At 52.6% G+C, this 141,802-nt stretch overlaps 2 protein-coding genes across 4 annotated transcripts in view; one reads left to right on the top strand and one right to left on the bottom strand.

The window, feature by feature from the left end:
• The first annotated feature begins 8,474 nt into the window (after positions 1–8,474).
• SLC6A6 (solute carrier family 6 member 6) lies at positions 8,475–87,207 on the top strand. Of its 3 annotated transcripts, XM_057705536.1 has the most exons (15): positions 8,475–8,759; positions 21,513–21,550; positions 46,693–46,935; positions 48,740–48,874; positions 49,918–50,152; positions 59,545–59,677; positions 66,596–66,730; positions 67,850–67,953; positions 68,083–68,207; positions 71,934–72,046; positions 76,237–76,374; positions 77,313–77,415; positions 77,977–78,077; positions 80,337–80,507; positions 83,126–87,207. In XM_057705536.1, exons 3-15 carry the CDS (start codon positions 46,707–46,709, stop codon positions 83,264–83,266), a joined length of 1,863 nt encoding a protein of 620 aa, XP_057561519.1. In that variant the 5' UTR covers positions 8,475–8,759; positions 21,513–21,550; positions 46,693–46,706; the 3' UTR covers positions 83,267–87,207. The 3 variants fall into 3 exon arrangements, with proteins under 3 accessions (XP_057561519.1, XP_057561520.1, XP_057561518.1); XM_057705537.1 differs by lacking the exon at positions 21,513–21,550; XM_057705535.1 differs by lacking the exons at positions 8,475–8,759; positions 21,513–21,550 and adding an exon at positions 36,084–36,187.
• An 11,973-nt stretch (positions 87,208–99,180) lies between these two features.
• The window catches only part of GRIP2 (glutamate receptor interacting protein 2), a 56,098-nt gene continuing 13,476 nt past the window's right edge, over positions 99,181–141,802 (bottom strand). Inside the window, exons 10-24 of the mRNA XM_057705973.1 lie at positions 139,701–139,826; positions 139,229–139,378; positions 136,739–136,925; positions 136,076–136,221; positions 135,250–135,330; positions 133,622–133,688; positions 133,374–133,519; positions 111,753–111,897; positions 110,320–110,459; positions 109,538–109,717; positions 108,369–108,543; positions 106,581–106,686; positions 102,245–102,388; positions 101,281–101,427; positions 99,181–99,464 (exon numbers count right to left, since the gene is read on the bottom strand). Coding sequence (XP_057561956.1) covers positions 99,306–99,464; positions 101,281–101,427; positions 102,245–102,388; positions 106,581–106,686; positions 108,369–108,543; positions 109,538–109,717; positions 110,320–110,459; positions 111,753–111,897; positions 133,374–133,519; positions 133,622–133,688; positions 135,250–135,330; positions 136,076–136,221; positions 136,739–136,925; positions 139,229–139,378; positions 139,701–139,826 — 2,099 coding nt within the window. The 3' untranslated portion in view covers positions 99,181–99,305. The remainder of the gene's footprint in view (positions 99,465–101,280; positions 101,428–102,244; positions 102,389–106,580; positions 106,687–108,368; positions 108,544–109,537; positions 109,718–110,319; positions 110,460–111,752; positions 111,898–133,373; positions 133,520–133,621; positions 133,689–135,249; positions 135,331–136,075; positions 136,222–136,738; positions 136,926–139,228; positions 139,379–139,700; positions 139,827–141,802) is intronic.

Raw genomic sequence — 141,802 nt, forward strand, 5'->3', positions numbered from 1 at the left:
AAGCACAGGGTCGCAGAGCAGAGCAGGGGCAATACACTCTGAAGGCCAAGCAAACAGACTCAGCCTGTGTGTCCTAATCCCACAGAAGTTGTGGCCAAGGGAAGGCTGTGCAGAATTATTACTATGCTTCAAGGCAATTGGACCTGAGAAAACTTGGCTCTCACTGAGAGTTATAATTCAAGTGACGATCACAAGATTTTTTACGTCTTGCTTCATAAGACTGTCCATTATCGAAAATCAGGTTCAATGCAGGCAGCTGTCCCTGTCCTGTTACATAGGGCCACGCGCTAAACAGCGGACGTCATGGGGCACCTCCCCAAACCAAGCAACTCCTTCCCCCTCGTCCGACCAGATGGCCACTCTCTTCTCAATCCCTCTGCTTCTCTGTCTCTTCGTCTCTTAGCTTCCATTGCCTGCTCTGGCCGCCGTGAAGGAGCAAGGCTTAGAAAGTAGAGTCTGATACCCTTGAGTTTAAATCCCAGCTCCACTGTGTGGCCTTGGGTAGGTGGCTTATCATCTCTGAGCCTCAGTTTCCTCATCTGTGAAATGGGTCCCTTCCTCTGAGGTCGTGTCTGTGAGTGTTTGGCTCAGCACCTGGCCCATGGTAGAAGCTCAGTAAACACTGATTTTCTCTACCTGCCAGGCTGCATGCTCCTGTTCTCGGCCACACCTCAGCTGCCATGGGAGTTCTCCATATCACCAGCCATAACACGAATTGTGCCTTGTTATGAGCTGGAGCCCTGTTCCTGCATTAACCCATTTCATCTGCCCATCAACCACGTGCAGTTGATACTGTTACTACCCCAGACAGCGGGGCACACACCTTAGAGGGCCTCTCTGGGACCCTCCCCTGGCTGCACACCTTCCCCCAGGATAAGGATTCTGCAGGGCCAAAGGGAGGTGTGCACACAGAGCCGGCATGCTCCGATATCCCAGCCCCGCGTGCTCCACTGTCATCCCTCCCCCATCTGTCCACTGGAGGGTGGGCAGGTCCACAGTGTGCACCAGGCCCGAGGGTGGACAAACGGGCCTCCACGAGTGGGTATGGGTGTGGCTGAGCTGGAATGGGAGGCCAGGTTGTCTATATAGGCGCATGTGCAAAGCTGCTCAAGGGCGAGGGCAGAGCCGGGGTGGCAGGAGAGGGGTGAGGAGGGCACGATGGCGCAGCCACAGGTGGAGGGCGGGTTCTCCCCTGCCCCCACTTGCAATATAGAACTCCAAGGAGACTGAGAAATTTTCATTCAAACCTGGCCCCTGGCTCACCATGAAAATACACCTGCCAAGGAGAGAGAGCGGAATAGCTTTTAGCTAACAGAGTGGTAGCTTGATGTGTAACTTGTCAATATCAGGACATGCAGGTGGGCCTTTTTACTGCCCAGGGGTAGCCCAGCCAGTGTGAGGAATGGCTTGCTGTCATCCCTGTTTTCTCAACTCCTGACCCAGAGAGGACAACACATTTGTCAAATTAAAGAATGTTCTGGGCCCAAGGCTTTCAGTACACAAGTGGAGAAGACCAGGCTTGAAAACAGCAAATAGCACCCAAGCGCAAACAATGATAACACCCCTGGAGACCAGGTTCAGGGCCCACGTGGCAGCCACCTCTGCCCTCACTGCCTCGGTTTCCCCACTTGCACAAGAAAGGCATTGGCTTCTCTCCTCCCCCAGGGCCTGACTAGGATCCCCCTTGGTAACCTGGACCTGTCTCTTCCCTTCCCATCCTCCAAAATGAGCCTCTTACCACAGGTCAGGCATCTGAGATCCAACAGATAACCCCCTGTATCCCCCTTTCCCACTGTCCTCCACGTGGTCTTCTCACTTGCTCATGCCAGCTGGCTTTGTCATCTTGGCAAAAATAATCAGAATGATGGCATCATTATAAGGACTCGCCTTGTACAAGCCCTGACCTTCACAGTAACCCTGGAAGGAGCTCTAGTGCCATCCTCATTTTACAGATGGCAAACTGAGGCTCAGTTTGGGACTGGCCCCTTGCCTAAGGTCACAGCTGGTAAAGGGCAGAGCCTAGAACCGAACACACGTCTCTCTGACCCCCAGAGCCCACACATCTGCCCTACAGCCAGAAACCACAGAGGACAGGGGCCTTCTCCACAGTGCTGTGTGTCCTGGCACAAGTCACTTGCCCTTTCTGAGCCTCCATTTCCCCAGAGAAGTGGCCAGAGAGGGCGCCTGGGGTCACCTAGAGCTGACAGATTCTGGAATTCCAGGAGTGGAGCTGGGGTGGCTGGCATGCCAGGGGCCCACCCTGTCTGGCTCAGATGACCAGTCCTGAGGGCCCAATCAGGCCAGCCTTGGATCAGGCCATAAGTGGGAACAAAACAGTCAGGGAGCTTGCCTTCTCGGCTTTGTTTATTGTCTGGGAGCTGGGAATATTTTGAATTGTTGTGTTTGGGGAGGGAGGGAAAAATAACCAAATATAAGAAGGCAGCCAGCAAGAGGCCCAGGCAGGAATGCAGAGGAATTAGGCCTGCCTGGGTCTGTCTGGGAGACAGCGATGCTCCCAGAGGCCCGGCACCCGCTGGGACGAGGATTCTCCGCTTTGACGAGACATTCAGATTGCCTGGAGGATGTCTTTTTTTTTTTTTTTTTTTAAGAAAAGCGTCATTTCCAGTTAAATTAGGATTTCGGAGGGTGGGACATGGACAGAAAGATTTTTTAAGCTTCCTGGGTGATTGGGATGGGCATCGAGGTTGAGAACCAGTGCCACTCGCAGCAGTGCCCGCCAGAGGCCTGGGGAGACATGACTGCTGGCCCTGGCCCAGAATTCCAGATTCGGGAGGGCTGGGCGGGGCCTGGGACCCAGCAGTCATCACCAGTTCCCAGGCACGGCTGCTGGTCTGGGGGCCACACTTTGAGAGCCTCCCCCTGCACTCTTAGGACTCAAAGCTCGGTCTGGGGAGCAGGGGCAACCGAGCTCATCGGATACACAGAACCACTCACAGCCAGGAAGGACCCGCAGGCTTGGATGCGCTTTCTCCGGGGAGGGGCTCCCGGGTGGGGTTGCATGCACAGTCTTTGGGCGGGGGGCTTTAACCCCAGCTACGCAAACGGTTAGTTTTACAGTGTGTGGATCTCAGTGTGTAGGAGGGGGTGTCCCGGACATGGGTGGTGTGGCATCTGTAGGCAGCTACGGCCCCGTGCATTCACTCAGCAGAGATCTGGGGCCAGGCACGGCTCTAGGCCCTGGGACCCAGCCCACTCAGCTGCGCCGTGCGAAGCAGGCAGCCGAGACGTGGAAGCAGATAGGAGCAGGTGGACATAAAAACGATCAAGGTACAATGACACGGTTCTCCAAGTTAGGGTGAAAATATAACCAGGGAGGAGATGCTGGCCTAAATGATAGGAAGGAGGCTGCCCCAGAAGGGCAGGGGGGAAAGTCCTGTGGGAGGAGGAGCAGCCAGCAAAGACCCTGAGCGAAGGAGCTTGGGGTTTGAGGGAAGCCTGGAGGGCTGTGTGGCTTGGGGGCCGGGTGGAGGGGGGGATGAGTGACAGAGCTGTGGGGTCTCCGAGGCTGTGAGGAGTGCGGGTGTGGTGCCAGTGGGCCACGTGGGCTGGTTCAAACCAGGAAGAACTCTGGGTCTGGAGCTCTTCCTTTTGATATTTACTGAGGTATTCATCGCACTGAGTGATGCGTTCAGATCTAAAGTGTGCAGCATGGGTATCTGCAGATGTACCCCCCGAGGGGCCTTCACCAGGTCAGGAGATGGCACCATTCCAACCCAGCCGGTGGTCCTGCCGGCCGCCCCTCCCCCACCCCAGGGGCAACCACTGCTCCTACTTCCAAGACCATAGACTCACACCCCTGATTCAGAGTCCATATAAACGGCCATATAAACGGTTGTCTGCGGTGCCCGGTGTTTCAGCCATCCCCCCGGTTTGGGGCATCTCAGGAGTCCTCCCTCTGTTTGTCTATTTTGCATTCTCCTATTGGATGTTCTGTCTTTTGGCTCTTGGGAATAGTGCTGCCTTTCACATGCGCGTACAATCCTGCGGGGACGTCTGTTTTCATTTCCCTTCGGTCAATGCTGAGGCATAGAATCGCTGGCAGATGGGCTAAGTGGATGTTTAACCTTATGAGAAATTGTGGAACTGTTTTCCGCAGCCTCTGTGCCATTCCTGCCTCAGCAGCCGTGGAGAGCCCCGGATCCCTTCCCATCCCTCCGGCTGCTGAGTGGAGATGGGCCGGGGTGGGAGGGGACGCGGGGAGGAGGCCTGAGTCACCAGAGGGAGATGAGGATGGCCTGGCCTGGGGGGCTGAATAGCTGGACAGCTGAGCTGCCTGGTGAGTGAATACACGTGCCTCCTCCCTGCAGGCTTGTCTCCTGCACTAACACCCTCCCCTTCCCTGGGGCAGATCTGCTATTCCCACCAAGGGAGAGGAAGAAGGGCGCCCTGGAGGCCTGTGACCCACAGACCACATCCAGCAAGGGCTTCCCGGGATCCTCTGCGCTCCGGCCCTGTGTTGGGCACTGCTAAGGACCCCTGCCTTCTGGGTGCTCCCAGTGTGGCTGAGATCCAGGCTGCTGGAGGACAATGGGCAAAGTGCTTTGGGGAAGGAACAGCATGGGGGAGGGAACAGTGTGGGCAAATGCCAGGAGGTAGAAAAGCCCAGGGCACGCGGGTGAGAGGGTCAGTGAGCGTCTGGTTAACCAAAGGCTAGGCTGTGTGCCAGCACAGTCGTCTCCACTTCATCCTCACGACAACCCAGCATAGGGTTTCTGACCAGTCTGGTTTTACAAATTAGGAAACCGAGGCACAGGGAGGTTTCACGATTCCCTCTGGGTCACGCAGCCTGTGAGAGATGCAGCTGGGAGTTGGTAGCAGATGGAAGGAAGGTAGGTGGGCAGGAAGCAGATTCCTGAGGCTCAGGTGTGCTGGTAAAGCCTCTGTGGTGCCTCATCTGTCCTGCCACATCCAGAGACGTGGACACGGCTGTGCCCAGGAGAAAGTGACCAGGACAGGGACCATGCGGTCGCCCCATCACCATTCCTTCCTCTCTTCAGGGAATGAGGTTCTGAGAGGCACGGAGGCCGGCCAGGTGACCCTTGGCAGGGCTGGTTCCGGGGCCGCCCTGCACTGGCCAGATGGCCCTGCATGGCTGGACCCCAGCAGCATTTCAACAACTTTTGTTGGTCGCCTGATAGACGGATGAGACGAACTATTCCCTGACAAGGGACGAAGGGTTTTGTTCAAAGCCCTGGATCGATTTTACGTTATTATTGCCAGCTGCTAAGAAAAGCATCATCGAGCAGCCTTTTCAAAATCTCATTCACTGCCTTTGAGCCCAGGGCCTTCCACGAGCTCTCCCCACAATTGGTTTCCGATTTCCATTCTTGGAACGGGAAGACTTAGTCCCCACAGAATTTCAGACCAGAATGCGGCTTCTGAAGGAAACCTCTACCTGGGTTTCCTTGAAGATCCCTCCTCCTCCCAACATGTTCGACTGCTTGGTGCTCACAGGCGTGGCGACTCCTGGAGCGCCAGTCACCCCACCCTTGCAGGGGGGCAGGGATGTGCACCAAGTATACCCGGGTCTCACACTCAGCCCTTCGCAGGGAACTGGACCCTGGGGAGCCTCGCCCTCACGTGAGAGGGTGGTTGATGGCTTTCAGCTTCAAGGGACGGTAGATAAGGGCCCCGAGGTGGCTTCATCTTGCCACCTTTTGCAGAGAAAGCAGACATTCAGGTTTGTAAAATGTCAACTCTTCCAAATTTTCCTTCACGGCCATTAATCCAAAATAGTTTAAAGAGCGGTGGAGGTCAAATAGTGTATTTGGGAGCTGCAATCGGTGCAGAACCACTGGCCCCCCCCCAAGTTTGAGATCTCTTGGCTCAATGAGGCTGGACGATGATCTCCTATTATAGATGAGGAAACGGAGGCCCAGAGAGTGGGCATGTAGCCACAAGTCCCAGCAGAAGGGGGGCTGGAACCTGGGGGTCTCTGGCCTCCATGCCATGCCTGCTCTCCCAACCCAGCCCAGCCTTTCTCTGCCTCTTGCTGCTTCGCCTGGGGGTGGAGGTTGGAGCACTCCCAAGCGACGTTCCTCCTCTTCCTCTCCCTCTGCCTCTCCTGCCCTCTGGGGCTGGACTTTTGTTTGGCAACCACTAAAGGCCCTGGAATGCCTGCAATTAAGAGTGTGGCCTCTGGAACTAGATGGCCTGGGTTTGAATTCCAGCTCTACGATGGGCCTGCTGAGTGACCTTGGGCAAATTACTTAATTTCTCTGTGGCTCTATTTTCCTTTCTGTAAGATGGGGGAGATTAACAGTATCAACCTCACAGGGTGGTTGTGAGGATTTGGCAACTTAAGATATGTAAATGCATCCGTACAGTGCCCGGCTGTAGCTATAGCTACAGTGTAGCTAAGTGCCATATAAGGGTTCTTTAAAATAAATGCAACAAACATTTGTTGAGTACCTACTGTGTGTCAGGCCTGGGACTTGACGGAGGACAAGGTCTTGTCACTCGTGGAGTTGATGGTCTAGAGGAAGAAGGCAGATGAGTGAGAGGGCCTCATCCGCGGTCCTGCGCCAACAGCATCTGCACTGCACTGGCCCGCATGGAGATCAGCTGATCCAACAGGCCTTTCCAAATTGCAGCCCTGGACCTGCCACTCCCCATCACAGGTCCAGTGGCCTCCACTGCCCTTGCGCACTCCCTGCGGCCCTCAGATGGGCCCACGTCACCTTTGCTTAGGGCCCTCCACTCCTGCCACCAGGCCTGGGCACAGCAGATTCCTCTGCCTGGAACAGGCTCCCTCTCCCTTCCCCTCAACCCTGTGGCTTAGTCAAAGCCTCCTCGAGGATCAGACCTCAGCTCCAGGGTCACTTCCCCGCAATATGACCTGCCGCGTTGCGCTGTGTGCAGTGTCGCACAGGGGCTCTGGGGATTTTTTTGCTCGGCTGTCCATCTGTCCTTCAGCTCACGGGGAGCGTCACGCCCATCAGGAGAAGGGTGAGGTGTGCAGACTCAGTTGCTCCATCTCCAGCTTTGGTTTCCTCACCTATAAAAGGGGTGCAGGTACTCTGAACTCAAAGGAGAGAGCCGAGGTGCCCAGAGTGGATGCCACCCGGGGTAGCTAGAATGCTAGAGGCACTGCTGGTCCCTTGGTGCTTCCTGGAGGAAGGGGCACCTGGGCCAGCAGAGAAGGCTCTGGGGCATGTGGCAGTGTCTGGCTTGGCTGGAGCTGTGGTGGGGGCAGCCTCTAGAAAGTAAAAAATGAGCCAGGCAGCAGGAGCCTCAATGAGGAAACCCAGCAGAGATGAAGGGTCACCCCCCGGAATCCTGCTCCTTGCATCCCTGTCTGCCTCCTGGGGCTGCTCCAAAGAGGGTCGTACAGGGTGCTTTCAGGTGGTGGATGCAGGCTGGGCCAGGTCTGGAGTTGGGGTGGCTCTCTAGGGGCCTCTTTGGTATTTCTTCTTTCACCCTCAGTCTAAAAGTTTCTCTCCACACAGCCTCCCAGGTGCAGAGACAGAATGAGAGAAAGTGAGAGGCCAGCACTGGGCTCAGAGAGGGGAAGGGCCTGCTGGAAGTCACACAGCACTTCCCTCACGCCTGGCCAGAGTGTGGATGTGGAGTGTGGCCTCTGAGGATCTGCTTATGTCAATAAAGACAAGAATAATGGCACATTCCCCATTTTCATTTAAAAATAGACACTAACTTGGCACTTCATTGCCGGGAGCTGTTCTGAGCTCTTTTTGCTTGCTCTTAACCTTCGGTCTTCATAGCAGCCAGGGAAGATAAATGCCATTATTCATGTTTCCATTTTACAGATGAGAAAACCGAGGTAAGGAAGAGAGACCAAGTAGTCCTCTAAGGTCACCCAGCTGGAGCAAAGCCAAAAAGCCTGGGAGCTCTTTACAGTTTCACATCACTTTCTCAGGTCACCCTCAGGCCTGGGGGAGGTGGAGAGGGCAGAGTGGCTGTGCCTGGTCTTGGCGGGAGCCTACAGAGGCTCAGAGAACCTGGATGGCGCCCAGCAGGACTGCAGTGGAGTGGTCTGGACCTCACCAATCAAGGAACCCGGGCCCACCCCATGAGCCAGATGGATGGCGAGTGGTGGGCTTGGTGGCTCATGTCGGGAGGGAGAGAGTAGCGGTCGTGGGCTCCCTCGCTCCTCATCGGAAGACAGGAGAGGGCTGAGGACCCGCTGCACTCCTTGGCACCAGGATTTGGAGGTAAAGGGTTTCCTCGAAAAGAGCGCTCTAATGGGGGAAGCAGGGGACCGAGTGATCTCCCGTGGCATGAGGGTGTGTGCGCGCGCGCTCGGCGAGCCCCGGCTCTTTGTGTCCGAGCCCGAGCGCGCGTGCGTGTGCGATGTGTGAGTGTGCGCGTGTGTGTGTGCGTGCGCGCGCGCTCGTGAGTGTGTGTCCGCGTGTGGGGCGGGGCTGCCGCCCGGCCCCGCCCCCGGCCCCGCCCCCGGCCCGGCCAAGCTGGTATTTTTCCACCCAGCAGGATGGGTGATGCTGAGCGCTGCCTGCTCAGACAACAGACACGCGAGGTCAGGAAGAAGCCGCTTATAAATTACCGCTTCCTCCGCGCCGCCGCCAGCGCCGAGCTCCGGGCCCTGGAACGCAGCACCGGTCGCTGGCCAGCGCCGAGTCCCGAGGACGGCGAGCTCAGAGGCCGCGCTCCGCCGAGAGGGAGAGCAGAGCGCGGACCCTGCGGGCCAGAGATCGAGCCGGCGGGCAGCCTTCGGTGAGCGGAACCGAGCGCAGCCAAGTGCAGCGCCGCGGCCGCCCCAGGTACCGAGGGAGAGGGAACCGGGCGCGCGGAGCCCCCACCCCATCCCCGCTCCCCAGCCAGCCCCGACCTCCTCCCCGCCCGGGGACCCCGTTCCGGCGCCCCTTTCACCACCCAGGGAGGGACGGAGGGTCGCCGCTCAGTCCCCCTGCGGGGCTGTTATTGTTTCCCGGGCGAAAGGGCTCAGGCTTCTCGTGCAGGAGCCAGGTGTGTGTGTGTCTGTCTGTTTCGGCGTCTCGATCTCGCTGGGGATCTGCATGTATCTCCGTGTCCCTGTATGTGCCTGTGTGTTTCCCAGGGTGGCTGTTTCTCCATGTCCCCAGCAGCGTGCACTTGTGTGTCCCAATGTGTGCCTGCTATTCTGTGTCCTGGGCTGTGCATGTGTGTGTTCTGGTGTGTGTCTGTGATACCTGTGTGGCTGTGTCTTTGGATATGTGCCCTTGTGTGTCCTGGAGTGTGTCTGTGTGAACCTGTGTGTGACTGTATCTCCAAGTACCTGGCTGTGCACGTGTGTGTCCCCGAGTGTGGCTCTGCCTCTGGGTCCCTGGTTGCGGACACTCGTGTGTCCTCGACTATACCTGAGGGAGTGTCCCCGGTGCCTAGAGGGCCAAACAGCCAAAGCTGGTTCTCCAGGGCAGGCGCTGAGTGGATAGAGGTGATAGGGCGGCAAGGCTCCAAGGGTGAGCCTGAGTGTGGCGTGCAGGTGGCAGTGCCAACGTCCAGCTGCCTGGAGTGGCAGGATGGAGGCCCCAAGGGACAGCTGGGAGCCAAGTGTATAGCAGGCAGGGACAGCAGGACACATCCTTCTCTAGATCTTTCCCTTACTTCTGGGGGTTCCTCTTTTGAGCTGAAGGTTCTGGTCCCCCTCCCACCAGGAGAGCCGGAGAGGGGATCTCAGGGACCTCGTCCTCCGACGGCTGAGGTTTCGTCCCCCCGGAGGGGGACCTGTGGGCTGCCCTCCCGGGCACTCAGAGGGAGGTGTGCGCTGGGCAGGGCCACCCGCCTGGCTATTTTGGTCACTGCCCAGCCTCTGCCAGATCCTGGCCTCCCCCAGGACCAGCCCCAAGGTTTGGGAGGCAGCCCGGGCCCCCATTTCCTGCCGGGAGAAATAAATCAGCTCAGTAACTGCCCCGGACACTTGAACAGAGGGTCTTGGGGCTGAGGTTGAGGCGCGTGGCTCCGTTTGCACTTGGGTGAATTGGCCCCTGCTTTGGCACTGCTGATGTTCAAATAAATGTCATGGGGGAGATCTTATTTTAATTTCTTTTTAATTTTTTCTTGGCTGGAAAGAAGGGGATCTCATCCAGAGTCTCCCAGCCAGAAGGAGTTTATTTTTATGAGAGAGAGCGGGTGAGCGCTTAGCAACCGCTGCCTCCCTCTCGACCAGGGAGTCATGCGGGGAGTGTGGGGTGGGCACAAGGAAGTATGATGTGGGGGCGGAGTGGCAGGAGGAATTTCATCAGGATGGTGTTGGGGAGGGTTGGAGGGGGCCCGAGGGCACTGGCTGAGAACCCACCATAAGGGAGGCGTAGGGGAATGGCCAGAGGTCTTGGGCCTGGCTCAGCCCCCGTTGACCTTGGGCAACCTTTTTTTGGCCTCAGTTTCCTCATCTGTAAAATGGGTGGAGTAAACTGATTATGGGCTAAGCTGAGAACAAAAGGCAGGAGCTTGTCCCCAGGGAGCCGAGTCCAAGTACTGTGCCTCTGTCTTAGTCGGCAGGCGACCTTGGGTGATTCCCTCAGCCACTTTGAACCTCAGCTTTGCTGTCTGGGCAGCAAGGACGCCAAAGCCGGCCTCACTGCGTCCTTGAGGGGATTGAGGGAGATGAGGCTGAGTAAGCCAGTGGTAAGCTGTAAAGCTGGGCTCGGCTTCGGGGCTGCCGATTAGAGGGTGTCACAAGGTCCCAGGTCACGGTGGTATGTGGCAAGGGCCAAGGCACACTCTCAAGCTCTTGTCCTTTGGTGCTGCTCTCGTCCTGACCTGTGGCACAGCCACAGGCGTCCTCCCCTGCCCCGTCCCTCCCATCTCCTCCTGCGGAGATCCGGTCCCATCTGCTTTGTGGAGTCAGGAGGCCCTAGCAAGCGGGTAGTGCCCATTTTACAAATGGGTAGACTGAGAGTGGCCCAGAGGACTTTGCCTTGATTGGACAGCGGCAGGATTGGGCTTCAGAGGGCTCCTCTGGGCCAGTCGTGAGTTTGGGCTCTGCGGACCTTTCGTCACGGATGTCCTGGCGAGTTTAAATTGGACCAGGACCTGGGGAGAACACGGGACAAAGGTGCCGGGTCCTCAGGGTTGGAGGGTGAATGCGTGGACCCCACTGGCGCCTCAGTCCCTCCCCTAGTTACTCATTCTCCCTTCTCTGTGTCTCTCAGGGAGCGCTGCCACTCTTCCGACTCAAGTGTCAGCCCACCACGAGGCAGTGCGGGCTCTGGGGATGGTGTTTTCTAACTCTCCACCTGTCAGCTTGTCAAAGGATTTGGAAGCCTGTCAGACTTTATCTGAAAGTCTTTCCAAAGGTCCCAAAATGATAAGACACTTGTATGTCATTCAACACATTCCTGTATATAGGAAAGAGCTGAAAAATAAATTACAAGGAGCACCTGGGATGCAGCCTGGCCACAGTTGGAAGGGGTCTGGGTGGGAATTTGGGCTGGCCTTGGAACCCCAGGGTCACCTGGCAGGTGTGGGCTGACCCCCTCCCCCCACTTCTGCTGAAGGTCATAACTGAGGGTGGGATTCTTGGGGGCCACATCTCACTCCTCCCTGTTGGCCAGCTTATCTTGGCCACAGTGTTTGTTTGAATTTGCGGGTTCTGGGGAGGAGCCCTGGGTGTGAAAATGCCCAGGGTGGCCTTCGAGTGTGAATGGGAGCTCTTTTTTTAACGTGCCTTGTTTCTTTGCTGTTGTCAGTTCTGGCCAGGCACTGGATTTGGGGTGGAATATTGGCTTTCGAGGAGCTCATAGCCCAGAGGGAGATGGGCAGCGTGGCAGCCGCTGTGACCGTGCTGTGTGTGGGTGACGGTGCTGAGGGTGCCTGCATGGCAGGGTCACAGGCAGGAGGCATTTCAGCTTCTTAGAGGAGAAGATGGTGTTGGAGCTGGCAGCTTCTGCGAACAGAGGAGCAGGGCGGGCCTGCATTCCGGGCAGGGGGCATAGCAGGTGCAAAGGCACAGCGCATGAAATAGCCAAGCGTGTTTGTAGAACAAGCCTCGCAGGGACCCAGCTGGAGAGAGGAACAGGAGCCAGCTGGTGGAGGGCCTTGAGTGCTGGGTAAACCGGGTTAGGCTTTATTCTGAAGGCAGCAGAGACAGAAATAGCATCAGGCTGCGTTTGGGGACAGTAGTGTGGAAACCATTTAAACCTGGGAGTCCGGGCGACCCTCACGGTGAGTGAGGAACTAGGCTGAGGTCCAGGACCGAAGGTGGCCGGGCCATTGCTGGTCAGGGCACAAAGCATTTTCCGTGCCAGCGAATCTTGCCCTGAGCACCTTTTGTAAACATGGGGTGAAGGCCCGGACGTGATGTTTAACAGGTACACAGGCCATTAACTGTGCCTCTGACCTCCCTGGAGCACATGGCCCTGGCACCTGGGGTGAATTACGTCTGTCCTGGACAAGGCTTCTTTCGGGGTTTCCCTGCGCACCTCACCTGCTCAGAGGCTTCGTTTGGAAACCTAAGCAGAGGGGCAGGGATTAGGGGTGGTGGGGAGAGGGAAGAGAATGGAAATTGCTCTTCTGTTTCTAAAAACTAACATACAAACGACAAATCCCCCAACACAATCGAAGGGGAGGGGGTGGGGGGGCAGGGGGCAGGCCCCCTTAACTGTAGTCAGGCATCAGAATTACCTGAGTTACTTTGTACAAATTCAGCTTCCCAGGCCTGGATATACGGAATCTGAATCCCCAGGGGGTGGAGCCCAGGAATCTGTATGTTTAAACGTTTACAACTGTGACTGTTTAAAAATTATACTAAAATTGAGATATAATTTGCATTCAGTGAAATGCAAAGATTCTGTTACAGTTTATTGAGTCTTGTCAAATTGATACACCTGTGTAACCACCATCCAGATCAAACTATAGAGCATTTCCAGCACCCTTGGAAAGGTGGCTTGTACCCTTCTCCTCCTAGAGACAACCAGTTTCTGATTTCTATCACCATTAGTTTTGCCAAGCCTAGAACTGGATTGGTTTGTATGGTGTATACTCTTCTGTGTCTGGCTTCCTTCTGCGTGATGATTTGAAGATCCATGCGTGCTGCTGAGTGCATCAGCAGTTCACTCCTTCTACTGCTGAGGAGTAAACCGTTGTATGGAAGCTCCACAGTTTGTTTATCCACTCGCCTGTGGATGGACATTTGGCTTGTTTCCAGTTTGGGGTGATTATGAATGAAGCGTCTGTGAGCCTTCGTGTCCAAGTCTCTTTGTGGGCATGTATTTTCTTTTTTTTTTTGGGCACACGGGCTTCGTTGCTCCGCGGCATGTGGGATCTTCCTGGAGCTGGGATCGAACCCGTGACCTCTGCATTGGCAGGCGGGTTCTTAACCACTGCGCCACCTAGGAAGCCCCAGGGCATGTATTTTCATTTCACTAGGAGTGGAACTGCTGGGGCGTGGGGTGAATATTTGTCAGCTTTATGAGAAACTGTCAAAAAAGAGTCTCTTTTAATTACAAAAGCAATAGACCTCAAGCAATACAACACTGTACAAACTAAAAGTGATTTTTAAAGATCATTTTATTTAATTAATTAATTTATTTATTTATTGGCTGCGTTGGGTCTCTGTTGCTCCACATGGGCTTTCTCTAGTTGCGGCAAGCAGGGGATACTCTTCATCGCGGTGCATGGGCTCCTCACTGCGGCGGCTTCTTTTGTTGTGGAGCACGGGCTCTGAGCACGCAGGCTTCAGTAGTTGTGGCACATGGTCTCAATAGTTGTGGCTCACGGGCTCCAGAGCGCAGGCTCAATACTTGTGGTGCCCGGGCTTCGTTGCTCTGCGGCATGTGGCATCTTCCTGGAGCAGGGATTGAACCCATGTCCCCTGCATTAGCAGGCGGATTCCTAACCACCGTGTCACCAGGGAAGTACCTTAAAGATCATTTTAAAAAAAAGTGCAATCTAGTTTTCAGTCTGTCTGACTATCTGTCTATCGTCTCTATCCTCTATCTCTTCCTGTAATAGCAAGAAAGGGCTTTAAGATTATACATTTTCCTCTGCATACAGCTTTGTACCCCTCAGATATCTAGGTGGACATATATTCCTTTTTAGATGAGTTTTCATTTCAGTGTTGATTTCCTCTTTGATCCAGGGTTGTTTAGGATCTGTTCAGCACGCTAGCCGCAGTTCTGTTTTGTTGTTAACGAAAATGGCATCATACTGTTCTGGGTTCTGCCACTTATGCTATTCAAACAACAGGCCATTGTGGAAGGGTTGCTTGTCAGAACATACAGATCTCCAGGCCATTCCGAACAGCTAGGCTGCATTTGGGAATCACTGACTAAGTCTGGCCTGTCTTAATCACCCTGAGTGCTGCCAGCTCAGTGAATGAAACGCTCCCACCCAATGGCTTTGCACTTACCCTGAAGGTGGGCAGAGAAGCAGCCCAAGGGTGCTCAGTATTCTGAGATAGGAAGGAAGCGATTCTTAATTCAGCACCACTAGGTCTTATCTCCTTTCCTGCATTTAAGCCCTGTTCCTGACTTAGGGGTTCTTACCTCCATCTTCTCGAAGAGTTCATCCAGTCTCAGAAAGTGACTTACCACCCCTCACACAGCTGGGACCTGGGAAGGAGAACCGCACTTGTTTTTTATCGAGCCACCTGCAAGGTGTCCCGCATAGCACCAAAGCCAGAGGGAGACATAAATAGATAAAACAGCCCCTAGGCTCAAGGAGCTCACAGTCCCACGGGAGGGGAGAAGGTCTGTATCAGGAAGAGGTTAATGAACAATCCCAGGGGATTATGCCAAGGGCAGGGAACAGCTGGAAGGGTGTGAGGAAGGGCCCGCGGTCCACTGGCTGGGGGTGTAGGGACTTTGAGGTCACGGAGTTAAGTCTCCCCTCCCACCCACTTAGTGGATGCGGAGACTGACATCTGAATGAGGCCTAGCTCAACAAGAGGGCCGCTGCTCCCAAACTTGCCGTTCTCTCCCCTACCCCTCTGCCGCCACCCCCCCATTCGGTGCTCATGTTAAACAGGTGACGTTAACGGCAGTGTTTTTACTTCTGCCTCAAGCTTTTTTTTTTTTTAATAAATTTATTTATTTATGTGTTGGCCATGTTGGGTCTTCAATGCTGCCTGCTGACTTTCTCTAGTTGTGGCGAGTGGGGGCTCCTCTTCATTGTGGTGCACGGGCTTCTCATTGCAGTGGCTTCTCTTGTTGCGGAGCACGGGCTCTAGGTGTGCGGGCTTCAGTAGTTGCGCACACAGGCTCAGTAGCTGTGGCACACAGGCTTAGTTGTTCCGAGGCCTGTGAGATCGTCTCAGATCAGGCATCGAACCCATGTCCTCTGCATTGCCAGGCGGATTCTTAACCACTGCCCCACCAGGGAAGTCCCTGCCTCAAACTCGTGATGACTGTCCTCAGAACTCTCTGATCCTGATTCTGTCACAGCAGTGGGAAAGGGGATGAAAGGGCAAAGCCACACTGATCCAAACGATTCCTAGGGCTTGGCTGCACAGGAGACACCTGCGGGATCTGGAATGGGGCTTCCTGGACAGCAGGGCCACTTGTTCAGGGAGGAGTGGGGAGCCTGGCTCTGGTGGGCAGCTCTGGCCACCGTGTGGAACAGAATGGAGGCAGGTGTGAGAGAGCTGGTGAGTGTCCCTGCTGCAGGGCAGGACAGCTGCATTCTTTTGGTCCCGTGTACCTTGGGTCTTCCCTGGACACACACCACCCCCAGCTTTGCCCCCACCCTCCCCTCATTGAGCGGAGGCTGGAACCACCCCTTCCCACCTCTCTCCTTTGCACACGATGAAAGATTTCCACCATCCCCTTTCCTGCAGGAAGTCCTTAAGGCAGCCAGGTTGCCAGCCAGGTTGCCGTTGCCGTTGCCTGGTAGGGGTGGAGAGGTGCGGTTGGCCTTGGGTTTCAGCAGAGTCATGCTTCATGGGGGAAGGGCTCCGGAAGGGGGCGGTCCTGAAGGCTCTGCCCTTTTGCCCCATGGCCAATCGGCACCTGGAGACAGAGGGCTGCTCAGCCCCAATGGTGGACTCAGGCCATGATTTTCAGAACATTCATTCTATCGCCAGAAGGCACCTGGTATCTCCTTTCTGGGTGGATGCCACAACAGCCCAGGACAGCAACCTCCTCACCAGCCTCCTCACCAGCCTCCATGCCTCCTGGGCTTCTCTCTGTAGCATTGGGGGTCAGCTCTCAGCATGTCACTCTTCTGCTCCCAAGCCTTCAGTGGCTCCCTAGTGCTTGGCGAAATCAAGTCCAAACTCCTTAGCCTGGCATTCAAGGCCCTTCATGATCTGGCTCCTGGCCAGTGTTTATCCTCATCTGCCACCACTTCTCTCTGCTCCCTGTGATCTGGCTGGTTTCTGCTCCTAGCCTGAGCCTCAGGCTCTCAGTGCTGCCCAGACCTCAGCCCAAAAGGCCGTTCCTCCCTTCCCTCCTAATTCCCACTCTTGGAGGGCCAGCTTGAGGCTACCTGCTTCATGAAGGCTTAATGGTGCCTGGCACATCGTAAGCACCCAACAAAGATTGTCAGAGTCAAAGTGGACTTAATCTCACCCTGCTCGGAGCCCCTGTGGACCTCTTCTCTGGCTGGAACCCGGACCTGTGGTCTTGTCTTTTATCCAGCCCCCTGACCGGGGGCACATCAGGGGAGTGACAGATGTCCCAGCAGCCAGCTTAGGTCCTGGAGCACAGTAGGTGCCCAGCACGCAAATCAAGGCCGTCTGATTTCCGCTATTCTGAAATGAGAGCCTATAGTTTGAACATCTGAGTGGGTCCAGGCTTGGAAATTATATCCACCCGCCACCATCCATCCTTCCAACAAATGTTTGTTGTAGACCCTGTGCTGGGCCCTGGGGATGTGGCAGGTGAAGAGGATGGACCGACTTATGCCCTCATGGAGCTGACCACAGAATTAAGTGAATTGTTACAGGGGTGCCGCGACACCAGGGCTTGGATGCCCTTGGCCACTGGCTTGCTGTGTGACCTAGGCAAGTCCTTTCCCCTCTCTGGTCCTAACCTGTAAGGAAACTTCATGTTTGAGGGAAATACCTGCTGAGTGAAGGGTGGAGAAAGACCCTACTTTCTCTCTGTTGGGGAACACACATCGTCATCACACAGGGGGTCCCGTGGGGCCCCCTTTAAGGATTTGATTGTGGTCCCGTTGGTTTTTAGGATGTTCTAGCCCTCACTCTGAAAGGGGGCACCTGATTTGGGGACTGGAGTTCAGAGATGCTTTGAACAGAGCTCTTGCAATAGGCTTTTAGTGAAAAACACTTCCTCAGTGAAGAAAGTGGGTTTTATTCCACCATTGGTGGAAGAGTATAGATCAGAATAGACCTTAAGAAGAAAAAGACCCAACCTGCCAGCCCCAGCCTGCCAGCCTCTGTCGCCGGGACTGGACAGAATTGTTTCTGTTTCCACTTCTCTCCAATGGAAGGTGTGGGCTGTTTGCCAAGGGGTGCATCCCAGGCCTGAAAACATGGTACCAGTCGCTGCAAAATGGTCTCCCAGGGGCAGCTCCTGGCCTCCCGTGCGGTTTGAGTTGTCCACTCAGAGTTTTATAAAATCGAGCCAGTATTGTTTTCAACGTGGATTTCTTTTTTTCTTTTGCACCTCCCTCTGGCCACTCGGTTTCTTTGAATGGCCTGCTGGCCCCCCGGTAGCCCCCCGGGGCCTCCCCAGTGTGCCCAGCCCACTGCCGCCTCCTCGGTTGGGTCCTGGGCAAGTGGGAGCCTTCGTGCTGGGTTCCTTCAGCAGGGCTGACAGTGCAGCATAGGGGAGGGGAACCCCTAGACCTTTCAGGGGACCCCTAGTGCTTTCAAGGGGCATTTCAGGGCTGAAACAGCAGAAATCCAGCCACCCCCACCTACCCGTCCACCCCAACCTGCACACCCCTCCACACCTCCCAGGACAGCCCTCTCTGCCAAGCTCTGCTGTGAGTTCTGGGCGGCACTCCAGGCAGAGAGGGTGATTTGCTTCCTGGAATGTAAAAGGTTCAGCCTTCTGCAAGAGAGGACCAGGCAGCCAGTCTCTGCCGAAAACCCAAATCTGAGACTTGAAATGTTTTCGGTGTATTTTGTTACCCTGGCTGAGCCGTGAGTTCAGTTCGATGGTCTGTACCTCCTTGCGAAGCCCCGTGTCCCTTCCGCTCTCCTGAGCCATCCAGGGGCACATCCTTAGTTGGGAGGCTGGGGGAAGCTGGAGAATTTTTCTTCCCTCTCTCAATATTTCATTCCCTCTGACCCTTGCCTGCCATTCTCTCAGCCCTGGGGGTTGTTGGTGCTGTACATCTTGGCTCTGTCCTGGGATGTCGCAACAACCACAGTAGTAATTATAACATATAGCAGCGTTCCTCAGACTTGGAAGATGTAGGCCTTACCTGGGATCTTGTTAAAATGCCCCTTCCCCGGCAGGAGGACTAAGGTGGGGCCTGAGATTCTGCATTTCTAAGCAGCTTCCAGGTGCTACCGATGCTGCTGGTCTGGGGGTTGGTGGGGTTGGGGGGGGGATGGGAACACTGAGTAAAGGAGGTAAATCATAGCTTTTGGGCACCAGCCACACTTTATAAGCCGGGGGCTGTGGCTTATGAGCATCTCTTCCTAATCGTCACCAAAGGTACCATCATGCCCATTTTGCATGTGAAAAGCTGAGGCTCCAGAGAGAGCAGGTAACTTGCCCGAGGTCACACAGCTGAGTGGCGGCTGAGCCGGGCCAAGCCCTCTGGGCCAGTGCCACCTTGGAAAGGCTGCTGGTGGGGAAGCCGTTTTCTGCTGAACAGTGTCCGTGGTCCAAAAGCCACAGGAGGCTTTTCAAGGCGGCCAAGTCGGATGTAAATCAGGGAGAGCCAGGGGCCAGCCGGGCCGTGCTGACAGCAGGGCGGCCCAAAGCAGTGTGTCAGGACCAGGCTGGCTGTGGGATCTGGTGCTGGCTTGCGGCCTGGTTGGGGGAGCAGCTGGGGGTGCCCACAGCTCCTGGAAGACCCGCGTGGGGCCTGCCTGGAGCCCAGGGAGGCACCAGGTCACACTTACTGCCTCCCCATTGTGTAGATGAATCCCAGGATGGAGGGCTGGCTGTAAGAGTCAGCAGTGGGACAGGTGGAAGCTGGGACCTGGTGCTTTAGTTGTTTAAAGGCTGGCTCATCCTTGCAATCACGTGGGCACTTTCCCTTCACTGAGGGTCTGCTTGGGGGACTGAGGGGCTGTGGTCTTCTGCCTGGCTGGACCTTCCTTTTTACTCTGGATACCTGCCATAAGCAACTGGGAAGAGTAGACTGGATCTAGAGTCTGGGTCCTCAGAATGTGGTCCCTGGGCTAGCGGTCTGAACAGTACTGGGAGCCTGTTAGAATGCAGAATCTTGGTCCCTACCCAGGCCTGCTGACTCAGTCCCTGGGGGTAGTGCCCAGGCCTCTGTGTTTTAACAAACCCTCCAGGCTTAACGTTGAGATGGGCTGATTTCTCCATCTCCAGGGGTAGGGGAGGGTCAGTCCTAACCTTTGCAACTGGCTAGAGTCCCAGGGCTGCAGGAGGACCTCAGCTGTCATTTCATCTGTGCCTCTCTTTTCTGATGGCCTGAGTGTCAGAGAGATAAAGAGACATGCATAAACTTACGCTGCAAATTCAAGGCAGGTTTGGGTCGGTTCTTAGGGCTGCAAGTGGCAATAATCAGTTCAAACATTTACTGACTCCTTTAACGGAAAAGCCCAGAGTCGTACTTCAGGTATGGCTGGATCCAGATGCGGAAAGATGTCACTGGGGCTCAGTTTCTTTCTCTCCCTTTCTGGGCTCCATGTCCCTCCTCTGTTGGCTCCATTCTCCTTGGGGTGCCCTCAGCTGCACAGGGTGTTACCTGCCCCCACCCCCAGCAAAGCCATCTCAGCCTAGAAAGAGCTTTCTTTTTTTCCCAGTATTTTCAGCACAAGTCTCTGTCGTCACTCCCAGTGTCCAGTCTTGGTCATGTGCCCATCCTAGAGCCAATCATGACAACCCTCTGATTGGCTCAGCCTGGCTCATATGCCCATGAGCTCAGCCCACCCAGAACCCCATGGGCTGGGAGTGGCATATGGGGGTCTCCAGGGGGAATGGATTTAGGCTGTCCCCAGAAAAGGAGTCCAGGTGCCAGCACAGTAGCTAGACACACAGGGGCTTGGTGCCATTTTTATTCTCCTCCAAGCTAGACTGGCCTCATGCAACTGCTAATCTCTTGCTTCAGGTAAAATCATACTCTCCTTCCTCTGGTTCTTTTACCATTGTGCCTGTGATTGTGCATGGAACACGCTACCTTCCTCTTCCCCTTTGTCCCTCTTCCCTTGGTATGGTCCTGGATAACAAGGAACACACTGCCACTTCCACCACCTGCACCCACTGCAGACATTACTAATCCACCCAGACTCCACAGAGCCGCGCATCCACCCAGAGAGTGAAGCCTCAGTGGCATCCTTGTTAGCCTCTACCATGTGATTCCAGGCTCCGAGAGAGTGGGGACCTCAGCTGTCTTGTTCACTGCCAGGTTCCCAGTGCCTAGAACAGTGCCTGGCATATAGTAGACGCTCAATAAATAATTGACTCAGTGTTTCTACCCCAGGCGCCTCAGACACAGTGGGTGTCCATGTGAGCCTGGTGAACGTGGGAGCCCAAACACAGCAATGAGGCTGTCTAATTCGGGCGGACAGGGGGCTCTGTGGACTGCTGGAACCCAGTTCTGAGTCTGGGGAAGAGGCTCCAAGGGCAGGGCTGCAGGTACAAAGAGGAAAGAAGCGCCCAGCCCTGGAGGCCTCGTGCCTCTCCCAGCACAGGCGCGCTTCCCACCCTGCTCATCTATTTAACTGTTCATCCAAATGTAAGATCTTCCTTGATAAGGAAGTTTCCTGGTTTTCTTCATGTTTTATCCCAGGAAACCGGGAGAGGCTTCCAGCACAGCTCTGCTGGTGGAATGAGAGGCATGAGAGGCAGAGGTGATCTGCCTGCACTTGCATCGTTTCCCAATCCGAGTCCCAAAGAACAGCGGAGGGCTATTAAAAAAAAAAAAGCCTTCAGGGGTCAGTCACATTTGGGGACTGCTTGGCTGAGCACAGTTCAGCAGATTTCTTTGGTGCAGTGACACTCAGCCTCTAACCAGGGGATGAGTGTCACGTTCTCCATCTGGCTTCGGCGGGTCCCTGTGCTCACAGAGGACAGTCACTCACAGACCTGGGTGCGTGGCTGAGCTGGGATGGGGGTGGGGCACTGCTTACCATTCTCAGCCAGCAAGAAGAGCCCTCCCCCTCCTGACCTGGGGCTGGGCCGCGGGCCCCTCCCCTCTCTGGTTCTTGCGACTGACAGTTTTAGGGACCCTGCACCCAGGTAGGGGGTGTGTGAGTGTGTACCTGTGTGTGAACACGTGGGGGGGGGTGCATGCACGTGCGAGTGTGTGTGGGAGCGCCCGGATGCCCCAGTTTCCCCCGCCCTGGCCCCACTGGGTGTGGGCAGGGTCCCTCCCAGGTGTGTGGTCTGGGTGGTCACACAGGGAATAGACTCTGGGTCCTGCATACACCACACCCTGACCAGATCTCTTCTTTCCTTCTCTGCTTCCCCTTCTTGCGATAGGTCCAGAGCCGCAGCCCTTTGTGAGGAGGCTCCAAAACGTAAGTGGCATTTGACCTCCCCATGGTCTCGATGTCTCACCTCGGGTGGCAGTGACGCGCGGTGGGAGCTTAGGATCTCAGAGAAGGAGACGCGAACCTCCAAGGCCCCAGCACCTTGTCCACAGGTCCCCTCTGGGTGGCGGGTCCACGGCCCAGCTTGGCTACCTGCGCATGTCGGTGGCAGGGAGGTAGCCCTGCAAATGGGCCGAGCACTGATTTCGGGGTCCTGGCCTGGACCCCAGCCTGGCTCTGCACCGGGCAGTGAGGGGTCCCTAGAGGAGCTGATTCTAAGGTTCCAGGTCAGACGCGTGTGAAAGGGTGAGCTGCTTGGCTCCCAGCTGACCAGATGCTCCAGGAATCAGGCGGCTGTCTCAATTATCTCTTTATTGAATGTTTTATTTTTTTTTAATTGAAAATCTTCAGGAAAGTTGCAAGAATGTGACACTGAACCTGTGTGTCCCTCACTTAGATTTTCCCATTGTCAACATTTGCCTCGTTTGCTTCATTACTTTACTATATGCTATAAAAACAGTCGCATGAATATTCTGAATCACTGGGGAGTTTCAGGCTGATGCCCCTTTGCCTCTAATCCTTCAGCATGCATTTCATAAGAGCAGGGCCATTCACTCTCTTATGTAAGTACACAATGATCAGCCCTGGAACATTTAACATCGGCACAATTCTGTTATCTAATCTAAGACTTTAATGACATTTTGCTGATTGTCTAGTATTTATAGAACCTCCCCCCCCCACCACCAGCTGAGGATCACAATAGCATTTTTAAAAGGGGTTTAATGGGGGCCGTGACTCATTCACCTTTCTGCAGCTGCCTTCTACACCTTGATTTAAACATCCTCACTGTGAGGGCTTTCAAAGAAGTCTTTGAGTCGTGACATTCAGTAAGAAGTACACTTTATGACAGGACGCCGCGTGTACTTACACACGCATGAAACTGAAACCAAAGTTTCACAAAACAATACTCGTAGCCTCACTGTCTTCAGGGCTCCGTTCTGTTGTGTTTTATGGCAGTGGTAGCCCTGACCCTCTGAGTTGATTGCACGAGACGCTAGTACGTCCAGCTCTGGAGTTTGAAAAACCTGGCTTCCTGGGCAGAAACTTCTTCTCGGGATCAACTCCCACAGGTCTGGGGCTGGGTTCGGTTGATGGGGGTCACCTAGGAAGCCAGGACAGGGAGAAATGCCCCAAGACCCTTGGCCTCTTGCTGCGGGTGGTGGCCCTGATTCTACTCCAGTCAACAAGCCCCCAGGCCTGGGTCTCTGTCACCAGCAGCCCCAGGCCCCCGGCCCCACCCAAGACCTGTTCTTCATGCTGTGACATCAGATGCGGAAAATCAGGCTGGCGTATCCCTGGTGGCTCAGGACACCTCCCTGACCAGCTGCCAGGTGGCAGGGAGATGCCCTGCTCCGGGTCAGCCTCTAGGGTCACTGCTGTCATAAACCGCAAGAGGAATAATTGCGAACTTTTACGAAACTCTTCAACGACGTTCATGGTGCCACCGAGGGTTTGATGATGGCAGTGGGTTTTCTCATGCAGCTGTCCTGTGATGCGCACTGTGGTTCTGCCATTTTTGGGTACTTACTGTGCACGAGGCGCTGCTAGCACCTCAGATGCCTGCCGCCCCCAAAGGAGCCCTGTCAGGTGGGTGCTATACGTCGGTGGTCTCCATTGTACAGATGGGGAAACTGAGGCGCAGATTGGTGAGCTGCTGCCTCCTCCCCCCCACCACGTCACACAGGATTTGAACCCTGGTTGATCTGACCCTGGTGCCCACAGCGTCCAGCATGGCCCTCCCCTCCCCTTCCCCCAGGCTGGAGCAGACTCTGGTCCAGCCCCATCCCGAGGCCTCTCACTGGTTAATGAGCAGCTCAGGCAGCCAGGTGCCTGCCACAGTGAAGCTGGGACGTGAGCTCTGCTTCCAGATAAAGAGAATCTTGTTCAAGGGGCTTGGTCTTTAGAGGCAATAAACAGAGGCCGGCCACAGTTCCTCTCTTCCAAGACTTGCTGATCCGTCCATACTTGGTGGGAGCCCTTTTTACAAGAGAGCCCGCTGAGGCGGAAAGGCCTGTCTGATGCCTCCTCCAAGCAGCCCTCTTGGTTTAGTCTTTCCGAAATGTCTCCCTGGCCCCCTGACATGGCTGGCAGCGGGATTTGGAGGGAGGTGTCGTAGAGAACGGTTGTCATCTCTGAGGGCTGAGCCCTGCTAGGCGTGTGGCCTTCCGTTTCCATCTGAGAAAGAGAACTGTGATCACTGAAAAGCCCCTCAGGGTGGAAGAGATGAGAGATGTGTGCCTGCCTCTTGGCTGGTCAGCAGACCCTGGCTTATTAATGAACCAGCCAAAAATACCAATCCTGACCCGGGGGCAACCCGGGTAGTGGAGAGTTCATGGAGCTGGAGAGTCAGAGAGCCCAGGTTCAGATTCTGGCTCCACCCCTGGCCAGCTGTGTGATGGCAGCCACTCACTGAGCCTCCACTTCCCCACCTGTGAAATGGAACAATAACAGCCTCGGGAGGAGTGGAAAGTGAATGCAGGAGCAGGGGTAACGATCAGTTGTCACAGTGGGGTTTGCAAGTGCTCAAGGGGCCTGACAAAGTCCGTGCCCAGCACCCAATAGCATGTCTACCTCCTCTCCCAGGTGGGGTCACCTAAGCAACCCCCCTCCCACCTGAAAATCAGATCCACCCTCTTGGGTGCCTGAGAAGTTTAGGAAGGGGAAACCTCTCTGGGCTTGCTGTGAGAATTCCCGTGAGGCATTTTCCACCTGCACCTCCCCCCACCCCACACCCCCCCCCCACCCTCCATCCCCAGCCCGTAAACTCTGGCAGGGGAGGGTTTGTCAGTACAGATGTCAGTACAGATGTCCAGCTAAGCACGTGCTGCCTAGAAGGGCCAAGACAGTGAGAAGATGGTGTTCATTGTTTACCTTGATTATAAAAGTCGTACAGTTTCTTACAAATTGAGATACGCTTGACACACAAGATAAGTGTACATTTAAGGTGTGCGACCTGTTGATTAGGTCCATTGCTATTGCAGTAGGAGTGTCACGGTGGCATTAGCTAACACCCGCATCCAGTCCCTTATTGATTTCTTCTAGCGTTGAGAAGTAATATGTTTTTCATATAGAAAATTTGGAGAGCACAGAAAAGTCAAAAGAAGAAAATCAAATTCATCTCTATTCCTATCATCCAGAGATAACTACCTGATGGTACATTTATAAATGTGGGGGTCATGTACCTTTTGTACAATTTTCCTTCCCAAATTGACCTCATAACATAACTGTTGAGCAGCCAATGTCTCCCCCCGGCCCCCCCCCCCCCCCAACCTATTTCTGAGAGTGTTTTTGGGTCTTGGGTCTTCCAAGTCCAGGGTTGGCAGACTTCCTAAAGGCTTGGATAGCATGGATTTGGGGCTTGTGGGTCATGTGATCTCACCTCTGATGTTGCAGCTAGAACCTAGCCCAAGACAACAGGCAAAGGGTGGATGGAGCTATGTGCCAATAAAACTTTGTTTACAAAAACAGTGCTGAATCTGGCCCGGGGGCCACAGTTTGCTGACCCCCTGTTCTAGTTTGTTTTGATTTGTTTGGGTAAACCATCCTTTATTTAAGTAATCCCCTAGTGAGGAGAGATTGGCTGTGTGCAGTTTCTCTTTCTTGAAAACCACTCTGCTGTGAACATCTTTTTTTTCTCTTTTCTATTTTTAATTGTGGTAAAATACAGATAACATAAAATTTGCTGTCCTAACCAGTTTTAAGTCTACAGTTTCGTTGTGTTGCGTGTATTCACATTGTTGTGCAATCAATCTCCAGAACTTTTTCATCTTGCAAAACTATATGCAGTAAACATTTTGCGCATTGGTTTGGTCAGGAAATTGGAATCACGAGCCTGAAGGGGGTGTGCATTTTTAAGATGCTGGCATTTGTTGCCAAATTAGTGACCCTCCGGGTCACTAATTTGACCCTCCAGAGATTGCCCTAATGTCATCAGTGACAGCCCTCAGTCCTTGAGAGAGAGAGAGAGAGGTTCCTGGGGAATGTGCCTCCAGGGTCTCAGGGGTGGATTTATTTAAAACGATCCATCCCAGAGGAGCCGCTCCCAGTCTGCCAGCCTTCCTTTTTTTGGGAAGAACGTAAAAACTCGGGAAACAAAAAAGGCTGTGAGTCCTAGGCTTCCACCGAGGCTGGTAAATACACGCTTTAGAGAGAGGAGAGGTGTGTTTAAGACCTAATCTCCCTATGTGTATAAAACAGATGATTGAACCTGGTGTACCCCCCCAAAAAAAAAAAAAAAAAAAAGACCTAATCTCCCAATGAGTCCTTCCTCTCTGGGCCCCAGGGTCTTCTGTCAAGATAGACATGATGTAGAATCTGTCTTCTCTGGTTGTTGTGAGGATCAGGGAAGGAAAACTATGAAGGTTCTTAGTACAGCGACTAGAACATAGCAGTTACTGAAAGCGGTACTTCTCATTATAATTGGTCTTCCTGTTGCTGCTGTTATTGTTCATACTTCTGATACCTCTATCAGGGTAGGCTGAACACATGGACAGTAATAGCGTGTGCAGCCGTTTGCCATTCTCGAAAAGGTCTCCCATCTGTAATACTTGCGTTATCGGATAGCCTAGTTATTACTGTTGCCATGTAACAGGTGAGAGATGTGAGGCTCAAGGAGGCAGCTTGAGGTCAGCCGCGTTTCAGGATGCGTCCTGGGGTGAGCGACGTCTTTGGCTTCTCGTCTTGAAGTCAAAGCTGCTGAGAGACAGGGCCTCTGGACCACCAGGCCAAGCAGGAGCCTCCTCGCCTGGCCTCACCTGTGGCGGGAAAGCTTGGGCGTCGGGTGGAGAGAAGATTCCTTGGGTGTATCTTCCTATCTTGGCTCTTAGCCCCAACAGGGGTCACACAGGCATTTCTTCAAGGAGAGAAATTATTATTCAATGTGTGTGGTTCTTTCCCCACCACCAAGCAATTCTCCAGCACCAGCGGGGCGTGCTGCACCTAAAGTCGAGACTGACGCTGTTCATGTGGAGATAACCTCAGATTCCCCGGGCGAAGGGCTCCATCCCACAGGACTGCCCCCCACCCCCCACCCCCAACTTCAGCCCAAATGGCTATGAATCGGAGGTTCCCACGACCCCCTCCTTGGGTTGCATTAATTTGCGAGAGCGTCTCACAGAACCCAGAGAGACATGGTGCTCGCTAGATCACCGGTTTATGACAGAACGACATAACTCAGGAAGCTCCCCAAACCCTGGCCTTTGGGGACGTTATGGAGGCCTCATTACCTAGGCGCGCTCGAGTCAACCTCCAGCCCCTCTCCCCTCCCCTGGGTTGGGGGGTAGTGGGACTGAAAGTTCCAGCCCTTTCTCCAGGCAACCAGCCCCCTCCCTTAGCTGCCTCCTGAGTCACCTCATTAACATAACAAAAGGCACCTCGATCACTCTCGCCACTTAGGAAATTCCAAGGGTTTTAGGAAGTCTGTGCTGGAAACAGGGATGGAGACCAACTTTATCTTTCTTATTATAAATCACGGTATCACAGGTTTGGCTTGTTTTCCCTCGGAAACTGACAAGGCCTTTCAAAAAACCAGAGCTTCTCAGCGTGGTGAAACCTGAGAGGTTTCTGGAAGATACTGCTCACTGGTAATCTGTGCTTAGCCAGCAGACAGCAAGTCCAGAAACCCGGCTCCTAAAACAAAGCAGGCCACCTCCCAACCCCTGGGGCTGCCGTTGGCCTCTGGCCTGGAGGGGCTGACTCCCTGGGGCAGTTCCCTGCAGCACCTCCTTTATTTACCCATTTGCTGGGGGACCTCAGGCAAGGCCCGTCCTTTCTCTGGGCCTTAGAGCTTCCTCACGTGTAGAACCGGGGTCTGGGATCCTCTCCCCGGGGTGGCTGCTGGCGTGGCAGTGCTGAGCTTTGGCCACGAGTGTCAGCTCTGCCGTTTCAGAGCCGGGTGCCCTAGGGTGAGGGGTCTCCCTCCCTGAGCTGGGTGTTCTCTGTAAAAGGGGCACAAGTGCATGTGCCCCTGGGGTCTGTGGGCTGAGGAAAGGGGCCACCCCCAGTGCAGCCTGGCCACCGCTGGCACACCCTGCGCGGGGCCTTACATGGGGACACCTGGCGTCCCCTTGTCGCTCCCCCCACAGAGGGACTTTGGGCTCGCCCGCCCCCCCGCCCTTCATTCCCAGCCTCCTCGCCCCTCTCCTCCGCCTGAGCTCCTGCTCTGTGGGTCCACCAGGGCCCACGCCGCCCTCACCCCCTCCTGCCACAGCGAGGGGATGTGGCTCTTGTTTCTGTTTCTGGGGTCGGGTACCGTGAACTTCTGTGCGTCTTGCTGCCCCCCTACCCCGGTCTTTTCTGGGTGCCCTGCCCGCCCCTGACCATCTTCCTCACGTGAGCACCTTCTCTTGTCCCTTAAGTTCCTGAGGCCCGGGTGAGGAATCGGAGGCTGAGTCCTGATGGGTGGGAAGGATGCCATGATCGATTCGCAATGTCTTTCGGGGGGTGGGATGGGAGAAGGTGGCATGTGGGTGTCTACGCGACCCCCTTGGTAGCAGACACCTGCTTTGGAAAAACTGCGGAAAAAAGGAAGAGCCGAGACGACTGTGAAAGGTCTGCACAGCCACCGGGCAGGAGGCGTCCTCCGGGTGGAAAGAAAGACAGGAACACGACGATGGGAGACGGTGACCCTTGAGTCCCAAGTTACCTAATTCGTGTTTAGGTGGAGGTCTTTAGGCCAGGCACCCAGAGGGTTTGATTCCTCGTATTTCCTGGGCCTCATATTTTGTGCTGGACACGGGGTGGGAGTGATAAGACATCAAGACCCTCCGGATAAGGTTGCAGGTAAAAGGCAGGTGTGCTTGAGAGGTGCAGCGACCTGCCCAAGGTCACACAGCACCTTGCTGCTGGGCGTCTCTCTTCTGCTGCTTCCTGGCTGTGCGACCTCTGGTGAGTCCCATCCCCTGCCTGGGCCTCAGTTGCCCCATCTGTTAAATGGAGACCGAGATAGAGATGCCCAGTGGGTGAACTGGCGCACGTAGGAAAGGGCAGCTTGGTGTATTGAGAAGTTGATGCCATGGTTTCTTATTAATGTGGCTTATGAATAACAGCTGTAATAAAGTGCTTTCAGGGAAGCGTTAGTCGCACTGAGCAGCCCAGACATTCAGTGAAGTCTCTCACCCTAAAAGAGACAAAACTAGAAAAGCTTGGAAGGCCCCCAGTGGCTGCTTCTGGGCACTGACCCAACACACCTCGGACCCCCTGGGCCAGCGGATCCCCGTGCGGCCAGGCCTGAACGCCATGGCTAGGGACCCGGCCTGCAGGACTTCTGGGGCAAAGGGCCCCCCCAAGTTTATTAGATACATTAATTTTATTTCATATTCATGAACATTATGACAGGTGCTGATGATGCAGATATAAGCAAGACATAGCATCAGGTTTTTAGAATTTTAGTGTAGTAGGTGAGACTCTGTGAACAGGTAAATTATATGAAATTTCAGTGGTTTTTTTCCAGTACTTATTGAGAATAAAGGACGTACATCACTGTGTGAGTTTCAGATGTACAGCGTGATGGCTTGATATATACATATTGTGAAATGATCATGGTCGGTTCTGTTATTGTCCATCACCTTTTAGAGATACAGCAGCCCTCAACTTAAGGTCATGGGGGGCAGACCTTTGTCTTCCCTTTGGCTTTTACAGTCCATTGAGAAATTCGCATGTTGTCAAACCCTTTCCAGCTCTGCTGAGTGGGGGAAAGGCCCAGGCAAGAACATTTGATGACAGGGGAAGTTTGGGGAAAACCTGTAAGCATCTGAAAACCGAGAATTGAAAGTCTGCTCATTCAGTCATCGGGGAGTTATGGACTTTTCCTGCGGCTCAGGCCCCATTGGGCCCTGGGGACCCAGAGATAAGCCTCGCTCTGTCCAGCCTGCGAACTGCCTGGCCAGCCGGGAGATGCTGCAAATCGGGCATATCCTTTGGCCAGGTCTCTTGAATGCTTGGACACCCAAAGTTCAAAGAGCTTTCCCAGAGGCCTTGAATGACAAAGCCTGCCAGGTGGGCACAAGAGGGGGAGGACATTACTGTTGAGAAAGCAGCCCATGGAAAGGCCGGCAGAGCGTGAAAGCATGGCATGAGGGCCCCCGGGGCTACGGTAGCCTGGGTGGCTGGGGTGCTGTGTTCTGGGGCAGGGGGAGGAACCGGATGGGTGTTGGTCCGGCCTGCTGATCCCGAGTGCCCTGCTGAGTGCTTGGTCTTGATTCACTTTGGGGAACCAGCCTGAAATCAGAGTCCTCATTTAATGCTTCCAGGTACCGCTTAAAGGTAGTGACCGTTTGGTCGTTTTGACAACTGGCTTCTGCTCAGGAAGGAAAACAAACAAGCCCAGCCCTCACCCAAACCCACTTACAGGAGAATCACAGGCACGGCCAGAGGTCCCAAGAGGAAACCCGCTCTGATGAGACGTCTAACCTAGTTTTGCTGGTTCACGTGGTTTTGGGAGCGTGCGAAGTGCCTTGGGAGGGGGTGGCGGTGCCAGCGGACTGGGCTGCTGGTTTGACACGGGACGCCAGATGGCGGAACTGTTTATTTGGTGTTTTCCCCGCCTGACAGATCAGCCCTGGGTGTGCGCTTCCGCCTCCCCCAGGACTTACCTGGGTGATGCTAACAAGGGGTGGAGTCTGCGTTTGTGGATTAACTGCCCTTGATCTCTCTCGTTCAGGGGCAGACTGTTTCTCCAGAGAACAAAGCCAGGCTGGTATTGAGGCACTTCCTTGTTCCTTCCCCCGTGTACTGTGAGGTGGCCCATTTTACAGAGGATGCAATGGAGGCCCCGAGGGGAAGAGACATGCCTGAGGTCACTACTTGCAGCTGACAAGTGGCAGAGTTAGGTTCCAACCAGCATCTCTGATGGTGATGCCGAATAGGCAAAAGTGGAACTAGGCAAAGGGCATTTGGGGAGCAGAGTCTCATGGGCGGGGTGGGGGTGGGAGGCTCACTCTTGGGAAGTTCAGAGAACAAAGCTGGAGAGGCCAGGACGGTCCTTCCACTCCCCTGACATACAACTCGGCCGTCTGGGGACCAGCAGCAACGGACCGGCCAAATAAATACATGAGTCAATTAAAAAGGACCACGGATTTCTTGACCATTAATAGTGGTGGCCTAGATCTCAGGTATCCTGGCCCCCAAGGAGTGAAAGGAGACTTCTTCACCCTGGGCTCTGCACAGGGTGAATAAGCTGATGAAGTCCCAGGCTGCCATGGATGGGACACTTTGGGGGGAGGTAGGTCAGGGTGAGAAAGCTCACAGGAGGTGGGGCTGGGGGCATGCGGTCAGGGCTGAGAGGGTGCGGGCAGGCGGATGCACCATTTCCAAAAACAGTGCCACGAGCAGACAGAGCCCTCGCACCGCTCCCTTTCTCTCATCAGTTCACTGCGATGAGCTGCATCTCTGGACGTCAGCTCTGCGCAGGCTGGACTTGAAGGGTTAAGAGCTCTCTGGGCGGAGGCGCCAGTGTTTAGCCATCCCAGCAGGTGGGCATAGTTAAATGGGAAGGTCCTGGAGAGCACACAGCCTCCCGAGGCGGATTGTTAAGGTTGCTGCTGTTCTGTGGCGGAGGCCGCTGGGATGTGTGTGATCCGGGCCACGCAGGGTGCCTGGGTTCTGATCCTGGCTGGCGAATTTGCAAACTGACACCCCTGCCTCCTGCTGGCCTCAGTTTCCTCCTGTGTCAGGTGACGATGGGGAACATCCTGGTGTGCAAGCGTCATGGCCAGGAGATGCCCCAGAGCCCCGTGGTCGAGGACCCAGGACCCTTGAGTCCTGCCTCTTCCTGGCTGTGCGACCTTGGTGAAGTCAGTTGATCTCTTGGCGCCACAGATGGGTAAGATGTATCATCTCATAGGGTGGTTGGTAAGGACTGGGTAAGATACGGAACCCAGGTGCCAGGTGGTGCCCCAGGCACATGCAGGTATCAGTTCAGGGAGCAGGTATTCCTCTCTGGAACTGACTGTGCAGTTGGAGGATGTTTCCATACATGTAAGGCATTTTAAGTGTGCTTTTTCTCCTGTCAGACTCTCTGAAAATGCTATAAAGTCTCATTACCTTTGGACTGGTTATAGGAGGAAAGTGAAAAGTGATTTAAGGAAATAAAAATATTTAGCATGATATTAAAAAGTTACTGTTAGCTAGAACCATATCGAGTGCCCAACACAGTGCCAGGCACATAATGTCAGCGGCAGTTATTGTTTCCAGGATGTAAGAGTGGTTGGAATTAGAACAAAGGGTTGCTATGACAATGGTAGGCCAGGGTTCTCATTTGCTGCCTCCTGGAAGGAGGCGGGCCCCCTGCCCTAGAGCACCCAGACCAGGGGAGGAAGACACGAGGATTACAGCTGGGGAATGAGCACCTTGTTCTGCAGGGAGATGGGCAGGAATGGGATGATCAGGGAAGTCTTCCTGGAGGAGGTGGCATTTGAGGATGGAGAAGAGCAGGGATGTGCATTGCAGGGCCTGGAACAGCCTGTAAAAATGCACCAAGCTGTGACAGCCCAGGGCCTCACAGGCCATGGTGTGTAGAGATGGTAGGCTCTGTGACCAAGGAACCCTCTCCCTGGTTTTAGTTTTGCTAAGGGATGTTCCTAATTGGTGGCATTTTTCTGGAGAATGAAGTCTCCGGGTACCTGGGCTGTGTTGGAAGGGCATTTTGACCTCATGAACAAATATTCTGAGACCCAGAGCCGAGGTGCTGGCATCTTCTGTACTCTATCAGGCCTCCGATGTGTCCCACTTCCCAGTACCTGGGGTAAGTCACGTTTGCTTGTCCACCCGTGTCTCTGTTTGCTCACAGAGCCTCTGTCCCCTTAGAGAGCCACCCTGTGCTGCCTTCTATGATTCAAGCTTGTGAGGTCTCCAAGAGCAGCAGTTGCCTAGGAGACGGTGTTCAGGGAGACTGCCCCAGAGGGGGAGCAGGGGACAAATGTGGGAGCTCTCGGTGCTTCCAAGTTCTGACCCAGTGGTCCCTCTGGGGACCTGGTGGGAGCAAGGTCTTCCTTAGAGGCATCCAGCTCGGAGCAGGCCATGGCTCCCCTGGCTGGAACTGCTCCCCCAGGTCACCCACCCCAGACCACCAGTGGGACCCTCTGTTTACCCACTTCCTCGGCCCAAATCCTTGCTGGGTGGAGCCTCTCAGCCCCTGAGCTGACCGCAGGTAGGTTGCTGGGTGAAGAGACAGGGCCTTCCCTTGGGGTCAGAGCCTCTCTGGGACTTGGGGCTCTGGATTCCCTGAGCCTGGGACATGGGTCCCCAAATAAGTAAGGAGTTGAGCTGATCCAAGGCATCCAAACAGTAGGAGCTGGAAGGAGAGGGCGCTGGCTGTGCAGAGCTCAGAGTTGAAAACTTAGAGACTGAAGCTCTCGTGCACCTGGGCCTCAGTTTCCCCACCTATAAAATAGTCACGTTAGGCCAGATGGTGGTGCTGAATTTCATGAACTATAGTACTTGTGCAAAAATCAAACTGGGGTCGAAGAGTGGAACGGCCCACGCTCGGACCGGCACCCTTGTCATTTTACCCCTTCACAGCACTTCTATAAAAGTGACCATCTGCTCTCACCACGACATTGTGAAAGAAAGACCATTTTAATCCCCCTCCCCAAATAGGAAGACCGCAGTGTCAGAAGGTGGGGGTGCTTGTGTCTAAGAAAGAGCCCTGGCAGCCCCCAGGCTTAGCCTCTCACTGCACCGTGGGCAAGAGGAGGCTTCATCCCGGTGGGCCCGGGCCTGGCATTGGGCAGCTCAGAGTAGAAGCCCTGAACCCCACCCCCAGCCCTCGCTCTGTCGCGCCTTGCTGCTGGTGGGCCCTTCCCCAAGATCAGCCACAGTGTGAACAGACACTCGCCCTCACGCAGGACATCGTGGTATCACCTGTCTCTGTGCCCTCCCCTTGCTGAGCGGCCCGCCTGCATCTGCTCACATGGTGGCCCCTCCGCCCTGGGAGGTCGATGCAGCTCTTGTCCCTGGTTTACAGCTCAGGAAACTGAGGCACAGGAGGCTGCCCAGGCTCACACTGAGCCCCCTGGCAAGCCCCTTCCCTTTCAGGCCTCAGTCTCCTCATCTATCAACTCTGGGCATTGGGCTCCTGTGCTGATCTGCCACTCGATGATGGCCAGGAGAGGGGTCTCAGATACCCAGGGACCGCCAGCTAGGACCTTTGGGGTTTTGAGGCCGCCAGGAGTGGAGGGGTCCCAGAATCTGATTTCTGCAGCTTCAGCCATCCTGGGGGACACTAGCGAGGCCACCTTCCCCTCGTGAAGTTTTTCTTCAAAACTGCCCAGGGTCTTTGGCTGTGATCAGGGGGATGCAGGGAGGCCGCGTGGCCGTTCTTCGTCGAGTAGCTGGTCTGTAGTTCCCACCGTGGGGTGTTGGGGCTGCTCCGCAGCCACATTTCGCAGCAGCAAAGCTTCTGTCTGCTCTCAAGTCCAGGTCCAGCCCCGGTACCTTCCGCCTCCCCTGCTTAGCAGGTGCCACCCCCCAGGGGCCCCAAGAGACAGGTACTATTAGTGTCCCCATTCTACATTTGAGGAAACTGAGGCGCACAGGGCTTGTTGATGTACATTTTCTCCTGCTGGGGAGACTGTCTTCACGGAGGGGGAGAGGGCTGTGTGTGCACGTGAGTGCGGAGGGACAGAACACTGCATCTCCAGGCCTGGGGTCTCCTGGTCCGAGGGTCTGAGCCACAGCCCTGAGAGGGCAGGCCTTGCCTTGGTTAAGCAGCTGTCACTGGCAGAGCTGGCTCCACGAGGGCCTTGTGCTTGGGGGGCTGGCATTTGAGGGACAGGGGTTTCTTTTGGAAAGGCCCCACCTGCTGCCTCCACCTTAGAAAAAAAGTGACTGCCAGGGGGTCCCCAAGTCCCAGGCGGTGTGCCCTGCACCTCGTCCCTGTCCTTGGAGAAGCGGCCTGAGGTCTGCTCAGCGGGCCTCTGCCCTTTACCAGGCTTCAAGGCCACGTCCCAGCTTCCTTTGTGTGTCCCCCTCCCAGGGTAGGGGGCTCTCTGGTGCTGGTCTCCCCCAGGATCACACATGCCCCCTCGGCTCCCCGCCCCAGAGGTCCTGGGTAATGCACCTGCCGGCCCTCGCCTGCTCTTCTCCACCCCCTTTCGCTTTAGCAAGCGGATAACAAGGAGTGCTGGCCTTGTCCTGGGTTCAGTCCTGGCTCTGTCACTCACTCACTGGGTGACCTTGGGCCAGGTCCTGTCTCCTGTCCGAGCCTCAGTTTCCTTATCTATAGACTGGGGCAAGAGTGCCTGTCCCCTGGGGTACTGTAAGGAGCCGTGACCATAGGGGCTCTCAGGTCTGGGGCAGATGGAGCCCAGGGCGCACCGGGGCTGGCGGAGAGGAAACGCAGCCGGCTCGGCCCCCAGCTGCTCACAGTCTGGCAGAGCCGCCCACGCAGGTGCGCACATGCACGCGTGCGCGTGTACACACGCACGCCCCGCCTCCCCCAGGTGACTGTCATCACCAAGAGTCCTTTCCATTGGCCGGTTTACCAAGAGCCTCCCAGTCCATTCAGCAGCACTGTCCCTGGCCTCTCCTGATGCTGAGATTTGCTTGGGGGCTGGTTTAACAGCTTTGAAGATTCAGTCAGTAAGGGATGGGGGGGAGGCGTCTGCATGTTCAGCCAGAGCCCCAGGTCATGACGCTGATGTTCAAGCACGTGTGAGGGTCTTGGGCACTTACTAGCTCTGCCCAAGAGCCCAGAGACGCCTTTACAGATTTGGAGGCCCATTGTACAGGAGGAGAAACTGAGGTTGCCCAAGAAGAACGTAGAGCTTTGCCCAAAGTTGCACAGTTCTGAACAAGAGTCCAACACCTGGGGGATGGAGGAGGGGGTGACACTGGCCAGAGGATGTAAGGGAGAGAGTGCGGTGGGCATGAAGGTCTTCCTGGAGGAGGCAGCACTTGCGCCAGGTATTCAAGGTGGGTGGGATCCACCTGAACATAAGGGAACCCACAAGCAGAGCACAGGGTGGAAGGGGATCATGCTGGGGCGGAGGAGGAGGGGCCCCTGGGTCCATGCAGGACAAGAGGAGAAATAAGGTGGCAGAGACTGGGGACAGGTGCAGACAAGTAGAATGAGCCTTGGATTCCAGGTGGGGAAATTTAGATGATTAGTCTCCAAGCAGTGGGGAGCCACTGATAGTCCTTGAGCTGAGGGCGACAGGGCAGGCAGAGGGGTCTGCCAGGGACACGCTTGGCTAAGCTGGTAGGAGCAGAGTTCAGGACGCGCCTCTGGGGAGTTCCCAGGGGCTGGGGCGGCCTCGTCTTGTGGTGCTGCACGCGTGGCGGGCCATGGGGAGGCCGTGCCAAATCCCCGACACCCTGTGCCTCTCAGTGGAGGCTGAGTGGGGCTTCCTGGGAGGTGGTCTGCATGGGTAGGAAGACCACAGTTGAGGAGTGTCAGCCCCGCCTGGAGCCCGCCCCACACCCCGGTGTGGACTTTAACGCTGAGTTTTTCTTCTAGCCGGGCAGTAGCTGCTGTTAGGCACCATCTTGTAGCCCTGGAAGTCGTCACTGCTGCTGCACCAACGTTCGCCAACCTGACGGAGTTAGATATGAATGCGGTCCACCCAGGTTTGGAATAAGACCTTTACTTTCTGCCTCCAGCACCCACTGTGCTCCATTGGGCTGGGGGTGTCAGGAGCATCCCTGCCCTCCATCACTTCCTTCCAACCCCAGTGTCCCCTCCTGCTCTGGTCCGTCTGTGAAAGAGGCTGGTGTCGCCTGTCGTTGATCCACCCTGGGCCAGGGTTTCTCCATCTAGAGAGTGGGCTTGCATTCACACATGCCAAGACCTCCGAGGCCCCACCTTGAGCCTTCAACTTTTGTGCAGGATCCAATGGGATCCCCAGCACTGGGCAAACCTTTAAGGGACCAGGGAGAATTCACTCCAAACTCATTTTTGGAAGATGCTCGGGGAACATGTTATTTCATGAAAATTGATTACCTAAAGATCTGGGGCGCATCTCTCAACAAAAGGCAAAGTTTTGTGGAGTTTTGACCCTTTGTGGGGAACTGTGCTCAGATGCCGGGGACAACACCCCCTCTGTCTCTAGCAGAGGGTGTATGTGGCCCATCCTTCCTCTGTCGACAGCCCTGCCTGTGTCCTGCTATAGCTCTTTGCTCCACTTTCGCTCTGTCACCCTCATTGAGGCAGCCTCACGACCAAGTGCTGCAAAGTGGAAGAGATTTACTCCTACACGGAGTGTCCCCAGAGCCCTAAATGTTCCGTCTGACGAATACTCATAGTGCTGGGCCTTATCGTGGGTGTCGGGAGTGTGGGGCAGAGGTGGTGTGGCCCTCGGAGCCCAGGGAAGTCACTGGGGGGTCCTCGGCACCGTCATCCTGGGGATTGCCTGTGCGTACGCGGGGAACAGTGTGCTGGGTTAAGGGAATAGCAGGAGCCAGGGTGTGGAGGCAGGGGAAAGCATGGGCCGTGTGGTTCAGATGTGTGGGCATCTTGGGTGAGCGCTGGCTGGTGGAAGATGCTTGAAACTTGACTTCCAGACAAATGGAGCCAGAGCCCAGACAATGAGCCCCTCTGCTCTGAGATGGGGACAGTGGCAGCCCGTGCTAGCGGATCACCCCCTCTGCCTTGCTGAATCCCAGGCTGTTTCATCCCACAGGCACCAAACTCTCCTTGAGCTAAATTTCTAAGCGAGGGAGAGGTACGTGTGTAGCTGGACAGGAAACAGAAAGTCCTTCCTCCTTGAGGAGAAACATGATTAAAAGAGGAACAGTGAGAACAGGGAGCTTGAGTACAAACACTAATGAGCTAGGAGCTGTCATACACATAGTTGGGATACCGGGCCCATCTTACAGATGGTGATACTGAGGCTGAGAGCCACAGAGACTGCCCTGGCCGGTTTCCCTGGAGCTGTGACTTCCGGCAGAGCCCTGGCGACAGAGCAGCCGACTCTGAGTGGGCACGGGGCCACAGGTGTGCCCTTCGCTGGCCTTGCCCCCAGAGCCTGTCTCTCTGCAGTTTCTATAGCGCGAGGGAGGGGCTGCCCTCCGTTTGCTTTTCACAGCCAGCAGGAGGAGGCGGGGCGGCCTTGGGGCTCTTACAGCTTGAAAGGGGAAGTTTGAGGAAATGGAAACGAGCCTTTCTTTTTTGTCATGTTCCTTTTTTGTGGCCTCCAGAATAATCCTGGGTTCTGCAGAGCCTGTCTCAGGATCATGGTGGCCCACTCCTCCCCCACTTCCGGCGGAGCCCGGCTGGGGCCGGGGTGCTGGGGAAGCAGGCGGGGGGAAGAGCGACAGGCTTGTGGCTGGTGAGTCAGTGCCAGGAGGCCGCTGCCTGCTGACGCACCGCCCTGTGCGTGGAAACAGGCCCCCTGTGCTCCACGCAGCACGGCGCCCTCCGAGCCCTGCTTCCTCTCCTTCACCTGAGCAGTGCTTACGGCCTGTGCTGGCAATCTCCTACGTGGAGGTTAGGGTCCACGCCCCCTCAAACAGATTCGTGCAGCCTGACTGTTCTTGGACCCCCGCCTTCCCCCAGGGGTCCAGGTCCAGCCCGGCCGCGGGCCCAGCGCAGGGGATGTTGTGGGAACTGCTCCTTGAAGCCTCACTCTGACCACACGCGTGACTCCTGTCTTCCTCCTGAACGGAGAACCATTTTTGTGATATTGTGACAAAAGGAGCCCCCCACCCCGAGACATTAGCACCCTGAGGGCAGGAAGGCTATAGGTGCTCAGTCCAGGTGGGGCAGGGGGCGCTTTTCCTGGAACCAGCTCCGGGGAAGTGACATGTCCCAGGTCGTGTAGTGTCGGAAGCTGACCCTGTTCTTTGCAAACCATGGGCTTTACCCACAGATGGGCCAGGGGTCGAGACTCACAAAGGACGTTTTCTGCTCCGGGGCCCCATGTTACGGTCCTTGGCCAAGGGACATCAGTTCTGGCCACCCATCCCCGGCTGGTCCCTCTTTGCAAAAGATGGCAGTCGATTCAGCCCATCCCACCAGTGCTAAGCACACGTTGAGGAGGCTGGCGGCTTTGGGGTGTCGGGGTTCAAGACGCGGGCTCTTCGGACCCCACTAGAAAGTTCCTACTGGCACCAGCTTACAGAGGAAAGCCCAACATGGGTGGAAGGGAGCCAGGTGGTCAGGGACCACCGGAGTTGAGCCCCCCCTAGGGCAGCACAGTGCTCTCTAGGGGTCCCACCACCTGCTGGATACATCCGTGCCCCGTCCCCCTCGCTCTGGCCCACCCTGGCCTTCCCTCTGTTCCTTTGCCCTGCCCACTGTGGCCCTCTTCACACACGCTGTCCCTGCTCTGAGAACACCAGTCCCCAGATGTTTTCCATGCAGACCCCAGCTTCAATGTGGTTAAAAGCACAGACCCTGAAGCCCATCGCTGTGTGACTTTGGGCAAGCGACTTCACCTCGCTGGGCCCCATTCCTTCATCCAGGCTGGTGAGAGGACTAGATGAATTGGTAGCTGCATGGGCTTAGTACAGGGCCTGCCCGGAGCTAGGCTTCAGTGAGCGTCTGCCCTTATGAAACGTCACCTCCTCAGAGGGGCCTCTGACTCCCCGGGCCCTCACCCAGCTTGGTTGTCTTCTGCGCACCAGTCCCCGTCGTAAATGTTTATTCATGTATGTATTTAGTATCTGTCACCCCATCTGGAATGTCAGCTCCAGGGCTCAGCCCTGAGTCCCCAGTCCCTACAAGCAGTGCCTGGCACCTAGCAGAGGAGGCTGTCAGTAAATATTTATTCGGTACTCACTGCTCGCCAGAGCTGCCCTCTCTTGGTCTTATCCCCAAATATCTGAGAGGCGCAGGGGAAGTGCTTGGCCTGCAGAGCTGGAACTGAAACCAGACCCAGCTTTCTGACTCTTTGCCTACTGCCCTGTCCCCTGACTCGACGGCCTACTAGGCCAGTGCCTGGGGCACATGTGTTTTGGGCGTGTTGTGTGCCCAGCTTGCCTTCCCCTCAAGGGCAGCGCTGGCCTTCCTGCACCCACTGCCCACCCGTCCCCGGGCCACCCGGCCACAGAGCAGCCTGCTCGCGCCTTCCTCCCCTGCCTGCCTGCAGGTTTGGTGCCAGCGAGAGGAGAAGGCTGTACACTGGGCCCACATCCTGCCCTCCACCTTCAGCGTTGTCCTAGAGGCCGGTTCTTTGCAAAACCTGCTCACCTTCACCCACTTTTTCCTCTGCGAACCACAGGTCAAGAAGTATGGCCTGCGCTGTTGGGTCCCCGTGCAAAGGCCCCGTTGTCCTGGGGTGGCACCACCTGCGTGGAGTCAGGACCCACGTGCACATCGCAGCTTTACCTGGTGGCTGTGTGACCTGGGCCAGACCCTCCCCTTCTCGGAGCCTCAGCCTCCCAATCTGTGAAAGGGGAGGCTCCCTGAAGCCTGGGGGGAAGTCAGTGCTCCTGCAGGTTGAAGGCCGAGCCTGAGCCAGGCAGGGTGCTCTCAGCGGAGTAGGGGTCTCTGAGGGTAGACGTGAGCCTTTGTGGGGGGTAGGGGAGGGCTTTGCCCAGACGCTGAGCCCGGGAGATAACAAACCCTGTCCCCAGAGCTGTCCTGCTGAAAACAATCCCCCCCCCCCGCCCCCGCACAGAACTCACTTTCACTAGAACCACAGAATTGTCGTTCATTGTTTCAACTTTGTTCCTGTGAAACAATGCTGGGCTTCCTGGATGACCTCACTGGGGGGAGCCGGCCGACCCTGGAGGTCGGGCCACTCAGCACCTCCAGCTGAAGCTGTCCTGCCCTTTGGTGTGGCTGCCTTGGGTGACCTGAGACAATGGGCTGACCAAAGAGGACAAACTGGGTGTTTGGCCCACATGATGTTGTAGAAATTGCAAATTGTGTCTGCACGTACGTCTCAGATTTGAACACCTCTCGAGACATTGGAGGATCTAGCCTCAGTGGCCTTGATCCCAAAGGCAACCCCAGAAACTGGAGCTGAGCTCCCATATTCTGCAGCCCCTTCCCCACTGGACTCCATCCTTTGCCTGCCAGGTGCCTGGAGGCCTTTGAGCTTGTCATGCTTGAGTTAGCCTGAAATAGGAATAGATAACCAAGACAGGGTACAGACCACATGATTCAATCGAATGATTAACTCTTTTGAAGGTGTACCTTTTCATCCTTTTCATGAAAAAGAATTAAAAAAGCACTTCTTAAAAATGAATTTTTGCTTTCTTTTCAGAAACAGCTACCCTAAGTAGTGAAATAGTGCTCTTAACACCTTTCATTGTTTTTTGGTGCTTCGCTGTTGAACCTTCTCAGGGCCAGGATGGTACGGGAGCATCGTGCCCTGGGCAGACATTATTCATGGATCACAGCGCTCCTCCTTACTGAGCCAGTCCCTCACACGCAGTCTGTGGGGACAGTGCCGGAAGGAGTCCCCGGCAGAGCTATCGGAGAAGTCTGGGAGACTCTTCCTGTTTGCTGGAGGGAGCCTCGGGTCCGTGGCTGCATCCACCCTGCCGCCGTCTGTGCGTGGCGTTCGCCTACGCTGCTCACCCTTGTGGCCCTGGGCACTGCCTGCTGCCCCGGTCCCCAGGCCCTGCCCCGTCTGTCTCTGTCACGGGGCCCCTCACTTCCCTGTTTACCTTCGCCTACTTCCCTGATTTGTCAGCCCAGCCCAGTAGGTCGAAGCTGGCATAAAGGCGCCAGACCTGACTTCACTTTGTGACGTATCTAGAGCAAGTGATCCAAAATAACTGAGCGGCTGAGAACATGGAACTGAGAGCCCGAAACAGACCTGGGAGCCGTTCGAGCTCTGGTGGCCTCTTGCTTGCTGTGTGACCCTGGGCGAGTGGCGTCACCACTCTGCACCTTGTCGGCAAAAGGCAGGTGATGATGGCCACCCGTGGATGGGGTTAGCTCAGAAGATGCTGGCAAAGCGCTTAGCACTGTGCAAAAGAAGTGTGTGTGCAGCCAGTGCCCAATAGTTACCGCTTTCTCTCTTTTTCTTTTCTTTACACACTCAGGATCCAATGCCTGCCACGTAATGTAATAAAATCCCAATGTGGTCAGATGTTTTCTTCAATAATAGCTAGTATTTATTAATCACTTGTAAGTACTAGGCATTGTGCTCGATGTTTTACAGGCATCATCCTGTTTGATCCCTATAAGGCGAGTTCTATTTTTACCCTAGTTTTTTTAACCAGTGAGGAAACGGAGGCACAGAGAGGATTTTCACTTGCATCAGGTCGCACAGCTTAGTTGTGGCCTCTTTGAGCCCAGAACACTGGCTCTGGAGTGGACGGCGGGGACAAGGAAAGGAGAGAGGGGTAGGAACCCCTGCTCTGGAAAGGGCAGACAAGGGGTCCAGCCACTTGCTTGTTTCCACAGCGGGCCCGGCAGGCTGGGGGCCATGCAGGCCACATGCTGCTACCAGTGAAATGAGTGGTAAGCGTCACCCAGCTCTCCTCCTGACCCAGTTCTGGGATTCTGGAGTCGCTTACCAAACCCCAGAGGTCAGGCCCAGAGATCGATCGTATAGCCAGCCCAGCTGTGTGCTATGGCCCTTTGGGGTAGAGGAAGTATTCTAAAAAGGAAACAGAAGAAGTACCTGCCCTCTTATTTAGAAACCTGGTAGGGACTCCTGTCAGTGACAACTGGGGACTTGAGTCACTGTTCTCGAAAGTTCAAGTTCTGTAGGGGAGGGCAAGGCAGAGAGCCCCCAGCTTCTGGGCTTGGTTCCCCCAAAGCCTGCGGTTGAGGTGGCAGGTGTGGGAGAGGAGCCACGCAGCATGTCTGCCTAGGCACCTGGAGTCCCCAGCTCCACCCTGCTGCTGGCAGTATATCTCTGCAGTCCTTTCCCTCTGGCCTCAGTGTCCCCATCTGCAAACCACACAGGGGCTCTTCTCTAACTTTCGCTCCAGTGCCTTCGGCATTGGGCAGACCAGTTGGGAATTCTGCCTCCAGCATCCTTCCCACGTGTATAGCCTCAGCCACGCCACTCACTTCCCTGCTTGAGCATCAACTCCCCCCACCCGTAAAACGGTCCTAAAAGTCCCTTCTGTAGTGTTGAGGGTGTTTGAGGAGTGAATAGAAAACTGTTTATAGATAGCTCAGCACAGAATTAAAGTACTCAACAATCTGGTAATTTTAAATTGGGAAGAAGCAAAGGAACACCTTGTAAACCCATGGCATTGCGGGCGCCAGGCTGAATCGGTCTGATTTCATGCCACAGCCGACCAGGTGACCTGCACGTCGGTGTTCAGGCCGAGCTGGCTCTGGCCTCCACCCCGGGAACTGAGAGTAGGAGTTCCAGCTGGGCAAGAAGGGAGCCTTCGTCCTGGAGCCTCTCTATTGGAGCTGATTCTCATCGCTTATAGCTGTAATAAGCAAAGAGGAAGCTCTTAAAATGAGGAATAATGTATCACGGTCGCTACAAAATAGCCCTGGGCCTGGTGCCAAGGAAAACAGCACTCGGCAGCGGCCAGCAAGGCAGCGGGCTGCGGGGACGCCTGGGAGGGGCCTCGCTCCTGAGTGCTTACTGCACCAGGGGGCGTGCTGTTGGCGGGTGCCTGGCGAGAGTTAGTGAGCCTCATCGCGAGTCGGTAGAGATGGATGCAGTGGGGGCAGAGCTGGGGGTTCTGGAACATCATGGCTGCTGTCACTCCCAGCTTCGGGACCTCAGGAGTGTCACGTGGCCTCTCTGGGTCTTGCCGATCTCACCCTGAGTAGGACTAAGGCCTTCCGCCCCATAATAATTAGAGCAGTAACAACAGCAATGATATTGGCAGACACTAGTTAAGGAGTACTTGCCATGGGCACCCCCTCATTCAGTCCCCACAACGTCCCTATGAGGTGGCCACAGTTAGCCCTTTTTACACATGAGGACACTGAGGACCAGAGAGGTTGAGTAACTTGACTGAGGTCACTCAGCCAGGAAGTGGCCCTCCGCTGCTAGGCCAGGGCTCACACTTTGATTCCTGCAGGGACCAGGCTGCCACCAAGGGGCCTGGAACAGCCAGGCAGGGAGCCTGAGCCTGAGGAGTGGGCTGAACAAAAGCAGTTCTGTGGGGCCAGTATCCCAAGGAAAAGGTGCCTGTGCTGAGAACCAGTAGGCAGTGGTGAGGAGCTCGTGTTTTCTTCCAGGAGTGATGGAGGGTTGGGGTGGGAGGGCATTGTGATCTGAGTCTGCTTTGTAAGTTGCCTTCAGCTGCTGTTTTGAGAACAGATTGTAGGGGTGGGGTGGGCAGAGGAGCAGCAGGGACCCCCGGGCGGAGGCTGTAGGGGATGCCATGGAGGGCTGTTGGGCCTGAGCGAGGTGGTTGCCATGGTAATGGAGAGCCACGGGTGGATGCCAGGAATGTGCAGGAGGCAGAATCCGCAGGTCCGGCTGCTGGGACTCCCACAGGCACGGGGCTGGTCTGACACCCAGAGGGGCTTGGAATGAGCCCCTCTGAGAGGGAGTTGGGGTGTCTGCACCTGGATCTGACCTCATCCAGGAGTGAGTGAGTCTTGAGTGAGGCCATGGACACGGCTGGGCTATGTGTTCTCAAAGGTTAGGCGAGCCTGTGGCGGTAGCAGCCACAGGTGCGACAGGTGTCAGTGACCGAGGAACACATCTCCAGGAGCACCTTGACAATGGCGAGTGGGGAGACCCCCACAACACCAGGGCATGGACAGGCCTCACCCCTGGTCCTGGTTCAGCTACCGGCGTCAGGAAGGTGGGGTCCTGAGAGTGGAGAAAGGGGCTGAGGTCTCATCTCATGTGGAACCAGAGCCTGGAGCCTAGGGTCTCGGGGAACGTGTTGCTGCCCCCTGCCTCGTGTTTCTAGAAGGTTCTCTGAGGGCCAGAGTGGCAAGTGGGCCTGGGGCCCAGAGGACAGAGCCAGGACTCAGGGTAGCTTTCGCCAGCGCCCGGAGCCCATGTGAGCACATGCCGGCCACCTCCCCCACCGTCTGGCTGACCTGGGGAAGTGACTTCTGGTCCCGAGATCCAAGGAGAGCCCGAGAGGGCGGCCGTGGCCCTTCTTGGCGAGAAGGCTCAGGGGTCATTCCCTGGAAAACATCTCCACTCGGAGGGAGTGGAGTCCCACATCCTCCAATTATGCTTCCATCCAGCCGGCCCACAATGGGCCGCTCAGATAACATCGGGGGCTGCCCGGCTCGGCGCTGGAACAATGCTGGCTGCTCAGGCTATTTTTACAGTAGCCGTGCGCTCGGCAGAACCCCGCGTCTCCCCGAGGGAGCAGGGCAAAGAAAGGCCTGCGGATGCTGCCGCCGGTCTGCACTCCAGGAGACAGAGGAAGGCCCCGTGAGCCGCCCGGCGGCTCCAGGAAGCCTTTTCTTGGTCTGCTTACCGCCAGATAGCGAAACAATTGGGGTCCCCCACCCCGAGCCAGGGAGAGGAAGGAGGCGTGGGGGAAATGGGGGTTCTGTTGTGCTGGCGTGCCTCTGCTCCTCAGAGCATGGCCCCAGAGGGCCTGGCTGCTGGGGCCAGGCCAGTGTGTCCCCTCGCCACCCCCCGGGTCCTTGGCAGCCCTCAACTCACCGTGACTGCCTCTGGGCCACACGCCGAGGATCTGCCAGTGTCACCAGGTTGGGAAGTGGCAGAGCTGGGGTCGGTCCTTGGCCCCCGTTGCTTGCAGACCCACTCTGGGAACCATCTCTCCAGCAGCACCTGCCTGACAGCCTGCTGTGTGCCAGCTTGGGGCCCCCAGCCGTGGACAGGGCAGGTCCCGGTGCCATGGAGCCTGTGTTCTCGTTGTGGAGGAGACTGTTAACAAGGAGGCCAGGAAGGCATTTTCAGCTAGTGCCACTGTGACAAGCAGACGCACGCGCCCCTGGACAGGTCCAGTGAGCGGGTGGCAAGCTGGCCCCCAAGTGCCGGGGTGATGGCCGGCGCTGGTCCAGCTGATGGTCGCTGTAGGGAGCATGAAGCCATCGTGGTCCACCTTCCAGTTTTTCAAGAAAACCTAGAAATCTCGACTTCTCTCTGGAATCTGATGTTTGCGTGTTGGCCACCCATTTAGATCATGAAGACAAGCAGGTTGTGTCCAAAGCTGCTTGGCTATGAGCCGGTCATCTCTGCCAGCAGCCTTTTTATTCTGTAGAAACGGAGGCTTATCTCTCTTCATGGTCCTCTGCCACGTGGGGGTAGAAGGCACCCTCTCCCGCTGGGCTGAGACTTGGGATGCTCTCGCCCTCAAGGTTGAGCTGCCAGGGACATTGAGGACTCGGGGACCTGAGGAAGCACAGAGAGAAGGGGCGCTGCGCTGGCCGGTGGCCGACTTCCTCTAGAATGGGGTCTGAGCAGGGGAGGGGCTGGGGTGACCGGGAATGGCCCCTAGGGGCTAAGAGGTTTGATGTCCCCTGGGGCCACCCCTTGCCAAACCCACAGGCTAGTCCGAGGGCTGGGGGCCTGGATAATACAGGGGTCATAGCAGGCCAGAGCATGAATAGAGAGGGCTGGACACGTGGGGATCAACCGGCGTTCTTCCATAATCCTGACTAGTGCAAATCCCTTATTTCTTATGCTGCAGAGATGTGACTGGTTACTAAGTTGCAAATATATTTTATAAGCATCCCTTTTCTGTATGTGATGGAAACCCCATTTTCAAATATCATTTCCATTCCAGCCTGAAGCCCCATTCCTCACTTGTTTGTGTCTAGCCATTCTTTAAACAGTGAGGAATGAGCACCTGCTGTGGGCCAGGCACCGTGCTGAGGTGGGACTGAAACGGGAGGCATCGCTTTCTGTGCAAAGCTGAAATTTGGAGATAATTTCTAGAAGATGCAGGCAGACTGTTCCTTGGAAGCTGTTCCTTGGAAGACCTGCCTGGAGGGTGTTGTATTCTGCAGAGAGGCTGCCGGGGCTGGGTGGCTTCATGCTTATCTCCTTGCAGATGGAGGATGGGGTGTGACATTCAGGGATGCCGGGCGTGGGCCCTGGTGCTTCTGTTGGGCAGGTGCCTAGGGAATGGCACCTGTCAGTTCCTGGATCACTAGGTCTCCAGTCACCTGGGGGGGTCAGAGGAGTGGACAGATGAGGGTGGCAGGCCCCCTGACTCAGGCCTGGCACGTGAGAGCCGGCCAGTGGGGTTGCGCCAAGACACACAGGCTGTCCCTTACCAATGCATGCTGGGGTCTGTTTTGTCCCCCATAGAAAGCAAGGAGGACATGGCCACCAAGGAGAAGCTGCAGTGTCTGAAAGACTTCCACAAGGACATCCTGAAGCCATCCCCAGGGAAGAGCCCAGGCACACGGCCTGAGGATGAGGCCGAGGGGAAGCCCCCGCAGAGGGAGAAGTGGGCCAGCAAGATCGACTTTGTGCTCTCCGTGGCAGGCGGTTTCGTCGGCTTGGGCAACGTCTGGCGGTTCCCCTACCTCTGCTACAAAAATGGTGGAGGTGAGCCTGGGTGGGGCAGAGTGGCGTTGGAGGAGAAGGATGGGGCCCAAGCATGGGTGGCCTCCCCATGCTAGGCTCCCACCTTGACCTCCCCTGGGTCAGCCGGCTTTGGCCCCCACACCACTCCACAGAGGCAGGAGATGAACATGACTGGGAATCGGGTGGTGCTCTGTCAGGGCCTTACTGTGTTACCTTGGGCAGATCCCTTACCCTCTCTGATTCTCCAGTTTACCATCTCTAAAGGGTGCGATGAGGCCAGGCCCAAGTCTCCCAAGCCTCAGATATTCACACACTCCCTCTGTAAATTCCCTCATAGCTCTGCATCTCCCCACTCTTCCTTACTTTATAACTTCTAACCTTTGCATTTGCTTTTCTAACTTAAACCAAATGCAGTTCAAAAGCAAGTTTTGTTTCCTGCCTTAAATAAAAAACCAGTATCATTTGCCATAATGGAAAGGGATCCAGGACAAAAAAAAGGAATACAGTCAAGATTTTTTTAATTTTTACTTTTCTCCAGCTTTATTGAGATAGGATTGATATATAACATTGTTTTAGTTTAAGGGACACAACATGATTTATGTCTATATTGTGAAATGATCACCACAGTAAGTCTAGTTAACATTCATCACCTCACATAGTTACATGTTTTTTTTTCTAGTGATGAGAACTGTTAAGATTTTACTCTCTTAGCAACTTTCTTTCATATTTTGAAAGAAACTAAGACCCCAGCATGTGGGATCTTAATTCCCTGATTAGGGATTGAACCTGTGCCCCCTGTACAGAGCCTTAACCACTGGACCGCCTGGGAAGTCCCTTAACAACTTTCAAATACACAATCCAGTATATTGTTACTGGCGTCAGGATGCTATACACGACACGCCCAGGAACGAGTTATCTTATAACTGGAAGTTTGTTGCTTTTGACCCCTTCACTTAGTGAAGGTATTTTTTAAATTTAAGTTCTCCGTTTGTCCGGTCGGTTGGTTAGTTGGTTGGTCTGAGTGTTTTTGGTTTTTGATTTTTTGCCTGCGGAAGGCTCTGAGCTAGAATCTTCTCCCTCTGGAGAAGTTCAAGTCGGGCAGACACGATGGAGACTTTCTTGCTGGTGCAGTAGGGACTAGGTAGTGAGAATTTGCTCCCAGCTCCCCGTGGCCGCCCGGGACCGAGGGCTGGTGCGCCAGCAGAGCCGGGCGTGCACATGCCGCCCGCGTCAGGGAAACCGCCTTTCGGGAAATTCTGCCTTCGAGCCTGCTTTCTTAACCTTTTGTCGGTCTCAGGTGCCTCTGGGACTCTGAGGAGTGCCCTAGACACCCCCCAGCACAAAGCACATACACATAGACCCAAGTTGCCCACAGTGTCAAAGGGTTTATGGACAGGCTGAAGCCGTTAGTGGACGCCAGGCAGGAACCCTCTCCCAGCTCTTTGTCCCTCCCTCAGCCCTGGCCCCCACCCCCACCTCTCACTTCCCGTCACCCTTCCTAGCTAGATCTTCTCAGCTTCTGGCCCTGGGTGGGCCAGGGCAGGCTCAACACAGCCAAATAAATAAATAAATAAATAAATAAATAAATAAATAAATAAAATTGATAAAAAAAAAAAGAAGCCATCCTGGAAGGGTGATGCTGGCTGGACAGGTGGTCAGGGCTTGGAGAATTTTCACCCAGGTCCAGGAGTTTGGCCTTTACCCTCACGTCCTTCACCTATGCCCTCTGAATTCCATCGGCCGGGAGGGCTTGGGAACGAGACCTGCAGCTTCGGCCCCGTGACAGCCACCGCTTGACCCTCACCTCGCTCTTCTCTCTCTGCAGGTGCATTTCTCATACCATATTTCATTTTCCTGTTTGGGGGTGGCCTGCCTGTGTTTTTCCTGGAGGTAATCATAGGCCAGTACACCTCTGAAGGGGGCATCACCTGCTGGGAAAAGATCTGCCCCTTGTTTGCCGGTGAGTATGGGACAGAGGTCACCCAGGGCCTGGTGTTCATCAGTTCAGCAAATTTTGATTGAGCACCTACTGTCTGCCAGGTACACTGGAGCCTCCTGCAGGCCGCTCGGCACCGTGCCCGACGCGGGTCGCGGCCAGCGCGCTGAGCACAGAGTGCTGCTGCGCATGCCACGCAGCTGTTCCCACCTCTCTGGGTTGTTACAGGATAGGGGAGCCAGTAGCTGCCAGGCAGTAGCGTGTAGAAGAGAAGCCTTTCAGGGACCTTTCTCTCTGGCTTCAAGTCCCACTTCCTTGTTTTGCTAATTCTTATGACTCTGGGAAAGCCACTGAATCTCTTTGTGCCTCAGTTTTCCCATCCATAAAATGGAAACAATCTGCTTACTTCTAGGGTTGCTATAAAGACAGAATGACATAGCCATGTAAAAGTGCTTTGAACACATAGTAGGCTCCTGTGCCTAGTTCCTAGTGTGCCTGCGTAAGATAGCGCTCTCATGATTATAATTGACAGGGGTGGGAGAACGTGTGAGTCTGTTCACTCCGTCATCCATATAAATCTACCCATCCATCTATCCATTATACCTTTCATTAAACTAGTCAATAGTTAGGCAATTCATCTATTTATCCAACCATCCTCCATCTACCCATCTACTCATTCATCCAGCCACTCATCTACCTAACCTTTCAGTAAACCACCATTCATCCATCCATCCAACAAAGTGAATATCCATCCATCATTCCAACATCCATCCATTCATCTATAAGTCCATCTAACCATCCATCCATCCATCCATTTCTCTTCCATGCATCCTTTGATTCGTCCAACTATCTGATTTATCTGTCCATCCATTCTTTCACCTATCCTTCCATCCATCCATCCATCCATCCATCCATTCATCCATCCATCCTAGTGAAAGGTACTTGCTGGTCCCTGTTGAAGGGCCCCTTCTGGCCTAGGCCTAGCGGTCCCAGGGTTTCTGGCTGAGTGTGTGGCCGTGGTGGGTCTGGCCCCCTCTGATGCTCGTCTCACTCACCCACACTTGCAGGCATCGGCTACGCCTCCATCGTGATTGTGTCCCTCCTGAACATATACTACATCATCATCCTGGCCTGGGCCACTTACTACCTGTTCCAGTCCTTCCAGTCGGAGCTCCCCTGGGCACACTGCAACCACAGCTGGAACACGCCCCACTGCCTGGAGGACACCTTGCGCAGGAACAAGAGCCTGTGGATCTCCCTGAGCACCACCAACTTCACCTCCCCTGTCACCGAGTTCTGGGAGTAAGGCTGGCCTCATGGAGGGCCGAGGGCGGCAGGGGTGGGGGCAGAGGGCAGCCCACTCCCTCATCTTCTCCCCAGGGATGTGGGAGCCACTCTCTTGGGGTGGGGTGGGTGGAAGGGGGGTACAGATTTGGAGATAAATCCATGCCTTTGGTCTCAGACAGGCCTGGAATCGAATCTCAGTTCTGCCATTTTACTGGCTGTTTGACCTCCGGCAAGTCACTGCCCCTTTCTGAGCCTCAGTTTCTTTAACTGTCAAATGAGGGGACTGAATCGTTCCTACACCCGTGGGATCTCTGTGAGGATTGTTTCCCAAAGGCAGGTATATGTACTTATGTTGTCTGAAAATGATATAGTTTTCTTAATGTATTTTAGAAAAAAATATAGTTAGCACATCAAAGCTGTTATTGCACAGAGAAAAATGCATATATGAAGCTGAAGTAGTTACTTAAGTGGAAAGGTGAGTAGAGTGAAAACCATGTATCAGTTAGCATTTGCTGTGTAACTGCCATCCCCAAAGTTGAACAGTCATTCATTTTATTTGGCTCATGGTTCTGCTATTTGGCAATCTGGGCTGAGCTTGGCTGGGCAGTTCTTCTGGTCTGCTGGGCTCCCTCACTACTAGGTCAACTGTAGGGCACCAGGGTAGCTCCTCTGGAAATTGGCTGGCTGTTGGCTGGGGTGCCACAGGCAGCTACCTGGTCCCTGTGGTCTCATCACCGTGCAGGCTAGCCTGGGCTTGTTCCTAGGTGACTCAGCATTCCAAACACAACAGATGAGAAAGCCCCAATGCAGCAGCACTTTTCAAGCCTCTGTTTGCACCATTTCTGTTAATGTCCCATTGGCCAAAAAGAGCCACAAGACGAACCCAGACTCAAGAGTGGGGGAGATAGGCTCTGTCTCTTTGTGAGAGGAATGGAGAATTATTGTTACAGTTTTCCACAGTGTAGTCAATAACTGCAGAAGTGTACACATAGGCCAAACCTCACAAAAGGCAGAACGTGGAGGCCTGAAGTTTGGGTAACTCTTAGCTGACACCCAGGGAAGTCCTTCTAACACAGTGCTTGGAGATGCATCAAAAATGTATTAGTGCATTGCTTTTCCTTCTCTCCGTGAGTTGTTAACCCGAGGGCTCAGCAGCCCCTTCAATCCTGGAAATAACAGATGAGACCTTGCATGGGGTTGAGAGCCAGGGCAGGGGACAGTGTTAAGGAATGGGGCGGCCCCTCATCGTCATGAGATGAGAATCCCTCTCTTTTGTGTGTGGATCTGCTGCTTCAGGGTGTCTCTTCACCTCTTAGAACCTGGCCCAGGAGTAGGCCCACAGAAGAGGGAGTTAACTGCTGACTGGTCGTAGCCAAGTGTTAGGGCCAGGACTGGGGAATTTTAGGCCAGAAAGGGTCCGTCGGCCTCACCCAGCCGGTCCACGTCCCTCTCCTGACACGCGGGCCTTCAGTACGTGCTCACAAGTCCCTGGGCTCCTGGCACGGGGGCTCTTCCCATGGACATGTGTTCCACTTGCAGACAAAGGCCCTGATAGGCACGTTCACCCGCCACCCTTGCTCCCCACCCTCTGGACAGCTGAGTTTACAGACAAAGAAATGCAGGCACTTCATTCTTCTCCCTTGAATGGGTCTGCGACCACAGCCCTGTCCGTTCTCTGCCGTGCCTGGCACCGCGTGCCCACCCCAGGTCTGCCCCACCCCGGATGTGGGCGCTCACCCAGCCGCTCCGGTGCCCGCCAGGGCCTCGCCTCCTCAGGCGTGGATGGCTCCCTGGGTTGGAACTGCCACCCTGCCGCGTAGCTCGGGCAGGTGCCTCTTCCTCTCTGGGCCTTGGTGTCCTCTGCCGTAGCTGGGGAGGGCGTCACGCTGCCCTCGCAGGCTTGTGGGGCCACCCGGATGGAGCAGACGCGTGCACAGCCAGCCCCGAGAGGCTGCTTGATAAATGGGGCCATTGCTGTTTATTTCGTGTTCTCGTTGCGGATGAGACTGTCCTCCCACCCCCCCGGGGACATTTGAAACTCAACTTCAGAGGGCCTAAGAATGGCCCCAGCTCAGGTGCCCGTGCGGTCCCACTATTACAAAGGGGCTGTCCCCTCGATCTCAGGCCCGAGGGCTCTTGAGAAGGAGCTCACGTGACCGTACCTTCTCCCCGGCCTGCCCCCCAGCCTGGGCTCTCTTGAGGGGTTCTAGGCCTCCTGCCTTCCAGAGCCCCCATTCTGAGCACGCTAGTTCCCCTTCCTGGCCCAGAAGACACGGACAGCACTTATCTTTGGAAACGTCCTGGTCCCGCCGGCACCTTCCCAGGCCCCACGTGGTCCACATAGACGTGCTCAGTCTAGAGAGTGCCGGCCGCCCGCCTGGCCTCCCCTTTCGCTTCAGCCTTTGCACCCACCCCTGGGCCCTGGCAGGGCTCTGTGAGTGCACCTGAACATTCATGGATAACCTGCCCTTTTTCTAGAACCCTGGGGAGGACGGGGGTCCGCAGAGGAGGAAGCTTGGGCAAGAGGACATGCCTGCCTCCTGGGAGAGTGGAGAGGCCGAGGCCATCTGCCCTTCAAAGGCCTTCCCTTCTCTTGGGCATGAAAGAGGGGGAGGAAGAGAGAACGCGTGTGGAATAACTGCCTCCTGTGAGCATTGTCCCAGGGATTTGCCCCTGTCATTTCATCCCCTCTTTGCAGAAGCCCTTTAAGGAGGGAACATATCTAGGAATCATCCCAAACTCCTTTCTACATCACACCTCACATCCAATTTGCTGGTTCTCTTGGCTCTGCGTTTAAAGTGTATCCAGAGTCTGGCCACCCTCCCCACTTGCCCTGTGGCCCACTTCCTGTGCGACCCCATCCTCTCCTCTCTCTCTCCCCCAGACCCAGCATGGCCTCTCACTGCTCCCCCACCTTACCTTTGCATCTCTACAATCAGCTGTGAATCAATCCAAACACATTGTTTCTCAGCTCAGAACCCTCTCATGGCTTTTTCTGTGATGGTAATCTTGCCCAGCCAGGGAGGATTAAGTGAGAGTGTTTCAACACTAAGTGCTCACTGAATGCTATTTCTTTTTCATTCGGTGTTTGCATCCACCTGGCTGTGTAGCCTGGAGCAGCAAGTCACTAGCCCTCTCTGGCCTCATTTCCCCATCCTCAAATGGAGGGGCCAAGTGAGCTGGGCTGTGGGGGATGAGTAGGAGCTCACTAGGCTGAAAAGGAGAGAGGAAAAGACATCCTGGATGGAAGGAACAGCCATACTGAGGCACGGCATTCCTAAAGCACATGAATAGCAATGAGTCATTGGTTTGGCCAGAGGATAGGCTATGTGAGGCCAGGAAGAAGGAGGGAGGCCTTGGATGCTAGGCAGGAAAGTTTGGGTTTTGTTCTCTAGGAGGCGGAGCCGGGGAAGCTGTAGAAGAAGGAAAGGGGAATCCCATGATGGAATCTGTATTTTCTAGACTTGCTCAAGGACCTTGCCAAGGCTGGGACATATATTAAGCACCGACTGTATACAGGGCCTCAGAGGGCTCAGGCATCAGTATGTGGGTTCCCTTTAGGATAAAACTTAGCTTATATGATTTCCCCTGAAAATAGCCACCAGCCTGGAAGGGACTAGCTCTGGGGTTTCCACTGAGAGGCTTGCTGGGATGTGACTGAGGGGTTGCTGGCTGGTACCCTGTTGGGCTGCCGAGCAATAAGCATCCTCTCAAGGCTGATCTCCAGGCCCTTGAGCCAAAGCCCAGCCCCAGCCATCACTGCCTTCACTTCTCTCACCTGCACCAGACACGTGGGTCCTGAGCTCACCTTTCCTTCACCAAACGAGGCCTGACAGGGCTCAGGGGTCCCATGGGGTTCCAGGTAACAGGGCACCACGGAGTGGAGCCTCCCTTCTGGCTCTGTGCAGGGAAGGACCTGGTTGATCATCCCTGCCAGCCCCTCCTGCCCCTCTAGTTTTACAAGAGGAGCTGGTGGAGAGCCGTGCACCGTGCTCCCACCTCCTAGAGCAGGGACGCTGACTCTGGCCCGGGGTCCCAGCGGCATGGCCTCAGGGCAGTCACCACCTGTCCAGGGTACAGAGGTCGCATGATCCCAACCCCTCACAGCGTGGCTGAGGGTTAAAGGGCTCACCAAGTGATGTGCTGAGGATGGGGCCTCTGGGCATGGCTTATTAGGTGGGACCCTGAGGACCAGAGTTGTTAAGTGACTTGCCCAAGGTTACATAGGCAGCTAGACATAGCAGGGAGCTCAGCCCCGATCTCCAGCGCTGGATGCCACCTCTAGTGTCTATAGCCCTACCAGCTGTAAGTCCAGGGCAAGTCCACGGTCACAGGTAACATTGTGCCATGTGTGTGTGTGTGTGTGTGTGTGTGACCCCACTCTCAGGTTACGCATGGGGTCTTCTCTTGGCCTGGATCCCCACGCCCACCCCGTCTGCAGCGCTAAAGCACCATCCTCAGCGGGAGCCGGTGAGATGCCCTTCTCCCTTGAAAGCCGCCCGGGCCCCTGAGACAGTCATTTCACGCTTGCTTTATAATTGAACTCTGAGTCACTCTGTGATAGGGAGGCAGAGCTTCTGCCCCCAGTTAGCCTCAGCCCACGCGTCCCTGCTCGGAGGTCACCTCGGTCCCAAGGGTCCTACTTCACCCCCAGCCCTGGAAGACAGGCGGGGCCAGATCTGGCCAAATGCCCTCTATCAGCCTGGAGCCATGCCTTCCTCCCCAGTTCCTCCAGAGCCCCCTGGGAGCTCAGCACATATCATTAGACTTTATTAGAATCAAAGAAGTGAGTCATATTTGCAAACAAGCGCTGCTCAGCCAATCTTCCCCTGCAGCTGTCGGAAGGGGGAGGCGGCTGAGAGAGCCCTGTGCAGCCCCATGCTTGGGGCGGACGGGCTCTTTTATAATTGTTGCCTCCGCCAGTCTCCAGGGAAGAGCCATCGCCAATAAATGGCTGGCCGGCAGTCAAAAGGAAACGATTTGGCCCACTCGGAGGACGTATTTACATCTCTGAGTGCCGGCTGGACGGCAGCGGGGCGGCCGACTCAAAACAGACGTCCAGGCGATTCTTTTTTGGATCCCACCCTGGAATGAATCATTACTATTCTTGGACAAGAATGTAGCTCACCTCTGGGTCTCCTCCGCTGTGTATGAGAGATGCAGGGGAGCCTGGGATGCTGGGGCCCTTCTTGAAGGGCAGCATAGTACCCAGCACGTGGGTGGCTGCTCCGCAGGGTGGCCTCAGAAAAAGGAACCAGGCCTAGGGTTGATTTTTTTAATCTGGGTAATTTCAGGTGAATTCCTGAACCTCTCTGAGCCTCAGTTTCCCCATCAACCAAATGGGTATAATTCATTTACTCAACTAATGTCTATTGAGCATTCACTATGTGCCAGGCACTACTGTGGATCCGGCAGTGGTCAAGGCAGACACAGGCCCTGCCTTTGTGAAGATGACATTCTAGTAGGACAGACAGACATTAAACAGATAATACAAGTAAGAGTGTAATATACAAGTGATGATAAGTGGTAGAAAATAAAACCAGGGCAGGGGAAGGAGAGTGACCAGGGATGCTTTTTATATTTGGTGGCCAGGAAAGGCTGCCCTGATGAAGTGGCATTTGAACAGAGACCTGAAGGGGGTGGGGTGGCATATCATGGAAAATGAGTGGCTAAGGGAGCAGCCAGTTCAAAGGTCCTGAGGCAGGATCGTGCAGGGAACATACCAGAGCCAGTGTGGCTAAAGGGGGGAGGGAAGGGGCCATGGGGATGGGATTTGAGATGGGACCGCTGTGCGTGGAGCTTGTCCTGGATGCGTCCCATTTGTGCCTGTGGTCCCAAGCCTCTTATTAGAAGGCCCCGCCCTCACTCTTTAAAATGTCTAGGGTCTGAAAGATAGAGTATTTGGGCCACCCTATTCAGGGAGGCAAAAAGGAATGGGGCAGGTAGGTGGGAGCCATGGCGGGTGTGGAGCAGAGGCGGGGCATCGCCCGGCATGATGTGGGTGTTGCCATGTTCTGTCTTGAGAAGAGCTGACGGGGGGTGAGCGTAGAGGCAGGAAGACCCGTGAGGAGTCTGCTGAAACAGCCCTGGGAAGCAGTGGGGGCCCAGACAGGGGTGGTGGCAGTGGTGGGGCAGTATGGCCAGATTTGGGCTAATTTGTGCAGCCTCCAGGGGATGTTGGGAGGCAGGGGTGAGGGGCAGTGCAGCACGGCAGTCCCTCTGGGGCACAGCACTCGACAGTTTACTGAGCCCCCCCATGCACCAGAGGGGGAAAGCCCAGCACATGTGAGTGTGTGCTTTGTGGCTGAGGCTGTGGGAGTCCGACAGGGAAGGGTCCTTCAAACTGGGTCCCTTCAAGGAGGGATTCAGACGGACTCACACACCCTCCGGCCTCCATGGCTACCCCTGAGATGACTTTGGAAAGGATGTCGGTTACTTTGGCCCTGAGCCCACGTCGGGCTCTGTTATGACAACCCCTGACTGATGCCACAAGTTCATTCCATTCCTAGAGTGTCTGCATGGTCCACTGCAAGCATTTTTAAGAATTTAATTTTTATAAAGCTGATATGTACACGTTAAAAACATTCAGATAGTTTAAAAAACATATTCACTGCCAAAGGACTTCCCCTCCCCCCACATCCCCTGGGGCAGCGACTGCACCATTGTCTTGTGTGTCCTGCCAGAGAGTCTGCAAATCCAGGCACGTGTGCCCCCTTCCGCACAGCGGGGCAGCCGCAGTGCTGTTCTCTGTTCACTCATCTCGCCCCTGGGACATCGCCCCTTATCAGCACACAAGGAGGTTCCCGAGGTCTTCCGGGCTGCGCGACATTCTCCCATGAGCCTGCTCTGTGCCTGCTGGGCCCCCACCCATGGCCATCTGGGTGGTTTCCAATTGTTTGCTCCCGCAGACAGAGCTGAAATGAATAGCTTGGGGTGGACCCGGTCGTTGGCCACACCTGCAGGTGTAACTGTAGGAGAGTCTTAGGATAGAACCGCTGGGTCACAGAAAACTTGGGGATTGCCACCAACAGCGGAGAAACAAGTGCGTGGCTTGCTTCCCTGTTGTGGCCTGCGTGGCCAGTCAGATGCCCAGAGCACGTCCCCATGGCAGCCTCCCATCCATAGTGGGCACCACAGGTTTGCCCAGCGTGGTGGTGGGAGAAGGCAGAAGGGTGTCAGTGACCTGAGCGCACGCAGGGTGTGGTCAGGATCGGGACTCTGGGGTTTCAAGCTTCTCGGCCAACTTGTCCTAAAAGAGAAAGGGAAAGGCCATCTTGAGACTGGGCACCCCCTCAGCACTGGCTGAGCACCTGCTGTGTGCCTGCTGTGGCGTGTCTAGAGGCTGGCACTCACCCGAGGATGACGTCCCGTGTGAGAGGACGGCCTGGGAGACCAAAGGATGCTCGTGGTCTGGAGCATCAGGGGAGGCCTCCCAGGAAGCACGGCGACCGTGTGCCTGGCGGTGAGAGGTGTCTCCCAGAGGCTGCCCATTCACAAGGAAGCCTTGGCCGCTGCCCAGCAGGCCTCAGCTTTCACTGAAGGCGCCGCGTTCTGGAGGCTGCACGGGGAGAGGCTTTTTGTTCTAAAGCGGCTGCAGCCGCCAGACCCACGTGCTTGGCAGGGACCACAGCCGGGACGTGGTTGGACCACAGCCTGCCTCGTGAGGATGGCCGCTGTCTCTGAGGCTCCAGTGACCCCTGGGGAGGCAGGGTCTGGAGAGATTCTTTTTACGGGTTAGGCTCCATTTTCTCTGTTAACCAGAGGGGCAAGGTAGTGGAGTCCAGAGAGCACTGGCTTTGGGGATCAGACAGCCTGAGTGTAGGGTGGCAGCTCTGCCACCTGCTGTCTATGTGTCCGTGGATGATTGGATCTCCAAGCCTCAGTTTTCCCCCTCTATAAAATGGGGCAAGTGACTTCTAGTCCTTGGGCCAGATGAGATAAATTAGGAAAGTTTTGTTGATGTTACCTAGGTGCCTGGGGGAGCCCCTTGATGTCGGGGTGGCCAGCAGAAAGGCCTCGCTTGAATGCCAGTTGAGGTGGCAATCTTAGATTTAGTCAAGGTTCTGGTGTTGAAGCTTCTTTGGAAAAAAAGGAAAAGCATTGAGAAAGTGTCCTGGGCCCGTGGGTCTTCTGAGCCCTGACCGTGGGGATGATCCCACAGACTGGCTGAGAGCCAGGAGTGCTCTGGGGGCAAGAGCTAATATTCGCGTTTTACAGAAGAGGAAACTGAGGACAGGTTCGCACGCCCCTCCTGCCTCTCCTGCCTGAGACTGTGGCCCTCGAACAGGGACCTGACTCATTAGAGCGAACCCAGCCTCACCCCCGGGAGCCTGAGCCCCCATCTTCTGTGACTCCTGTGACTTCGGTGGCAGTGACCCCTGTGGACCAGTGTCCTTGAACTTGGCATGGCTGCCCGTGGTCACTGCCGCAGCAGTTGGAACTCTGGGACCACGGGGACAGTTTCTGGGCGTTACTTTCCGTGGTCTCTCAGCCGCCAGCGCCCTGTGTGGCCCCACCCCAGTTTTGGGAGGCGTCCACCCCTTGGGGGAGCATCTGCCCCGGTCAGCAAGGTTCTTGGACTCCAAAGACCCAGGCTCTGCCGTGTGATGCTGGGTGTGCTTGGTGGCTGCTTTGTGCTGATTATCCTTCAGACCGTCCGCTCACCTCCTCCTGAGCCCTTCACAGCCCTGGCAGGGAGCAGGGAAGGAAATGGCACCGCTTAGGTGCCCGGAGCTGCTCTGGGGTCTCAGCGCCACGACAGTAATGACCACTAAGGTTGGCTGCATCCCAGGCCCGTAAGTTAGTCGTTCATGTGGGTTTTCTCCTAACCCTGTAAAGAGGTGTGTGCGTGTACTGCAACTGCAGATAGAACAGACACTCTGCTCCCTTGAGGCTTGCCTTTTCGTGAGACATCTGATAAGAAACAGGGGTGAATACAATAAAAGAGGGACAGGACAGAGAATGTTGGGGGAGGGTAGTTCCCATTGCAGAGATGAGGAGACTGAGGTCCGGCAGTTGGGTAACTGGCCCCAAGTCAGTGGTTACACAGGGGAGTCCAGTTTGAACCCAGGGTTTGGCCCACAGTGGCCACTGAGGGAGGGTCTGCCGAGAATCAATTACACGGGAATCAGTGCCCAATTCACAGATGAGGAAACTGAGGCTTAGGGGTTTAACTTCACTTGCTCGAGGCCTGGCTGGGCAGGACCCAGGTTCGTCTGACTCAGGAGTCCAACGCCATCCCCTTGTTGGCTTCCTCACAGCTCTGTGACACGGTGTTAACTATTTCCTGAGACCAACGGGATTCCACAGCTTGGAGCCGGGATTCGAGCCCCCGCCTGTTGGATCCCGGGCGTCGGCTCTCGGTCTCGGGCCGGGCCCGTCTGACTTGTGGCTCTGTTTGCTTGAAGGCGTAACGTGCTGAGCTTGTCTTCTGGAATCGATGAACTGGGCGCTCTGAAGTGGGACCTTGCTCTCTGCCTTCTCCTCGTCTGGCTGGTCTGTTTCTTCTGCATCTGGAAGGGCGTCAAATCCACGGGCAAAGTGAGTTGTGCTCCCGTCCCTCCCCTGCCCTGTGGAGACCGGCCGTCCACAGAGACCTTCTCCTGTGCCCCCAGGCCTTCCCGCTCGAAACTGCTCCTGATCAGCCAGGCCTCCCAGCCAACACAGAGCCCTGGTTTGTGACATTTGCCCATTTCATGATGGAAATACTCCCACCAGGTCCAATTGCAAGTTATTGATGGTTGGACAACCCGCTCAAAGCATTCCTGAAATGGAGCAGTGTGCTCTCCTGAGCCTGCACCAGCGCCTGCGCACCACTGGTTGCCCACCCAGGAGTGGGTGTTGTTGTGGATGTTAGCAGATGGCAAACCTTGGAGATAAGGTTTACCAGCTGACGTATCGGATAACCTGGACGTTAGCTGGTAACTGTGGTTAATTACCAGCTGCTTACCCACCACATGGACCCTTGCAGCCTCAACTTTCCCTGGGGGCTTGTTAGAGACGCAGACCTGTGGACCAGCCCCACACCTGCAGACTCGGAAGCCTCATTTGAACCCTGCCCCCCAGATAATCCAAATGCATGTTGAGGTTTGACAAACACCGACTGGGATTTTTGCCGCTAAGTCAGATTAACTGAATTATCTTACTACTTACGTTTCAGCTGGTAACTAAGACGTTAGTTATTAAGGAACGCGTTCACTGATAATTAAGTCGTTTGCTCATAAGCAAAGTGTGAGCTGTAACTGAAGGATCCGCTGCCGATTAATATGTTACAAGATGACCAAAATGTTAGCTGTTAACAAAGGTGGGAGCTGATAATTAAAATGTTAGCTTATAATTTGGGTTTTAGGTGTAGCTGGTATATCGTCAATAATGAAAATGTTAGCCTGTAACTAAAATGTTACCTGTGAACAGAGTAGAGCGATTACCTGATAACCAAGACACCGGCTGATAAGACATCATAGTCATTCTGATGACAAAGGTCCGTGTTCTGTTGGGATGACAGGTGCGAACCCAGGGCACTAACTAAGCCACAGCAAAGGTGTTGGCTGATCTGCCTTTACGTGCCCCCCTGTTTATCATCCCCCAACTCACATCACTTGCTTCTCAATAGGGGGGACATCTCTTTAAGATCAAACAGCCCTCCAAGGTCAAAAGAGTAAGTTACGGTGGCCCTTGAGGGACATCGATGGGCAGTGGGTGAAGTCATTGAGACAAGCGGCCTTTGCTGCACATTCTCCCCTGGTGAAGAGTCCCTCAGGCAAAGTCATGGATCTGAGGAGACCCCAGCAGCACTCAGGGAGCCGCTAGGCGAGAGCTGGGTCCTGGGTTGTGGAGGCAGAATGAGCACGGGGGCCTGTGCACCCAAGCCTTCCGCCTCGGGGCAGAGCCACCTGCGACCCTAAAACCCAATCTGGAAAGGGTGCAGGCCCGGCTTCAGAAATCTGCATGGGCACCCGCCCCGCCCCGCCCCCACTGACATCACCAGCCAGACAGGCAGGCAGAGGGGATGCCGTGTACGTCCCGCCACTCCTTGGGACGCGCGTCCACCTGTTTTGTCCCATTTCTTCCACCGTCTTGTGTGCGAGCCGTTTCATTAACCACCTCTCTTTAAACAATGAGGGAACTGAGCTGGGAGAGGTTAAGTGACTTGTCCAAGGTCACCCCTCCCTCTGAGCCTCAATTTCCTCATCCAGAAGTGGGTGGGGGTTAAGGCGAGGCAGGTAAGCACCCGGCACAGTGCTTGGCACAGACTGTGCAGTAGGGGCCGGTCCCTGCTTCCCTCGGCCTCCGTTTCCCCGGGGAGGGGCGCGTCTACCAGGAAGCTCTACGGACCCTGGTCCTGAGCAGTGCTGCAGACACACGTACGCACGCGTATGTTGAGCCTCTGCTCTCTGCCAGGTGCTGCTGGGGGCATGGGGCCCAGGGGGCACAGAACAGACAAATAATCCCTACCGTCCAGGAACTGCCAGATGTGTTGGTTGTAACAAGGGGAAGGTGTAAACTCTGGAAGAGTCAGATGGCGACAAGAGCTACTGGGGAGAAGCGCGTGGGGGAGGAAAACAGGCGTGTTGGGTGCAGTTTCAAACGGGGTAGCCAGGCAAGGCTCACCCAGAAGGGCGCTTCAAAGCAGAGATCTGAAGGAAGTGAGGGGTGAGCCATGCAAAGGCCCAGAGGTGTGTCTGGTGGAGCCCCCAGTCTGGTGGAGGAGCTGATGTCCACCAGGAGCCATGCTTGAGACACTTGCAGGGGCAGGAGATAGAGTCGAAGTGAAAAGGAGAGAGAGCAGGGCTGCACCTGTGGCGGGCTGAGGGACGTGACTTGCTAGAGGTCCCCCTACCCGCCCCCAGAGAAGAGGCTCCAGGCCCCCCGGGCCGGGCGTGGTTCCCAGAACAATAGCAGGGCCTGGGCCAGCCCAGAGAAGCCAAGACAAACACAGTGAGACTGTGTTTGGACTTCCTCGAGCTCTTCGGCCTGCCTGCCCGCCCGCCCGCCAGGCATGACTTGCAGCCCTGGCCGCAGACCAGGTTCATGGCCACCGTGGGGGCTGGGTCCGTGGGGAGCACGATGGCCTCGTCCTGGCGATGACCTTACTCAGTGGCTGAGCCTCGGCGGCAGGGGGTGGAAGGAGGGAGCGCCCGGCTCTGGGAGGCTCAGGACCCGGGTTCAGGTCACTTTGCCTCTCTGGGTCTCAGTTCCCTGTTTTGTGTTATAATATTCAGCCTTCCGAGGTCCTGAGACTCAGCCCAGAATTTGCTGCTGCTTAGTTAATTCATTCGAGAGACCGTGACGATGGCAGCAAACATGTGGCATGTGTGTGCCAGGCACTGTTCTCAGTGCAGGTTTTTAGTTCATTTAATCTCCTGATGCCTGAGGTATATGTGGCTCTTACTACCATTTTCAGATGGGGAAACAGAGGTGCAGAGAGGTTAATTAACTTGCCCAAGGCCACACAGCTTATCGGTGGCCAAGGAGAGATTTGAACTCGGGCAGCCCAGCTCCCAACCTCGGTGCCCTGCATTCTTCCACCTCCTAACTGTTGCCTGACCTCTGCCCTCAGCCCTGTGCTGGCCTGGCGATGCGTGTCCCAGTGCGTGAGGTCCAGGGAGGTGACAGAGGTCCAGACCCTCACACGGGAAGTGCAGCCCCGTTGACCCAATGGCAGTTCGGCCCCGGACATGAGCACAGGCTGGCCATCCACCAGCAGCCTCCAGGGCAGCTCTTCTGTCCAGTGCCTGGAAACAGGCAGGGGCGGCCGGCAGAGCCAGACCTGGTTTGAGATCCCAGCTCTGCCCCCACAGCCTACGTGACTGGCTGCCAGTCCCTTTCCCCCTCTGAGCCTCGGTTTCCCCTTGTGTGAAATGAGTAACGGTGCGTACCCCCCCCACAGGGGTGCCATGAGGACCCTCAGGACCTGGCCAGACTCTAGGCCCAGACCCATGGCCCTGGGTCTCCGGGAAGAGTGACCCGTGTTGCCCAGGCCTTCTCCCCAAAGGAAGCCCAGGGCAGCAGGAGACCAGCCCGTCTCCCTCCTGCCTGGCTAGCCACGCTCTCCCCACCGTCCCTAGGGAATGAGGAAGCATTGTCCTTGTAAGTTTCCAGGGCAGTTGGGCCGCAGGGCTTTTGGGTCGAGGGCTCAGAGGAGCCACGGAGGTTTGCCAGCAAGAGTGGAAAAATACCACATCCCGTGGCGAGGCCTGCTGGGCCCCCGCCAGAGGCCCACTGGTGGCGGCTGGCACCAGCCTCTCCCATGAGGATCCCCAGAGACTCACGGAGAGGTGGAGAGCGTGGCTCTCAGGGGCTTGTCCTCAGAGGCAAATTCTGCAAAACAAGAGTGTCTTTCCAAAGAGGCAGCTGAGGTGGCATGACCAGGTGGGCTGTCATGTTCTGGGTTTGGGGAACAGCAGTGACACCCACACCCACACCCACACACACACACCCACACCCACACACACACACACCCACACACACACACACACACCCACACCCACACCCACACACACCCACACCCACACCCACACACACACACACACACACACCACCCCCCCCCCCCCCACACACACCCCCCCCCCCCCCCCCCCCACACACACACACACACACACACACGCCAGCCGGCCTGGACCGAATCCCACTCTGCCATGACTGGCCCTGGGACCCCAGGCCGCTGACATGACCTCCCTGGGCGTCTGTTTCCTTGTGTAGAACACGCAGGTGATAATTGCGCCTCCCCCAGCCGTGAGGATGAGTGAGTTAACACACGCGGAGCACTCGGCACAGGGCCTGGACACAGCGAGCACTACATAGGTGCTTGTAGAGCAGATTAAATACGTGGAGGCAGGAGAAGCCACCCCACCCCGGGGAGGTGTCCTACGTCCCTGACACAAAGCCCTCTGGCCACGGCCCCCTCTCTAAGCCCGGGGGGCCCTCGGGCTTTGAAGCCGCTGCCCTCTGCCCTCCGCCTTCTGCCCTCCCGGCCTGCTGTCAGCAGCCATTGTTCTCCAGGCCCCGCGCTGGGGGCCCGCGGCCTGTCAGCAGGAAGGGAGGGGCGGCCAGTGGACCGGTCTTCTTTCTTCTTTCACCCCTTCTATGGCTTCCTGACCTGCCCCCACCCTCCACGTCTGCCTTCTGGTGCCTGGGAAATGGAGGGTTCTCTGCCTGGGGAGAGGACGGTAGGGTGGCTGGGGAAACTGAGGCCTGGGGGAGAGGGTGGGTGCGGCAGAGGCGGAAGGATGGTGGCCCTGTCAGTCTGGGATCCTCCCTGCTGGGGCGAGCGGGGAGGCTGAGGCCAGGTGGCCCCGCTGGGAGGGCACAGAGGTGGATGTAGACCCCAGTGTGTGTGACCCCAGCTGACCCTCTCGGCCACTCCACCCCTCCCACTAGCAGAGCTGGAGGAGACCTCAGAGCCCAACGGGTTCGAGCCCCCCCACTTGGCAGGTGGGGCAGTGGAGCCCAGAGAGGGGCAGTAACTTGCCCGAGGTCTCACAGCAAGCCTGTCACTGAGCCTGAATTCTGGCCTGAGCCCTAGAGCCCGTGGGCAGTCCAGCCTCCCTCTGGTCTTTGGAAGGATTGAACAAGATGCCAGACATTGAAGGGCTTTTTCCTGCTGTACTGTTGTCACTGGAGGAGGTTCTAGGCCATCCCTGCTCTGCTGCTTAAGTGCTGTGTGACCTGTGGGCAAGGGACAGACTCTCTGGGCCTCGGCTTCCTTGCTTTCGAGATGGGGTTAGAGCAGGACCAGCTGAGGGTGGAAGTCACTGCGTTTGGATTAGCACCAGGCAAACACTGAGTGCTCAGTAAATGCTGGCTGGTGGTATTGACTGAGGGCAGCTGAGCCTGGCAGGCCCTGAGAGCTTCCTTCTACCCTTTTCCGAAGCCCCCTTCTAGTTGTTTCTACTCAAAGGGATGAGAACTGGACTCCATCGAGGCCCCTGTGGTGGCTGTGCAAGGTCCCAGGCTCTGTCACCCTCCGTCAGTGTCTGTTACCTGCCTGGGTCCCAGAAGTGCCCTGCGGTGTCCTGGCACTGCCCATTCCCCCAATGCCACGGGCACCTACATCCTGTTCTCTGGGTCTCAGTTTCCTCACCTGTAAAATGGGCACCTTGGTTGTGCTGTGGTCCCTCCCTGGTCTCCTGGCCCCCAAGCCCTGAGGAGCTGGGGGCTCTGTGAGCCAGTCTTAGCACTTCCACTGGTCACCATGGACCATGTCCTGCACCTCTCAGTAAGATGCCTCATGCCTTGGCTTGGGGCTGACCCTCCACCTGTTGGGTGCAGGCTCTGCACCCCACCCACTGGTGGCTTGGAGAACGCTGGGGGCCCTACCCAGCCTCAGTTCCTCCTCTGGCAGCAGGGGGGCCAGCACATCAGTTTGGGGGTGTGGTGGGCGTGGCGTGGGCTGGTGCCGGGGGCGCCTGGCTCAGCCAGCACCCTGTTGAAATATCAGGATTTCACTGTCCATGCAGCCAGGCACCTTCGAGCTCCTCTCAGGCATAAACCCTGCCTGGGAAATTCTTGTGTTGAAGAAAAGACTGGGAAAATCCATCCATGAACTGAGGCCACAGGAGGTTTGAAGGCTGGTGCCTTTGGGACAGGAGGAGTAGAGAAAGCAGGGCAGGGCCCTTGGGATGAAAAGGCCTGTCCCGGGTCATCTCTGATCCCCACCTCACGTTGACCTAGGCCTGCCTGGGACGTGCTGCGTGACCCAGGGGAGGCTGTGGCCTCCTGCAGTCCCAAGGAAAGTGGGGGCCTTCCCCATCCTTGTTCCCGCTCCAGAAGTTCCCTCGTGCTTCCTGCACAATCACATGACCAACAACAGGCCCCATTTCTTGAGCACCTAAGCGGCCAAGTGCCACACGCTGTTTTGACCATGTGACGAGCATCATTCCATTGAATCCTCACCGACCCCTTAATGAGGGCCTTCTATTACGCTTATCTCCGTTTTACACGTGAGGCCACAGGCCCGGAGAGGTTAAGCATCATGCCCAAGGTCACACCGCGTGTGAGGGGACAGAGCGGGGATTTGCTCCCACACTCACCTGTTCTGAGCCATGAGTCACGCTAACGGTTGGAACGTTCGCTGATCCGTACTGCTTCCTGCGGGCCAACCACTTGGCGCACACACACTTAATAGTTTATTCTCTTATTGTGCATTTTCCTTTTTCACCGGTTGGAATGTCAGTTCCATGAGGGCAGGGATTGGTTCTCTGTATTTCCAGGGCCTATTAAATATATATGTATATATTTATTTATTTATTTCTCATTGGATCTCAGTAAATCTATGAGGTAGGTACGTGTATTATATGCAGGTTACAGGTGAGGCACCTGAGAGGCCCAGAGAGGGTAAGCAACATAGCCAAGGTTACCCAGCAAGGGAAACATCAAGCTCGGCTCCAAAATCTGCCTCGGAGAGGATGCTCGGATTTAACAGCAGCAGGCCCCCTGAGTGGCTCTCGTCCCTTGCAGGTCGTCTACTTCACGGCCACGTTCCCATTCGCTATGCTCCTGGTGCTGCTGGTCCGTGGACTGACGCTGCCCGGTGCAGGCGAAGGCATCAAGTTCTATCTGTACCCCGACATCAGCCGCCTGGAGGACCCACAGGTACTGTGGGGCAGCCTGGCCTCCCTCCCCCCCGGGGCCAGTGTGCGGAAAGGAAGCAGAAAGCAGTGTCTGTGGTTCTGGACACACGGCTCTGGCCCGGCCGTCAGCCCTGGTAGTTTTCCACTGGGCTGTTCAACAGTGCTCGTGGGCCGTTCTCGCTGTGTGTATCTTTTCATGTCGAGGACTCCTGAGGCGGGCCAATTACAGAGGCTTCTTTAGGCATTGTGCCGGGTAAGGGAGAGGAGTCTCTGTGAGCTAGTCTCCTCTTCTGCCCGCAGCAGCCTTGCTGGCTGCAGCGTGGGGGTGGGAGAGTCGGGCTTCCTTGACTGAGGATGGAATTCAGAGTCGGTGACCTCTTAAAAGGTCAGGGGCGAATGCTAAACGTCTACCTCCGGGACTGAGCCATGTGACGGCAGGGGGTTGGAGATTGTATTGGCCTGTTTAGGGACCTTTTGTCCCCAGGATCCTCAGCCTTTAGGTTGCCTCCAAGGGCCCGTGCTGCCTCGGGGTCACCATCCTCTCGCCTCAGGCAGGAGATGGGTGGGAGGGGCTTGGCCATCATCAGAGGACAGCTTGGGAGGCAGCTCTGGCCATCAGGAGCTGCTTGAGGAAGGTTCTGGAGAGTAGCTTTGCCTGCGTAATCCATTGGGGAATTCCTCCTCCTTCCAACTCGGGGGTCCCCAGACACTAATGATTACAATAGTGATAGCAGCCTTGACGTACAGGCTTTCCCTGTGTCTGGCACTGGGCTAAATCTTAACTCTTTGAAACTGCAAAATGGCACTGTGGGGCAGGGCAGGGGAGCCCATTTTACAGGTGTGACAACCGAGGCTCCAGAAGTCATATTTACTTGCCCATGATCGTTCCATGGTTGGAATCCAGGTCCCTCTGCTTCAAAAGCCGACCCCTTAACCCTGATGCTGGGGGGCTTCTTAGACTTCTGGGGTTCCTTACAGCTTAGATTCCAGCACAGACGCTCCAATTGCATCGAGAATCTGCACACTTCGAGGCACAGTCCTCGGGGCCCGGTGGCCAGGGACTCGCACCGCCTCCTCCAGGCAGCCGGCTCTAACGTCTCCTTTTCTTCCTCCTTGCCACCTTCCCCTACACCCTTACCAGGTATGGATCGATGCCGGGACCCAAATATTCTTCTCCTACGCCATCTGCCTGGGGGCCATGACCTCGCTGGGGAGCTACAACAAGTACAAGTACAACTCGTACAGGCAAGTGTTGCGCCCACGGGCCTGGTGGGCCTTAGAAACGATGATGTTTAAAGAAAAAAGAGAAGAAGTAGGGAGCGTGGCTTCCTTGTGTTGTGAATTAACTTGCTCCCTGACATATGTGTAACATAGGGACTGTATGCTGCTGGGATGCCTGAACAGTGGTACCAGTTTTGTGTCTGGCTTCGCAATTTTTTCCATCCTGGGCTTCATGGCACAAGAGCAAGGGGTGGACATTGCTGATGTGGCTGAGTCAGGTATGGTGGTATCGGTGGCAGTGGTGGTGGGCACTGCCACCTAGTGTGTAAGCCAAGTACTGCAGGCATGAAGCCAGACCCCCCCCCCCAGGGGGGTTTGGGGGGGGATGAGCCTGGTTTCTGAAATGGACCCCCCCCACCAAGACGTCCCCCACGTATCAAAGAGTTCAAAAGCTAAATTTTAAACACTTCCATTGCAATTTTGCCCAAGGGGCGGCAGAAACATGGGGGTTGGTTAAGTTGGGGAATATTCAGCTATTCTCATGTGGTCTTCCCCCCCGTCATTGTCCTTCCCCAGCGAACTCCTGGTTTCAGCAACGGAAACCACTTTCCTAACTCAGGCCCAAGGCAGCCACCAGTCGGCATTCCATCACCACCTTCTCAGCTTTGGTTTCTGTATTTTGCACTTTGCTCCCAGTGTGCCCCTCTAAGCAAACCCACGCATTCATTCCACCGCTGTTTCTTGATTTGCTGAGTCTCTGCCCTGTGTCAGGCACCACCGTAGGCCGGGGCCGGGGAGAGACAGGGGGTGTAGCGGGTCATCCTCTGAGATAGCGACAGGTCCAGTTTGGGGGTAGGTTGTGGGGATACCATCACCCCCCCTGGGGGGCACTCCCAACAAGACACCTGCAGGTGGAGAGAGAGTCTTAGAATCAGTCTGCAAAGCCTGGGGTCTTAGGCTGGGATCCTGGGGTTCCAGCAGGATGGTTCTAGAACCCGAGAATTGCGAGGGCTTCCGCTGCTAGAATCCTAGCTCCTCAGAAGCACAGGGGCACCAGTTCTGAGACGTGCCCATGGGTGCTCCCAGGCCTGGACCTGCAGCTCTAAAGCGGCAGGGGCTTCGATGTGGGCATGAGACCCTTACTCCCAGGACCCCCAAGGTCCATCTTTCCGGCGTCTCTGCCCTCCTCCCATCTTGCCCAGGTCCCTTGGAGGGTGGTGGTTGCTGTTTCACAAGCTGACCTCCTGACGGTGCACGACCTCTCAGGGGCCTGGGCTGAGGCTCCTCCCAGGCCCAGCGGAGAGCGTGAGGCCCTAACCCGGGGAGCACAGACCAGGGTCAGGCAGGGCTGGAGTCCCCGCACGGCGCTGCCCTTGCCCTTGCTGGAGACGAGGGCTGGTTTCCTGGTTCCCCGGGCAGCGACGCGCGCTGGGGGTCGGGGGCCTCCGCCTCGTGCACTCGGATGGCGGCTCTGCAGGGGAGGCCAGCGGCTTGAGAGCAGCGGCCGTGCTCGGGCTAGTCAGGGTCAGAGCGTGGGGTGTCCCGGACAGGGGGCACCCCACGTGCCAGACGGGCCCCTCCGACGTGAGGATGTCCCCCCTCCTGCCTCCCCGTCCCACCCTGCACACATGCGACAACCTCTGGAACGTCCCATGTGAGTTGACCTCTGGGTTCCTCGGGCCTCTCAGAGCCCCAGACCCCACTCCCTACTTTACTTGGTGAGAAATGCTCACTGCCCTGCCCCTCCCACACCCAGTGCTGCAGGAAAGGCCTGGCAAGCCCACGCCTCAGCCCCAGGCCTCTCTCCACTGCCCCCGGTCCCACGTCGGACCTTCAGATATAGTGTTCCTTCCCTGAGAGCCCCAAAGGCAGGCCAGAGACTGAGGACACAGGAAAAGATTCCAGAAGTAAAACAGCCACACCCATGTGGGAGTTTGGCAGAGGGAGGAAGGGGAGAGAGTTGCGCCTCCTTTCCAAATGGCATTGTTTTCAGTTGAGGGCTTGCAAGCCAATTCTGATTGATGGGGAACCGCCAGGAGCACGGGGGGATTTGTCAGTGGGAGATAATCTGTCAAAATATGAAACAGATCTTTCTCTGTGGACAACTCAGCACTTTTATACATGTTTTCATCGTCAAGCTAAGTTGTTTCTTATTCCCGTCCACCTCAAAGACCTTGTCGTTCATTCCCCACGGGGATGTCTGAACAGCCGACTCGTCAAGGGTGATTATTTCGCTAATAAGCTTTTAACAAGCACCATATTGAGAGAAGTGCATTGGAACAAGACAATTATTTAGCCGAATGGAGTGCGCATTGCAAATGAAGCGTAGAGCGGGGCGTCTCTGCTGCCCCAGGGGCTCCAGCGGCTGCCGTGTCTCCCCGGCTTCTCTCTCTAGTTCCCGTGCTTTCAGAGGAGGATGCTCAGACCCTCCCCTGGAGGCTGGCTTGAGAAGGGCAAAACTGAAATACAGAAACAGCCGCGGAGAAGCTTCGGGGCCCCGCGGGTGTGGGTGGGCAGGGGTGGGTGGGGGCCCCATTTTACATCTGTCTCGCAGTGGCTGGATGGATTCCTCCCAGGGCCGCCTAGCAGTCAGGCCGGAGCTGATGTGGGGGGGCCCAAGGGGCCCCAGCCAGGTGCAGACGCCCGTCCTACTCCAGCTAGGGCTTTGGGGTTGGGACAAGCACCCTTTGGGGTTGGGACAAGCTTCTGGGGGTTTTCCACCGTCGCCTCCGAGGACACGGTCATGGTCGTGGTTGGGCTTTCCTCTTCACGTCTCAGGACTCTGGGTATATAGGGACTCGCCCTCGCCACCACGCGTGTGGTCAGTGCTGTACAACGTGGTTTCTGGCTCCAATTTATTTCGATTGTTTTTTTCACTCTTAGACCATTCATTTGGCTCCTGATGCCTGTTTTAAATATCCTATCCTCCAGCCCTCTTCAGTTCACATTTCTTGACTTGTTTTTCTTTTTCTTTTTTTTTTTTTTTTTGAGTTGTGGATTTTACTTCATTTTTTTTTTTTCAGCCCAGGCCCCTCTGGCCTCCTTTCTTTTGCGGCTCCTGACCACCTGGTGGACCCACAGGTCTCGGTTACAACTCAGTCCTGCGCCCGGCATCTTCTCTCAGGCTGGCTGGAGGTGGGAGGGGACGTTTCCGGTTGGAAGCACCCCCACAGCTGGTGGGGCTCCTGCCTCCCAAACCCTGCCTCCAGATGCGTCAGGGTCCTCCCTGGAGACCCGAGCCCTTTCTCAGGGAAGTGGCACCAGCAGCCGGGAACCTGAGCAGGAGGAGCCTCTTTGGGGTTCGCTTACGGGAACCTGCCCCTCACGTCTGCGGGGGGGAGGCTGAGGCCCTGCGAGGGCACGTGGTGACGTGACGAGGAGGGGATGGGCGAAGACCAGGCTGCAGCCCGGCGAGCTCTCCGCCTGGGGTCTTGCCGCGCACCCGCCTCCCGCCAGCTTTGGACCTTGGCTGTGACGGTGCTCCGGTGGGTGTGCAGAGGCACCCCAAAGAGACGTCGGCCCCGCAGGGCGTGGTTCTGTATTCTTTTTCCTGGCCACTCATTTAGTGTTTCGGCAGAAAGCTTTTCCTTGCAAACGGGATGTTTGTAGTCAGGTAACCGGGATGCTCCCCGTTCTTCCTTCCTTCTAGCAAACGTTGGTGTGGTTCTCTGGTTTTGGGGTCCCTCCTTTTCCACACCGGCAGACGGAGTCCCAGGCTCCGTCCTGCTTCCCACCCCATAACCGCTGTCCGCCCGGAACCTGGCGTGTGAGGAGCCCACTTGTGCTGCTGCGTAGGAGACAGATGCTAAAACGGGGCCCCGTCTGAGCCCTGGTGCATCCCACCCCAGGGGGAGACAGGCCTGGGCTCTTCCCCCAGGCGGGACCCTGCACCTGGGGCTTGGGAGACCCGCCTCAGACCCGAGTGTCTTCTTTGGCTCTGGGGCTCGGGACAGCTCGGGCACTGATGCCTCCCCTCTGCCCCTCCCCGTCTTCTCTTCCGTTAGGTCCTGGCCTGGCCTTCATTGCCTACCCGAAAGCTGTCACCATGATGCCGCTGCCCACGTTTTGGTCCATCCTTTTTTTTATCATGCTTCTCTTGCTGGGACTGGATAGCCAGGTACGTACAGAGCGAGGGGATGGCCCTGGGTGGGACCCCCCCCCGTCTTGGGGAGCCTGGTTCCGGAAGAGCCTCCCCTCCGTCTCTGTGCTGTGACTGCGCAGGTCACACCCCTTCGTACCCTCACAGCTTCGCTAGCGAGGGTTCCTCTGGGACCCCGGGAGTGGAAACGGCCCCAGGGCAGCAGCAGGATGTTGACTGCCCCAAAGCTCAAGCCTTTGACCTCAGCAAGGGGAAACAGACAGCCACAGGGTGTGCCCCAAAGGGAGCCGCGGGTACCACTAGAAGGACGGGACTGAATAGTAGTGACATGTGCTTGGAGCGTGGGGCACGCAGCCAGGCCCAGGACGGACACGGCACACGGACTGTTCGGGCAAGGGGCTGACACCTCTGTCTAGGGCACGAGGGGGTCGCTGGCCAGGCCGTCACTGGAGGTCCTGAGAGCAGCCGCAGCAGCCGGAACCAGGGCTGTGTTCTCTGCTTCCTGGGGCACGTGGGTTGGCAAGCTTGGCCCCCACAGGGAAGCGGACCTTCTGGAGCCTCGCTCACCCCTGCCCTGCCCTCCAGCCATCCTGGCTTTCTGCCCCCTCTGCAAAACAGGCAGGATTCCACATGCACTCTGGTCATTTCCTGCACTTCTTAACCCCTGTGTCCCATCCCTCCAGGGCTCAGGTCTCCCCAGCCCCCTGGGGTGTGTCAGTGACCGCCAGCCGGGAGCTGGTCTGGCTTTGGAGTCACACAGTTCCCACCCCCCACGCTGCTTTGTGTCATCCAGCACGTTTCCTCCCCTTCTGAGCCTCAGTTTCCTCATCTGGTAAATGGGTATGATTATACCTACATTGTCTTGCATAAAATGCCAGGCACACTGCTTGGTAGGGAGCAGTCACTAGTGCTCGGAGGATGTTCGAGTGAGTCCCCGGGGCACCTTTCCTTGGAGGTAGGTGTGTTTTCACTGAGGTATTCTCGAGAGCACAGGTGTTGCTCCAGGAGTGGGTAGTTAAGGTGTGCAGGGCCGCTGGTCCTGTGCCCAGGGCCACCCAGGGGCCTCACCTGAGGTCAGTCACGGAAAGGCAGTCTCATGTGTGGGCTGGGGGTCTGGCTGCCTCGCAGAAGTCTGGTCGGCTGGGACCCGTGAGAGCTGGGGGCCTGTGCCTGTTCAGGAGAGAGCTTTGCCCACCGCCCCCTGGGCAGCAGCCTCAATGCCAGTGCCCAGAGGAGTCCCCGGGGACTCAGAACCAGGTAGGAGAAAAGTCGTAGGTCAGGCGGTGGAGAGGAGACGGTCCACTAGCAAGATTGAGAGCAGAGTGAAGGATTTGGCAGAAAGAGGACCGGGATTAGCAGAGAAGACAGAGGGAAAACATTTGGGAGACTGAAAACAACATACTTGTGCAGTCGTTGATGTGTAAACAGCAAGAGGACTCCATCCATCATTCCTGGTTAATGAGCTTGGCCTTCAGAGGCCCCAAGCAAATGGCTTTTGTAACTTCTTCCAGAGCTCTCAGTGAAAGCCAAAGATAAAAACGGAAAGAGGTTAATAAATGACAACGCGTGACATCTCCGTGGGCCCCAAGTTGGCCTCGTGGGCTGCGGAGCTGCTTCGTGAGTGGGCAGAGGTGGTTATTCATTAGATTTCCCACCGGGAGGCAGGTGGGGCCTCGTGGAGGGTGTACACCTCGGAGCCAGACCCACCACCGCCGTTCGCTTAGGGAATCTCCAAGCTCACAAAGCCGGTCTCACGGGGCCGGTGTTCTTCTACTTCAGAGCATGGAACTCATGGCACTGAATGCCCCACCTAGCTGACGTGCCAGGAGGGGGCGTGGCAGGGTCCGAGCCCTGCGTCTGTGCGCTCTGTGAACGCGAGCCCGTGGGGGATGGTTTCACACATGCCCGCGACGGCCTCACACAGCACCAGCAGTGGTAGGGGCCCTGCCCTGCGAGGCGTCCCCTTCAGCCAGGCTTCACGTGTTGTGTGCAGCAAAATACACACAACGTGAAATCGACCATCTTAACCAGCTTTAGGTGCCCAGTTCCGAGCATTAAGTACATCGTTGTGCAGCCATCACCACCCTCCATCTCCAGAACTTTCTCATCTTCCCAGACTGGAACTCTGTCCTCATTAAACATGAACCCCTCCTTTCCCTCCCCACAACCTGGCTTTAATACATCAGCTCCTCAGTCCACACAGTGTCCCGATGCCTGTGTGCAGCTGTTCCCCAGAGCCGAGAAAACAGACTCCGCGAGAACCGGGACTCTGCTGAGGCCGCACCCAGCAAGTCAGGGACTGGAGCCCTGGCTGCCTGCTCCCAGACCTGCAGATTTGTCCCAGCTAGTTGGCCTTTCCTTTGAGTTCCCCCCAAATAGCTCTGTTCTGCAGATGTGCAGATCCGCAGCCAATCTCAGGCAGGGGGAGTTTGAGCCTCGCGCGTTAGAGGAGAAAGGGTTCCCAGCGTCTGGGGGGAGCATTCTCTTTGGCTGACCCAGGGAGAGGGAGTAGGAACGTCGCCCACGGGGAGGCAGATGCCTGTTGCGAGCTGGCCTGCCTGAGGGCGACACCGTCTGTGAACAAGCAGCACAAGGAGAAGAGAGCGGGCATCCCCCTCCCCCAGGAGCACCCCCACCCAGCCCCTGGTGTGCGTTGACAGGAGTCATCCTACTGCCAGTCTACTCTGATGATTTCCCATCTTTCTCATCACCCCTGCTGAGGCTCCCATTTTACAGAGGGGGAAGCTGAGGCTCAGAGAAGTCGGGGTCACGTCACTCCTAAGGGAGAGAGGTCTGGAGAGGCGGGTGGAGGAGGGTGAGGGCTGGAGGTGCAGTGGACTTGGAAACGAGGGGCTTGTGCTGGTATTGGCCCTGACTCTCAGTGATGCTGGATCTTTGGGTCTTTAATTTCCAATCTCAGAAAAGGAAAGAACCTTCATTTCTAACTCCTTTTCAAGTTTAATGTGGGAGCTGTGGGTCTGCTCTAATCCACGGGTGATTTAGACCCAGAAGCCCTTTGGTTGACACATCACTCAGAGGTCAAAGCACAAGCCCCCTGTTCTCTTTGGACCCCTTTCAAGAGCCTCTTGATCATCTTTTTCCTGAATTCCTAGCCCCTTTGGGCACATGAAAGGGACTTGTTCCTTGTGTGTGTTCCTTGATTCTCCCGTGATGCTTCCCAAAGGAGTCAGTGGTTGGACGTATCTCGTGGGTAGGCTGGGGCAACATCCTTCCCAAAGCCTCTCCCAGATGAAAGAGCAAGTCGAGGTTTTACTTTTTAACATTTCAAGGAATCAGGTGGCCTCAGGAGGTGTGTGGGTTGGCAGAGCAGTTTGGCTGTAGCCACCCCGATGAAAATGCGTCTGCGTGCCCTTCAACCCTGAAATGTGCTTCTCGACGGTGCCATGGACACGTGTGCACACGTGCCTCAAGACAGACGTAGGGAAAGCAGCCACAGAGGCTGGAGACCGTGTGCTGGGCACTGGTTAGATCTGTGATGATGTGCGTCCACGGGCTGGAGTTTCACACCACCACGTGAGAACCGAGGCAGCTCCGTGGACGGATGTGGAGTGACCTCCGGGATACATCGTTAGGCACGAAGATGGGAAGATTTAGAAAGGTTGAGGGGCGCCCTGGAAAGTTACCTACGGGCTGGCCTTTTCAGTCAGCTGTTTTACCTTTGGGAGCCCACGGGTGGGTTCCTGGGGTCGTGGGCAGCGTTTGGCTCACACACATGGGCCTGTGGGTGTGCACGCACGTGTGCAGAATCCTCCCATGGACCCACGATCCCCACAGGGTTAAACCCCACCATGTGAATCAGATGGGGAACTAAGGCCCAGACGTGCCTGGGTCACCACCCAATGGTCCTGTGTTGCCATGTGGCCCTGGGTACCTGGGTACCTGGCCCGGCTGGGCACTCAAGGCCCAGAGGGAGGGGGCACTGCCCTTGGCTTCCAAGAGGAGCCAGCCCAACGTGGGAGGTGGCCATGTTGACACACGTGCCAGCAAGCATGCTGGCTGGAGGGTCAACGCAGGCCACAGAGAGGCACTCGAGGCCTCAGCGGCGTGGAATATTTGGAGAGCTGCTCTGGCCCACCTGGCCCAGTCTGGCAGGTGGGATTCACCCACAGCCGCCTGTGACAGGACCGCCTCTCTGAGCAGAAGGGGTGCTTTGCCTCTGCCGCTTACCCGTCTCCTTTCCTCCCCAGTTCGTTGAAGTGGAAGGACAGATCACGTCCTTGGTTGACCTTCACCCATCCTTCCTAAGGAAGGGTTTCCGCCGGGAAATCTTCATCGCCTCAATATGTTGTGTCAGCTACCTGCTGGGGCTGACCATGGTGACGGAGGTAGGTGGCTCTCTCACCTGGCACGAGGGGCCTCCCCTGGCAGGGCCCTTGGTGCTCTAAGTGTGTTTCAAAGGTCAGTTCAAGGCCACCCCATCTCCCCGCTCCCCCTGCCAGTGGAGACAGTGGCTGGGTGACAGGTGCAGGCCTGCTGAGCTCCTGGCTGCCCGACTTCAGAGGTCCTGCCTCACTCGGGGCAGCAGGAGGCAGCTCAGGACCCGGCACTGGAGCCGAACTCCCCGGCCTGCTTCCCTGTTACCCTGGCAACACAGTGGCCACGTGCTGCCCTCTGTCCCACCTCATCCCAAGAGGCCTGGGGAAGGGGCGCGGCAGCCGAAATCCATGTTAACAAGAGCTCTGTTCCCCGCCCCTGCCTCACCGTGTGCAGTGGCCCTTCTCAGGCCTGCAGGGGAGGGGAGCGTGTGAGCTAGCCCGGGCCCAGGCTGGTCTCTCCTGCACACCCCACCCCCTCCCCGTATTCTCCAGCACAGGGTTGCGTTTGCCCCCAACTTCGGGGTTTCACATCCCCAGTTTTCCTTACCAGAAGTAAACATAAATGCTTTCCTCGAAGTGTCTGTAAGAAACACCCCCTGAAAAGCAGATCACAGGTTCGTACGCTGAGCAACTGGGTCTCGCTAAAGTCTTCCGTGTTGGCCACAGTGGGTTTTAAGCGCCTCCTTTGGAAACATGCTTGAGTGAATCCATCATTTTTTGCTAAGAAATACACGTTTTGCTGTCATTTCTCTCTGTGTGTGTCTTTTTAATTAAACTTGTCAAACATGAAGTTAAGCATCTTTTTACACATGTATCTGGTCCTCACACCCTCTGCCCATTGTTTTTCTTGGGTTTTCTATTTCTTATTGACAGGTCAGATCTCTGTATACATTGAAGGAATCAAATGCCAGTTACCAAATCCACCGTCTCTGGTTTTCTCTCCACAGGGCGGCATGTATGTGTTTCAGCTCTTTGACTACTACGCAGCTAGCGGTGTATGCCTTTTGTGGGTTGCATTCTTTGAATGTTTTGCTATTGCCTGGATATATGGTGAGTAGAGATGTTTTCATATCTTTCTCAAGTCTTTCCTTTGGGCTTCTCTACTTAGAATCTTCAGAAACAGAATTCTAGTGGGAAGTTCATTTCGAGTCAAAGACCTAAAGGCCCTCCCTGCCCGGACCTTTTCTCTCAAGCCTGCCCCTTCCAGCACAAATAATATGACTGTAGCCCCACTGAAGATTCTCCCTATGCTGAAGGTGCGAGGTGTGACTGGATGCTTTGACAAACACAGATTTTGGCCATGCAGGGGTGTGTCTTTGATGAACCACTCTGGGGTCCAGGAATGGTCCATTCTGACTTCCTCAGGACCTTGGAGTGGTCACACCAGGATCTGGGGGTCTGCCTAAGGTTGCCAGAAAAATACCGGGTGCCCAGTGATATGAGAATTTTAGATCATTTCGGATAAACATCTGGCAACACTTGGGTCTATGTGGTGTGGAAATGCAGAGACCTGGATCCCCCTCCCCCCGCCATGGCCCTTGAGCCCCCGCTGTGCCGTTCCCGGGGCTGCATCGGCCGCCGTCAACATCTGTCTGCCTCTGTCTCTCGCAGGCAGTGATAACTTTTATGACGGTATTGAGGACATGATCGGCTACCGGCCTGGGCCCTGGATGAAGTACTGCTGGGCGGTGGTCACTCCGCTTCTCTGTCTTGTGAGTGTCCTTCCACGTGGCCGTGGGCAGGAGCCATTCCTCCCCAGGGCGTGACGGTTTCACCAGTTAACCCGTCGTTCGCGCGTCAGGCGCTCAGTGCTGACCTGTGACAAGCCGAGTGGCGGCTCTGCTCGGAGAGGGCCGGGCTGCTCCGGAGGGTGCCCTGTGAAGGATGAGTAGGCGCTTGTCGGGAGGAGAGAGCAGGAGGGGCACTGCTGGCGGAGGGGCATGAGTTGGGCACGTCATGAAATTTCAGGGGCTCCATCACCGAGCACATGACCGTTCCCCAAGCCCTTCCAGAGTTCATGGGCACAGTCAGGGTCACTGATTAGGTTGAGGCGCCTTGGGGAATGTTAAAGGGAGACGTCATAGACTCTGGAAATGTGGTGTTTCCCATAGAGGGTGGGGCTTGTGCCTGGAGAGAGCAGGTCCCAGCAGAGAGGAGCTTTGGGCTCTCCCAGGAACAAGGAAGCTTCCACAGCCGCCAGCACCCAAGGGCAGTGTTGTGCCCGTCCCTCTTGGCACCGGGTTCCCGCGCCCGTCGTCTCGGGATGTGGCCTTGGGGCCCAGGCACCCGCTAGGCTCCGCTGGGAGGCTCTGGCCACAGGGAGGTCCCCTGCAGCAAAAGTTGCTGCCCTGCCAGCGTTTGAAACGACTGTGAGCTTGGGGCTAATTGCAGGGGAAGACGTGTGCTGTGCTGCTCTCGGCTCAGACCGTGGGCAGCACAGGTGGCAGCAGTGTTCCTTGCGTTTAGGAACCAGGTGTCAGGAGATACAGCGGCCCTCCCCTCCGTGACTTCTGTTTCAGGGCCCCAGTTTCGTCGTTTGTAAAACTCACGTGGGGCTGAGTGGCAGCGACAGCCTTAGGTTGTCACTTTATTACTGAGCGTGGCCTTGGCCTTTTCATCGGAGATGCAGATTTCCCCACAAAATTAAGTGACGTGTAGCCGCCAGTGGCCACACTGGGGAGTGCATTTAGGGGGGTGCAGAGCCCAGGTTCTCATCCTCACTCAACGTTTGTTTGGGGGCAGCTCCTCCCACCACTCTGACCATCAGAGTCTTCCTCCCTCCCTCCCTGGGATTGGATAGGTGAGAGGCTGCATCCTGAGGTGGCAGGATGAAGTCGCCTGGTGGGAAGAGACACGTGATCCAGGCAGATTCGCTGCTTCCTGCGTTGGGAGAGCAGAGCCGCCCTCCCCTGGGACCCGCCCCACTAAGCTTCACCGCACACATAGGACAGAAACAACAGGGCCAGGCCTGCAGTGGGTGCCTAATGGACAGCGTCTGCAGCTTCAGGCCCGCGCCTCCCTCCCAACCTGTCCCCAGTTCTGATTTACATAGATGTGTCTTCCCTTCAAAGCCCCCTTTTTAGATAATGATGGTTTAAGTCATTTTCACATTGTGGAGCAATCCCAGGCCATTCTGGGTTCTACACGGAGAGGCTGTATGTCTGACCCGAAGCAGAAGCCCCAGGCCTGCAGCCAGCCTCGCGTACGCCTCTCCCGGACATGTGGACTTTGCACAGGCTGACCCCACCTCACCCCTCCGTTCCTGGACGAATGGCTTGGCTGCCGCTTAGGCTGGACCCCCCCTCCCCCGCCAGGGCAAGGCCCAGGTCCTCATCCTGCCTTGGGGGCTGGGCCTGGGGCTCAGAGAGCAAGGTGGAAGGGCGGAAGAAAGGCTTTCACCTGTGTGGCTGGCACTTATTGTGCACCTGCTGTGTGCCGCAGAGCTGCACCACGGGTCAGGGAGACAGGAGGGAGACAGACACCCCTCCTGCTCTCATTGAGTCAGGCTGGGTGAAGAATGAGTAATTGTGACCACGGAAAGCTAATTGTGACCCGCTGTCTGGGAAGGAAAGTGCGGGCACCTGACTGAGCCTGGGTGGGGCCTGGGCAGGACCATGAGTGCGAATTTAGAATGAGGAGGAGATGAGGGAAACAGAGGGCCACTGAGAGGGGACAGTCTGCCCAGAGGCCCCGGGACCAGCTGCTGAGAAGCCGAAAGGAATTCCGGGTAGCTGGAGTGTGGACGTGGAGGAAGAGGCAGTGGGTAGGTGACAGGGAAGTGCCAGCCAGGCAAGGAGTTTGCATCCTGAAGGCCCTGGGGAGCTGCAGAAGGGTTTTGAGCAGGGAGGCGGTTTGGTCAGGTTTGCCCTGGGGGCGGCCCCCCCACAGCCCAGGGAGAAGGGTGTGAGCCCCTTGGGTGGGTCCTGCCCTGGGCTCAGAAGCCCGCTGACCACCCCTGTCTCTCTCCACAGGGTTGTTTTATCTTCTCTCTCGTCAAGTATATACCCCTGACCTACAACAAAGTCTACGTGTACCCCACCTGGGCCATCGGGCTGGGCTGGGGCCTGGCCCTGTCCTCCATTGTGTGCATCCCCTTGGTCATGGTCATCCGCCTCTGCCAGACGGAAGGGCCGTTCCTCGTGGTGAGCATGTGGGGCCCCAAGGCTGGGTGTGGGGTGGGGGCAGGATGCTGAAGGCCAGCCAGCTGTCCGTTTGCTGTGTGACCTTGGGCCGGTCACTTGCCCTCTCTGAGCCCCACACCCCTCACCTGCCGCCCTGTGGAGTGGTTGAGACTGTGGGCAGGAGAGTGCGCAGTGGGAAAACGGGCAGCAGTGACACGTTCGGGGGCCGGGCTGGGGGCTGGAGAGGTGGCAGTGGCTTTGGATGCCAAGATAAGAGCCAGAGCTTCACCCGGGAGCAGTGGGGGCCAAGTTTCCAAAGCAGTGAGACAGGAGACAGGAGCTCGGGGGGAAGGCTGAGTTCTAGCCAGAGGCCTCCCTGACCCTGGGGCCGAGCTTTGGCCGAGCCCAGCCCGTGCTGGCGTTCCCATCGCCGGGCTCAGGGCCTCACTGCTGCCTGACCCTCAGAAGCCACCTCTGCTCCAGGCAGAACCTCCAGCTCCCAGGCCTCTGTGCCCGCCAGTCTCCTCCCCCACGCCTCCCTCCCGCCACCCTCCTCTCAGAATCGCTCCAACAATCCTGGAGATTCCAGGCCCTGGCAAAAGTCAGGGCTCTTTCCAAGAAATCCTTTTCTTAGAATCTCCCTTAGCCTTTGGGCTTGGGCTGGCTCCAAGACAGCACTGTTTTGTTCTGGGCTGTTTTTATTGTTATTCTCTTAAAATTCTGGAGCCAGGATGTCCTGGGGCTGTGGCTCCCCCTTGGGCTGGGCCTTTCCTTGTGGGCGGGGGATTGGCCTGGAGGTGGTGTTGGTCGGGGGGAAGGGGAGGCCAGGCAGAAGGGGACCAGACCAGCCTTCCCGAGACAGAGGAAGTAGTCAGGGACGTGCCAGGGAGGAAGCCATGAGGCCGGGGTCTTTTGGAGCCGAGATGGCCCTTGGGGTGTTCCTGCGGCACCGGACCCATTGTATTTTCTCCGAGGACACAGGCACGGACCCCAGTGTTCAGCTGGAATGCTGATTAGCCCAACCATTTGTCAAAATACTGAAATACTGGGCCTGGGACAGACCCAGCCCCTCCCCCAAGAATTTCCAGACGGTCCCTACCACCTAGAAACTAGAGGGTTAAGCGAGGGCACAGCAGGGGGTGTGAGGTGTTCGTTGTGATGCTCAGTGCCCACAGCTACACCCAACAGGTCACTGACTTTTGGCCCCTTGAAGCCTAGTTTTAAAATACTGTTGCATCCCACGTTTAGAGGTTTGGGTAAAGTGGGGTTGGTATGAGGGAAGGATTCAAGTCCACCCCGAATTCCCATCCTATCCTCACCCCCAAACCTGACCAAAGCTCCCTCCCCTGAAGGCAGCCGGCCACCATCCACCTGCCTTCAGCACATGCCCCTCGACCACCCACCTGCGCAGGTTGTCGAGGGGTCTTCCCAGCCACGGACTTCTCTCTGAGCTCCGTCCTGGGAGGATTCCAGTTGCGTCTGCGCCTCCTGGATAAACAGGGCCCCAGGCGGCTGCCCGGGGGTGTCTGCCGCGCGTCTCCCCTTTCGGGCGCACACCCTTTGCACGGATGTGGGGAGAGGCAACGCCCTGGAGGGGGAGCAGGGCCTGCCCCTCCTGCGGGCCTTCCGCCCTCGCCCTGTGCCTGGGTCTCCGGTCTGGTCCCTGCAGGGCCCAGGCAGCCGGCGCAGGTGGGGAAGGGGGCCCAGGAGCGGGGGCTCGGGAGAAGGTGAGCGCTGTGGCACGGGGCAGTAGTGCTCTCAGCGATGGCCCCTGGGATCAAGGAGACGTGGGCCTCCTGGGGTTGCCAGATCTTGTGGTTTTTAAAGAGCAGATGGAAATTTGAATTTTCAAATGAAATGCTGTAGCTTTTAACAAGCAGCTTTTAAAAATTGTCACACACCTAGGTGGAAAATAAATGCCAAGATAGAGGGTTTCTTGTTGGCAACGGCTTCCCATTCAAGCCTCTGAGTGGACACTTTGCGGGAGGTGGGCTGGGAGGCAGGAGCCCCGAGTTCCAGTGCTGCTGGTTTTCTCGGTGCCCTGGGGGATCGTTCCCGCACTGACCCTATGATCCAGCGCCCCGGGGAGGACAAGCTGCCGCCTGCCGGGCCGGAGACCCGCCTCTGGCCCTCTGACAGGAGGGGCCGCACAGACCCAAGCAGTGGGCTCCAGGCCTCAGCGGGGACATGGAGAAGGCAGGACATGCGGCTTTGGGAGACAGAGGAGTCTGAAGGTTCTCCTCGGGGAAGGTGGGGGCCATGGGAGGCTCAACCTCCAGCTGCAATTGCAGAAACTCAGCTACTTTGCACGTCAGAGAAATAGGGGACACAGGAATCACAAGAGGCGTACTCCAGCTCCCTGGGAGAAAGACTGGGGGCAAGAGTTTGGAGGTCCGAGTACCCTGGCTGAGGTATGGAAGCAGAGCTTGGCCAAGGAAACCACCGGCGGGGACGCTGCCCTCATTCGGGGCCTGGAGGGACCTTCGTTCAAGTCCTCTGTTTGCCAGTGGGTGACATGGGAGGTCCAGAGAGGGTAGTAGTTTGGCAGAGGCCACACAGCACACTGGCAGGACCCAAGGTGAAGAGGGAAACCAAGCCCCCTGACGTGCCTCCCCACGCCTGTCCCCTTCCCTCTCCAGAGACTCAAGAACCTGCTGACCCCGAGGGAACCCAACCGCTGGGCCGTGGAGCGCGAGGGGGCGACGCCCTACAGCTCCCGCGGGTCCGTGAACAGCACACTCAGGAAGCCAACGCACATCATCGTGGAGACCATGATGTGAGCTCTCTCCGGTCGACAGGCTGCTTTCCTGCTGTTTACTAACGTTAGATTCTCATAGGACCAGGTTTACAGAGCTTTATATTTGCACTAGGATTTTTTTTTTAATTGTCACAGAAAATGTTACTCTGTGTGTGTGTGTGAGTGTGTGTGCGTGTGTGTGTGGTGTCGTGCGTATGTGTATTTTGTTTTGATTTGGGGATATTTTGTACAAAAAGAAAACCCACGGGCAGCTGTCCGGGGCGAGGCAGAGCTTTCCTATGGAATTAGATGTATTTTATGGGAACTTGGTAAATCTTTCTTTGTATTGTTTTTAAACATACAACTATGTATACACGTAGAGATTTTCATACACTTTTACCACTTGAATTGATCTTGCCAGCAGTCAATCTCGTTTTCAAAAGCAATTCTTCGGTGCTTGTGTAGCTGGCAGAAAGTTCTGCTCCCCCCAAAACACAGGGACCGCAGACGCATTTTAAAGGTGTAGTACCTTACGAACCTGGTTCAAGTGAAGCAAACAGCTATCTGGCCAGACCCCGAGGGGCTGGAGAAAGGAAGGCTGTCGGGAGACGCCTCATGATACTTGTAGTCAACAAGAAAGATGCCAAAATAATGAACCAACCCCTCAAGCGAAGGGACTGAGAGCCCGCAGAGGAGGCCCAAGAGCAGAAGTCTGGTGCTAAGGGCACTGGGGACCGCCGCATCAGGGGCGGAGTCCCTTTTATTTTGAGGCTGAGGGTGGATCGTCAGAAAGACTGCCGAACCATCAGTCTGTGAGGCAGGGACGTCCTTCCTGGAGTGTCCCAGGGAGGGAGCGGAGGCTGGCCCACAAGGAGCTGGAGGTCTCAGGGCTCCAACCTCACACAGGTGGGTCTGTTGCCTTGGAGGGGGGGTCCCACCAGGTTCTGGTCGTTCCCCCAGCTGACCTCTCTTGAAGCTTCCTGTAGGGGAAGCATGATGTATTTGGTGAGGGGCGAGGGGTGAGCAAGTGGACCAAAAGGACGAGGCCCCAGGCGCCCGGGGCCTGGTGTGTGTGTGTAGGGGGTGCTCTTCTTTCCCCATCTCTCCACCCTCAGCGCTGTCTTCACCTCCCAAGGCTCTTGTTGAAGACCTCAGCCCGGAGCCACCCTGGCACCTAGCAGGGAGTGCTAGGAGTGAGCTTTCGCTGGGGCAAGGTGCTCCCCAAACTCTCCTGCAAGTTCAGGCACAAGTGCAACCCATGTTGGTAACCTGGGAGATGAGGAAACTCTTTATTCCCCTGTCCCCCGCAAAAGCTGGGGTCGGGTGTACACCATGTGGGGGTCGAGGTCAGGAGATGTCAGGGTTGTTCAGGGGCAGGCACCCCAGAACTGGCGTCTCTCCCAGCACCAGGACGGAAGGCACTCCACCTTCAAAATCCCGAGGACAGATGCACCTCCATCCGCCTGCATTTGGACCTAAACTGTGCCATTTAAACAGAAACTTCCAAGTTCAGAGTCTCAAGTAAACCAAAACATTGTCACGCACAAACGGCAGTGACTGCCTTGGGGGTGTGGAGAGCGCGGTCCGGCTCAGGCGTTCAGAGCAGGGCCTCTGAGTCCTGGGACCCCCTCCCCAAATCCAGGCAGGGGAGGAGGCTTGGGTGTCCCCCTCCCGAGGGGCAGAGGCGATCATGAACCTCTTGTCTTTGGCGAGCGTGCACAGTCCGCTGTCTCCAAAGCACATACTCTGCCAAACAACACCCAGTCCTATTCCAAACTGTCAGCAAGTCTCTGCTCCTGTTTTACTGTGTATTTATGGTTGCCACTGTGTCTGAGTTGATTGTATTGTTTTTGGTTTTTTTCCCTAATTTTATTGAGTAGCAATGTGACCTGTTCTCCTTTGTCTTATGGAATTTTAGTAAACGAATCACTGTCGATGACTGGGGACAGGGGACGTGCAGGGGCGAGGGGGGCTCGGACCCCCGGTGAAAGGCCACAGTGTTTCGGATTGGTAGGCAAATTGCAACATGGCCTCTTCTTATAAGATTCCCAGACCAAATTCTAGACCAAAGACACATGCAGACCACGTCCCCAGGCCTGGCCTGGAGGGAAGGTCAGCCACTTTCCCAAGCCCCATCCTCGCCCATCTCCCGGGGCACCTGTCTCCAGTTGTGACCCTCTTGTCTGGTCCCCTAGTTCTTGTGTATCCACGGAGCTCTGCTCTATGAGTACAACGTGTAATGATGTGTGACTTTTATGTCTCCACATAAAGGAAACTTGTCATTGGAGCTCGCAACTCTGGTCCGCCTGCCTCCAGGCAAGTCCCCCGCCCTCGCTCTGCCTGGGATGGGTTGGAAATTCTGATGTTTGCAGCCAGATCTGGAAGGGATGCAAGAGAGAGGTTGAGAGGATGTTTTTAGGATGCAGAAATGGGTAATGGCCCCACGATAAGCTCACCTAGGGAGACGCTTCATTGAGCTGGGCCTGGGCCTCGTTAGTCCCTGCGGTAGAACCGCATGGTCACTGATGGAGAGGCTTCCTGGGCCCCCCGGTCAGCGCGCTCGTTGTCTAAGGGGCGTGTTCTCCCTGAAGACCAAAGACCGGCCTTTATGAAAAAGGACATGCTCCCTCCCCGAGTTCAGGGGCGCGGTGAGCAGCACCTGCCCTGTGACCATCCTCGGGGCCGGCTGGACCCCAGGCTGTGGCTCAGTGGGACAGGCAGCACCGGTCATCTGGCCCCCCACCCAGCAGCCCTCAGGGAGTGAGGCCCTGAGACGCCTGTTGAGCAGGAGGAAACCGAAGATGCCAGTTGGTGTGCAGGAGGCAGAGCCCCTTGGGCAGGATTTAGCCTGAGGCCACGTGGGAAATTCCCAGGTGGCGGGAAGTGGCCTTGGATGATTTCTGGGCCGTACACAGCTCTGTCTCTGTCTCTGTCGCTCCGGTCCCACATTCTCACCCCAGATCCCCAACACACCCCAAGACGGTGGGGACACACAAGGGGAGAGGGAGCCCCCCTCAGCCCAGCCCAGAGTGGTCTTGTGTCCCCAGGGGCCACCACACAGTGGTCAGGGCCCCAGCCGGCATCTCCCAGCACTACCCCTCCAGATGCGGCAATGCTTTGCGCAGCCGGTGCTCCAGCAGGCGAACCTCCCTTCCGCCCCAGGCCTCAGAGCCTGTTCGGGAAAGAACCCAAGAGCAACCCCCCCAGGCGGCTAGAGGTCCCACCCAGCCCTCAGACCCAAGGTCAGGTTGGGCCCCGTGGATGCTATGAATATCACTGCAAAAATCCAACAGGCACAAAACAACAAAGGTCAGACCTCAAAACTTGGAGAGGGGTGTAGGCACCCAGAAGCCAGGAAATAACATTTCTGCCCCCAGGGCTCCCTCTCAATGCCTGGCTTTCAGAGTGCTGCTCGGAAGCTGGGTTTCATTGTTCTCTTGTGGGTGTCAGTACGGGTGTGTTCTGCCGCATTCCCTGAGGGATTGGAGCATCTTGTTTTATATTTGGCCTCAAATTGAGACGTTGGCTTCATTTTTTTTTTTTTTTTTTTACCCAATTAATTTTCGAATTCCTAGCAACTGTGACTCTATTTAGCACAAGAGAAAGCTGAGAATGTGGGTCTTGCCTCCTTCCAGAAATCTGTCTGGCTCATCAGGACTTTTTTTTGAAACTTCAAAATATTTTTAAGATATTTTAAACTTTTGTAAAAAATAAATAAATAAATAAGTCAACCAACAAGAGACTCTTCCGAGGAGGAGTGTTTGTATTTGAATAAGAGCCTTGGTGTGTAATTCAGTCTTGCAGTATACAAGCTTTTGTGTATAATGTTTTCGGACATGAATCCCTGTATTTTGCAGGGTTTTTCTTTTCCTCTTTCACTTTTTAGATAAACATGTATATCGGTATTTTAAATTCATCGTTGCTTTTTTTTTAGAGGAGTTTGTAATCACCTTATAACATGAAAATAAACATTTCCTTTTTAAAATCCAAAACGTGTGGGTTCTGTTCTGACGCAGCTGTTTCTCTTTACTTTTGGCAAGCACTTTACAGTTTACAGAGGGCTTTCAGTTCCGCCCCAGGACATTCCTCAGAGGGGAGTGTTATTCTCCAAGGTTGCAGACACTGAGGTAGAGGTTCAGGAAAGGACAGTTTACCTCTGGGCTCAGGAGTCCCTGAGAGAGTAGGGAGTCGCACTCAGGTCCCCGGGTTCCAGGTCTGCTGCAGCTGCTGCCACTGATGCTCTGCAGCTGGGAGGTCTCGGCCAATCACCTGGGCCCCTGTCGCCATGGGGTGAAGCACCGCCCCCTCCACGCTGATTGGAGCTCACCACGCCCCAGCACCAGGTGCTCTCACTTACACCCAAACCGGGGCTCTGTCCGCCATAACCAAGGTTGCACAGGCAGCGGGAAGGCTGGTAAGTGAGCAGCCCTGGAGGGACGTTGCCACGGGCGCTGGGACCTCAGACGGGAGGGCAGTCATGACGCCAGAGGTCAGTGGTTGGCACAGATGTGCTTGGCCTTGGGAGTCACGAGTCCAGCCCGCTGTTACAGACGAGGAAACCGCGACCGGGAGAGGGGCCTGGCTTCCCCGGGGTCACAGAGCAGGTCCCTGTTTGGGGCAGCCTTCCTGCCCACTGGCCCATCCACCTTTGTGAGTGTGCGAGGTCAGGGGGCTTGTGGCGTCTTTTCCCCAAATCCTCAGACCAAAAAACCTTTCTCAGTAACTCATTATACATAGACCATGCTAGAGTAGACGCTTCCTCCCCACTCGTTCTGTCCACCTTCCTCCCTCCCTGCGTGTCTTGGCTACTTAACCTGTGTTCACATCCTGGCTCCATACCTGTGTACATTACTTAACCTCTCGCCTCCTCCACTCCACTCAGATGTTGGGACAATAATACAGTTACCTCCAAGGCTGTTGGGGAGGATCTATAAGGGTTTCTTTTTAATTGAAGTATAGTTCATTTGTAATGTTGTGTTAGATTGAAGTGTACAGCAATGTGATTCAGTTATACATACATATCTACACTCTTTTCCAGATTCTTTTCCGTTATAGGTTATTATGAGATTCTGAGCCGAGTTCCCTGTGCTTATAGAGTAGGTCCTTGTTATCTATCTGTGTTATATTTAATGGTGTATATATGTTAATCCGAAACTCCTAATTTATCCTCCTCATCCCTTTTTATAACTGTGAGTTTGTTTTCTATGTCTATGGGTCAATTTCTGTTTTGTAAATAAGTTCATTTGTATCATTTTTCTGTATTCCACAGAGAGGTGGTATCATATGGTATTTGTCTTTATCTGATTTACTTCACTTAGTATGATCACCTCTAGGTCCATCCGTGTTGCTGACGATGGCATTATTTCATTCCTTTTATAGCTGAGTAATATTCCATTAAATACATGTACTGTTGCAGAAAAAAAACTGATCCCACGAGAAACCAAGCACAACACTCGGAGAGTTGGAGAACTCAGGTTTATTAAGCCGGCGGACCCAGACGAGCTAACGCTCCAAAATTCTGGGGCCCCGTTTCAGGGGAGTCTTCTCCTTATATAGGTTAAAACATACAGCTATAATTGGTACAAACTGATTGGCTACAAATTACTATAGGTCACGGGCAGTTACAGAGCGCGGGAGTTGCCAGGGGTTACACACATAGTAGAGGGTCCTAACAGGAACTTGTAGGAGCCGGACATTCCATTCCTATCAGGACTAAGGTCCCAATTTGCATTCTTACATTGGTTGCAGGTTGAAGTTAATGGTCACTTAACAAGTCTATGTGCAAAGGGTCTCAAACAAAGGCTTGGGGTGGGTGCCTGAGAGCTAGACAGTCTTCCCTTATCTGATCACTCTTAGTCATTCATTTTACTGTTTAACTGAGAGTGGCGAGCAGGCCTTTGCAAGATAGAGGAGAGGAAGTTTCAATTTCCTCATCAGTACCCCATCTTCTTTATCCATTCCTCTGTCCGTGGACACTTAGGTTCCTGCATAGTGCTGCAGTGAACATTGGGGTGCATGTATCTTTTCGAATTATGGTTTTCTCTGGATGTATGCCCAGTAATGGGATTGCTGGATCATATCGTAACTCTTTTTTTTATTTTTTTTAAGGAACCTGCATACGGTTCTCCATAGTGGTTGCACCCATTTACATTCCCACCAACATTGTAGGAGGGTTCCCTTTTCTCCACACCCTCTCCAGCTTATTCTTTGTAGACTTTTAAGGATGGCCATTTTGACTGGTGTGAGGCGATATCGCATTGTAGTTTTGATTTGCATTTCTCTAATAATTAGTGATGTTGAGCATCTTTTTCATGTGCCTGTTGGCCATCCGTGTGTCTTCTTTGGATAAATCACTATGTAGGTCTTCTGCCCATTTTTTGATTGGGATTTTTGTTTTTTTTTTTGATATTAAGTTGTATGAACTGTTTGTGTATTTTGGAAATTAATTCTGTCAGTCACATCCTTTGCAAATATTTTCTCCCAGTCCATAGGTTGTAGTTTTTTTGTTTATGGTTTCCTTTGCTGTGCAAAAGCTTTTAAGTTTAATTAGCTCTCATTTGTTTATTTTTGTTTTTATATCTATTAGTCTAGGAGATGGGGCCAAAAAAATATTGCTGCGATTTCTGTCCAAGAGTTTTCTGCCTATGTTTTCCACTAAAATTTTATAGTATCTGGTCTTCCATTTAGGTCTTTAATCCATTTTGAGTTTATTTTTGTATATGGTTTGAGAAAATGTTCTAATCTCATTGTTTTACATGTAGCTGTGCAGTTTTCCCAGCACCACTTGTTGAGGAGACTGTCTTTTCTCCATTCTATAGTCTGCCTCCTTGGTTGTAGATTACATTGTTGAAGGAAGCGGTAGGGGTAGGCAGGACACCGAGGCTGGCAATACAGGAAGCAGTGTTTATTGTACCGGTACAGGCCCAGTAGACTCACATCCAAAGACTGAGCCCCGAAACAAAGAAAAGTTTCCCCTTCTATAAACCAGTTCCTGCGCTTTGTGGGAGCCTATAGCTATGCTTATCTAGGCAGGGGCAAGGTACAGAGGCCAGAGTGCAGACGTTAGGTTTTCCCTCATCTCCTTGACTCAGATGTCTGGGCTGCCCAAGGCAGGGTCTTTGTGAAAGAGGCCATAAGGTACTTCTTCCCTGAGGTTTGCATTCTCTTCTGTTTGCCTCGTCCTTCCCTGCTTTGTTATTAACCTGCCTCATTCCCCCCTTTGATGCTTGGATCTGACTTAAGGTCCAATAGCATCATTTGCATCTTGACTTTCTGGTTGATATTTCCATAGTATCATTGCATGGGTGGCCGTTTTCCTTTTGACTAAATTTTCAATGAAGTTTGAGATGATTCAGATGATTAAGGGGATAAAACAAGGAAGCAATAGGAGAATTGCCAATATTGTGAGCATACTTATTATCAGAGTCTTGTAACCACCTAACGTTGAGAACCATTCTTCCAGCCAGCCAGTAATGGGGTTTTTAATTCCTGAATTTCTAGCCAGTTCGTCTGCCAATGATGGTAATCCCTTGAGGGCCTTAGTTATGGTGCCATCTGGGATGGTGTTATTGGGGATAAAGGTACAGCAGTTCCCTCCCAGCCTGACACATCCTCCTCCTTTCTCTGCTAACAGCATATCTAAGGCAATCCTATTTTCCCAGGTCATGCGGCTGGTGGCGTCTAACTGGCTAGCCACTCCTTCTAGGGCCTCTCTAGTATAATTAATACATCTTTGCTGGTTGTAGTAAATATAGTTTATCCAATCTACATTTTTGTTAACTGTCACCCACCAGAAAAGGAACGACTCAAATCCTGCTGCTATCTGATCTCTGGCCTTGAACTCACTGGGGACTCCCCTGGGCACTCCTATTGAGTCTAGATATATCTCTGGGTCGAAAGATCCCGGTATGGATCTTTTGGCCCTTGTAGGGGGATGGAATGCCAGGATGAATGGTATAGCCAACTGAACCAAGGCACATGTTCCCGTCCATCTGGTGGGCAATCTGTCCAAGAGAGTCCGGTTCCTGCAGTACCCCCAGACATTGGCCCAAGGAGTATTTAAGTTGGAATAATTGGCTCCCGGTTCATGCAACACGTCTCTTGGCTTTACGTGGTCTGACAGGTCTCCTACAGGAGTAGTGAACTTTTCTCCCCATCTAGAGAGACACGAAGAGTAGTTCATCTTTCCCACAGAGAAGGAGGGTGTTACCCTCAGGTCTGACTCGAGGATCGCCGGGTAGAGCAGGGCCAAACTCCTACATGTCTCATTTCCCCAGGCCTTTTTGTCTTGATAGAGTGCCATCATGCAGCCAAATCCGGAAGGATCATTGTCCCATCCGAGAGGGAACGGGACTACCTGTGCTTGGGGTCGCCCTGCAGCACCTGTGTAACAATCGCTTTTGTTTAGGGCCAACACTGAGAATTTTACCCATTCTATCCAGGCATTTGGCCCCCCATATCCTGTTTCAATTTCTAGAGTCTGCCTCAAATCCTTTACCTCAATCACCTTTACTTGTTTTGGATTATTTATAGGCTGGTGTTCTGATGTCTCCTTTTTTGGGTTAGGCGCTATGGTAGTAGATTTAACTCCTGGACGGCTAACTAAAGCTATATTAAATTTGGCCCGGGGGTCCCTTCCAGACGTGTCAGCTCCTAGTCCATAAGTCCGGGGAGCTACTGCAGGGAAGGTGTTTATTTCAGCAGGGTTATTAATAGAAAGGATTAGCGGATTACATTGTAAGGGCTGGCAGTTAGGGGGTGTAGTCCCTTTGTAAATATGCCATTTTGGCTTCAGGCGGTCCCATCCCTGCCTGAGGTGCCACCTGAGTGGACTTGTGCTGGCTGTCCACCCTTGGTACTGAGTGGTCCACCATATGTCACTCCAAGTCGGACAGGGTGGCCCCATGCTATTATCTGTCTCAGGACAGAGGTATTTATCTACCTGTGAGAGTTGTCTCTGTGCATTTAAGTCTCCACAGGGTATGACCTGGCAAGCATCAAACTTTACGGAAAAGGGAGTGGCTGATCTGGTCACATTAATGGTCGGCTCAATAGGGAAATAGGGGTTTTGGGTGCTTCCTATCACAATAATTATCCCAAACAGCCAATAGCAAGCAAGCAGCTTATAAGCACGAGGAAAAACAGCACGAGTGAAGTCGTTTCCCCCCATGTCCGGTCTTCAGGAGCAGTAGATGCTAATCCCACAGCTAGATTTAGTGCCAAAAGTGTAACTAGAATCAAGAAAAAGGGATTACAGTCCATGGGGAGGCGATAATAGCCTTATCTGTCCTTTTGTTGTGGTGTCCTTTCTCAGGCTTGCGCCGTGCGTAGATCAGTCAGCTTCCGGAGTGACTGAGGCAGGGCTGTTGTCTTCTGGGCGTCCAAGCGCCACAACGTGTTTCTTTCCAACCGTCAGTTTACACGGGGCCGTTGGATCAGGGATGGACTCCCAGTCTGGAGAGGCCGGCTTCACTCTGCTGTGGTGAATCCAAGGTGTCCCCTCAGCCACCTTGACTGCAGTAGGCGTGGGCAGAATAACAGTGAACGGTCCCCTCCAGAGAGGCTTCAGAGGCTGGACATTCCGTTCCTTCACCCACACAGTATCCCCGGGTTTGAAGGGATGGACGTCAGTAGTTAGACTTACAGGCAGTCGTTCTCCCACCCAGTGATGTATATCTGTTAGGGTCGAGCCAAGGGCCTGCATCTGTTGTCTGAAGGTGGTATTTCCTATTTCTTTTAAATCTCCCCTCATGCTCCTAATTTTAGGGGGCGGTCGCCCGTAAAGAATTTCAAATGGAGAAAACCCAGTCTGTCTTCTGGGGCTTGCCCTAATTCTCAGCAGGGCAATAGGTAAGAGTTGATCCCAGTGTAACGGAGTCTCCTGACATAACTTGCTTCGCTGGAGCTTTAAGGTTCTATGCATTCGTTCTACTTTTCCTGAACTCTGTGGGCGATAGGCCGTATGTAATTTCCAAGTAATTTTTAATCCTTTGGCAACTAACTGTACTATTTCTGCCACAAATGCAGGCCCATTGTCTGACCCTATGGTAATTGGAATTCCAAATCGGGGAATGATGTCCCTCAGAAGGAGCCGGGCTACGTCTCGCACCTTTTCTGTACGGGTGGGAAAGGCCTCTACCCACCCTGAGAATGTGCACACAAATACCAACAGGTACATATGACCCCGGATGCGGGGGAGTTCGGTGAAATCTACTACAATATTCTCAAATGGAGTCCCTCCAACACTTTGTGACCCGGAGGCCATTCCTGGCCCCTGGCGTGGGTTGTTTTTGGCACACAGTTCACATTGTTTGCTTATTGCCCGAGCGATACTAGAGAGCCGGGGAACATAGAAGTGTTGGCTCAGAGTAATCTCTGAGGCTGTCCGACCCCCATGTGTTCCTTGATGGTATGATTTGACAAAGGCCGGGGCAAGGGCTTCTGGGATGGCTATGCGGCCATCCTCAAACTGCCACCATCCACTTGGGAGATATTTTCCCTTCTCAGTTTTAAGCCAAGTTTCCTCATTTTTAGAGTACCGAGGGTTCCATTCTGTCAGGGGATGGAGGAGTAAAGCAGTAGTTAAGGCTGCAGTTTCCTGACGTTCTCTAGAGGCCGCTTGTCTTGCCTCTCCATCGGCCCGCCGATTTCCTCTAGCAGTTATTGCGTTTTCCTTCTGATGTGTCCGGCAATGCATAACTGCCACTTTCGTGGGGGCCCATACTGCATCAAGAAGTTCAAGAATTTCTCTTCCATATTGTATATCTTTTCCTCCTGAATTAATTAACCCCTTGTCTTTATATAGGGCTCTGTGCACATGGAGAGTGGTGAAGGCATATTTAGAGTCACTATAGATGTTTACTTGTACACCTGCTGCCAATTGAAGAGCCCTGATCAATGCAATCAATTCTGCCTTTTGGCCAGAAGTTCCCTTTCCCAAGGGCCTAGCTTCTGTGGTGGAATTTAATGTCACCACCGCATATCCAGCCAACCACTCTCCCTCCTTCACAAAGCTGCAACCATCAGTAAAATATTCTACATCAGGGTCTTTGAGGGGCTGATCTCTTAAATCTGGTCTGCTAGACAATACATCATTCATGACTTCAATGCATACATCATCTGGCAGACCTGGTCCCACTGGCAACAGCGTAGCTGGATTGAGAGTTTTACCACTTCTAGGTGGACACGGGGGTTTTCACATAAAATTTCCTGATATCTAGCGATCCGAGCATTGGTCAGCCAGTATTGTCCCTTATAGTCCATTAGAGTTACCACCGCATGTGGCATCCCTGGTGGCATTTGATTGGTGGCTCGACATTAGAACCGTTTTCCTTCTGAGTGCCAGATGTGAGTGTATTGATGGGGACATTCTTGAGGTCTCTGCGGACGCCTCTGCGTCCTCTCTGTGGCCCCCTCGTCCCTCGGTGGCCTGTGTGGGTGTTTCTGTGTGTGCACGGTTGTAAACAGGGCGGCCATGCGGGTTGGGGTGCCTGTGTCTCTGGAACGGATGGATTTCTGCGGAGAGACGCCCAGGAGTGGGACCGCAGAAAAGAGAGGGTAGCTTTGTGTTCGGTTTTCCGGTCCTTTGCCGTGGCTGTGAGCGATGTGCCTTCCCACTGCCCGGGTAGGAAGGTTCCCTTCTGTGCCCGCTCCATCCCCCGTTGGTGGTCTGCCGGCTCTTGGGTGCTGGCCATTCCGACCGCTGCTGGGTGATACCTCCTTAGAGTTGTCACGTGCGTGTTTGCGGCAGTGAGCCGTGTCCCGCATCTTGTCCCGGGCTGGGTTTTCTTTCTGCACTCCTGAAACAGTGAGAGTCAACCGGACCTTTGGCAGGTGGCTTCTGGAAAGCCTGTGTGTGTGTTTCGAGCCTTTTTGCCCTGACCTACGCCAGGACGTTCGTTGAGGGTGGGTGTCCCTCAAAGCCCCGCCGGCCTCGGGAAGATGAAGTGCTCTGAAGCCCCCCGCTGCGGAGTTGTTGTTGCAGGAAGCGTCCACAAGGCGGCAGCACGTCTCCGTGCCCGACTGCGGTTCCCCCGGGCAACGCAAAGCCTTGGGAACAGGCGTCTTCCTGGGGTGTGAAAGGGGGTGGGTGGGGGGTTGTGCCAGAGGCAACACCCAAGGGCTTGTGTGTCAGCGCCTCTCCCCACGGGGGCTTCACCCTGCCCCCCAGCCCGGTGGGCACCCGGGCTCCGGCTCAGTGCTGAGGGTGCTTGCTCGGCAGGTGGGCGGACTCCTGGCAAGGAGGCTGGATGCGGGAAGCCCAGCACCAGGAGCCCCGGAGGCTTGGTCCCTTTTGGACCGCTGCTCCAGCCCAGAGAGCCCGGCGTCGTCTGGGTGCCCCGGGCTGGGTGTGGCTGTGGGAGGGCCCCCCGGGTCCTGAGGTTTTGGTTTTATCATTAAGGGCACAGTGTAGCATTACCGAGTTGCTTCATTATTTGCTCATACTTGGAGTGGGTGATCCTGTGCGTGTTATCCCCACTGTAGGAGAATATATTATGCATGTATTTTATTTTTTAATTTAGTGTTAATGGTATGTTTTTACATAGTGTATATCAATGTTCGTATTCTTCTAGGTTTTCAGCAGCTTGTTTCAATTATTCGTTTTATTGTATTTCCTCTTTCTTTTTCATATAGGTTTTTGCAGAATGTTGATTCCAGTTCTCTGTGCTGTAAGTCCTTGTTCATTATCTATTTTGTATGTATATATATCATTCTGTATGTTAATCCATACGTCATTTCTCACCACTGCACCTTCACCTTTTGCAACCCTGTTATTTTTCTACGTATGTTTTGTATATGTTCGTATCATTTTTTTAGAGTTTTTGTGTAAGTGATATCATATACTCCTTGTCTTCATTTGTCTGACTGACTTCACCACTTAGTCTATGATCATCGACATCTATCTATGTTGCTTCCCCTGGCATTATTTCGCTCTTGTTTATTGGTGTGTAATAGTCCTTTGTATATATGTACCTCATCTTCTTTACCCATTCATCTCTCAATGGAGGTTTTGTTTGTTTCTGTTTCTTGGGTATCATACACAGTGCTGCAATGAACATTGGGGGGCATATGTCTATTCCAATTATGTATTTCTTTGTCATAGCACCCACCCGCCACCCCCAGTGGGACTGCCAGAACATGGGTAGGTTTCTTTTTAGGTTTATAGGAAGTTTCATACTGTCCTTGATAGTTCCTGTTACCTATGTACATTCCAGCGGACAGTGTAGGAGGATTCTTATTTCTCTACATCCTCTCCAGCATGTATTATTTGTGGACTTATTGATGATGACCATTGTGACTGAAATGAGTTGGTAGCTCATTGTAGTTTTGAATTGCATTTCTCTAATAATTAGTAATGTTGATCTTCTTTTCATGTGTCTGTTAACCATCTGTATGTCTTCTTTTCGAAATGTCTATTTGTCTTTTTCCTATTTTTTTAACTGGCTTTTTTGTGTGTGCTGATTTTTATCAGCTGTTTATTTTGAAAGTTAATCCTTTGTTGATCAGATGCTTTGCAAGCATTTTCTCCCAGTCTTGGGTTGTCTTTCTCTCTTCTTTAGGTTTTCCTTTGCTGTGCAGAAGCTTTCAATTTTGTTCAAGCCATTTCTTTCTTTTTCCTTTTATTTCTGTTGCTTCAGGAGACTGGCCTAAGAAAACATTGCTACGTTGCATGTCGGAGAATTTTTTGCCAATGTTCTCTCAGTATAAAACCAGGAGTTTTATCATGTTCAGTGTCATATTTAGTCCAGTTTAATTTCATTTACGGTGTGAGGGAGTGTTCTAATGTTGTTGATTTACATGCGGCTGTCCACATTCCCCAGCGCCACTTGCTGCATAGACTATCTTTCTCCATTGTGTGTTCTTACCTCCTTTGTTGTAAATTAATTGAGCGTAGGTGTGTGTTTTCTTTCTGGGCTGTTTTGACTCAGGTGTCCCTTTTGTGTTGGTGCCATGCTAATGTGATTACTGTAGCTTTGTAGTAGTGTGTAAGTTTTGGGAAAGTTATCCCTCCAGGTTTGTTCTTTTTCCTCAGGATTACTTTGGCAATTCTGGGTCTGTTGGGGTTCCATAGAAATTTTAAGATTACTTGTACTTTTTTGTGAAAAATGTCATGGGTAATTAGATGTTGCAGCCTTTGATTATTTTAAAGCAGACACCCTAATCCAGGTGTTTTAAAATAATTTTATTAAAAAAAAATCATCCCAACAGCACCTACCACCCCCAACTCCCATGTCACTGCAAGTTGGTGGGGCAGATGTACACGTGGGCCCCAAACAGGCCCCAAATGGCCTTTACAATGCCATCCCTTGGCATGTTGTGCTTCCTGAGAGCCCTAAGAAAACCCCATGTAGAAAAATACTTTACAAGGAATATGCTCTAATCTCAGCCAGAGAAAAATACAGCTTTTAGGGGGTGGAAGGGGCATGTCGCAGGGGCTGTACCCAAAATGCATAGGCAGGCAGGACGCTCACTGGGGACAGGTGTCAGGAAATGTCAGTTCTGGGATGAACAATCCCCGTGAGAAGACAGAGGAATATTGCATATGAGAAGGCCGGCCGTGGCCAGCACGTCCACCCGCCGGACCTGGTTGCATACGTCTGGGGGAATGGCAGAGGCCTCAGCCCGAGGACGGGGTGCACTGGTCAGGGCCAGGGTGTATCTTCCTCGGCTGCTGTTGAGTGCAGCTCTCCCAAGTCCAGAGGGCAGAGATGGTTCTGCCCTGCGTGGGAGGCCAGTTCCTGCTCAGAGACTAATTGTCCAGAGGGGTCCACACAGCAGTGAGCAGTGACCCAGGGTGATAGAACAGATGTCTTAACTCTCCGTCCAGCCCCTTGAGCGGAAGAGCATTTTTCAGGCCTCCAGGGGATACAGGGGTGGAGGAGGATAAAGGTAGGCGTGGGCGCCCCCTGTTTTCCTGAGACCCTGTTAAGAGCTGGGCAGGGGCAGAGCATGTCCTAAGACCTGGCTGAATCCTTTCTGCCCAACTCTATCCCAGGGGCCACAGCCCAGACCACCCGGTGGAGGCCCTGGGCCCTTCTCCAAACCAAAAGAGTTTCCGGACTGCAGAAAATGAGGAAAACAATTTTAAGGGATGCTGGTGCGTCCAGATTTCAAGTGAGAATCAACTTCCTTGAATAACTGCTTTGGACACTGTCACTGTTGGGTGTGAGAAGGAATGACATGCTCCTCTGTCTGCTTGGCTCTCCGGCGCTGCTCCTCTCTTCTCCTTCACTGATTTGGTGAGGAGCTGTATCATCTTACATATTCTAGTTCCATGGTTTTCCCCTCTTCATTGTAAAGTGACTCCCACCCACCCTGGGGGCCCTGCGCTGAGAGGGGTATACTCATACGGATCCGTGGCCATGAGTCCTACAAAAGCAGCAGGAGGAGCTGACCGACCAAAGCGGCTTCGACCAGACGCTCGGAAATGAAAGAACCCCTCCAAGCGCCTGTGCTTCCTGGGAATCCAGACACCCCAGCTCCGGGTCTCCTAAGCGGGGACGCTGGTGCGCCCCGAACACCACAGTCTGGAGGAGGGAAGGGGCTGGCCGCCTCCCTCCTCGTGCGAGACTGTCCAGATGATGCAGCCTTCCCCTAAACGCTCCCGAGGGGAGTAACCACGCACGGCCGGGAGGCTGTGCCCCCTTGCCTGCGACCGCACAGGCAGGAGCAGGTACCCCCCACTCCCTTCCTCAGACAGGGCACGCGCTCCTCCCTTGCACCCACTCTGCTCTCCTGGGAGAACACGCCCTGCGTGAAGCAGAGCTGTCCCTGCCCTAGACGTTCCTCCCGGGGGTCCTGGAGGGACCTGCGGCAGGCCCTGTACTCCCCGCTGGGCGGCCTGCCTTGACCCCTATTGGGCAGGCCTTCCCTACCCCTGGGCATCTTGGAGGCTCAACTGCAAAAAGACCTTGATATCACTGCAGCTGGGCCTGGCCCCCACCCCGTTACCACAGACCTGGAGAACAAAGTCCAGTCAGAGCCTGCCAGATGACAGGTGGACGCCTGGGTGGCCCCTGCTCCAGCCTGGCTGCAGATGTGGGAGCCAGGATCTTCCCGGGTGTCCAGATCTCATGCTGATGTCAGAGCATCCGTGGGCCACTGGGGCCTGGCGCTCGTGGGGCCCGGCTGCTCTGGGCCAGCGGGTTGCGGCTGATGACCAGCTCCATGACGTCGCCCGCCTCCACCAGGAGTGGCACCGTCAGGCAGCAGTCGAGGTCCCGCGTGCGAACGTGGTTGACCTGCATGTGCACAGTCACGGGGCAGATGGTGTCCATTCAGCCTGGCCTGAAGCAGGTGAGCATTTCCTAACGTGCAGGCAGAGCACAGGGTGAATCTGAACACTCCCACAGAGGAAGGCACTCTTATTTAAGTCTCTCAACCCTTCTGTGCATCCTTCACCCTCCAACACCTGCTTCTCTCCCTTTTTTTCCCTCAGGTCCCTGACGTCAGACTATACTACAAGCCTACAGTAATCAAGACAGTATGGTACTGCCACAAAAATGAAAATGTAGATCAATGGAATAGGATAAAAAGCCCAGAGATAAACCCATGCACCTATGACAAAGGAGAGAAGAATATACAATGGAGAAAAGACAGCCTCTTCAATAAGTGGTGCTGGGACAACTGGACAGCTACATGAAAAAGAATCAAATTAGAATACTCCCTAACACCATACAAAAAATAAAGTCAAAATGGGTTAAGGGCCTAAATGTAAGCCTGGACACTATAAAACTCTTAGAGAAAAACACAGGGAGAGCACTCTTTGACATAAATCACAGCAAGATCTTTTTTGACTCACCTCCTAGAGTAATAAAAATAAAAACAAAAATAAAAACAAAAGTAAACAAACAGGACCTAGTTAAACTTAAAAGCTTTTTCACAGCAAAAAAAAAAAAAAAAAAAAAAACCATAAAGACAAAAAGACAGCCCTCAGAATGGGAGACAGTATTTGCAAATAAAGCAACTGACAAGATATTAATCTCCAAAATATACAAACCACTCATGCAATTCACTATCAAAAAAATAAACAACCCAATCAAAAAATGGAAGACCTAAGTAGACTTTTCTCCAAAGAAGACAGGCAGATGGCCAAGAGGCACATGAAATGACGCTCAACATCACTAATTATTAGAGAAATACAAATCAAAACTACAATGAGGTATCACCTTACACCAGTTAGAATGGGCCTCATCAGAGAATCTACAAATGATAAATGCTGGAGAGGCTGTGGAGAAAAGGGAACCCTCCTGTACTGTCGGTGTGAATGTAAATTGATACAGCCACTATGGAGAACAGTATGGAGGTTCCTTGAAAAACTAAATTGAGAAACTAAAAACAGAACTACCACATGACCCAGGAATCCCACATTCCTGGGCATATACCCAGAGAAAACCATGATTGCAAAAGACACATGCACCACGATGTTCACTGCAGCACAATAGCCAAGACATGGAAGCAACCTACATGTCCATCAACAGAGGAATGGATAAGAAGAGGTGGTGCATATGTACAATGGAATATTACTCAGCCGTAAAAAGGAATGAAGTTGTGCCATTTACAGAGACGTGGGTGGACTAGAGACTCTTTTTTTTTTTTTTTTTTGCATTCTTTAACTTAACAAGCAGACCGCATGCTGAGCTTCCTGCCTAGAATGTGGGGCATGGGAAAGGGTGTGCCGGGGACACCCCACCACTTCTATCTTCCCACTCATATCTCCCAGGCTCCCTTGCTGTTAGTGAGATCACATGACTTAGTTGCTGTGGCATCTGAGGCATTTGCTAGAGCGTAAAGCAAGGCCCACAGTGGACATACAGTGTAAGCGATAAATGTGGATGTGTATTAAACCACTGAGAGTGGGGTTGTTAATGCATAACTTGGCCTAACCTCCCAATACAAGTGTGTTGCCATTCCCTTCTCTCAGATGAGAAATCTGGGGCTCAGGAGAGGGGAGGCAACCTGCCCAAGGCCACTCAGCCAGGATAGAAGTCGGGCTTTCTCCCCAGCCTGGGGCTAGGGAAGGCCACTCCATCAATGGTACCCCCAGCCCAGCTTTACCTGGAGGACCCTGTCAAAGGGCCGGAGACCCCCACGTTGGGCTGGCCCATCAGGGCGCACAGTGTGGACATAGACGCCCTTCTCCAGGAGGCCGTCTGAGACGCTGAAACCGAAGTCACTCCGTACTGGGTCCTTGTGCAGCGTCACCTGGGAGGAGGAGGAGCAGCAGGTCTCTGGAACCCCTATCTTCCCCCCCAGCCTCCCACAGTTGCCCAAGTCCCTTGGTCTGGCATTGGATGCCTCCAGGACCCAGCCTGAGCTCACCTGGCTGCGCTTCCACACGTGCTACTGCCTCAGCATCCTGCCCAAGCCTGGGTTTCTGGAGCACCCCTCCCCTCCCCCTCCAGCACTCAGTCATGGTGGAAGCCATAGGAACTGAGTTCCTTTCTGTTCTTTTTCAATCTTCTCACTTGCATTCCAGGAGAAAGTCTCAGTGGGGTGACCAAGTGTTTTCACCACCCTCTGACACTTCCCACCTCCCCATCCACCAAAGAGCTGGCTTCAGGCTCAGAGCCTTCTGAAGGCGTTCATGGGCCGAAAGGTCTTTTTTCTCCTCTGTGTTTTGTTTTCCTAGACAGCAGCCTATAGATGGCAAAAATGCTGGCCTCTCATTTAAGGTAGTAACACACACACACAGTAACTTAACTGGCAAAAACACGAGTCTACTTAAAGTATCGTGTGTGTGTGTGTGTGTGTGTGTGTGTGTGTGTGTGTGTGTGTGTGTGTGTGTGTGTGTGTGTGTGTGTGTGTGTGTGTGTGTGTGTGTGTGTGTGTGTGTGTGTGTGTGTGTGTGTGTGTGTGTCACCCAAATGGTGGGAGTTTTGGAAAACTACCTTCTATAAACTCTGTGTTTTATTGGTGGAGGAAAATGACACCCAGGGAGGGGCAGGGCCCATCTGGAGCTGTGGCAAGTGCCCACGGCATCAGGACACATCCAGGCCTGCCATGTGCCCCCAGCACCCACCTTGTGCATCTCCAAGGGTGTTGGCAGCAGCAGCTCCCGCATTTCCTCCGGGGAAGTGCGTACCTCCTGGCTCCTCCTCCAGGGTCGGTGGCCAGGCCTGCCCTCGAGGGCCACACTCTGCACGGTGCCTGTCATGATGGATGCCTGTGGGGACACAGCTCTTCACTTGGATGCTTCCTGCTCTGTTTGCAGTCAGCCTCTATGGACACCTACTGTGTGCCAGCCTTCAAGGTTACAATGGTAAAACAGAATAGACGGGGTCCCTGCCCTCCTGGGGCTCTCAGCTCGATAAGCAGTCAGTATAATAATCCTGGGCACTGAATCATTGGCACGTACACTGCACTTCACACACACAACTCATTTTACACTCTACAATATTATGAGCCACACAAATAACATTTCCCCCCATTTTACAGATAGGGAAACTGAGGCTTAGAGAAATTAAGATTTGACCTCAGAGTCTGGCTCCAGGGTCTTAACCACTCTGCTAACTTGCTAATCACAAAAATAAAGAAGATGAAATTACACAAGGCACTAAATGTCACATAGGCCAGGTACACAGAATGTGACAGGTGGGGACAGTAAACCTGGCCAGTGTGAGAGATCAGGGAAGCTTCTGGAGCTGAATCTGAAAGATGAGCAAGAAACAGGAAGGGAGGAGAGTCCCTGGCGGGAAGAGGGAAAAGCATGTGCAAATCCCCAGTGATGGACAGATGTGGGTGGAGGCCCTGCATCTGAGAGGGTGCACAGGACGCAGCTGGGAGGGCAGAGGCTTAATCCTGCAGCACATCCTCAGTGGCAGTGCCAGGGCCCTGGGGCAGTGGCTGGTGACACGGAATGGGGGGAAGACGCCATTAGGGGCAACTAGGACTATCAGCTGCCAGCTAGAACAGGGGCAGATGACATGGGGTGGCAAGAGGTGACACAGCACAGCTGGGAAGGGAGACAGATGGACAGACAGAGAGGAGATCCATGGTGCAGCCCCAGAGGACAATATTAGGAACTGAATAGACCATGAAAGTACCACAACTTAAAACTTGTGGGATGCAGTCAAGTAAGCACTTACAGGTAAATTCATATCTTTAAATGCACTATGTTAGAAAACAAGAGAGACTGAAAATTAAGGCGTTAAGAAACCAGGAAATGTATCAGGAGTTAAACACAAAGTAGAAGGAAGGGAATATCAAAGCTAAACATAAAAATGAGTAAGATAGAAAACAATGAAACATGGAGAGGTAATTAACAAAAACAAACCTTGGTTCTTTGATGAGCCTAGTAATCAGCAAGACTGATAGAGAAAAAAAAATAAGCTCAATCAACAACTGAAGGAGATCTAGGATTAAGATGGCGGAATAGGAGGATGTGCGCTCACTCCCTCTTGCAAGAACACCAGAATTACAACTAAACGTTGAGCAATCATCGACAGAAAGACACTGGAACTCACCAAAGAAGACACCCCACATCCAGGGACAAAGGAGAAGCCTCAATGAGACAGTAGGAGGGGTGTAATCATGTTAAAATCAAATCCCATAAATGCTGGGTGGGTGACTCACAAGCTGGAGAACAGTTATACTGCAGAAGTCCACCCACTAAAATGAGGGTTCTGAGCCCCACGTCAGGCTTCCCAAGCTGGGAGTCCAGCAACAGGAGGAGGAATCCCCAGAGAATCAGACTTTGAAAGCCAGCAGGATTTGATTGCAGGACCTCCACAGGACTGGGGGAAACAGAGACTCCACTCTTGGAGGGCACACAAAAAAGTGTGCTCACCAGGACCCAGGGGGAAGGAGCAGTGACCCCACAGGAGACTGAACCAGACCTACCTGCTGGTGTTGGAGGGTTGCCTGCAGAGGTGGGGGGCAGCTGTGGCTCACCGAGGAGACAGGGGCACTGGCAGCAGGGGTTCTGGGAAGTGCTCATTGGCATGAACCCTCCCAGAGTCCACCATTAGCCCCACCAAAGGGCCTGTAAGCTCCAGTGCTAAGTAGCCTCAGGCCAAACAACCAACAAGGTGTGAACACAGCCCCACCCATTAGCAGACAAGCAGATTAAAGTTTTACTGAGCTTTGCCCACCCAGCCCTACCCACCATCAGTCCCTCCCATCAGGAAGAAGGCACAAGCCACCTAGATACCTTTCTCCACAAGAGGGCAGACAGCAGGATCAAGCAGTATCAGCAGTATTTCGTCTTGTGGAACTGAAAACCACAGCCACAGAAAGATACAGAAAATGAAAAAGCAGGAGACTTTGTACCAGATGAAGAGACAGGATAAAAATGCAGAAAAACAACTAAATGAAGAGGAGATAGGCACCCTGCCAGAAACAGAATTCAGAATAATGATGGTGAAGATGATCCAGGACTTTGAAAAAAGACTGGAGGCAAAGATCGAAAAGTTTACCAAAGACCTAGAAGAATTAAAGAGCAAACAAACAGAGATATGCAACACAATAATTGAAATGAAAAATACACTAGAAGGAACCAACAGCAGATTAACTGAGGCAGAAGGGTGAATAAGTGACCTGGAAGACAGAATGGTGATAATAACTGATGTGGAAAAGAATCAGGAAAAAAGAATGAAAAGAACTGAAGACAGTCTAAGAGACCTCTGGGACAATGTTAAATGCGCCAACATTTGCATTATAGGGGTCCCAGAAGGAGATGAGAGAGAGAAAGGACCCGAGAAAATATTGGAAGAGATTATAGTTGAAAACTTCCCTAACATGGGAAAGGAAAGAGCTACCCAAGTCTGGAAGCACAGAGAGTCCCAGGCAGGATAAACCCAAGTAGAAACATGCCAAGACATACAGTAGTCAAAATGACAAAAATTAAAGACAGAGAATTGTTATTAAAAGCAACGAGGGAAAAATGACAAATAACATACAAGGGAACTCCCATAAGGGTAACAGCTGATTTCTCAGCAGAAACTCTGCAAGCCAGAAGGCAGTGGCATGATATATTTCAAGTGATGAAAGGGAAGAAGCTACAACCAAGAATACTCTACCCAGCAAGGATCTCATTCAGATTCGATGGAGAAATCAAAAGCTTTATACACAAGCAACAGCTAAGAGAATTCAGAACCACCAAACCAGCCCTACCACAAATGCTAAAGGAACTTCCCTAAGAGGGAAACATAAGAGAAGAAAAGGACCTACAAAAACAAAAACAAAAACAAAACAATTAAGAAAATGGTAATAGGAACATACATATCAATAATTACCTTGAATGTAAATGGACTAAATGCACCAACCAAAAGACACAGATTGGCTGAATGGATACAAAAACAAGACCCATATATATGCTGTCTACAAGAGACCCACTGCAGACCTAGGGACACATACAGACTGAAAGTGAAGGGATGGAAAAAGATATTCCATGCAAACGGAAATCAGAAGAAAGCTGGAGTAGCAATAGTCACATCAGATAAAATACACTTTAAAAAATGTTACAAGAGACAAGAAAGGACATTACATAAAGATCAAGGGATCCATCCAAGGAGAGGAGATAATAATTATACATATATATGCACCCAATATAGGAGCACCTCAATACACAAGGCAAATGCTAACAACTATGAAAGAGGAAATGCAAGGCAGAAATAGAGACACAGATGTAGAGAACAAACACATGGACACCAAGTGGGGAACGCGGGGAGGGTTGGGGAGGGATGCATTGGGAGATTGGGATACCAAATTGTACACTCTAAATATATGCTGTTTATTGCCTGTTAACTGTATCTCAATAAAAGTTCTTAAAAAAAAAAAACAACTGAAGGAACAAAAATGGGGCAAAAGCACAGATAAGCAGAGTGTAGATTATTGCCCTCAGAGCCTGAAGGAGCTTCGGAAGTGACCCAGTGAGGTCCTCCCTAGGTCTCCCCAGACAGCCCGTTCCGCCGTGGGCAACGCTAATCTCACAGAAAGCCACGGTCACCTCTCCGCCTCTGCGGCCCCTCATCCCCACGCTGGTACCGATGCTGACACCCACAGGCTTCCACTGGGCATGCTTACGACCACGTCCTGCACATGCACACACACACACACCAAAACTGCCCTTATGCATCCAAATGTGCACACTCAGACGCACGTGCTCGGACAAGACCCTCAGCACAGAGCACGTGTCCGCACGTTTTATGCCAAACATGCTCACATGTGCCCACCCCCCAGCGTGGCATACCACAGCCTGTGCCTGTGTGAAGGTACCTTTACACGAAGGATGCCCGGAGAAGGCACTTGTACACGTCACACAGGAGCACAATGCCATCCATGTGCTGCCTCCCACGGCACACGCACAACGTGCCCAACACGAGTGCCCTTTGGGGGCCTGAGGGCAGGGGCCATACCTCCAGCTCCCTCAGCAGCTCTGACTGACCACATGACTCCAGGTCTTCGAGGGCTTCCCCGAACATGCGCCAGAAGCCCTCCTCGCGGGTGGGGCCGGGGGCTGGGCTGTAACGTAGGAACCAGAGAGCGTCAACTCCTGGCGGGCGGGTGGGCAGGCAGGCGGGCTGGGGCCTGAGGAGTCTTCCGAGCCCTGGGGCCCTGCGTTGGGCTCAAGGGGCCATAGGGTGGGTGGGCGTGCGGGCGGGCAGGCAGGCGTCCTCGGTGGCAGTGCTGGGGCCCCGGGGCAGTGGTTGGTGACACGGAATGGGGGGAAGACGCAGTTAGGGGCAACCAGGACTGTCGGTGGCCAGCTAGAACAGGGGCAGATGAGACGGGGTGGAGAGCGGTGACACAGCACGCCTGGGAAGAGAGACAGACGGACACACGGACAGACAGACAGAGAGGAGATCCATGGTGCAGCCCCAGAGGACAGCCCCTGGCCCCACCCAGACACAGGGCATCGCAGGACAGTGACAGGGACAGAGCTGGAGCTGGCAAAGACACAGATGGATGGAGAGGATGCAGTACTCGGGCCGGGGAAAGGGCTGCGCCCCCCTCCCCCTCATAACTTCTATCACAGGAGGCCTGGCCCGTCACCAGCTCTAAAGTCAGGTCTCATCAGAACGGTAACAAGCCACATTTCCATGCTTCACTGTTTACAAAGCCCTTTGCCATCTACAAAGCCCTGGCCATTATCAACTGTGCTGTGGTGGGCAAAGCAATTTCTGTACGCAGGCTTTCCTCTTAGAGGAGCCGCCAGGACAACGACGCAAAATACGCGCCTCCTTCCCTTCCCATTTCAGAGATGAGAAGACTGAGGCTGAAGGCCATGTGCTCCATTCAAGTCAATTCTACAAATGTTCTGAGCCAGGCCCTCTCCTGGGCACAGGGCTATATGGCGGTGAGTAAGGTAAGGGCCCTGTTCTTTAGGAGCTGAGGGTCACTCATGGAGTGTATGTGAGCACCGACTGGGTGCCAAGCTGAGCTCGGGGTGTCACGTAGAAGACAAGACAGCCAGGTGATTGACAAGTAGACGCAAGGTGGCCAACGCCCCCAGGAGGCTCACGCGAGCAGCTGTGGGTACCAGTGGAGGGAGGGGGGATGCCTTGCTCCTGAGAGTCAGGGAAGCCTCCCGGAGGCAGGGGAGTTTGAGCCCGGTCTAAAGGATGAGTAGGCATCGGCCAGGAGAGGGGAGGGGATGGCATTCTAGGCAGAGGAACTGCCAGACAGAAAGCCGAGCTGTGGCCGTGGGAAGGGGTGGCGGGGCCGCATCAGGGGCAGCATTTCGCCGCGGGACCTGCTCCCTGTAGGAGCTGTCACGCGCTGGGCAGCTTCCTCCAAAGACGACACCACAGAAGCCACCACAGCCACAGCCCAGGGCTGGTACTCATGACCCAAGGGCCCCTGCAGGAGGCCATCGCAATCTGGGCCACATCCGGAGGGTCTGGCTTCGAGTCCTCAGTTTCTGAGAACAGCAGATCACCAGACGTGGGAGGGGCCAACCAGGCTGCCTGTCCACCCCCCAGCCTTTGCCCCTGCTGTGCCCTCCGCCCAGCAGGCCCTTCCCCCACCCCAGCCTTCGGAGATGGCTCTGCTCCACACTTCCTCTCCCAGGAGGTGCCCCCCCGGGGGACCAGACAAGACGCGTCCGTTGCCCCCACCGCCTCGGCACAGGGACCGGCTCCCCATGCCCGTCCTAGCCGAGAGGCCAAGCCTGTCTCCTCCCTCGTGGCGTTCCCGCTACAGACCTAGTTGGTGGCTCCCAGCCCTCCTCCTCTTCCTCCTCGGGGAAGCTCTCGTCGGCAGGGGCTGGGGTATAGCTCGTCCTCCGGGGCTCGGTGGGTGGGGGACTGCTTCTCAGCCGGCTGGGCCGCCGTTCCGGTGGGGTCACACCCCGGGCTGCCGCCTGTGGAGTGTAGGAACCTGGTGGGTGGAAAGAGGGGGCATCTGTAGCCTCTCTGTGCCCTTAGCTTGCCCTCCTTCCTGCCCCATTTCCAGCCATGCTGGGTGGCCTGGGGGAGGCCTTTGCCCTCTCCGGGCCTGCCTGACTACCCAGAGTCCCCAAGAACCGCCTGGATCTCCGGATCATCAGCAGAGTTAATGCCAGGGCTCCAGGACCCTGCCCCAGCTCCACGTGGGTTGGCGTGGCTGACCCCTGCCTGAGGGGAAGGTCTACTGTGTTAACCATCCCCTTCTCCCTGCCACGGGGAGCTCTGAAGGTCCTGTCTCAGGGGGTGATGCTGAGACATGCTGACCTGGTGCTGGAGATGGGGAAGCTGAGACCGAGAGCGGGCATATATCCAGCAAGTGAGGACTAGGTCAAGGGCCACCTGAGGCTACCTAGAGGCCTCACTCCACGGCTCCCTGAACTGGGCCTGGGGGAGTCCCTGTGGTTCTGGGTTACAGAGGCCTGAAGGCCAGCCACCAGATTCAGATGGCCCCTGAGGGCAGCCATGGGTCTCAATATGCATGGGCAGGGGAGCTTGTGTCTTTGGGGGCACCTTGAGGGTGTCCACCCGAGAGGGTCTCAGAGGATGGGGTGGGAGAGGGCTTTTGCCTGCCTGTCTTCGATGGGATGCAATCAATGCTGAGTGGTTGCTGTGAGCTGGGCATTGGGCTGGGAATGAAGGAGGCAGAAGTAAGACCACTCGGTCCAAAGCCTCGTGGGGGTGGAACTGAATGGGCAGCTGTGGTTCCGTGGATGCCAATCAAAGCCCGAGAAGGCCTGTGGTCCAAACTCTGAGGAGTGAGGGGCCCTCAGAATGGCTAATGGGGCCCAATCAAGTCTGCCTTCAGGAAGTGTCCCTGAAAGATGGAGCTGGCAGAGGAGGAGCAGGAAGAAGGGTTAGGTGGATGGAACAGCCCCAACAAAGGCCTACAGAGAACACAGTGCCTGTCCAGGGGCTGGAGGTGTTACCTGGGCCCCCAAAGCCACTCTCTGTGGCTGAGCTGCCCCAGGACTCCACGGCACTGTCCACGCTGGGCACGGCAGGGGAGGATCGGGCTGCTAGCAGGCCACCTTTCAGTGCCTCTGGTGGGTCCTCATCCGCATCGCTGGCTTCACTGAGGCTGCCTGATTTGCAGGGTGGGAGGGGGCCTGGGAGGAAAAGCAGGTGTCACTGCCACTGGTTTCTGACCTTGGAGACAGAGGTGCTCAACCAGCCTCAGTTTCCCCACTTTGGCCTGGTTTGGGAACTCACAGGCCCTGGGCACCCTGAGCCTTTTGCTGGGCGAGCTGACATGTGAGGTGGGAGGCAAACCCATTTCACAGATGTGAAAACTGAGGCTCGGGAAGGCTGCACAGCATGCCTAAGGTCACATGGTGAGCAACAGTGGAGCCCAGATTAGAACGAAGGCTCTAAATCTCGGGTTCTGTCCACTCCCTACCAAAGCATGGGAGACAAATTCATGGGAAACTGAGGAATGTCAAAGTGATGGCCACAAGGCACAACAAGCAGGCACCTTAAGAGGCAGGAGGCGAGGAAGGGCATGGTTCAGGCCCAGAGGGCCCCTCACCAGCTGTGGGACCTTGGGCCCATCACTCTGAGCCTTGTTTCCTCACTGTCCCAGGCACCCTCCCTCCTCCACACCGTGAGCAATGATTCTGTGAGGTTGGGCCCACAAAGCTTGGCACAGAGGCTGAGGGATCTCTCTTCCTAAATGCGCTGGACAGCCCCCGGGGTATGGGGTGAGGCTCACGGTCTAGCTGTTTCTTGATCTTCAGGGTGACGGTCTCACCAGCCACCTGCAGGAGGTGGATGGCCTCACTCAGTGGCCTGCCCTTGAGGCTAACACTGTTGATGGCAAGGATACGGTCCCCAACGTGGATAGCGCCAGTCCTGGGGAGGGGGCACAGGGTAGAGGATGGGAGTTAGACAGGGCTTTGAAGTGGGGGTCTGCCCTTGGGGAACTCAGGAACCCCAAAGCACAAGCCTGGGAGACTGGAGCTGTGCTGTCAGTACAATGGCCTCCAGCCACATGGGCCCCTGGAATGTGGCTGGCCTGAACAGATGTGCTGGAGGTCTAAAACACACACCAAATACTGAAGACGTAATATGAAAGAAGAATGTAAAATATTTTGTTAATTTTTATATTGATTACATGTTGAAATAAATACATACTGAAGATTTAAAAAATTTCTTTTTATGTTTCCAGTGTGGCTACTAAAAAGTTTATAAATAAATTTGTGGCTCACATTATACTGCAGTTGGACAGCGCCGATCTAGATCAGCCAGGCGAAGGCAGAGAGGTTGTCTATTGTGCCCCGTAGGGCTGGTGCACAGTAGGTACCCAGAAAATGCCAGAGTGGATGAAGACATTTGAGGTCAGAACCGGTCACACTGGCTTCTGCAGTCTGCTGGACATCCAGCAGGGGGCGCGCCAGAAGCACAGACGCCAGCAGGTTGACACCTCAGCCCCAGAATCCCTCCCATCCTTCTGCACTACCCCATCGTGGTTTGGTCCCTTGTGCTCTGTCCTCCTCCAAGGGCCCATCCTGCCCGCAAGGCTACCCCTTTACAAAAAGCTCTTCTCAGTGCCTGGAGCTCATTGCAAAGCTATCCGGAGAAAGCCTGTCTCACCCATACTGGGGTCTCCTCCCTGTGACCCCTGTGGGGACCAGTTCCATTTCTGGGCCCAGATCTACCTGCTTCCCCTTCCAAACTGGACAGCCTGGACACCCCTGTTCTCACAGCTCTTCCTGCTGCCACAATTTCAGGAAAACTTCCTAGGGGAGAGGATAACAGGGTCCCACTCCCCAATGCCTCAAAAGAGGCCCAGGCTGTGAGGCGACCCAGGTACCAGGGACATGGCCCCTGTACTGTGAAGGCACAGAGCAGGTGCTCCAAAAAGGCTCCCATGCTGACTTTCCACAAACGGGGGGATGGCCAGGTTTCAGGGAGCAGAGGGTTGACCACACGTTTGTCCAGCACTTACCTGAAGTCAGAGGTCTGCCAGGGGCTGGCCCCGCTCTGAGGAACTGAGGCTCAGAGAGGGAGGGGGCAGGCCCCGTGTCGCCCAGGCCGTCGATGTTGGAATAAAGGTAAGATCCAGTTTGGCTAATCCCAAAGCCCAGCCCCTGCCCCATGGGGTCCCCGGGCTCACCCGTGTGTCCCCACAGAGCCCCAGCTCACCTCTCAGCCAGGCCACGCTTGGTGAGTCCCGAGATGACAATGGGATCGAAAGGCTCCTCCGTGCCCGAGATGGTGATACCCAGGGGGCCCCCGTAGCGTTTCAGCTCCACCGTGTAGCTAATGGCACCCGTGGTCTCCTGTTCATCTGCAGGGAGGTGCACATCAAGGGTGGGGCAGACCCATCAGGAACGGGCGCTCCCAGAACCCCTGCCGAGATTTAATGCACTTACCCTCATCCGCTAATACACCCATTCCCTCAGGCATAAATGCACCCAGTCCCTAAACCACTAATACACCCATTCCCTCAGCCATCAAGTCACCTACCGCTTCAGCCATTAATACGCTCACTCCCTCATGCCATGGACGGACACATTCCCACAGCCATTAATGCACTATTTCCTCACATCATTAGTACCCCCATTCCCCCAGTCACACGTTCACTCATTCTCTCAAATTTAATTCAGCCATTCCCTCAGCCATTAATTCACCTATATCCCTCTGCCATTAATTCAGCGTTCCATTATGCCAATCATACACCCATTCATTCATTCATTCCCTAAGCCACTAACAAACCCACTTCCTGAGCCAATAGTTCACCCTTTCCTTCATGCACCCGTGCCCTCAGTCTTAATACACACATTCTCTCAGCCATTACTTCACCTATTTCTTCACCATTAAGCACCCATTCCCTCTTACATTAAATCACGGATTCCCTCATCCAACAATACACCCACATTCCCTCAGCCATTAATACACCCATTCTCTCATGCCATGAATTCACCCATTCCCTCATCATTAACTCACCTATTCCCTCAGCCAATAATTCACCGTTTTATAAGCCACTACCACACCCATTCCCTCATGCCAATAACATACACATTCCCTCAGCCATTAACACTCATCCCCTCATGCCACTGATTCACCCATTCACTCACCTATTAGTACACAGATTTCCGCATCCATTATTTCACACACTCTCTTCTGTTAATTCACCTATTTTCTCAGCCATTAACCCATTTCCTTATACCATTAATTCATCCACGTCCCTCCACCATTAATTCATCCATTCCCACAGCTATCAATACACCCATTCCATCATGCCGTTAATACACCCATTCGTTCAGTCAGTAATTCATCCATTCTCTCAGCCACTAATACATCCATTCCCTAAGCCATTGATTCACCCAGTCTCTCAATCATTTGTTCAACCATTCACTCCTGCTAGTAACTCATCCAATCCCACAGCCACTACCATACCCATTACCACAGCCATTAGTTCACCCATTCCTTCATGGCTTTAATGCACGAATTCCCTCAGCCATTAATTCATCCATTCCCTCAGCTATTGATTCTCCAATCCTCAGCCATCAATTCACCCATTCCATCACCCATTAATTCCATTTCCCCAGCCATTTATTTACTCATTCCATCAGCCATTAGTTCACTCATCAACCAGGCATAATATACCCATTCCCTCAGTGATTAGTTCACACATTCATTCATGCCATTAAGAGACTATTCCTTCTGCCATTAACACACCCATTCCCTTAGCCATACTTAATCCACTCCCTTTATTATTTCACTAGTTACTTCAGCCATTAATTCGCCCATTTAATCAGGCATTAATATACCCATTCCTGTAGCCAATAATACACCCATTCCCTCATGCCATTAATACATCCATTTCCTCATGCCATTAATTCACACCTCTTACCTATTCTTGCAGATATTAATTCACCTATTCCCTCTTACCTTAAATCACGGATTCCCTCATGCAATAATACACCAATTCCCTCATCCATTAATTCACCTCTTCCCTCAGCCATTAGTTCACCCATTCCCTCACGCCATTAATACACCCATTCCCTCATGCCCTCCGTACACCCTTTCCTTCAGCCATTAATTCACCCATTTCCCAGCCATCATTTCACTCACTCCCTCAGCCATTAATTCACCATTCCCTCATGCCATTATTATACCCATTCATTCAGCCTTTAATTCATCCATTCATTCAGCCTTTAATTCATCCATTCCTTCAGCTATTAATTCACCATTTCCCCTAGTCATTTATTCACCTATTCCACCAGTGATTGAGTCACCATTTCCCTAAGGTATTAATTCACCCATTCCCTCAGCCAGTATTTCAAACATTCCATCAGCCATTATTTCGGGCTTTCCCTCAGCCGTTAAAACATCCATTCTCTCAGCCATTATGTCACCCATTCCCTCATCCATTACTTCACCCATTCCCTCATCCATTACTTCACCCATTCCCTCAATGATTTTTTTTCAAAGCACTTTACTTTTATTGAACTCACATAACCCTCATAACAATTTATGATACAGGTGATATTGCAATCTCCGTTTTGCAGATAAAGAAACTAAAGCACAGAGATAAGTTGTTCAGAGTCCCAACCTAGTAAGTGGTGCAGTTATAAGAAATCTGGCTCTAGATTCTATACTCTGAAATAGAAGACTCCTGCCTTCCTAGAATATGTGTAATCTGGGAGATCTTACATTAGGAGAAAATTTCAAATTACATCATTATTGGGGTAAGATTGAGGATGTTTTGTTATGGTTTCTAGGGATCAGACTTATCAAAGCTGCACTGAATATCTACTGCTATCCATTGTCCCTGTTCTCACATAGACAAAAAAGCAACTGTCCCATAGGGCAGAAAGCCAGAACAGCAGTGAGAAGACACCTAACCAAACAAACACAAATCAGCAGAGTAACATAAGGAAACTGCTGGGTCCAGCCCTGCCTAACAGCTACCTTAATGCCCCTACTTAAGTATGTCATATTTTCACTAATAACTTAGAAAATATCTGGTCAGATAGAATGGCTTGATTTTCAGAGCAGTAAATAGGTCTATCTGCCAATTATATATATTGGGAGGAACTAAAACATTTTCAAACACATCACTTTTGAAAATCTCACCAGTAACATTACCTTGTCAAATAGAAATAATCTAATATTCATTTCTTCTATAATTTTTTTCACAGAAAGGCATTTTAAATATAGCAGTGTGTACACGTCAATCCCAAACTCCCAATATATCCCTCACCCGCCGCCATCTCCCCTGGTAACCATAATTTCATTCTCTAAGTCTGTGGATCTGTTTCTGTTTTGTAAGTTCATTTGTATCATTTTTTTTTTTGTATTCCACATATAAGTGATATCATATGATATTTGTCTTCTCTGTCTTACTTCACTTAGTATAATAATCTCCAGGTCCATCCATTTTGCTGCAAATGGCTTTATTTCATTCTTTTTAATGGCTGAGAAATATTTTGTTGTATATATGTACCATATCTTCTTTATCCATTCTTCTGCTGGTGGACATGTAGATTGCTTCCATGTCTTGGCTATTGTAAACAGTGCTACAATGACAATGGGGTGCATTGTATCCTTTCAAACCATGTTTTTCACTGGATATATGCCCAAAAGTGGGATTGCTGGATCATATGGTAGCTCTATTTTTAGTTTTTTAAGGAACCTCCATACTGTTCTCCATAGTGGCTGTACCAACTTACATTCCCACCAATAGTGTAGGAGGGTTCCCTTTTCTCCACACCCTCTCCAGCATTTATTGTTTGCAGATTTTTTTGATGATGGCCATTCTGACTGGTGTGAGGTGATATCTCATTGTAATTTTGATTTGCATTTCTCTAACAATTAGCGATCTTGAGCATCTTTTCATGTGCCTCTTGGCCATCTGTATGTCTTCTTTGGAGAAATGTCTCTAGGTCCTCTGTCCATTTTTTGATTGGGTTTTGTTTTTCTGATATTGAATTGCATGAGCTGTTTGTAAATTCTGGAGACTAATCCTTTGTCAGTCACATTGTTTGCAAATATTTTCTCCCATTCTCTGGGTTGTCCCTTTGTTTTGTTTATGGTTGCCTTTGCTGTGCAAAAGTGTTTCAGTTTAATTAGGTCCCATTTGTTTATTTTTCTTTTTATTTCCATTACTCTGGGAGATGGATTGAAAAAGATATGCTGCTATTTATGTCCAAGAGTATTCCGTCTATGTTTTCCTCTAAGAGTTTTATGGTATCTGGTCTTACGTTTAGGTCTTTAATCCGTTTTGAGTTTATTTTTGCGTATGGTATTAAAAAAGGTTCTAATTCCATTTTTTTTACATGTAATGGTCCAATTTTTCCAGCACCATTTATTGAAGAGATTGTCTTTCCTCCATTTTATAGCCTTGACTCCTTTGTCATAGATTACTTGACCATAGGTGTGTGGGTTTATTTCTGGGCTTTCTATCCTTCCTCCTAAACAATTAATTCACCTATTCTCTCAGCCATTAATATACCAATTCCCTCATCCCATTAATACACCCATGCCTCAGCCATTAGTCACCCATTCTCTCAAGCCATTAATGACCCCATTCCCTCAACCATTAATACACCAATTCCCTCATGCCATTAATATGATTCCCTAAGCCATCAACTCATCTATTCCCTCAGCCATTAGTACACCCATTAATTCACCCCTTCCCTCAGCCATTAATTTACTTATTCCCACAGCCATCAATACACCCATTCCCTCAGCCATAAATTCACCCATTCCAACAACCATTGACTCACTATATCCTAAGATATTAATTCACCCATTAAGTTAGCCATTATTTCAAACATCCCCTCAGATATTAATTCAGCCATTCCCTCAGCCATTACTTCAGCCATTCCCTCAGCCATTAATGTACCCATTCCCTCAGCCATTATTTCAAACATACTTCAACCATTAACTCAGCCATTCCCTCAGCCATTAATACACCAATTTCCTCATGAAATTGTTGTACCCATCTGTCAGCTATCAGTTCCCCCATTCATTCATGCCATTAATACACCCATTCCATCAGGTATAGTTCATCCGTTCCCTCGGCCGTTAGTTTACCCATCCCCTCAGTCATCAATACACCCATTCCCTCACCCTTTAATATACCCGTTCGTTCATGCCATTAACACACCCCTTTCCTCCTCCATTAATTCACCCATTTCCTCATGACATTGATATACCCATTGCTCAGCCATGGTTCATTTATTCCCTCAAAAACTAATACATGCATTTCCTCAGCCATTAATTCACCCATTGCCTCAGCCTTTAAATCACACATTCCCTCAGCCCTTAATACACCCATTATTCAGCCATTAATTCATCCTTTCTCTCAGCTAATACACCCATTCTCTCAGTGACTAATGTACCCATTTCTTCATGCCACTAATTTACCCATCCCCTCAGCCCTAATACACACATTCCCTCAGTCTTTTTTTTTCCCATCAGTCTTTAAATCACCCTTTCCCTCTCTATTAATTTGCTACTCCTCTCAGCCATTAATTCACCCATTCCTTCACACATTAATATACCCATTCCCTCATGCCATTAATTCACTCACTCCTCCAGCCACTAATACACCCATTTCCTCATGACATTAAATTCACCCATATCCTAATGTCATTAACTCACCCATTCCCTCAGCCACAAATTCACCCATGCCTTCAGCCACTAATATACCCATGCCCTCAGTGATTAATTCACGCATTTCCCCAGGTATTATTACACTCAGTCCCTGAGGCATTAATTCACCCAGTCCTTGAGCCATTAATTCATCCTTTCCCTCAGCTACTATTACACCCTTTCCCTTATCCATAGTTCACCCACTCCGTGAGAAATTAATTCACCTAAACCCTAAGCCATTAATTCACCCATTCTGTCAGCCACTAATACTGTTATCGAGCAGGGCCCTGTGGGGCTCCTGGGAACAAAAGCCTTTCTGTGTCCCCTATTTCTTTGATTACAGGAAATAGGCTTCAACCTCCATGACCCTCCCTAAGATCCAACAGGCAGATTCAAGCAGTTGTTAATTAAGGAAGGGAGGGGATGCGATTCAAGGGAGAAACAAACAGTCAACAGAAACAATAGTGCAGCCTTGGGGCAAGGTCCTTGTTGCACATCAAGGGATACACACAACAATAACTTTGAGCTGTTTTGCAGGTACTGAAACCCCCACCACGTGGGAGAAGCTAACAGTTAACTATGGTCTGCTGCCCACAAGCATGTAGACCCAGACTGGTTGGAACCAGGAGGTTGATGATATTGACTCCCACTCACCAACCAATCAGAAGAATGTCCACAAGCTGATCACACCCTCTTTGAACCATGACTATAAAACCTCTCACCTCTCTAACTTGGGAGGCACAGTTTTGAAGGCATTTGCCTGCTGTGGCTCCCTTTGCCTGGTAAAGCAATAAAGCTGTTTTTTTCTACTTCACCCAAAACTGTCTCCAAGATTAATTTGGTGTTGGGGTACAGAGGCCAGATTCAGCTTTGATATACCACTTCACTCAGGCATTAACTCAACATTCCCACAGCAATTAATACATTTCTGCATCCTATAATACACCCATTCCCTCATGCCTCAACTCACCCATTCCCTCAGCCATTAATACACCCATTGCCTCATCCATTAATACACCCATTGCCTCATCCATTAATACACCCATTGCCTCATCCATTAGTTCATTCATTCTTTCAGCCACTAATACATTTATTCCTGCAGCTATTCATTCACCCATTCCCTCAGCCATTAGTTCACCCATTTCCTCAGCCATTAACACACACGTTCCCTGATCCATTAATATACCTATTGCCTCAACAATATACCCATTCCAACAGCCATTATAGTCACCCATTCTTTCCACCATTAGTTCACTCATTCTTTAAGCCAGTAATGCATGAAGTCTCTCAGGCATTAATTCACCTATTCCCTCAACCATTAGTTCACCCATTCGGTCAGCCACATTCACCCATTTCTTAAGACTTTAGTTCACTCATTCCCTCAACTATTAACACACCAATCTTCTAGGCCACTAATGCACCCATTCTCTCAGCTATTAAGTCACCCATTCCTTCATCCATTAATATACCCATTCCCTCATGCCATTGATTCATTTATTCCCTCCATCATTAATTCATCTATTCTCTTAGCCATTAGTTCACCCATTACATCAGCCATTAATTCACCCACTCCCTCAACCATTAATTAACCTATTTCCTCAGGCATTAATACACTATTCCCTGAGCCATTAATACTTACTCTCATTTATAATATACCCAGTTCCTCATGCCATTAATACACCCACTCCCTCAGCAATAAATTCATCTATTCCCTCAGCCATTAATACACCAATTTGCTAATGCCATTAATCCACGCATTACCTCAGCCCTAAAAAAACTTTCCAGAAGCTATTAATTCACCCATTCTTTCCACCATTTATTCACTCATTCTCTAAGCCACTAATGTACCCAGTCCCTTAGGCATTAACTCACCTATTCCCAGCCAGTAGTTCACCCATTCCTTCAGCCACATATACCCATTTCCCAAGACATTATTTCACCCATTCCCTCAACCACTAATACAACCATTTTCTAAGCTACTAAGGCACCCATTCTCTCAGCCATTAATTCACACATTCCATCAGCCATTAATTCAGCCAATCTCTCAGCCATTGTTTCACATATTCTCTGCCATTAATTTATTTCCTCAGCTATTAATTCACCCATTCCCTCATCCATTAATACACCTATTCCCTCAGCCATAAATACACTCATTGCTTCATGCCATTAATTTACCCATTCCCAGCCCTAATACACACATTCCCTCAGCCTTTAATTCACACTCTTCTCAGTCATTAATTCATTTATTCCTTCAGACTTTAAAATACCCATTGCCTCATGCCATTAACAACCATTCTCTCAGCCATTAATCCATGTATTTTCTCAGCCATTAATACACCCAGTTCCTCATTCCATTAATTCACCCATTCCCTCAGCCATTAATACACCCATTCCCTTAGCCACTAATGCACCCATTCCTTCAGCCATTAGTTCACCTATTCTCTCAGCCATTGATACACCCATTCCTTCACCCATTAATATACCCATTTCTTCATGCCATTAATACACCCATTCACTCAGTCATTAATTCACCCATTCTTTCCTCCATTACTGCACTCATTCTCTAATCCACTAATTCACCCAATCCTTTAGGCATTAATTTACCCATTCCCTCAGCCATTAGTTCATCCATTCCCTCAGCCACTAATAATACAACCATTTACTGGGCCTCTAATCTATCCATTCTCTCAGCCATTAATTCAGCCATTCCTTCAGCCTGTGATGCACCAATTCCCTCAGTGATTAATATGCACATTTCTCCATCCCATTTAATTCACCCACTCTCACATCCATTAATTCACCAATTACCTCAGCTATTAATTCAGGCTTTCCTTCAGACATGAATTCATTCATTCCCTCAGCCATTTATTCACCCATTCCCACAAACATTATACCCATTCCCTCAGACCTTAAACACCAATTCCCTTAGCCATTAATACACACATTCCTAATAAGACACTGATGAAAGAAATAAAAGATGACACAAACAGATGGAGATACACCATGGTCTTGGATTGGAAATATCAATATTGTGAAAATGACTATAGCATTCAAAGCAATCTACAGATGCAATGCAATCCCTATCAAATTACCAATAGCATTTTTCACAGAATTAGAACAAAAAATTTTACAACTTGTATGCAAACAGAAAAGACCCCTAATACCACAGAAATCTTTAGAAAAAAAAAAAGCTGGAGGAATCAGCCTCCTTTACTTCAGACTATACTACAGAGCTATAGTAATCAAAACAGTATGGTACCAGCACAAAAACAAATATAGATCAATGGAATAGGATAGAAAGTCCAGAGATAAACTGATGCACCCATGGTAACCTCATTTAAGACAATAAAGGCAGGAATGTACAATGGAGAAAAGACAGTTTCTTCAATAAGTGGTGCTGGGAAAACTGGATGGGTACATGTAAAGAAATGAAATTAGAACACTCCCTCACATCATACACAAAAATAAACTCAAAATGGATTTAAGATCTAAATGTAAGGCCAGACATTATAAAACTCTTAGAGGAAAACATAGGCAGAACACCCTTTGACATAAATTGCAGCAACATTTTTTTAATCCAACTCCTAGAGTAATGAAAACAAGAATAAAAATAAACAGATGGGACCTAATTAAACTGAAAAGCTTTTGCATAGCAAAAGAAACCATAAAACAAAAAGACAACCCACAAAATGAGAGAAAATACTTGCAAATGATGTGACCAACAAGGGATTAATCTCCAAAATATACAAACAGCTCATGCAGCTCAATATCAAAAAATGAAAGAACCCAATCAAAAAATGGGCAGGAAATCTAAATAGACATTTCTCCAAAGAAGACATACAGATGGCCAAGAGGCACATGAAAAAATCTCAACAACACTAATTATTAGAGAAATGAAAATCAAAGCTACAGTGAAGTACCACCTCACACTGGTCAGAATGGCCATCGTGAAAAAAATCTACAAACAATAAATGCTAGAGATGGTATAGAGAAAAGGGAAACCTCTACACTGCCAGTGGAAATGTAAATTGGTACAACTATTATGGAGAAACAGAGGTTCCTTAAGAACCTAAAAGTAGGGCTACCACATGATCCAGCAATCCCACGCCTGAGCCTATATCTGGAGAACACCATAATTTGAAAACATACATGCACCCCAGTGTTCACTGCACTATTTACAATAGCCAGGACATGGAAGCAACATAAATGTCCACTGACAGAGGAATGGATAAAGAAGATGTGGTGCATATATACAATGGAATATTACTCAGCCACAATAAAGAATGAATAATGCCATTTGCAGCAACATGGATGGAGCTAGAGATTATCATACTGAGTAAAGTAGTGAGACAGAGAAAGACAAATATATGATATCACTTATATGGGGACTCTAAAAAAATGGTACAAATGAACTTATTTACAAAACAAAAATAGAGTCACAGATAAAACACAAACATGGTTACCATGGGGGAAAAGGAGGGGGGGAATAAATTGGGAGACTGGGATATACACACTACTATGTATAAACTAGATAATTAATAAGAGCAAACTCTCTCAATACTCTTAACAACGTATATGGGAAAAGAATCTAAAAAAAGAGTGAATGTATGTATATGTAACACTAATTAACCTTGCTGTACAACAGAAGCTAACACAAGATTGTAAATCAACTATAATCCAATAAAAATAAAAGCAATTCATCCATTCCGTGAGCCACTAATATAACCATTCCTTCAGCCATTATTTCAGCCATTCCCTCAGCCATTAACACACCCATTACATCCACACTTAAATCACCAATTCCCTGTTGTTAATTCACTCATTCCCTCAGTCACTGATTCTCCCATTCCTTTAGCCATTACCCAACCACTCCCTCAGCCATTAATTCTGCCATTACCTGATCCTTTGAAACACCAGTTCCCACAACCATTAGTACATACATTCCCCTATCCACTAATTTACCCATTCCCTCAGCCATTATTTTAGCCATTCCTTCAGCCATTAATTCAACCAATCCCTAAGCATTATTTCAGTCATTCACACAGCCATTCCGACAGCAATTCCCTCAACTACTAACACCACATTCTGCTACCCATTAATTCAGCCATTCCCTCAGCCACTCATTCAGGCATTCACTAGCCATTAATTCACCCATTCCATCAGCCATTAATACACCAATGCTTTCATGCCTAATACAACCACTCCTTCAGCGATTACTTCACTCATTCCCATAGCCATAATTTCAGCCAATCCCCTGAGCCTTCAATACACCAACCTTTCAACAATTAATGCACACAATCCTTCATCCAGTAATTCACACATTCCTCAGCCATTAATTCGGGCAATTCCTTAGCTTTTAATTCATCCATTCTCTCAGCTGTGAATGCATCCATTCCTTCAGGCATTAATTCATCTATACTTTCAGCCATTAATACACCAATTCCCACAAGTCTAATACATCCATCCCCTCAGCCATTAGGTCAACCATTCACTCAGCCATTAATTCTCCCATTCCCACAGCCATTAATACACCCATTCCCTCATGCCATTAGTTCACCTGTTAATTCAGCGATTATTTCACCCATTCCCTCAGCTATTATTCATACATTCCCTCGGCATTAATGCACCCATTCCATCTGTATGTAAATCACTAATTCCATCAGCTCTTGTTTCATTCATTCCCTCAGACACTGGTGTTCCATCTCCTTTAGCCAGAACTCAACCATTCCCTAATCCTTTGAAACACCATTTCCCTAAACTATTAATACATACATTCCCCCAACCATTATGTTACCCATTCCAAGCATTAATTCAGACATTCCTTCAGCCAATAATTCAGTCAATGCAGAATCCATTAATTCAACCATTCCCTCAGCCATTAGTCTATGTATACACTCAAAGATAAATCATGTACACCCTCAGACATTAATACATCAATTTACCCAGGGCTAATAAACCCATCCCTTCAACAATTCATTCACCCATTTGCTCAGCCATTATTTTACCCACAACCTCATTCCATCAGTTCACACATTCTTTCAGCTATTATTTCAACTATTCCTTCAGTCATTAATTGAGCTATGCCTTCAGCAATATTTCAGCCATTCCCTCAGCCATTAATTCAACCAATCCCTAAGCATTATTTCAGTCATTCACAAGCCTTTGATATACCAATTACCTCTACCACTATATCACAATCCGCCATCCACTAATTCATCCATTTCCTCAGCCATTAATTTAGGCATTCCCTCACCATTAATTCACCCCTTCCATCAGCCATTAATAAACCATTTCTTTCATGCCTAATACACCCATTCCTTCAGCAATTACTTCAATCATTTCTTCAGCCATTTTTTCAGGCATCCCCTAGCCTTCAACACACCAATTCAATCAACCATTAATACACACATTCCTTCATCCAAAATTCACCCATTCCTCAGCCATTAATTCAGGCATTCCCTTAGCTATTAATCCACCTATTCCCTCAGCCATTAATTCATCCATTCCATCAGCCATTATTACACCAAAGCTTTCATGCCTAATACAACCAGTCCCTCAGTGATTACTTTACTCATTCCCATAGCCATAATTTCAGCCAATCCCCTGAGCCTTCAATACACCAATCCTTCAACAATTAATGCACATGTTCCTTTATCCAGTAATTCACACATTCCTCAGCCATTAATTCGGGCAATCCCTTAGCTATTAATTCATCCATTTTCTCAGCCATGAATTTATCCATTCCTTCAGGCATCAATTCATCTACCTTCAGCCATTAATACACCAATTCGCACAGGTCTAATACATCGATTCCCTCAGAGATTAGTTCAACCATTCAATCAGCCATTAATTCACCCAATCCCTAAGCATTATTTCAGTCATTCACATAGCCTTTGATACACCAATTCCCTCTACCACTAATACCACATTCTCCCATCCATTAATTCATTTCCTCAGCCATTAATTCAGGGAGTCTCTAAGCCATTAACTCACCCATTCCATCAACCATTCATACACCAATTTTTTCAAGCCTCATACACCCATTGCTTCAGCGATTACTCACTCATTCCCTGCGCCATTATTTCAGCCGTTCCCCTGAGCCTTCAATACACCAATTCCCTCAACAATTAATACACACGTTCCTTCATTCAGTAATTTACCCATTTTTCAGCCATTAATTCAGGCAATCCCTTAGCTATTAATTCACCCATTCTCTCACCCATGAATTCATTCATTCCTTCAGACATTAATTCATCTATACCTTCAGATACTAATACACCAATTCCCACAGGTCTAATACATCCATCCCCTCAGCCATTAGTTCAACCATTCACTCAGAAATTAATTCATCCATTCTCACAACCATTAATACACCCATTCCCTCATGCCATTAGTTCACCTGTTAATTCAGCAATTACTTCACCCATCCCCTCAGCTATTATTCAAATATTCCCTCAGCATTAAGGCACTCATTCCATCTGCATTTAAATCACCAATTCCCTCAGCTGTCATTTCAGTCATTCCCTCAGCCACTGGTGTTACATTTCCTTTAATCAGAACTCAACCATTCCCTTATCCTTTGAAACACCATTTCATGTAAAACATTCATACACATTCCCATAATCATTAAGTTACCCATCCCCTCAGACATTAATTCAGACATTCCTTCAGACAATAATTCAGTCAATCCTGAATCCATTAATTCAACCATTCCCTCAGCCATTAATTTACTTACACCCCCAACCATTAATTCACATATATCCCCAAATACTTATACACCAATTTACCCAGGACTAATATATCCATCAGTTCAGTGATTAGTTCACCCTTTCGCTCAGCCATTATCTTACCCACAACCTCATGCCATTAGTTCATCCATTCCTTCAGGTATTATTCAACCATTCCCTCAGCCATTATTTTAATCATTCCTTCAACCATATTTCAGCCATTCCCTCAGCCATTAATTCAACCAATTTCTAAGCATTATTTTAGTCATTCACAAAGTCACTACTAATACCACACTCCCCCATCCATTAATTCATCCATTTGTTTAGCCATTAATTCAGGCATTTCCTCAGCCATTAATTCACCCATTCCATCAGCCATTAATAAACCAATTCTTTCATGTATAACACACCCATTCTTTAAGCGATTACTCACTCATTCCCTCACCCATTATTTCATCCTTTCCCCCCAGCCTTCACTACACCAATTTCCTCAACCGCTAATACACTCATTCGTTCATCCATTAATTCACTCATCCCATCCACCATTAAAACACCAATTCCATCATGCCTAATACACCCATTCCTTCAGCAATAACTCACTCATTCCCTTATCCAGTATTTCAGCCATTTCCCCCAGACTTCAAATACAATTCCCTCAACCATTAATACGCACATTCCTTCATCCAGTAATTCACCCATTGTGAACCAATAATTCAGTCAATCCCAAATCCATTAATTCAACCATTCCTTCAGCCATTAATTTAGATATTCCCTCAGCCATATTTCAGCCATTCCCTCAGCCATTAATTCAACCAATCCCTAAGCATTATTTCAGTCATTCACACAGCCATTCCTACAGCAATTCCCTCAACTACTAATACCACATTCCGCTACCCATTAATTCAGCCATTCCCTCAGCTATTATTTCAGCCAGTCCCTCCAGGCTTCAATACACCCATTCCTCAAGCATTAACACACACATCCCTTCATCCAGGAATTCCCCCATGCCTCAGCCAGTAATTCAGCCAATCCCAAATTCACTGATTCAGCCATTCCCTCAGACATTAATTCACTTATACCCTCGACTACTAATTCACCTATACTCTCAGACTTTAATACATTGATTTACCCAGGCCTAATACACCCATCCCCTCACCCATTAGTTCACCCATTCCCTCTGCCGTTATTTTACCCACACTCTACGCCATTAGTTCAGCTATTCTTCAGCTATTATTTCAACCATTCCCTCAGCCATATTTCAGCCATTCCCTCAGCCATTAATTCAACCAATCTCTAAGCATTATTTTAGTAATTCACACAGCCTTTAATACACCAATTCCCTCAACCACTTATACCACATTCCCCCATCCATTAATTCATCCATTTTCTCAGCCATTAATTCAGGCATCCTTCAGCCATTAATTCACCCATTCCATCAGCCATTAATACACCAATTCTTTCATGCCTAATACACCAATTCCTTCAGCGAATACTTCACTCATTCCCTCAGCCATTATTTTAGCCTTTCCTGCCAGCCTTCAATATACCAACTCCATTAACCATTAATATACATTCTTTCATCGATTAATTCACTCATTCCATCAGCCATTAATACACCAATTCTTTCATGCCTAATACACCCATTCCCGCAGTATTATGTCACTCATTCCCTCAGACATTATTTCTGCCATTCCCCCCAGCCTTCATTACACCAATACCCTCAAGCATGAATACAGACGTTCCCTAACACATTAATTCACCCATTCCTGGGTCAATAATTCAGTCAATCCAGAATCTATTAATTCAACCATTCCCTCAGCCATTGATTCACTTATACCCTTAATCATTAAATCACATACACCCTCAGACAGTAATACATCAACTTACCCAGGCCTAATACACCCATCCCCTCAGTGATTCGTTCACCCATTCGCTCAGCCAACATTTAACCCACAACCTCATGCCATTAGTTTCACGCATTCTTTCAGCTATTATTAGAACCATTCCTTCAGCCACTAATGAGCCATTCCTTCAGCCATATTTCAGCCATTCCCTTAGCCATCAATTCAACCATTCCCTAAGCATTATTTCAGTCATTCACACAGCCTTTAATATACAAATTCCCTCAACCACTATACCACAATCCACCATCCATTAATTCATCCATTTCCTCAGCCATTAATTCAGGCATTCCCTCACCATTAATGCACCCCTTCCATCAGCCATTAATAAACCAATTCTTTCACGCCTACAACACCCATTTCTTTAGTGATTCTTTTACTCATTCCCTCAACCATTATTTCAGCCATTACCTCCACCTTTCAATACACCAATTCCCTCAACCACTAATACCACAGTCCCTCATTCATTAATGCATTCATTTTCTCGGCCAATAATTCAGGCATTTCCTCAGCCCCTAATCCAGCCATTCTGTCAGTCATTAATACATCAATTCTTTCATGCCTCATACATTCATTCCTTCAGCAATTACTCACTCATTCCCTAAGCCATTATTTCGGCCAATTCCCTGAGCCATGAATACACCAATTCCCTCAACCATTAATACACACATCCCTTCATCCAGTAATTCACCAAATCCTCAGCCATTAATTCAGGCAATCCCTTAGCTATTAATTCACCCATTCTCTCAGCTGTGAATTCATCCATTCCTTCAGGCATTAATTCATCTATACTTTCAGCCATTAATACACCAATTCCCATAAGTCTAATACATCCATGCCCTCAGCCATTAGTTCAACCATTCACTCAGCCATTAATTCTCCCATTCCCACAACCATTAATACACCCATTCCCTCACACCATTAGTTCACCTGTAAATTTAGCGATTATTTCACCCATTCCCTCAGCTACTATTCAAACATTCCCTCGGCACTAATGCACCCATTCCATCTGCATTTAAATCACCAATTCCATCACCTGTCATTTCACTCATTCCCTCAGCCATTGATGTTCCTTTTCCTTTAGCCAGAACTCAACCATTCCCTCATTCTTTGAAACACCACATCCCTAAACCATTAATGCACACATTCCTCCAACCATTAAGTTAACCCATTCCCTCAGATATTAATTCAGACATTTCCTCATCCAATAATTCAGTCAATCCAGAATCCATTAATTCAACCATTCCCTCAGCCATTAATTTACTTACACCTTCAACCATTAATTCACATATACCCTCAAACATTGATACACCAATTTACCCAGGACTAATACATCCATCCCCTCAGTGATTAGTTCACCCTTTCGCTCAGCCATTATTTTACCCACAACCTCATGCCATTAGTTCACCCATTCCTTCAGGTATTATTTAACCATTCCCTCATATTTCAGCCATTCCCTCAGTCATTAATTCAACCAGTCCCTAAGCATTATTTCAGTCATTCACAAAGCCTTTGAGACACCAATTCCTTCAACCACTAAAACCACACTCCCCCATCCAGTAATTCATTTGTTTAGCCATTGATTCAGGCATTTCCTAAGCCATTAATTCACCCATTCCATCAGCCATTAATAAATCAATTCTTTCATACACAACACACCCATCCCTTCAGTGATTACTCATTCATTCCCTCACCCACTATTTCATCCTCTCCCCCCAGCCTTCACTACACCAGTTCCCTCAACCATTAATACACACATTCATTCATCCATTAATTCTCCCATTCCATCCCCCATTAATGCACCAATTCTGTCATGCCTAATACACCCATTCCTTCAGTGATTACTCACTCATTCCCTCAGCCAGTATTTCAGCCATTCCTCCAGCCTTCAATACACCAATACTCTCTACGATTAATATACACACGTTCCTTCATCCATTTATTCACCCATTCCTCAGCCAATAACGCAGCCAATCTTGAGTCCATTAATTCAGCCATTCCCTCAGCCTAAATTCACTTCTTCTCAACCATTAATTCACCTAAACCCCCGTCCTTAATATATCAATTTACCGAGGCATAGTACACCCATCCCCTCAGCGATTAGTTCACCCTTTCGCTCAGCCATTATTTTACCCACAACCTTATACCATTAGTTCACCCATTCCTTCAGCTATTATTTCAACCGTTCCTTCAGCCATTATTATAACCATCCCTTCAGTCTTATTAAAGCCATTCCTTCAGCAATTAATTGAACCAATTCCTAAGCATTATTTCAGTCATTCACACAGTGTTTGATACTCCAGTTTCCTCAACCACTAATATCACATTCCCACATCCATTAATTCATCCATTTGCTCACCCATTAATTCTGACATTCCCTCAGTCATTAATTCACCCATTCCATCTGCCATTAATACACCAATTCTTTCATGCCTAATACACCCATTCCCTCATGCCATTACTTCAACATTAATTCAGCGATTATTTCACCCATTCTCTCAACCATTAATGCACCCATTCCATCTGCATTTAAATCACCAATTCCATCAGCTGTCATTTCACTCATTCCCTCAGCCACTGATGCTCCACTTCCTTTAGCCAGTACTCAACCATTCTCTCAGCCTTTGAAACACCAGTTCCCACAACTATTAATACACACATCCCTCCATCCATTAATTTACCCATTCCCTCAGACATTCAGACATTCCCTCAGCCAGTAGTAATTCAGCCAATCCCAAATCCATTAATTCAGTCAGTACCTCAGCCGTTAATTCACTTATACCCTCGAACTTTAATAAACATATACACTCAGACATTAATACATCAATTTACTCAAGCCTAATACACCCATCCCCTCGGCAATTAGTTCACCCATTCCATCAGCCATTATATTCCCCATAACCTCATGCCTTAGTTCACCCATTCCTTCAGCTATTATTTCAACCATTCCCTCAGCCATCATTGTAGCCATTCACTCAGCCATTAATTCAACCAATCCCTAAGCATTATTTCAGTCATTCACACAGTCCTTGATACACCAATTCCCTCAACCACTAATACCACATTCCTCCTTCCATTAATTCATCCTCCTTCCATTTTCTCAGCCATTAATTCAGGCATCCCTCAGCCATTAATTCACCCATCCCATCAGCCATTAATACACCAATTCTTTCATGTCTAATACACCTACGCCTTCAGTGATTACTCACTCATTCCCTCAGCCATTATTTCAGCCTTTCCCCACAGGCTTAAATACACCAATTCCCTCAACCAGCAATACACACACTCCTGCATCTGGTAATTCACCCATTCCTCAGCCATTAATTCAGGCAACCCCTTAGCTATTAATTTAACCAACCCCTCAACCATGAATTCACCCATTCCTTCAGGTATCAATTAATCTATACCTTCAGCCATTAATGCACCAATTCCCACAGGACTAATACATCCATCCCCTCAGTAATTAGTTCAACCATTCACTCAGCCATTAGTTCACCCATTCCTACAACCATTAATACACCTATTCCCTCGTTACATTAGTTCACCTGTTATTTCAGCAATTATTTCTCCCATCCCTTGGCCATTATTCAACCATTCCCTCAGTCGTTAATGCACCCATTCCACCCTCGTTTAAATCACCAGTTCCATCAGATGTCATTTCACTCATCTTCTCAGCCACTGACGCTCCCTTTCCTTTAGCCAGAACTCAACCATTTCCACAGCCTGTGAAACACCACTTCCTGCAACATTAATACACACATCTCAACCATTAAGTAACCCATTCCCTCAGACATGAATTCAGACATTCCCTTAGCCAACATTCAGTCAATCCCGAATCCAGTAATTCAGCCATTCCCTAAGCCATTAATTCACTTATACCCTCAACCATTGTTGACTCACCTATACTTTCAGACATGAATACATCAATTTACCCAGGCCTAATCTAATACACGCATCCTCGCAGCGATACGTTCACCCTTTCACTCAGCAATTACCTCATCCACAACCTCATGCCATTAGTTCACCCATACCTTTAGCTATTATTTCAACCATTCCCCCAGCCATTATTTTAGCCATTCCCTCAGCCATATTTCAGCCATTCCCTCAGCCATTAACTCAATTGTTTCCTAAGCATTATTTCAGTCATTCACATAGCCTTTGATACACCAAATCCCTCAAGCACTAATACCACATTCCCCTGTCCATTAATTCATCCATTTCCTCAGCCATTAATTCGCCCATTTCATCAGCCATTAATACACCAATTCTTTCATGCCTAATACACCCATTCTTTAAGCAATTATTCAGTCATTCCCTCACCCATTATATCAGCCTTTCCCCACAGGCTTCAATACACCAATTCCCTAAAACATTAATACACATATTACTTCATCCAATAATTCATGCTTTCCATCAGCCATTAATGCACCAATTCTTTCATGCCTAATACACCCATTCCTTCAGTGATTTACTTCACTCATTCCCTCAGCCATTATTTCAGCCATTCCCCCCAGGCTTCACAACACCAATTCCCTCAACCATTAATACACACAATCCTTCATCAAGTAATTCACCCATTCTTCAGCCATTAATTCAGGCAATCCTTCAGCTATTAATTCACATCTTAGCCACACATTCACCCATTCCTTCAGCCATTAATTCACCTATACCTTCATCCATTAATACACCAATTCCCAGAGGTCTAATACATCCATCCCCTCAGCTATTAGTTCAACCATTCGCTCAGCTATTAATGCACCCATTCCATCCACACTTAAATCACCAATTCCATCAGCTATCATTTCACTCATTCCCTCAGCCACTGATGCTCTCTTTCCTTTAGCCAGTACTCAACCATTCCCTCAGCCTTCAAACATTAGTTCCCACAAGCATTAATGCACACATCCCTCCAACCATTAATTTACCCATTTCCTCAGGCATTAATCCACTTATACCTTCTACCATTAATTCACCTATTCCCTCAGCCATATTTACACCATTTCTCATGCCTAATACACACATCTCTTGAAGGATTAGTTCACACATTCTCTCAGCCTTGATACATCCGATCCTGCATCCATTAAGATACCCATTCCCTCATGCCATTAACACACCCATTCCCTCAGTCATTAATACACATATTTCCTCATGCCACTAATTCACCACTCCTATGAGCCATTAATTCACTCATTCCTACAGCCATTAATATACCCATTCTCTCCTGACATTAATACACCCATTCTCTCAGCCATTATTTCACCCATTCCTTCAGCCATTAACTCATCCACTGCTTCAGCCACTAACACACAATTCCCTTAGCCCATACACCCATTCCCTCATATCCTTAATACAGGCATTCCCTCAGCCATTAATTTACCCATTCCCTCAGCCACTAATACACCCATTCTCTCAGTCATTAATTCACCTATTCCCTCAGCCATGAATTCACTTATTCTCTCAGCCATTAATACAACCATTCTTTCAGCCATTAGTTCAAACATTCCATCAGCCATTATTGCACCCATTCCCTCTACCATTATTTCAACCATTCCCTCACACCATTAATACACTTATTCCCTCAGCCATTAACACACCCTTTTCCTCAGCCTAATTCATTTACTCTCAGTCACTAATATACGCATTCCCTCAGCCACTCATACACTTCTTTCCCCAGCCATTAATACAGCTGTTCCCTCTTTAGCCATTAACCCACCCATTCCCTCAGCTACTAATACACTCACTGTTTTATGCCATTAATACAACTATTCCCTCAGCCATTAATTCAAACATTCCATCTGTCATTAATTCACCCATTCCCCTATGCCAGGACTTCAGATGGCACCACCAGAGGCCATCTTCTGCTTCCAGAAATGTTTCCTTTCACCGAAACAGCTACTTCAAAAAGAACAGAAATATGGAAGCAGCATTTTATAATACAGATTTCACACACCACACAAAATAACAAGGATATGGTGGTGATGACAATATCGATAAGAAGATACCAAATTTCCAGTTTTTCTTAAAAAATATTTGAAATCTGCCCCCCAGTGATCCTCTTTCTCAGGGTAGGAGTTGGCAGCTGCCCCTCTGAACACGAGATTCTCTCCAGTGGCCACCGTCCTCTCCCCTTCCTTCTGTCCACCCAAACTGTGTTGTTTTTCTTACCTTCACCCCAATTCACTCACTTCTGTCACCTGTCCAGCCTCAGAGGTGTCTGAGTTTGCAGCCTCATGTACATCCCCCACCCCCACCCACCCATTCATCACCCCACCCAGTCATTTGCCCACAGCAGCTTTGTACAGGGCCTGTTGGACCCAAGCCGCGCTCAAACTCCAGCCGACCTCACAAGGGCCCTTGGAAGAGCCCAGACCCCGGGGCAGGGAGAAATCTACCATCTGCCCCCCTGCATCTTCATTCAAGGGGTCTCCACCAGCAGCCCCTGGGTGGCACCCACCATGCTCCCTCCTGGGCCGGAGCGAGCCCCAGATTGCCCGCTGGGGTCTGTGTGGGTGGGGTGCGGGGGCCCTCACCGGAGTTGTCCTCGTCCTTGCGGACCTTCAGCTTCACCAGGTCCTCACACTGGCGCAGGATCTGCACGGCGTCCTCCATGGGGCAGTTGTCCAGGCGGATGTTGTCGATGGCCAGCAGCTTGTCACCCGGCTCGAGGGTGCCCGTCCTGCAGGAGCAGGGTGGGGACAGGAAGGAGCCTGCACACGCAGGCACCAAGCCCACCCCCGTGGGCCAGCTCCCCCCAGCCCCCTGCAAAGGGCTCCCCTACCTGTGCGCCACGCTGCCTTTCTTTATGTCGGAGATGACCAGGGGCTCCCCTCGCTTCCTGCTGGCCGCTGGAGGGAAGGAGCCACAAAGCCCTCCTCGGGTCACCTCAGCCTCGGGGGGCCAGGAGTTGGGCGTGGACTCAGAGCCGCACACCCTGCTCCCTCAGCTCCCTGGCTGGGTGATTGTGAGCAAATCAGCTCCCCTCCCTGTGCCTCAGTTTCCCCTCTGTAAAATGGGGATGAGGCCACAGAGTTCATGGGGACATCAGAGATTAACTAGACGAAGCGGGACAACACTTCCCACACTCAGCCCATCCCCCAGCGGGCAGGGCTCCCTGAGGGGCTTTGTCTGGCTGGTGTCTGTGTCCCCAGCACCTGGCACAGGGCCAGGTTCCAGCACTAGGTGACTCTTCAACAATTGACTTCTTCCTTCTCCTGCTGCAGGGAATGCTGGCTGCCAAGGGCTCACAGCAGGATCCCGCGGAGGGGTTGGCCTTTGGCTGAGAGAGCAGCCTCACCCAAGATAATGCCTGCACCCAATGACTGGTCCACGCGGTGGTGCCGAGGCCCGGCTCCCAGCCCCAACTCAGGACAACTCCCGCGGCCTCCCCAGCGGACAGCTCCCGGTGAATTGGCTGAGCCCTGTGTTGGGACTACATTGCAGCCCCGCTCCTCCCTCTGCCTGGTCCTGCGGTCTCCCCTGCTCACAGGTGTTGATCCTAAGGGCCCTCCTCCATAAGGCCGCTGCACATAACTCCTCGTGTGAGAAGCTATTTCCCAGGGAACATGATCTAAGACAATGGGTGGCTGAGTTTTCCTGGCCAAAGAATCCATTTGGGCTAACGGGGTTCCCCTGAGTGACCAGGTGTAAGGCGGTCCTTCCAGCCCATGCAGCACCTTTGCAAATGAGTCAAAGGTGCCCCTTTTAATTAGTCTGTTGAGAAAATGTTAGAAAATTTTAAGTCTACCTCGAATGGGCACTTTTGTGTCATGTACAACCTGGGCGACTGCACCTGGCGGCCCTGCCAAGAGGTTCCTGGGCTGGAAGCAGCTTCTCCCCCGCAATTGCTTAAACTCCCACTGCCCCTGACAGCGGAGTCTGGGGCGGGAAGGAGTGGCAGCAGCAGCCCTTCTGGACAGTTGCCCCTCCACGGTGTAATGGGGAGACGGCAGTGGACGAAGCCAGAGGACTTTGGCTTTTCCTGAGTGAGATGCGGGCTGGGGAGCGTTCTGACTGTTCCCATGCCTGTGTATTCTACCTTTCTCTTTCCATCCTGCAGTCCCTCACTTTCATTCCTTTGACGAACATGAATTGAACACCTGCTGTGTTCCAGGCCTTTTCTGGGCCCTGGGGCCACAGAGGCAAACAGAAAAGCAAACCTGGCCCAGGTGTCTGGTGCCTTACAAACCACTGAACCACCCCCGGAGACGAAAAAGACCAGAGACTCCCATCGCGCAGAACGGGAAACCGAGGCTTCGAGAAGACATGCCTGAGAACACACAACTGGGCATTGCCCGTGGAGGGAAAGCCAAGCCAGCCACCCTTCCTCCCTCCCAACCCGAGCCTCCGCCCCGGGCCGGGTGCTGGGCATTTTCTCGGCGCAGGCGGAGGCGGTGGGGAGGCACTCACAGCTGATGGTGATGCCCAGCTCCACGCCGCGCCTCTTGGGCAGCTTCACGTGGAAGGTGCCGCTGCTCGGGATGACCGACTCTGGGTGCAAACAGACACAAACCCACGTGAGCCTCAAGGGAAGAGCCTCCGGGAGTCCCCGTCCCACACCCATTCCGGTCCAGTGGGGAGGGACCCCAAACAACCCCATCCTGCTCCTTCCACCCACAAATGAGGAACCTGAGGCACGGCGCACTGACTTGTCCGACACAAGCACCCAAGGGGTCAGAGCAGAGTCAGGACTAGAATCCAGACCTCACAGCTGCCACCCCACGGGGGGCCCCGCAGCCCAGCCCAACGCACTCAGCTCCAGCAACGACTTACTGGGTGCCTCTCGCGTGCTGGGCCTCAGCGGTGCTTTCACGCACTTTATCTCATCTAATCTGAACACCACCCCTTGTGATAGAGGATTGTATTCACTATTTTACACTGGGGGGAGGGGAACGGAGGGGGGAGGAGGAAGGGTCCTGTCCAAAGTCACACAGGGTCCAAATCACAGAACCAGAACTCTAACCAAGCTGTTTGGGGGTCTTTGCATACACCCTCACCACCACCACCCCCGCCCCCAGCTCCTGTTTCATTGCAAAATCCCTCATCAACGCTCACACTGGTGTGTGCAATTCCTTCCTCCCCGGCCAACGCCTTTCTCCCACCACGAGTGCTGGGGACACACTGCAAATTCAGGGAGAAGGATCAGGGCAGGGCCGGGGGCTGGGGGGAGCAGGGTAGAGAGAGGAGGGAGCACAGGGTCCCGAAGGAGAGGAGGAAGCTCAGGGCACCCACTCACCTGCCACGTCAAACTCCACCTCCAGCACGACCTTGTGGGCCAGTGCCGCGTCCCGCAGCAGCTGGTTGGCTTCTTCCATTGTCCCATCCTCGGTGGTGATGCCGTTGATGGCCAGGACACGGTCCCCTACCTGCAGCAGCCCACACCTGAACCGGGCGGCCCGGCGGAGAGAAGAGGCCCGGTTGGGAGACAGGAACATTGTGCAGGAGCAGGGCCAGGCCCAAACCTGGGCTTCACCTCGCTCCCGGGACAGGGTGGAACGCTTAGGACTGCCCTGTGCCAGCTGTAGATCCTCAGACAATTTACCACAGGACTCTGGCTGAGGTGTGACCTTGCCGGGCCTCAGTTTCTCCTTCTGTCCAATGGGAATAACGCCATGCCTTAGGAGATGTATATAGAGGACTCTGACTTCAGATACACAGGGGATCATGTCCTGGGTCACTCACAAGCTGTGTGACCCTGGGCAGGTGAATCAGCTTCTCTGAGCCTCTGATTCCTCATCTACAAAATGGGGCCAGTGATGGGATTGATGTGATGGTTGATAAGATAACACTGTGCAGCCAGGCTGTGTGACTCGGTTTCTCCCTGGCTGTCCGTGAGCCCCCCACCCCACCCCCTAATTGGAGAGTGGCAGGCTCAGTGGGGAGGGGGCAGTAGGCTTACCTCTCTGCCGGGCTGTCAGGCTCGATAAAACGCACAAGGGGTGGGGAGGACAGGGTCTCGGTGGCGAAGATGCCGCCCTGGAGCTGGAGGCCAAAGCCGCTGAGGGGGTCTCCGCAGAGCACGACCTCCGTGGTCTCTGTGTGCACAATCTGGCCGCCTGGCCCCACCGTGCTGGAGGCCAGCGACACTGCGGGGCAGGCGGGCACGCCGCTCAGAGCACAGTCCCAGGGAAGCCTTCCTGCCAGAGCCCACCCACCCTCGGCCCCGACAACTGGAATCGGAGGGGCAAGTGAGTGGGAGGCCTGACTCGCCCTGGGGCGGGGCCAAGTTGAGGCCTTTTCTGAGTTTCCTCACCTGAGCAGTGGGATCACGAGTCCCACCTGGCAGAGCTGTGGCAAGGATTAAGGAAGACAGCTCCCGGGACTGCCATGTTGTAAAACAGAGGCTCTGAGGGTCGGTGATGTTATGTTATGTCATGTTGTGTGATGTTACATTTCAACTTATTTTATTACTGTATCATGTATCAAATATCACGTTATATTACAATTAGATATTATAGTATATATTATGCCATTTTTGGTAACAGCTTTATTGAGATACAATTCAGCTACCACAGTATTTATCCACAGAGTATATACAATTCAATGGTTTTAGTATATTGAGTATTTAGTATACTCAAGTTGTATAACCATCCCCTCAATCAATGTTAGAACATTTTCAATCCCTCAAAGAAACCCTGTTTCCTTTAGTTAATCACCCAAATCCTCCCATCTCTCCCAGCCCTAAGCAACCACTGATCTATATACTTTCTACGTCTATAGAGCTGCCTATTCTGGACGTTTCATATCAATGGAATCATACCACATGTGGTCTTATGTGTCTGGCTTCTTTCACTTAGCATAACGTTTTCAGGGTTCATCCCTGTATATAGCATACATCAAAATTTCCTTCTTTCTTGAGGCTAAAACCCCACTGTATGATGATACCACATTTTTTTAATCCATCCATTGATGGACATCTGGGTTGTTTCCACCTTTTGGATATTATGAATAATGTGTATAAACGTTTGTAAATATGTTTTTGGGTGAACATGACATGTTTTCATTTCTCTTGGGCATTTACTCAAGAGTGGAATTTCTGGGTTGTATAAGTGTGTTTAACTATCTGATATGGTATTTAATATATTTTATTTTATATTCCATATGTAAAATACATTTTATTAATATGGATATTGGATATCATTTATTAAATAAAACTTTTTACATTTTATTCTATTAATTACACTATTGTGTCTATTATTTTCTTATTCTATTATATATCATACATTACAATGTTACACATAGTTTATTGTTGGATATGTTATGTTATTATATTTATATTCATTATTTTTTTCACTATTACATCCCCAATGATAAGGTACCTGGAAAACTGGAGGTGTTCAAAAAATTTTATTTAACTCATTGTTATCATCAAGGAAGGAGACAGGTAAGGGATCCCAAGAGTCTCCAGGCTCCATAAGCTCCTCCCTGTGAACAACAGTTCTGAATCTTTTCACCTACACACCCCCTGCTTCAGTGGGTGACAAAGGTGTATTTTATCTATCGTCTAACTCTGAATTCTCTTTCCCTTTTCATCTTGGCTGCCAGGAAGCTCATAACCATATTTAGCTTCTTTCAGGTGCCAGATTACTTATATTTCTTTCTTCCCTCAACTGGTTCAATCCTAAATGGCCCAGTCTGACCTTCCATTCTTCCTGGAGGCCTCTGCAATTCACATGGAAGGAGGCTGAGGACACTCTCTACATCAACAAAGGGAAGATTCTTTCCAGGAAAGATTTCAAAATTCTGGGCATTCTTGTGACTTTTGCTACTTCCACATGTCTCCTGCATTATCATCCGTTATTATCTGTCTTTACAGTTATTCATTTTAAAAAATACTTAAATGCCTTCATTTCAAAAGGAACTATATATAGTGATCATAAAGAGAAATATTTATTAGCAAATGTTAAGTAGAAATATACATATCTAATAAAACTAAAAGTCACTACATTCCAGATGGCTAGTTTCAGGCCTGTGTGTCTCTGTCTTAGGGAAAATTAACAAATGTCAGAGAGGTGGTGAAGATAAAGTAACACCACACCCTGTAATGGATCAGAGGGTGTAAGGAGAGAAAAATGAAATGGAGTTACTGTGAGAAATTTGCGCAAATCTGAAAAGGCATCCTTTCCTCAAGACACTTTGCCACCACCTGCTGGGAACTTTTCATAATAAAAATACAAGACAAAGTGTACAAACTAACTGTCATCCCTCAGGTGTGCCCTTGTGCAGTGCACAACCTGCCCAACCATCTGCAGCAGCCTGGTGTACCACACAGGTTATTTAATGCCCTCCACCAGCCCCCAGCCCTGCCCATAATACCCACACCTTTTGGCAACTCTCTCTCTCAGGCATAGAGGCAGCCCAGCGGGGGAGGGAAGAGACCATGGCTTACATGAGCTCTTGTGTTCCCTTCTTCGCTGCCTCCTCCGCCCCATTGTGGTCCGGGGGCTCATGGGCTGGGATCCGCGAGGAAGGGTGCTGGGATTGGTGCAGGAAAAGGCATGGTTCATGGTCGGCGAGGAAAAGGGAGATGAGGACAAGGCTGGGGAGATGAGAGCACAGACCCGTGAGCCCCAGCAGAGCCCTCCACCCTGCCTCAGGGAGACAGAGGGATGCCTTCCCCCACTCTACCATGCTGCCGCGTGACCTCAGGCCAGTCTCTCCCCCTCTCCGCCTCCAAGCTTGCAGGGTTTTCACAGACCTGGTGAAACCCAGCTGCCAGATGGGGCCCATATCATCACTAATGTGTGAGGTGACGCTGTGCCGGCCCCTAACTTCCCTGAGTCTTGGTTTCCTTCTCTATAAAACAGGTTCAAGCCCCTCCCTAGGAACGGGGGAGAGTGACAACAGGGAGAGCACTTTACATCTGCTCTGGTCCTGGCCAGCAGGAGTGGCCCAGGTTGGCGTCCTGCAGTGGCCAGGCCGGGGGCTGTGGCAGGAGGGCATGCAGGGGTCCCAGCGATGCGGCTGCTCACTCCTCTGCACCTTCACTGTGGGGGAGGAAGAGAAGAGAAAGGTGTTAGGGGCTGAGGGAGTCTGAATCACTACACCCCTGGAGGATGAGCTCCTGCCTGCACTGTGAGGGGAGGAGAGCAGGAACAGAAGATCTGGAGTTTCCCGAGCCAGGCTGGGCATCGGAGATTTTGCCCACGCGTCCTGGACACCCACTGTGTGCTGGGCACTGTGCTCAGGGCTCAGCCACGCAGCAGCCCGAGAGGCAGGGACACGAGAGAGAATGCTGGCCCAGACCAAGGCCCACAGCTGGGAGGCGGTGGAGGAGCAGGATTTGAACCAGGCCGACTGGCTCTGAAGCTCAAGAACGGGCCAGTCGGCTCCAAGGAGTGCAGTTTGCAGACAGCGACCAGCTGCGGCACCTTGGGGCTCTGCCGCAGCCCTGCAGCCTGGGCAGCCTTGGCGGGGGGCTGAGCATCAGGACACCAGGGCCTGGCATTTCTGCCCCACGCTGGGCTCTTGGGGGGCCACCTGGGTCCCTGTTGGGTTGGCCCAGGCTTGCAGGGACCTGCATCGCAGTCTGAAGCTGTTCCCACTTCCTGCCCCTCAACCTTCCACAGGCCTCAGCCCCACCGAACACTACTCCAGCTGAGCATCTGCTTCCCAGGGGGCCCCGCAGACCCTCTACCAGATGCTGCCTCCCTCACCTCCCCAACCTGATTCTCCTGCCCACCACCCAGGCCCTGTGTTCCTTCTACACGGGACTCTGGGGGGGGGGATGTCCAGCCTGGTGGAATATGTTCTTAGATGAATGGGTGAGGTCCCAATGATCTCGGCCCATCGATTCTGCCTCCCCATGCAGTACCCCTCCCCCCACCAAGGGGCTGAGCAGACTCTGGGGCCAGCAGCTGGGCCCAATCCTGACTCCATCACTGCCCAGCTGTGGGACTGGGACAAGTCACTTAGTCCCCCTGTGCCTCACTGTCATATCTGTAAAATGGGACAAAGACAGTGGCTACTTCCTAGGGAAGCTGGGAGGATCAGAATGAGTTAACACAGGTGACGTGCTCACAGCAGCGCTCGGTGCTTAGCAGAGGCTTGTTTAGTGAGAGCCAGGGGGACTGTCGGCTGCTGTGTGCCCTCGGAAGGGTCTGCACTGCTCGAGGCCTCAGCGCCTCTGTACCAACCTTGCAGACTTGTCATGGGACTGAACTCAGATGACCCGTGGGAAGCCCCAGCACCACAACAGGGGGTGGGAGAAGAGATGACGGTACTTCAAGCCCCAAAGCCTCCTCTATCAGCCCCTGCTGTGGCTTGTCAGGGCCTTACCAGACCCTGGTAGAGACTGTAGCGATGGCAGTCCCCCCACATCTGATCTGCAGAATTTTTCTCTTCTGGAAGATTGGGCTTGCAAAGGGTGGGGCAGGCAGACTCCATCCTCACCCCAACCCCCCTGCCACGGTGCCCTGAGAGCTGAAATTCACAGCCTGACCACCCCGACCAAGCCTGTGCACTCGGGGTCCTCACTCCTATTCACAGATGAGGCAACTAAGGCTCAGAGAGGCAAAGCACCTGTCCAGCTATTAGGGACAAAGCTGGGATTTGAACTCAAAACCCAAGGTTTAAAAAAAAAAAAGAACAAAACCCAAAGTTTAGGCTGCTGGAGGCACTTCCTTGCCCTGAACAGGAGGCTGCCTTCCTATGAGCATCCTCCACCCTGACCCAGGCCCCAGCTCTGCCCTCTGGGACCATCTACGCCCTCTGCTCTTACAACTGCCCAGCTCCTAGGTCCCTGCTCTAGGCTAGGAGCCCCCAGCTCCTCACAGGGCTGGTTTGAGGCCCTCCCTGACTGCTCGGCTGTCTCCTCTGGACCTGCCAAGGGCCCTGAGCTGAGCCCAGGGTCCAAACTCTGAGTAGCACAGGGCACAGAAGGAATGTCCCCTCCCCATCCCACCTCCCCACCCTTAGCTGCTGCACTTGACAGTTCGAGCTTCCCTGTGGGAATAGACAATTG

This window comes from Hippopotamus amphibius, chromosome 13 (assembly GCF_030028045.1).
Source record: "Hippopotamus amphibius kiboko isolate mHipAmp2 chromosome 13, mHipAmp2.hap2, whole genome shotgun sequence".
NCBI lineage: Eukaryota > Metazoa > Chordata > Mammalia > Artiodactyla > Hippopotamidae > Hippopotamus > Hippopotamus amphibius.

Bases quoted from the DNA above. Each gene is read 5' to 3' on its own strand.
- SLC6A6 (XM_057705535.1), top strand. The intron at 59,678-66,595 runs GTGAGTTGTGCT...CGTCCCTTGCAG, and splicing joins GCGTCAAATCCACGGGCAAA to GTCGTCTACTTCACGGCCAC. The intron at 72,047-76,236 runs GTACGTACAGAG...TTTCCTCCCCAG, and splicing joins TGCTGGGACTGGATAGCCAG to TTCGTTGAAGTGGAAGGACA.